Source organism: Pempheris klunzingeri, chromosome 6 (assembly GCF_042242105.1).
Source record: "Pempheris klunzingeri isolate RE-2024b chromosome 6, fPemKlu1.hap1, whole genome shotgun sequence".
Classification (NCBI taxonomy): Eukaryota; Metazoa; Chordata; class Actinopteri; order Acropomatiformes; family Pempheridae; genus Pempheris; species Pempheris klunzingeri.
The window spans coordinates 23,241,006-23,385,184 of NC_092017.1; the positions used below are offsets into that span (position 1 = coordinate 23,241,006).

The 144,179-nt window shown below is 40.8% G+C and overlaps 2 protein-coding genes across 2 annotated transcripts in view; both read right to left on the reverse strand.

The window, feature by feature from the left end:
- Positions 1–35,574: 35,574 nt before the first annotated feature.
- Positions 35,575–109,374, reverse strand: LOC139202656 (ephrin type-B receptor 1-like). The gene is made up of 20 exons (XM_070832200.1): positions 109,281–109,374; positions 83,051–83,115; positions 82,116–82,406; positions 80,656–80,874; positions 80,384–80,564; positions 72,973–73,128; positions 67,656–67,918; positions 65,336–65,411; positions 63,864–63,988; positions 55,235–55,400; positions 54,734–54,839; positions 52,669–52,730; positions 52,366–52,563; positions 46,974–47,221; positions 44,118–44,185; positions 43,332–43,479; positions 41,845–41,994; positions 37,305–37,501; positions 37,016–37,174; positions 35,575–35,686 (listed from the first exon to the last, which is right to left on the reverse strand). Exons 1-20 carry the CDS (start codon positions 109,372–109,374, stop codon positions 35,575–35,577), a joined length of 3,084 nt encoding a protein of 1,027 aa, XP_070688301.1.
- A 6,271-nt stretch (positions 109,375–115,645) lies between these two features.
- Positions 115,646–144,179, reverse strand: part of gpc1a (glypican 1a) — a 34,982-nt gene continuing 6,448 nt past the window's right edge. The window contains exons 2-10 of the mRNA XM_070832429.1: positions 126,063–126,221; positions 124,303–124,520; positions 123,541–123,714; positions 122,058–122,223; positions 119,726–119,856; positions 119,083–119,220; positions 118,858–118,988; positions 116,241–116,416; positions 115,646–115,858 (exon numbers count right to left, since the gene is read on the reverse strand). Of these exons, the coding sequence (XP_070688530.1) occupies positions 115,686–115,858; positions 116,241–116,416; positions 118,858–118,988; positions 119,083–119,220; positions 119,726–119,856; positions 122,058–122,223; positions 123,541–123,714; positions 124,303–124,520; positions 126,063–126,221 (1,466 nt within the window). The 3' untranslated portion in view covers positions 115,646–115,685. The remainder of the gene's footprint in view (positions 115,859–116,240; positions 116,417–118,857; positions 118,989–119,082; positions 119,221–119,725; positions 119,857–122,057; positions 122,224–123,540; positions 123,715–124,302; positions 124,521–126,062; positions 126,222–144,179) is intronic.

Below are 144,179 nucleotides of genomic sequence, written 5' to 3' on the forward strand. Positions count from 1 at the left end.
TCTTTGTAGCATCTGTTGCCAACGTTTTTTTTTAAATCTTCACTTCAAAACTATCTTTTCCTAACAACTATGGTATGTGTAAGGTTAGGGAAAGATGGCGGTGCAGGCAAATTAAAAATGTTGAAAGTATAATTAGGCAACTAATCACAGACACACAAACACACACAATGAATTTCAGTTTTCTGCATGAAAGTCAGACACCCACTAAACACAAACGCTGGATATGAATTGTGAGATGCAGACTCATCCAATATGGAAGTAATTCCTTTAGATTCTACTCTGTCTGTGGCAGCTAGATGTTAGGCTTTCTTCAGCAATGCTATTATCAGAGCTTCTTTGCTGAGAACATGGAAATTCATGGTTGAGAGCAGTGAGACTAAACCACTCATAAATGTACTGTGGAGCCGATATTCTCTGTGGTTTTGTCACTACGAGCGACCGTCTTTCTAATGGATGCAGCTTTGATGTTTTTACACGACGTTTGGCTCGTCATTCACAGAAATTTCTGTAATACAAATTAGAGTGATTGAGAACAAGAGACCAGGCAAAATGGATTTAAAGACATCATGGGACACAGATGAGTTGCACAGCCATTACAGTAAATGACGCTGTAAGCACAGTGTATCCGTTTGAGTCGCAGAAAGAAAATACAGAGGGACATAGTCGTGTCAGGATGCATTATAGAAATCCAGAGCTGGGATGATGACGCCCAGTATGAGAGACTGGCTCAATCACTGAATGTGATTGAAGTGCCACATGTGCTACTCCCAACTCTGGCCCTCGTGATGCACTGCCCACTCCTCAATTTACTGCCTTGGACAACTCCAAGATGTATCACGACCAGTCATCTGCTACCCATTACCCAGGTGGACATCAGTGCCTGTCATGCTAGAAAAAAATAACTATTTGACAGTAATATTACGGCTATTTGGAAAATGTCTTAACCTCTAATTGTTATTCATACTTCAGGAGTGTGTTTGCATACACTACACAGGCATGCTGAATAATGCCCAAATGTGTTTGGATGCATGTGTGCAGGTGGTTGTCTCCCTCTGTGTATCCATGTAATCCCCTCTCTCATGTGTTTTTATGTGTGTGTGTGTGTGTGTGTGTGTGTAAGAGAGAAGGGGGTGAGGGAGAAGTCACTGAGTCAATGCATGACCTTGTCTAACCGACTGGGTATCAAACTCATGACAACTAAAACTTTTTCAGCCCTAAAGCCTATTTATACACCCATACAGGCCTCTTTGATGTCGGCACTTAAAAGCACCACTAACTCACCCTGGAGGAAGAGCCTGACACACAGAAGATGCTGCGGATGTCTCAGCCTGTGTGTGTATATGCGTGTGCACGCGTTGGTACGCGCATGTGTGCGCACGTCTGGATAAGTGTGAGAATGTGTGCGTGTGTGTGTGTGTGTGCATGTAATGTGTGTATGTGCGTGTTTAGCTTCATGATGACTAACCATTTTTTAACGTTCTCATTACTAGACTTTACACCTCTTATCCTTTGTACGTCCATCTGCTATTGGAGCAGATGGACGTACAAGGGTGTGAAGTGCAGCCTTTGTTGTGGTGTGAGGTGTTTTTAATAAACTCTCACACATTTAAATTCTCCCAGGACATTCCAGCATCTATTTTTTTTCCAAATAAGTTCACTTAATTTTAAGTCTAACCCTGTTCTCTGTATCCTGTACCTGTGTCTTTTCTGTCAACAAGCCACCGATCTGTTAGCCTACGCTGTACTTGTCAGACCTGGGATGCCTTTGGCAGCACGCCATTTCAATTATCTTTCGATTTCACTTTCTCTAGAATAATCTTTTAATCAGTCTCGGCCCTGTCTTTTAAAATCATTTAGCAGTTATTTCTTTCCTCGATGTCCATCAAATATTTAATCTTGTTTTTCTGTTTTCTTTCTGTTTCTGTGTCTTGCTGCAGCCTTCTGTTGTGCAGACGCCTGCTGCGTGCTTCGTACTCATATTCTGTGACATTTTTGTCAAGAAAATGGCAATTTTGCTTTATCTCTGAATGATATGTTACAACAGTGAATCATCTTATACCAGGTTAATGGAAGCCTCGGCATTCCTCTGCTGTAAGCACTTGCATGAGAAGCCTTTTATTGAAATAAAATCTTTCCGTAAGTAGAAGTGATACATTTAAGATTTAAGAATAATCGGGGTGGAGACAGACCAGTCAGCAATGAGCAGTTTTAGTTACTATGAATGAACAGCCAACAACCTAGTGTGAATAAACAGGAATCTTGAAGATGGCAGCTTTAACAGTCGCTTAAAGGTACCCTGTCGAGTTTTTGACCACTAGTAACACTGCAGAGAAATGTTTTAATTAGTGGATTCCCATTTTGTATGTATTTTGGTTAAATTTAAGTTCTTTATTTTGTGAATGCATGTGGATGGGAGCACGCTAGATTTTAAGGTCTGATACAGTCACTGCATTTTACACTGACTGTAAGCATTCTTCTCTTTCTTCAACTGTCTTTTCTTTTCTAAAGGAAAGCTCTACAAAGTACCTTCAGGTTATAAGAGCTTTGGTTCACTGCCCTCCCTGGTTGAAATCTTGTATCTTGTATAATCAGGTCAGGTGGGTTGTATTACCGCAGGAGTCCAGTCACTTTGTCAATATGTGTAATACCAGATACCAATCACACATTGTTTCATAGTCATCACAAGAGAATACCTGTATGTATGTATAATATGTCTTTTGTGAGTGTGTGAACTATTAAGTGCGAGAAAATGACATGTTGTGACATTGCTTGTGGCAGCTTCTGTTCCTTAAGAGGCGGAGCATCAGGCTGCTGCCAGTGTTGGAAATTCTCTCTCTGAGGCGACCGCATTTTGGATCGGATCTGATTTTCTTTTGTTCTATCCCCAGTAGTGATGCCACAGGGTACTTTTACATCATTGCAGCAAGGCGAGAAATTAAACCATTTGAGGTCATACCAAAAAACTACAATGTCTGGTTCTATGGTATTAAGTCATTCTTTAAATCATACAATTTTATTCTGACTGGAGAAAACTGATGAGTTAAAGAGCATGTTCAGTGTTGAAGATAAAAAGGCATCAAACACGTCACCAACATTCAAGAACGCTGGCTCCCCTCACTTGCACTTCACCTTTCCTTCACCTCACCGACCCTGGTTTGATATTTGAATGAAGACGGCTGGTTAGGGTAAAATAAAAATTCAGGACCCGGCACCACTCCCACACAGTCTGTCTCTGTCTGACTACCACTCTTTGCATGACTGCCTCTGACCAACTATCTGCCTGATTGCACTCTCTCTCTCTCTCTCTCTCTCTCTCTCTCTCTCTCTCTCTCTCTCTCCCCGCCCATCAGATCAGTGCTGTTCACAGCCAGAGAGAAAGGAGGTGTGAAAAGCTCATGCAGAGAGAGCAACCCCAGGAAATGCCAGCCAAAAAAGGACTGCAACAAGGAAAGTGTGTCAGTGCACGTGTGCGTGTCCGATCGTGTTTGTGTACTTGCAGTTGTTTGTGTGAAGTCATGTGTGTGCGTGTGTGTGTTTTTCGTGTCACTCCCATCTCTCTCCAGTTTTCTACCTGTCTGATTCTCTTCACTTGAATGAATAAGACCCTCCTCGGCCTGACAGTGTTATAATGCATGGCATGAACTACGGAATATTAAAACCTTGTTGTTTTAGTCCAAATGGGGCTGCTATAAATATGCTGCAACTTCCATTAAAATGCACAAGCTCACACACACTCCAAATATAGATCACATTTACATTTAAGTGCAACATAGCATTCAGAGCCAAACATGAAATCCATTTTAAGACGTGTCTGCACACCTGCCATGATATCACTGAAGTGGTTGTCCCAAGTCAGGATGCACATGAGCGGCATGCAGGGGACATGATGATGTACTCATTTCAACACTTAAATCATAGATGTTTCAACACTTAAATGCTGTAGGAGTGGAAATGGAGAGCTGTGAATGATATAAAGCATTAATGGATAAGAGAAATACTCACACACACACACACCACACACACACTTCAGTAGCTCCAGAGAGGAACAGTTTTCCAGCTTTATCAACCCTGAAATGGGAAGTGGTTTGTAGTATTAAAAGGAATACGTGACTGTGGCAAGCAAGCAGAGGCGAGTAGGGTGTTGGTCAGGAGGAAGAAAGAGAAATGAATGGTCCAGCAGGCAAACAAGGTCCCTGCAATCCTAATTAACCCTCCCATGTGCACGATTCTGGTCCAGAGATGAGCCTCCCTTTGGCTGATGTCAAGCATGGAGAAAGGAGCTGGCTGACTTCTGGACATGTCACTGAAAGAGGACACATAAATATTAATCTAAATACTATGAAACCCATCAGTCTCAGTCAGCTGCCGTTGCTATGGAGAAGATGCCAGTCGGAGGCGCTAATCAGAGCTGCAGCGAATTCAGAACACAACATTGTTCCAATTGGGAACAAAACCCTGCACCATAGTTGCTGAATTTATGCAAAACTGACCAAAAATCCCAAAGTGAAGGGAAATAAACTGCTGAATCAGTTTTTTACATAATAAGAGTGTCCTCACCTTCAGCTGCACAGCACATTCTGTTGCATGCATGTCATTAGCAACATAACTTCTAAATTGGGACTTGGATGTCTTTTCTCTACCCATGTTTTTTTCTGGAAACTGTCTTGTACTTATGACTCTCTTGGATGATGTAGCAATCATATAAGTTTACGTTATGACTCCCACTTGTAATTATTTTAATTTTGTTATTGAGAAATCATGTTCTGTCTGAGACTCGGTCACCGTTGCCATGGAGAAAATGTTAATCAAAGTGGTAATGAATACAAACAGTCGTTGTTAAATCCAAATTGTTAAAAAATAGAAAAATGAATCGATTTAAGCTGCAAATTGTGTTTCAAGTTTCCTCGACGTCATGATTTTTAACCTCCACTCACTGGTATTAGTTTTGTCAGTGGATGTTGAATTGGATGATGAACGTTAGGAGTGATGCTTAACTTCTCCCTTGACATTTTCTATCAAAGACCTACATATTTTTTCTGAAGTATTTCTTCATCTTTTGTACTAATGATGCAACTATGAGGGTGTCTTGTCCATCTAAGTCATAGAAGTACTTCAACTAGGGGTCACGTACATTATGAAACTGGATACAGATTAAAATGATGTTCTCTGAGCTGTCTTCTTTCCTAACACTTAGACCTATGCATTTTTTGATTCATTTTGAGCTTTCAGTCCATCAGATCTTCATCATAGAGGGAATTTACTCTGAACTCAGGTACAAGTGGCCAGACATTGATCTCCTAAAGCATTCTAAGAAAGTGAAATGTGACTTTAATTTTGTCATACTTTCCCTTATGAGGAACCAACAATGTAAATCAAACATCATAACATATTCAGTGATATTTTACCTGCCTCTCTGAACACTTAAACCGTGCACACGTCTACGTCTAACAAGTATTCAAACCTGACACACAGATTTGTAATAACCGTACTAGGAAGATGCCACTTGAGTGCCACAGACATTTAAAAAAAAAAATGCTCATTTGAAGAGAAATGCAAAATGGTTGCTGCAGGTTGGACCATCAAAGCGTGACCACAGGTGAAGACATGGGGCTACTGCATGATTTACAGCACTGAAATGAGCTCCAGCCATTATGTTTCTGCATGCATAATCATTATTTGTGAATAATGCTACTGTGGGGGCGCCTCCCACTGTGGGTCCCTGTGTAGCCAGTCCCTGTGCTTTCACATCTGGCTGGAGCTTTGAAGTGGCAGGTGTGCCATCTACATGCTACACACATACACACACATGCACACACACTTGCATACACTGCCACCATGTTGGCGAATAAGAGAGAGAGAGAGAGAGACATAGCCCTTTGTTGACAAGTACAAAGAACGTACACATTGTCATTTTGGTGTTCAGGGACCGTTTTTGATACAGCATAATCAGATTCATACATCATAGGTTACTGAGGCTCTAATGAACAAAAGAAAACAGGTTTAAAACCCACATGGTTGTCAGGCGTAAGTCACCTGGGATGAGCGTCGACTTGACTTGAGTCTGTCTTCTCGTGTGTGAAAGACCTGATCTTACACGACTTCCCCTCCCAGTGGCATGGCAGAATTGTATTTCACATAAAAGGATGGGATGCACACACATGCATGCACGCTCACACACATGCACACGTGCCTTGAAATTATGTGCAGTTGAGCTAAAGCCACCGTAGAGTAGAATAAGTCAAAGAATTACAAAAGAGTCACTCTCAGTAGTCTGGTGTCACTATTCCACACAGGCTCACATCCTTCAGCGGGCATGTCTTGTTTAACAGGTTGCAATGAGCAAAAAAGTTTTGACAAATTTACTGGCCTAACAGAACTATTTCCTCCATCTCTTGAGACACATGAATATGATCCCCAAAAAGTTTTTTTTTATCATGCTTTGCAGGGACACAGAAAAGCAAAATAAGATGGCAAATAGACTAAAAACAGCATCGTTCAAATAATTTTGGATGCTTCTTAATTGTTATATGACCAGTGGTAGACGAAGTACAATATAGAGTTACACCACAATGTAAGAATACTCAATTACAAGTAAGAAAAAAAATATATATATATTTTCAATTTACTTTAATTATCAAAAATAAAAGTGCTCATTTTGTAGGATGAGCTCTTGTAGATTACAGGCTGATGGATCATAGCTAGTTGGGGTGTAGCAATCTATAACAGTAAAATGATTATAGTGAAAAGTAAATGACTGTTACCCTCTGAAACAGAGAGTAGAGAGTTGTTTATTGGGATTCCATCCCACTACTCTGTCTGGGGTCCATATTCAAATAAAACATGTATAAGCAACAAGGCTTTTACTTACATTCCTACATCACAACCATATACTAAAGCAGAACAAGCTAAACAATACAACAATAACAATCTCATAGAAAAATCCACATTGCAAAGAAATCAAAATTGTTTATTTATTTCACAGGCCTGTCTTCAAGCATAACCTCTTCAGCTGCTTCTTAAACCCTTTTTTATAAAATTCTTAGTATTACTGACAGTGAGAGTGAGATACGGCTTTATACAAAGCGTTGGTCTTTGGCGGGGTTAGCGTCATGTGACCTCTCCTCTCCTGCCTTGTTTGTGCACTTCCAAATAAATTATCTGTTTTGCACAAATACAGTATTATTACAAACAATATGATTGCTGCAAAACTATTCTTGAATAATGTTATCTGACACCTTTCACCCATGTGGGGTCAGCATCTATTCTTGCGAGTCGTGCTGCTCTCTTCTGCACTGTTTCCAGTTATTTTTTGGCAACATTGACCATAAATAGATAAATAAATAAAGTTGAATGTGATAAAGTCGCATTGAATGGAAACACCGAAGTTAGGTAAAAGTTGTAACAAGCACAGTGCTTGATTAAATAAACTACTTTCCATCACTACATATGATCCACCTTTAGGTCATATGAAAAGCCATGACATGGAAATAACCTTATATAATAGTGATATAAGGTCCTGAACACACACGCACACAAAACTCTCAGAGACAGTGATCCTGGTTTAAAAATAACCACAGTCTAATTAGTTTTCTGCTTTTCTTTGTGTGTGTGTGTGTGTGTGTGTATCTGTGTGTGTGTGTGTGTGTGTGTGTGTGTGAGGGCAGGATGGGGCTGCAGCGACAGAGTAATTAAGAGAAACAAGTCTTTGATCTTAATGAGGTTTTTCTCCACTCGTCAGTGAGTGAGGGGATGTGTAGATATGTTAGAGAGTGTGTACGTGTGTGTTTGTTCATTCTTTCTTATAAAAAAAAAAAAAAAGTCACTGAGAATAACCCCCTCTGAAATAAAAAGCAAACTCAAATGCTATGCAAAGCAGCGGAGGGAGTTTTATCTTTGTCTGCTCTGGTGACTTTGCTCTCCTTTTTGGTCACAGACTACAAGTCACTTCTTTGAAATAACAGATTTAGGTCATTCTGAAAAATAAAAAAATAAAATAATGATTAGAAATATATATATATATAAAAAAAGCTTGCTCCATCAGTTTTTCCTCTAAACTTTGTGACTAATTGACTGGAAGATAATTTGAATGCTGAACAGTGGCAGCAGGAGTCCACTCCATTCAGCGGTGAGATTGATGCATCTAAACAACACCAACAAACATGGCCCGCAATCACTCTAGAGGGGGTACTCCACTGAGAACATCATTACCGACTCTGTGTTGTCTGCTAAATCAAAGTAGATTCCCCAGCTTTGATAAAAGAGCCTGGTGCCGACCAGGGTGGGATTTTACCGCTGGGTTAACCCAGATGAGAATCGTCCAATGATAAACCAAGATGTGTCTGTTTTCTGCTCTGACTGAAATTACACTAAAAAAAACAGATTTAAATATAGGGAAAGGTTTTAAGTGGTCATCATGGTAATAACAGAGCTGGATGACGCTGCTGGTTGAAGCCAGATGATAAACAAAGTGATATCAAAGAGAATACAATAAGATTGGAAATATGCTATACAATACTACAATACTGAATAATATGACCGAATGTGGCCGCTCAATAGAACATAATTAGTTCAAGTTCAGTATCATTTATTCATAAAGCCTTTTATCACAACACAGTCTCTGATGACTTTATGTAGAGAGAGAAAAGAAGAGGTTTTGTTTTTCTAACTAATCAATAATCAATCACAGAACAAAATGATGCAATACTGAACGCAAAAACAGCAAGGAGGCAAAATAAAAGCACCACGACGAAGGGTGGTATGAGGAAGAGACAAGCCAACATGTCCTCCAAGCTGAACAACTAAATATGCCCTTTGTCCATCTCCTTTTATGATGTGATAACGCCACGGCTGAAGGTACTCAAGGAGTTCGGGACCTCTAGTAGTGCTATGAAGAAAAACATGCATGTAAACAAAACAGCATTTAAAATGTTGTAAACAAATGGCTTTGCAGATGTTTTATGAGGAAGGAATTAATTCAGCAGATCTGAAGGATACACACAAAGCAGCAACGCTGAATGTAAACATCATGATTGTAAAAAAAGAAAAACAGCCAGCTAGACATTAATAGATGATATGTGTTCAAAATGTGTTCCTTGTTAAGGTAAAGAAAAGAAAAAGGTTTGGGTTTAAACATCTACTTCATTAAGGTTGGGGGAACTTTGCTGTTTAGGTACAATAATAAACATGTGGTTACGGTTCAGGAAAGATCGTAGTCATACCTCATAAAATGCCACCTGGTGAGTGGTTGGAGATGGGAAACAAACTGTGATCTCCCATGTTAAAGTCCAATGTTTAGTTGACCCAAACAGTACATGCACAGAGACACATACATATGTCTAACCAGGGACTGCAAATTACCTCCACTATCTTGTGATGATAATGATGTTGAATATTGCGAAGACGAGTGTTGAAAAGAGCAGATAGACAAAGGAGAGAGGCTTGATCTGGAGTTTTCAGTGTCTCTGTTCACCTCTGCATGATTCCTTTCCAACATCCTTTCAAGTATCTGAATCACATAGCTGTAAAAAATTATTTCATGTTGAACTGCTCATCAAAAGTATGTCTACAAACCAAGACATCATTAATTTCTCTAAATTTCTGATTAGATTCAAATATTGCTGAAAGAAATGAAACAATAAGGAGCAGCCACTGTGAGCTGTTAGATACAGAGCCGCAGGTAACAGGATGAACACCTCTGATTCTTCAGCACAGTCACAAACTCCTCCTGCGCTCTGCTGGTGTGTGGAAAACTACTAGGGCTGTGTACAACATGAAATCAAGCTGTGGTTGCTCATGGATGATGGAAAAAGGCCAATTACCGACTGACTTTTTTATTCAAACAATGCGAGTTTGTTTGGCTGCACAGCAAACAAATAGACCCGTTACTCAGCTGTTGTATTTCTGACAATGTTGCAGCTCAGGGGGTGTTTCCTGTAGAAAACCAAACACAGCACTTCCACCCAGGAGAGCGGTGTTCATGTCCTTTGTAAAACTAAAAGCCAGCGTTGAGTCATTTTCACATTAAATTGGCATAACTTACGTGTTCATGTCCAGTGTGAAACTAAACGTCAACACTGAGCTATTTTTAGCCTTTAATTTATGGCACTTACATCTCATAGCTTAAGTTATGTCAGGTCTGTTTACTTCTGTAACTAAGGTATTTATTTTAATGTAACCCATCATCTTCTCTTCTACCTAACCACCATTTCACTATGTTACCATGATGATAAAATGAGTTTGTACGTCTGACACTCTCCAATGGTCATATATTTCGTTTTGGTAGTGTTTATGATAATAAGGTGCAGCGGGCCTCATGGCAGTGATCACAACTGATAACAGGTCATTTAATAAGCAGATTGGGTGAACCTGAAAGAATAACTTTAAATGTGTCCAAAGATAAGCATGAACATAACAGCATACCACACTGAATTATGAACACTATAATTACTGAGGTTATACTTTGGGGAAATGAAAAAGGGTCTGGGAATTTTAAATATTACCTTAATGTTTGTCTGAGAACAACTGTATGTGCAATCAAACTCATTCTGATTGTCCACTGCATTATGGGGCAGTTAAATCATCAGAATAGCACTCACACAGGGACTAACTTCCACAAACTTTGACTTATTAAACACATTGAAATACTTGAGATGTCACCGGGTAAATGAACAAATGTTTCTCACTTGCCGAAAACTTGACCTTTTTAGAGCACAGTCTGTTTTCTGTTTGTGGGACACAGACGATAGGTGTCTTAATCAAACTGGAGCATTTGGTCCAGGCTGTCGCTGACAGCTTCAGACAGTTTCTCATTACTGAGCTGGCATTTAGCATTTAGTCATTTTAACATTCAGTTCCACTCTTGTCTGCTGACTCAGAGCACAGTCTGTGCCCTGCTACTCCAAAACACACCCCAACGCACTCTACAGTGGGACATTAACAAGGTTTGAAAACACTTAATGGAACGGTAAACGCTGACTAATAGACTGAATAGCAATGATAAAGAGAACACACAAAGATATGAAGATGGAGCGATACAGTGATAGAGGTTTTAGGCTTAGTTTGTTCATTTTTTGCTTCATTTGTTCGGTTAATTTTCTGTGTTGGTGGCTTGTGGCACAGTTTTTAGTATTCAAACATGCACACACACTTTTCACTGCTGCTAAAAATTCCATTATATCTCTTGCCAAAGCCTAAATTCCCATTGCTAGCAGTATGATCACTGGAAAACTATTTATTTCTTTAAGAGCTGAGTAACCAAACTCGGCCGATGTCTGGATGATAAACAAACTTGTCAAAAGCTGAACAAAAAGTTCGAACTTCTCTTAGTCAAAGGGACGTCAAAACCCAATCAAATTTTCACACTTCCTTGTGCTGCCACTCACTGTAATTTTTGTTTCATGAACAATGGAGGGTTCAAAATGGACAAGAAGCTGATTGCAACCATTCAAAGCTTCCCAATTCTCTTCTAGTTTGATTTGAAAGGCTACATGGATAAGATGAAGCTTGGAGAATGGCTGCATCAATCATTGAGGTCAATGTTATGGGACAACTCAAGCATGATTGCATATTTTGCTGATTTCCTGCTTTGTCCTTTCAGCTTGGCATCATGCTCCAGTGCTAACATCTTTACGCATTTTGAGATATATGCTCCCATTTGCTGAGCTGTTTTTCTAATTAATATTTTTAGAATAAATACAGTCATAAGTTTCTTCATCTGAAGAAGGTGGTTTAATTGTTGTTGTACAGAATAAATCTCTTTATTTGGTTTATAGCGACTGACTTGCTTGGGTTTCAGTTTGATTTAAACATAATTAACATACATTGAAAATAAGCTATTGCATTGCCATAAGCTGTTGTTTCACACACCAGTGTGAAGAAGAAATACAATGTACAATGTAATGTTTTACAATTACAGGAACAGATCCTCAACTTTAAAGGCTTATCAGACACCAAAACACTGCAGAGCGGATTATAATAATACTCAAAGCATGATGATCACTGGGTAAACAGCAGAAATACGGCATTAACATCACAGAGTAATCTGCCAGGAACATGCTGTTGTTGCATCGCATTGTGGCAAAAGTTGAGCCTGGTTCAACTTTTTTGCCAGCCAACCCTGCATTTCTTTTTTTGCTTGAACCCTCTGCATTTGCAACCTTGTTGGGTCAATGGACTGACCTCATTCAAATGAATAAGCACCGATGTCACTGAGGTTATCTTAAACTGTACTTGGAGACCTCAAATCTACAAGATAAAGGCTTTATTAAAAAATGTAATCTGTGAAGATTAAAAGATGTAAACACTGACTAGGAGCTTTTGCAGAGCCAATGAAAATGTTCCATTGGTTGCATCCCAGGAAATGTTGCAGTTACAGTACAGTACACACATAAAGTAGAAGTCAAATCAGTGTGCTGACGTGACATTACTATGAACCTTCTCTCTGAAAGTTTGTTCAAAACATCTTAATTCATGGTCTGACAACACTGTGATATTAATTGGAAAAACAATCTCACCATGAGATCAGTTTAGTAGCTGTTCTCAGACAGTCATTGAATTGCAGAAGCTCATTTTTTTCAGAAAAAATCCCTCAAAATGGAAATTCAAACATTTGCAATTCCATGACAACAAGACAAACTGTATCTGATATGAACTAACTTGATATGACCAAAAGCTCCAGAACAGTTAATAAACCTTGTTGCTTTTTCATCTGCTGTTTCCAGGGTTAAAAGTGAACTTGAACCTAGTCTTAGTTTCATACAACTATGAAAAAGCAACTGCCAAAACCAAAGGATAAGCCAGTGGTCTCCAAACACATACTGCTGAGATGCATTTTACTCCCAGTCCTACACTGCAGCAACCTCTCCTCTAGCTCATCAGCTGGAATGAAGACCTGTACAAATATAACCTGTCCAACTCGCTACTCTGATCTATTTCCGCTTCCAAATCTCACAGTGACTCATTCGGGGAAGAGCTATCTACTGTTGCACTGTTGTTGGTAACCCCTGCCTCTCTCAGGTGCAATAATTTGGAAAATCCCACAGTACTAAGGCTGTCTGCTTCCCAGGTAATGGGACTTTTAAATGACTACCAAATGCTACCTGTACTGCACACCCTGCTGCTACACAACACAGTATCAGGAGATTATCCCCTGGCGTACATTGAATCCTTATCTTTACGTTGCAGTTGGGATTATTTTGCTTGGGGTTTTGGAGGCTCTAGTAGGAGAGAGGACTTGGTGATGTAATGAAAGCAAAGCCCATCAAATTAAAAAAACAGGACGGACACCCACTGGAACTCTATATTATCATATGACTCTCCAGTACACGCAAGTTAGCTGCAATAACATTTGGCAAATTTATTTCTTTTGTAGTCACAGCACATGACTCAGAAAACTGGCACAACACACTGAATTCTTGAGCCAAGAAGTGCTGCTGCCATGGCAGCACATCAGGTACCAGGTGACACAGAGACGTCCTGTTAATTTCCACAGCAGCAACAGTTGTATGCCAGCCAAATGCACACTGAATCAACTTGAACTGAAAAGCCTGGTAGACCTGTTTCAATCCAATATGCATAACGTGCGCAGATAAATTAATGTATTTGTGTGCACATGTGCACCCTTGTGTGTATATCTGTGTGTGTGTGTGTGTGTGTGTGTTGCACAGAGGGATGCTTGACTCCCAATAGATGTCATTATTTTCCACTTGCAAGCTCTCATCTCAGCATGAGTGCAGAGGTATTTTTATTATTCTGTCTGTGTTATTTTGTATGTGTGGGGCTGCGCGCGCACATGCACACGTGGATGGGTGTGTGGTACACGGAGTGAGGGAGGCAGCTTGCATGATTTCGTGTGTGTTCGTGTGTGGGTGTGTGCTTCACAAAGTGTTTGTCTCTCAAAAAGTTCCAGACACTTTCTTGTGCTTTCTGGTTAGCTGGAAAGTGTGGAAAATCTCATTTCCTACTAAAATTCCTGCAACAAAGAAGCTACGGCGCATCAAGTGTCAGTGTCGAGGGAATCGGTTCAAGTCACTGGCACAAATACAATCTTTCATCTCGTTCAGGAGCAAGCTTTTGAATTAACTCTGTGTGTGGCGTGACTGTCTATCAGGCTGGCAGGCACAGGGCTCATGTGTTGGAGAGTGGGATGGGATTCACCCGGAGAGAGAAGAGATGACACGATCAATTACATCAGCAAAAAGCTTGCAGAAGGTGTTAAAAAGTGCTTTGTGAGAGCAGCACCTGGATAAAGGCAGCCAAGCGTTGCTGTGTTGCTGTCAGCACTGCAGACCGCAGAGTCTGATCAGCACCATGGACAGCAACCTGCTCACTGCACCGTGACTTCAGCTCTGATCACTGAGATTCATCACATTTTTAGCCAATTAGTGCATGTAGATTAATCAAAAAGAAGCTTAATGAATGAATCAGAAGAATTGCTGCCCCTGAAGCTCAAATGATGGAAATCTGGCAGGTGGAGGCAACTTGAGGATGTCAGATCTAATGCTAAAAATGTGCCTGTAACAAACCTGATTCAGGTCAAATCCAGTAGTGATTTGTTGAATGGAGTTAATCCAACACTGCCTAGTCAAAAGGAATCAAGTCTTAGAAACATGTTGAAATTAAATGTATCTAAGATTTAAATCATATGTAGTGTGTAGTGTAGATCTAATCCTCCCTCCATCTTGGGTTTGCCTGGGTGGATCTTTTTTTATTCTGGGACATTTGTTATTCCAGAGAAGTTGGGTGATGATGAAATGTAATTTTCTAATATGTAGAGTAAATGGGGTAGACAGACCATTTTAATGGCATTAACTCTGCCAATGAGGGAAAGAGGCAGTGTTTACCAACATTTTAAATGCACTTTTAATGTGGGAATGAAAAGAGGGATTTTTTTTTTCGTGAATTAAGTCTTGGCTTTCCATTAACCAGTATTCTTAAATAGGTGAATTTAAGGAATAGAAAGGTATATATTATATTTGGGTCATGCAGTCACTCAGCTCACTCATATTCCAGTTAGTGTGGTATCCAGAAAGCCTACCAAAAACAGTAATTATCTCTGATTTTCATTGGGTGCTCACCTCTGGGTTTTATAAATATAATAATGTATCGTCTGCATATGGAGGAATCCCATTTTGATTAATGTAATGACATAATATGTACACTATGTGATTCAACGATGTATTAACCAATTAAATCATTGATAAATTTAGGTTTAATTTAAGTTTTGACAATTATGACCTGATGTGCTTCTTGGCTTATGTAGCTTGACTAGGACTAGATAGACTAGGAGTCAAAAATGGACCTGGACTTTCAGTTGTTTGACTCAAACCGCCCCACTCCCAGTTAGCCTCACAGGTTATTTTCATTTAAACAGCAACTGGGGTTGTTAGTTATGTTAAAATATGCATACTTTTTGTTCCATCAGCCTGAATTGTCAAGCAGCCCACATAAACACCCCCTATCCCCAGATGGCCAGTCCGTCATTGGCTGTCAGATCTGATAGTGCTGACTGAAAATCCACAAAAAGGTGTAGAAACAGTAGAAACCTTTTTAACCTTTTTCAAACAGCCCTTTGTCTCTTCACAACCTGCAAAAAACATTATTTTATGTATATGACTGGCCACAGCTGGCAATAGAATAAATTAAAGACTTTTGAAAATTAAAAGTAGAACTTTATAAATACAATATAAGACCTTTTACCAGAGAAACTGCTTTTATTGCTTTTCAAGACCCGCAGACACCCTGTATAAAGATTATAATTTCCAGTTATCTGTGCGGGTTAGAATATTCTTCTTGTTGGCAACAGCAAATCAAATCTGATTAAAAGCCATCCAAATCCTAGCGGACTAAATATACTATGCTCTCTCCTTTCTGTGCACTTTTGTTTAAGTCAGCTTTTGTATCTCGGCTCTAATAACTTCATAGTTTGTGCAAAGAATCATCCCATCTCGCTGCCACACAAATTAGATGAAATAAAACTCAATGTCTCTACTTTCATTTCAGTTAAAGTCAAATCAAATTAATTAGGCTCCCCACTATTCACAGCCCTCTAAATGTTATGAGAGGGCCGACGCTGAGCTTGTTCTATTAAAACACACCCATGAGTTGATGAGTTGAAGATTTTCATATAGTGTTCCACATCACCTTTTGCAGTATTTCCCAGGGGTCTAATGTGTTGAGTTGAAATGACTTTCACAACCCTTTTCTCACTAATGTCACAGCTTAGAAGTTGTTATTTTACTTTATCTCCACCAATCTTAGTCTTTGGAAAACAAAAAAAAAAAAAAAACCCATCCAGACATGTAATGGCCTTTCACCCTCTCCTTACTTTCTACTCTATCTGTCTCTGTCCTCTCCTCTTCCATTGTGAAAACTGTGGCTAATTTAATGCTGAATAACTCCTGAGAGAGATAGAAAGAGACAGGCGGCAAGAGACAAAGAGAGACTTGGAGGGCAGAGAGACGAAGAGAGCAGTTGGTGGAGAGGAAGGTAGAAAGTGAGACAAAAGCGAAGGAGAGAGGCAGACAGATAGAGAGAGAGAGATGGATAATGAGGACAGACAGAGCAGAATATTTCACCACTGGAATATTTCACACTTCACATAATATTTCATTCTTACCGTCAGATTCCCGGGTTTGAGATTCCACCCAGGGCAGACAGATTGACAGACTATTTTTCATCAGCCATCCGTTTCCCCAACAGCTCCTGCAACTGTAAACCTCTTCCTAAATGACTGCCATAAATCCTCCACAAATCCACATATATTTCTGCCATATTTCTGGTGACAGCTGATTATTTCTGCAGCGGTTAATGTGTGTGTTCACAACTACTGTGTATTAATCTGAGTAACATAATCAAATCGATGGAGCCATCATTGCTTCCTGGGTGCGTGTTGATTCAATATTGTCAATAACAAAAGGTCATTTAGGAATCGCATTATTTTTCCTGTCCTGGAAAAAAAAAATTAATCACTACTTATGGTAGAGTAAATAAACGCACTGTTTAAGCCATGTTTCACCTTTCCTGCAGTGTTTTTGGTTTTGGAATGACTACAATGACAAAGTAAAACCACACTCCAAACGACTTAGATGCTGCGTGTCTCTCATACCCATAAGATACATCAGGATTCTCAAAACACCATCACTTAATGAGATAGTCAGAAAAAAAGAGCAACATATGTCTGAGTCATAGAAATCATAAATGGCAAATTGAGATGATTATCATGATGAGCTGCCTGTCTCGTACGACCTTTGACCCGTTTTCTAGCCTTGAAGCCACAATATCCCTGGAGTCTTCATTACTCCGTGCTGGAAGAGCAGAGTTAGGAATAACTGTCTATATTATATGTGATCTCGTTCTCTGAGTGCATTGCTGTGCTTCATTTTTACCCCCCACTCTCTTGCTGAGGAGATGCGAGCAGACCTTCCCGACAGTATGCAGAGCCCACAATGCTTTAGCTCGCTGTAAGAAATATGAAATCTTATCATGAAAAGGTAGCTAGTCCTTCAGATTTACCTGAAAATCTTAGTGCTATTTAAGCAGTAATTGCCAAACTATTTGTGATACCCTTGTATAATTACTGTGAACAGAAGACACCATGGCAGAGATGATTGGTAATGTCAGCACTGCACCAGTGACACTGTCACTGTTAACGTCTCGCTAAATTAAGACCATATTTCCCAAAACCCAATAAACCTTCAATCTTTTTAACAGGAAGCAAAGCTTTATCTCAATAAAGAAGATGTCGCCTCTTCAGACAAATATTTTCTCTTCTACTTCACTGAAGGGGATAAACAGCTAGAAAGTGATTTTCCATCTGTCTTTAACTCCTTCTACCATCTGCCTTTGTGAGAAACTCTGAAGCATGAGTTTTGTTTGTGCTGAAAGAACATTAATCTCTCCCCGGTTTGTGTCATAAAGCAAAATTGAACATCACAAGTCAAATTTGATCCTGTGCCAAACAACGTGAAAAGTAGAGTCTGATAGATGCTGCCAATCTTCCTGAACATCTTCTCATTCGTTTACGGTAAATATCCCAGGTAGCCGGCCTGAATCAGACCAGTTGCAGCTGAGTGTTGATGCACTCATGTGTGTTCTGGCAACAGAGGACCAAATGTTAGCCAGCTTGGGCCACATGTGGCTGCCAGATTTGGCTGAGATGTTGGGGCGTAGAGTTAGTCTGAAAAACAGCTCCCGTTAGCAGCACTCAGACTGGTGTCAACACCTGGAGGAGGACCAAAGAACCTGGGACAATTCTGGCACGGGATCCGTCTTGAGTCTGGCAACCAGGCAGGCAGGATTTAGGCAGCTGTTGGGCTGGATGTTAAAGGCTACCTGGGAGTACTAATGGAGTTACAAGCTACATGTGTTACAGTAATCTTAATACTTTAAAGTCTAACTTACATTAAATTGCACATACTCACTCTTCATAAATGGAGATCTTACTTACTTTCATAACAACCACATAGTTTCATGTTAAACCATATTTCTTTAAAACAGCGACAGTGTCTACTTCATTGGCACTGACAGCAGCCTGCTACATAACACAGGAGTCACAGTTTTTCAGCTAATGTCTCCCTCTGCTCTGTGCACCTCGGCTTTTCTGATATACAAACATACTTCCACTTGGGAAAACTGCAGTAATGTCAGTGTGCTGGCTGGATAACTAATTAGCTGTTCAGCTATATACACTTCTGATGTACTTATTCTGAAATACCACAGCTAAGACAAAACTGGCTTGTAAATGCCATATTCTGTAAATGTGTTTACTTTGTGCCCTGTTCCCCTGCTGGGAAGCCAGTTTGCCCCCTTGGCTGTCAATCAAACACAGACACGCCCCACCCCCCAGTGGCTCCACAGAAAAGAAGCATCTCTGTTAAGCCCATATTTTCTTCCATTCAATAATAAAAAACTATTAAAAACAAATTTAAAAATCACTTTGAACTTGTGCTTGACTGCATAAAGTTATAATGTGATTTCAGTTTGACTTTAATACAGTGAGGTGATGTCATTAGCTGAGTTTGTCATCTACATCTTTAGTTTGTGACACATTTAACCAAAGTCTCTCATACATTCCCTGCCATGGCTGCAGCACCAGCATTCTTTCTAGACTTGTTTGTCATTAAACTATGCGGCTGCTTGCACTTTTCAAGAGTTGTTAAACTGCTGCAACTTCTTAAAAAGTTTTTGTATAGAAAAAATAGCTACTCCTGGCCTCTTCTGAGACAGAGCAAAGGACTTGAAAACTGAATAAATGTTTGTGATTTAGTCAAGAGCTTCACTTTTGGCGTTTATTGTTTTAATGTGAATTATATCTTATTTTAACCTAATTTCTCATGCTGCATGACCTCAGGGCTCACAGTCATAGCATAGTCATCTGTCATTGAAGTGACACCCGTGTCTCCGCCACAGTCTATCTCTCTGTTGCTTAGAAGAACAATGATTCTGTGGCAGTGTTTCTCATGTTGCATTGCAATGAATTGCAGCACAGAGCTGAAGAACAAAACTGAACAGGGGAGCCACACTGCAACAATCAGTGTGTCTCAAGTCAAGCCCGTGGCTGGGCTGGTTAGTATGGAGATTTGGTGCTGGAGGTTAAATGAGGAGAAGACTTTCCTTTTGGGAGAAAACCAGGCGTCTGCTCTGGCTTCTAACCATGTGAAATATTAACAAGGCCGGGGACTTTACAGCGGCTGCACAGCCCTGGCCTCCGCATACCGTTAAGACACAGAGGCGGCTTTAAAAGAGTCTTTGTTCTACAGAGAAAGAAGACAGAAAAGAAAAGAGAGGCCACAGACCAACAGGTATTTTCTGAACCTCCAAAAAGTGATGCTATTTTGAAAAAAAGCTAAATTCGATAGAAATTCCAAGAAAGAAAATGATGTCAGGACTCATGCCTGGATGGAGTCATCCGACACACCCAAAGAAGTGTTAAGCTGATAATTAATCAGTGATTTAAAAACAGATTATAATTTAAAGTAACCCTCTGAGCCCTGATGTATGTGAGTCAGTCTGAGCTCAGCACTTAACTCTAATGTGATGCAACAGACCTGCAACTGAGACACACGGAGAGAAAAATATGCTAAATTCCTGCTAAAGTATGCATCTCTTCTATTTTTAATAAGTTTTCTAAATCAGATGTTGGTTGAGTTAGTCTTATTTTTAGCTTTTAGTAAACCACGGGCAGACACTGACTCATTCCTGATGTAGCACAAAGGCTGCCCCTCGAGAACTTACAATGATGCTCATATCAGCAAATTGTGGTCTTCTTCAAAATCGCTGCAAGCAGAGACCGGAATTCAGGTTTATACTACAACAAGATTACTTGACATTTGTTTACTGGAGAACGGTGAACAGAGAGAAAAGTATGGAGATAAGGGAGAGTAAGAGAGAAGAAGATATGAAATGGAACAAAGGATACAAATTGGATTTCAATGGTCCATATTTCAAGTTCAGCTTTTTCATGCACGTCAGTGATTTTGTTTTTAATCTTGTCTTTTCACCAGCCGAGTTGCAACAAAACATCTAACCACTTAAATATCTAATTTACCCTGTGAAGGAACCCCAGACGTCTTCGGGAAGCAGGCTTTGACTTGAGAGCAGAAGTATTGTCTGGTACATGAGGAGACAGACGCCCAATGAGGCAGGCTGATTGTTATTCTGACACACGGCGTTGAGCAGAGGAAGACAAGTCCAGCGCAGAGAGAAAACCTGTAAGACTAAAGAGAAGGAAGTGAAGGGTGTGTTTGTTTGTGTGGGACGGGGAGGAAGGTGCGGTGGGAGACATAGGCCACAATTACTGGAGAGATTCATTCTCATAATCAGAGTATTTCCCTCGCTCTCCCTGTTACACACACACACACACACGCATTGTCACCGAGCCATCCAGTCTTTTCAAAGATGATACAAAAAGAGATTAAAAGCGAGAACCAGATTTCTCTATAGTCCCCCGTTGCTATGGCGATACAAAATTGAGTCTCTCCCACTTTTCTCTCCCTCTCTCCTCTTCTTATAGTCAAATCATCAAATCAACACGTAGGTGTAGCCCTGAACAGAGGCAGGCTAACAGCAGTGTGTGTGTGTGTGTGTGTGTCATAGACACTCCTGTTATCTTGGCTCACTGCACTACCTCCCCCTTGCTGTTGTTGTTGCTTTTCTGCGGTGACAATGAAGGAACCTGAATGAATCAGAGCGGTATGATCTCATGTTAGGGGGTTCCTCACACCACTGCTGCTGCAGTCTGACACCCGAGTATCTCCACAATACCCTTTCTGGAAATTCCTAAAAACTATGGATCATATCACCATATAAAATATATATTTATTTACATTTAAGCTAAGAGATCACCCATCAATTAACATCATGACGTGAAGTGGTGGATGTTATTTAACTATTCTGTTAATCAATTTGCCTTTAATGATTCACCTATAGACCAGTCCAGGGTGTACCCCGCCTCTTGCCCAATGTCAACCAACCCTGAAGGATTAGCGGTATAGACAGTGGATGGAAGGATGGATTCAGCAATAGTAACAGTACTAGTACAAATAACAATGGATTTCAGCATGACATAGATTGTTGTCATAAAAATATGAAGATTATGTTATAAAATCTCCAGAGGAGCTACTGCATGGACTTATGTGAGACTGTCAAATGGCATCAATACTTTTCCTACAGTAACAGAAGCATAAACAAGTCCTGCAGCATCAAAAATATAACTAATAATAACTAACATGAGTAGAAATGTTCTTACTTTGCAGACACAATAAGCACACAGGCGAAACCACCGTCGGAATCATGACTGGCGCGCACCAGCCAATTTTGTTCTTACCATTCAGTGTATGTTAGTGATCACAATCGTTCTAATCTGACAGGCGTGCGGCTGCGATTTGCAATCAGCATACCGCAACGCCTCCACTTCTCTACGCGCTTGCCGTGAGGTGTGTCATGGAGAAAGTGTTGAAGTTGTTCTAAGAGAGAAGGCACGGCCCCTAAAGCAAAAAAGTAAAAGAGTTTGAAATTGAAACAATAGTGTCTGAGGTGGAAGCCAGAAAAGGCACACTTTTCCAAAGTGTTTCCTCGGGAGTGATGATGGTAGGAAAAAAAGTGAGGCTTGGGCTGCAGTAACAGAGACGGTGAATGTTGTGTCCTCTGAGATAGTGGACTGTGGCTCAGGTAAAAAAGAAATGGTTTTACATTAAAGTTGATGCGAACACAAGACAGACCAGAAGAAAAAGAGGTAAACATGTGGTCTGCAGTCCAGTTGCAGCTCTGTTCCAATATGTTTCAATACGGACATTCCCATTTAATCCACAGTAAACCAGGACTGGGACACTCACAGCTTCAGCTAAATAAAGTTTTCCATAGGATGTGGACAATAATGTAAATCTATAGTGTCTCTTTAAATGAATATTTAACGTTGCTGAACTGATATCAGCTTGCTGACATTTAAACCTTCAGTGGATCATACAGTTTCTATATATCAGTGTACAGCTTTGGTTTTAAAGCAGTGTTTGGTTTCGTCGTGTTCATACTTTAAAGATATTCCAGCAGAAGATTCCGACCATAAAAAAACAACTTTAGGTCGAATCACTTCCTACAAACACTGAGGGCGTCCTCGGAAAGCAGCACCAACACTCATCTCTCCAGAAGAATCACTGGCTAAATTTAAACTTCAGAGGCTGCAGGGCAGAAAAGAACAATTGGACGTTGGAAACAGAGGGGGAGGAGGAAGGTAAAAGGGGGATAAGGTGGGAGGAAGGAGGAGATGGAGGGGGAAGAGGAAGGAGGAAGAGAGAGGTGTGGAAATGCAGACAAAAGAGAGATGTTATGGTGATATTTTGATCTTTGACACTGATTCCAACTGGGCAAATAAAACACATAAATGTCTGAGGATGTTTATTTTCACAACACTTTGCTTTGTTATATCAAATATGTGAACCTAACTACTTGCGTCTTAACTTCTTTGTTTTCTAATCACAGAGGTTTAAATGTTAAATTAAGTCGTATTTTAGATAAATTTCCCAACAAAAAGAAGCCATAACTAAAATAAAGCAGGCAGGTAATTTGCACAGCATTGACCCGAGTAGAAGACAAAGCTGTTTATCTGACCTCTGAATGTACCGTGAGGATGACTTAGAGGGGATGTTAAGTTCATATAAAGTTGAAAGAGCTGAGCATCAACGTTAAATTTGGACCAAATTTCCCAAATTAAGATACTCAGAACAATTTGCTTAAAAATTGCTCTGAGCATCTTAATCACCGTGAGTCAAAATGCGAAACAATGCTCCTGAATTTATCAAAAGTCATCTGCAAAGAATATTTCTCAAAACATTTTTGAAAATGTATTGTTCAGTCGTGCACTTTGAATGTTAATTCTTTATTCCAAGGCTGACTTTGCCTTAAAAATGAATAGACACAAAGCACCCTGTCGACCCCACAAAAAGTATTATTAAAAGTAATATTTTATTTATTATTTACTTACTTACTTTTTTCGCTTGGAACAGCAAATACCAGCCAAAGCTCCACTTCTGCCATACAGACCCTCAGTCATCTGATCCTGCTGTGAATCACTGAACTGAAGCTCCCACTATGCAGCTGTGACAAGACGAGGTCAGAAGTGATTTACGTCACATGTCACTGAGGCAGTTCACAGTTCAAAAAGGCAGGAATGCCATAAACCTCAGGGTTTTTTTTAAAAAACATGTTTATTCCCTGCTGGGGTCAAGAGACGCTCTGACCGGAAATTTACAGCATTGTTGTTGTCGTTTCTGGAATTTCCTTGACCGACTCTTGCTCCCTTGTCTTCTCCACAGAGGTTCACACTGCAACTTACTTACAAAAGTCCAAATAGGTTGCTTTAATACTTTAAAGTTAGGCAATGCAAGGATGGTCATCAGGTTTGATTTAGATGAAAATTGGCACAACGCATATTTACATTTTGTTAAAAAAAACTAATTGATCTGAGTGGAGTCTATAAAGAGCAAAATGTCAAACTTTGAGAGGCCCAAATTTGAACACCCTGAGTCTGGTTAACATTAAACATGCTGCACACATTCCATATTCATTACAAATTAAAGTGATTAGCCTAATGAGGTGCAATAATTAAAGGTCAAAAACTTTACCTCAAACGTGATAACTCGATGCGCTGCAGGTCTGACTCTGACAGAGCTCGCAGGGATGACACATCTTGGCACAGTTACTCTGCAATTAAAGGTCAAAATGTAAAACTTTGACAAGTAGCAGCAGCAAGTCGCAAGCATCAGTCTGACTGTGATAAGTGCATTTGAACTCAACTCTGCTCTGTCATGGATTTGACTGAGGTGCTTGTCACCCAATATAACTCTGAATAAAGACCCTCTTCTATCTAGGGCTGAATCAAAATGTTCACCCTCGGGACTTGCAGACTGAGCCCTCGCAGACTTTGGTCATATTTACTGTGACATGCTCACTATAATCACGTCAGCTCAACATGTGTGCTGGGCGGTAAGACACGTAATAACTCAGGACTTCAAGCCTAACTCATTTCATGGATAGGAATGCAAGTTCTTGAACCTGTAACCTCAAATTATATTTCTAAAAAGCCCCTGTAGTTCTGATATTGGTAGCGTACCCAAGATATGTGCAGGATCTGCTGCTTTACATCCATATTGCTATGAATTCTAAAAATTAAGTCTGCCAAAAGTGTGCTTGAGGCCCCTTGTGGACTCAATGAGTTGTGGAATCCAAGACCCTGAGATCTGTAAATAGTTTACTGTAAGCCTGCAACTCTCCAAGAGCAGAAAGGTCTGTAAAGTATATTTGGATTTAACCAAGGAGATTTGCCTCTGAGCCATCACTATACCGAGCTAATCTAACTACGCTACATCCATGGAGTTACCACTGCTCAACCTCTCACACCAGCTCCAGCTTCTGATGCCCAGAGAGGTGATGTTCCAGGCTTTTCTTTGCCAAGTCCTAGACGGAAACTCCACAAGGTAGTGATCCGGCCTTGCCTTTCACCTGCAACTAGACCCCCCACATTTGGCTCTTGGGCCTTAGTGTTCCTATTGGGAAAGAGGTTGTCTCATTAAGCAGTCAGCCACAAAATCATATTTTATTTAGTCCTGTAACACATGCAAACTCAACTCGAAGTAACACAGCTCAGAAGCACACAGATTGGGTACTGTGGGAATAAAACAGTCTTAATTGAGGTAAACCAGGGTTTTACAGTTGTCAACAGACATTTTACTGAATGAACAAATACATTCAAAAGGTGCAAAGGCTACAAGAAAGCGGCCAAAAAAAAAAACAACCTAAAGCAGGCAGAAGAAAGAGGAGGCTGGAAAGCTGGAAAGACAACACAGATAATCAGGCAAGGAGTAAGTGTTCACTGGAGAGTGTGTACTGTAGACTAATAAGGGGCAGGCGTGCAAGATGGAGAGTAATCAGGTGAGTGAAGGTTGTAAACTTGAGGGCAACTGCTTGACAGGTGGGCAACAGGGTCTAGAACAACAGGAAATGTTAGTGGATGGAGGATAAAACTGCAAAGGAAGAAGTTTTTAGAAACTGCAGTGGTGATAACAGACAGGTTTTCTTTCAGCTACGGTCATTCAACAAGGGAGTTTTATCCAAAAACACGAACAGTATCTTCATTTTCAATTGTGATGTTACTGCATGACAACAAAAACATTTTATTTACTAGATGCTTTGAACCTGGGTTTTTGCTTTGCTCTGCTGATAAATGTGTAACCCAGAAATGCTCAGAGCACAAGAGGTCTTAGTTCAGATCTGAGCAAATCTCTCCAGTGCTGTGTCATATTTATTTTAGCAGCCTAGTAGATAGAGATAGCTGCTGCTGACTGCTGCTCAATAATAGATAACCCGTTCATTCCTTTGGAAAAAAAAATAAAAAATCACTCACTATTCATCGTCTCCTACAGAGAGTTCTGTGAGGGAAAGATATAGGCGAATGAAAGAGAAAGAAAAAGAGCCAGAGAGAAAAAAAAGAAGGAATCACGTGGTCTCATCTCCAGGAATGAAGTCCGGAGAGCAAAATGCCTCACACCAGTGGACCAGTGTCGGAAAAGAGAGAGTCAATTATTTATCCAGGGGGGTTGTTGGAGGAGGAGAGGAAAGACAGATTTGTGGTGGTGAGGTTGTGTGAAGATGACTCACCATGACACACACACACACACACACACACACACACAAACAAAACACATAAGAGCTTTCATAAAGAATCTCTTCTTATCTTCCTTCCTCCATCTTCTGTCTCTTAACCTCCTTCTGTCACTCATTTTTTCCACCGGTGATGAAGTCATGCCACCACGCCCGGTGCCGTGCTCCCCACTAACACGCCTGGCCAGGCTTTGATCCGTTACCACTGAAAGCCATTAACCCTTGAAGCAGAAGGTTGGGGTGACACGTACAATATCATCCATAAGACATGAGCTCCATTTACCTCCTCTGGCCTGTTTCTCTAAACTCTGAAGACTCTGGAAAGCGTAACCTTTGGTAAAGATGAGGATCTGCAGTTGGTACACTCAAACCGGCTGGATTTGGGTGGGAATTGTAGAAGTTTTGAATTACATGGCCTCAGAGATTCACCCCTCTCCCATCAAGACTGTCCTCACCAAAAAAGGCCCGTACTGGATATTTGTTCAAATGGTTAAAGCAACCTGTGTTTTCATTTTCCTAGCAAGCAACCTCCCCTTGTGTTCATTCAAAACATCCAAGCACAATACTGTAAAGGGCAAGGCCAATGTTTTCAATGAAGAGTACGTTCTCCTCGGCAGCTGTGCGAGCCCTAGCGGTATTGTGTTGTTGCATGTGTCTTGTTTTCCCTCTTGTTTTGTGGGCAAAGTTCACCTATAGTGCACTTTGCACTTTGACCTCCAGGATGTGCAACAGCATTCTGGTATTAAGGCAAAAGCTTTGAGTAAAAATGTAGAAGAGGCTGACTTGGGTAAACAATCTCAAGCTTGGCAGAATATATCAGAGAAGGTGGGAATACTAGATTATTAAGTTATTTTTGTGATTGTTTACACTCCAGCGTAGTTCTTAGTGTCCCAGTTATCTGCCATAAGCTTCATCCTGCACCCTTACATGTTTTGTGTGACGGATGCAAATGTGGAAGCAGCTCAAAGATGTTGTCACTGCAAGGTCGCTGATAGCTGTTTGCATCTCAATTCCTGCTAACAGCAGACATTTGATTTCTTTTGACCGCAAGAGGAAAAAAAAAAGTTGGATAAAAGTTTTGCAGCCAAAACAAACGAGACCTTTAAGGGTAACGACTGCATTATTCATTATTTTTTGTAGTGTGAACAAATAACATCAAAAAACTAAATCTTTTCTGTCTTCTCCACCCTGACCCCGACACTCAGCTCCAAGTGCTTTCATTCCTACTTAAGATGTAAATCTTTAAAAACAGGCCATCAATATGTACTCTCATTTTTAAAGCAGCTAATCGATCTCCAGCTGGGCACTGGAGTCTTTAGCAAAAGCTAATAAAACGGGAGTTAGTAGGATGTTTGCTGGGTACTATTTTCAGTTGTGGATTAATACACATTTGTTGCTCTAATAAGTACTTACAGCAGCAGGATAGTGCATGTGTGACTGACTACAGGGCTCATGTCCGTGGTAGGAAAAGCACGTGTCCTTTTTAGTAGTTTTTGGACAAAAAATTGAGCTCTATGGCACAGAAATGCTGTAACACATGTGTATCATCATTGTTGGGTTTGGTCTTTTCTTGACATCTGTTGAAACTATGAAAAATACAGAATATTACTAGTATTATCCTTTATGTGGCAGACCAATAACAACTTATATGAGTTGTTTTTGAAACTGTCATATGGTCGTCTTAGCTGTATGGAAGATCGACTTGCATTTTGAATTCAGTGTTTCAGTGAAATATACTATTTGGAGAATGTATTTACGTTTTTTCCCTGGCAGGCCACATTTTATTGTAATCAAATTTGATTCAACGTCATTTAGCTACATTTAACGGGTTTACGTCAATTACACTCCTAACATGTATTCATGGCACTCATTAGCAATTTGCAATAGTTGCTGTGCTGCTAATCTGTTTCATATGAATTGATGGGGCTTTAACTGCTCTGAATACTACACTGCAGCAGATTCCACAGGCTGTCAGGTAATGGGTTTCTTTTATTAGTGAATCTAGCTTTAAATGTGATTCAATTTAGCCCGCCTTGTGGGTTTTTTAGGTTTTGTCATTTTTTTTTTTGTCAGCTCAGCTGTGTTAAATGCCTTTAAAGCTCCGAGACAAATTACACATTATCATTCAAAGTCTTCCTCATAGGTTGTAAACTTTGTCATTTATCAACAAGGAGTTACAGTCCGAAACATGAGTCACTCCAAGATTTTAAAAAGACTGACTCCCATGAATGATTTATTTAGTCTGCTGGCATAGAAGTGAAACTCATTATGGAGTTTTATTACCTTTTTTATTACTTTTCGGGATGCAACTGTCTTCTATGATCTACTATGGAATTTATCGTGTATCAGCTTAATGTTGCCCCCAGTAGTGAATATCAAACAAAGAATATTGAGCTTTATTATTAGCAATATGACCTATACAATTATCTGCCAAGTGCTGGGTAGACTTAAATGATTTCATTTAGAAAACTTCCATATTTCTGTCTGTTATCTTCAGCATCTGATGTCATTTTTGCACCATGTTTTGTCAATATTGCCTTATTTTCTCATTGTCTGGCATCTCACAGACCACACTGCTCTGTAAAAATAATAATAAAAGCAAAATCAATGACTATTTCCTTTTTATAATTATTAATCTTATATTGTGAAGCGTGATGTCCTATGTGACATAACATGGACTTCTTATGAGCAAACCGATAGTCCAAGAGCAGAAATCTGAACAGACTCATGTTTTACAGCTAACAGCAGAGGTAATGCATCATTATTCTAAAAGTTTGTCAGTTCAAAATCATGTTTAGTAACATTTTTTTGTTTTTGTTTCCTTGTCTAGAGTTACATGATTGAAACCACTAATGTCTGAACAGTAAATGTGAAGCTACTGCTAGCAGCCTGATAGCTTGGCTTAGCAAACAGGTTAAAAGTTAGCTTGGCTCAGTCTGAAGGTAACAAAATTGCCTCCCAACACCTCTTAAGCTTAATAATTAACACACTGTATCCTGTTTGTTAAAGTGTAATGTTGTATTTTTTACGGGGGACTTTGTGCCAGACTATTTTTTGGCTCTTAAATCCACAAATTCTGTTTTTTTACACTTTTGATTTTTGTATGGATTAAAAAAAAAAACTGTGTTAATTATTGAGCCTTTTAGCTTCATAATTTGTAGAATATAAACTCTACAATTTCCTCTTCTCTCTTATCTCGAGCTTGACTCCTTGTTAATTGATCACCAGGGCTGATCAGTTTGATTGATTTGTCTTCTTTATTGACAAACAGTGCATTGTAAATGTAAGACTCAGAAAGTTAACAGCTACAAACTCACACACGCACGATGTACAAACATTTTACTGCACACTGAACAGCAAACACACATTATATTACACACACATACCTGCGCGCACGCACGCACACACATACACACACACACACACACACACACACACACAAAGATGCACAGGCGTGCACACACACATTATATTACAGAATTATAATACATTACAGTGGGATGCTCTGACTATATGAGCAGTAACACCTATAACAGTATTGTAGGTAAACAGAGAAAGGCAGACTACAGCCACTTACTGAGCTGTTCTTCTTTTTTCAAGAGAAACCATATACATTACATACATACTGAAAAATATGGCAAGCAATAGAAAATAAAATAAATTAGAATTAAATAATTAAAACCTTTTCTGCATGTCTGGAGAGTGTATACAGTCTGTTTTAGATCCGGTTAGTTTGATGAATGACTGGACACATGGAACAAACATTACCAGCTGAAATGAGAGAACAAACCCTTTATTTTTGGGCAGATAAGACCTTTACTTCCAGTTTTAGGATATTATACTGTCTTGTAAACCCTCAACAACACACTGCAGGGATTTTTCGAGTCAAAGCGACACCGACAATACATCCTTAAGAGATGCGAGTTAAATGTTTGTGAGAACACTGCGTCCAAGAATAAAACGAGTGCTCTCCTCGCCTCTGAGCTGTTAGTGGAAATGCAGAGTGGAAGCAGAGTGAGTTGTACAGAGAGGTTGTGGGCATTAGGAGAAGAAAGAGGACAGCCGGGTAGAGCAGGGAGAGAGAGAGACAAAAAAAAAAAAAAGAAAGAGTAATCTCTCCACACCCAGCCTCATTTTTATTCAAACACGAGAGTCGAGCTTTGCCTCTCGCGCTTCAACCCCTCCTTTTTCTCTCCTCTTCTGTTATCCTTCCCTTCTCTTCTTGTCCCCTCTATTACCTATTCCCTTTCACTTGCCTCCTCTCATCTCCAGCCTCACCTACTGTATCTATTACACCAGAGCAACAGGAGAGGAGAAAAACAGCCGAATTGGTCCAGTGCTCAGAAAATAACTGCAATTAAAAGATAAATCCACCCTAAAGCATTTGGTTGAGCCTCTGGTGACACACTTTGCCGGTCTGTTTTTTTGTTTAATGTTATATTTTCCCTGTTTCAGTGGTTAATTGGCCAAACATTATGTGACATCATGCTGATGTACTTCCTGCACAGTTACAGAGGAGTCTGAATGGGTTTTTCTATCTGAAACATCTGCAGTAAATGCCAGGTTTCTGTGTCAGTCCCTCAGAATCAAAGAGCGGGGGCTTTTGTCTGCAGCTGCCATTTGTACTGCTGTTCAACAATGAACAGAGAAAGATTCATCATAGTTGGCTCCAATGGCAGTAATCCCAGTAGACCACAATGCATTGCAGCTATGAAATGTTGATATTTTACCAAGGAAAGAGACTGTGGAAACAGATATACCCAATTTAACAATGCTTAAGTATCATGCAACATATCATGACAAAATGATGTCCTAACAAACAAGTATTACAAATATAGACACGTTAAAGAATATCAAGACCTGTCCCTTAAAGGGGAAATCCATCTTTAAATAGTAGCCATGTTCCAAAGCCATACTGCATAGAGTTGCAAAGTGGGAGGAAGTATTTTGGGCTCCCCTGGTTCTGCAAATGAATGTCTCACTAATTTTTCCTGCAGACAACAGCAGCTTTTACACAACCTTTTCAAGGCAGGAATGTTGCACCTTTATTTCATCTGTGTAAAACATACTGGGGTAAAAACATACCATCTGAATGGGCAGGGGTGAGGTGTGTAAAAAGTGTGAGGCGGCAAGACAGGACGATGTCGTTGTGTTACACCTTATGCTTCTTTTGCACCCGGGAAGCTGGTTCAGTGTAAAAAAGCCAAGCCAGCCTACTTACAAGCCTTCTTCACAGCAATATTGCACAGTCTCAATGTAAAAATGGCTAATGACCCCAATGCATCTTGGGTGGATTGGATTGCTATCCAAGGATTTAAGACGGATTAAAATCCAAAATTGGTTTGGAATTGGCATAAAACTCTCCTGGCTGAATCATTAGTACCGAAGATGAGCAACTCTGTTGGGAAACATTTGCTTCTCTGACAAAAAGTTGCAGCTTGTGCAAATACTGAGAAATTAGTTAAATTCAACTTCCAAGGTGCCTTTTGTAAAATATATCCAACCATAGAGCTTAAAACGGTGTTGAAGAAGCATCTGGTGGTTAAATATTGGCTAAATATTACAGAACTCATTTGACCTTTTAGAGTTTTTGACTCTTCTGACTCTTTTTATGCAAGGATCCCTATTTTTGTGCACATGTGCAAGCAGACATGCACAAGCACTTGAATTACGTGGTTCACATTCCTGCTAATGCTTGCAAATTATTCTGCTGGTCTACAGGTGGTGATAATGTGTCAAGAGGCACTGCAATGCACCAATAAAAGACAAAGAAGGGGAAGACTGGCAGCAAATAGCACAGATGTAAACAATGCATGTTAAAGAAAATCTACTTTGGAAATGCTTTATAAGGAAGGAAATACATTCCATATCTTTGATAGACCTTGAGGATAAATAGAAGTTTTTGCTGATGCCAGCAGCTCCGCCATTTCCTTTGTGTATTGCATTGTGGGACAATAGTGTCCATCCAACAGAAATGTCAAAAATCATGGTCATTTTTAGTAAAGAACACACTCGATACTCAATCCGCAGAGAGATTCATGGCAGATGTTTCAACTGATTATTCAATAGTTTAGTTTGGTTAATAAAACACTGTTTATGTAAGTAAAATAGTAAAAGAAATAAAGAATGACAAAATTCAAGGATGGACTTCCATTGGGAGCTTGGCGATTTGTATTTTTTCAATATTCATAAAAGAGAAGAAAGAGAAAAGTTTTAAAAGCATGACGTCCCCACTTTCAATAAAAAGGATTAAAAATGTACTTTAGCCTTGAACCAGAAGATGTGCCCACACATTCAGTGCTGCTGTTATCACATTATTGTATTAACTCTGTTTTCCTCTTAAAGAGTGTTGCTCACTTCCACAAACAGAGAACTCCCAAAGATTTTAGTAATATGTTCCTCTCTTTTAGTGGCTGGATTTAGGGTGGATTTAACTTTTAATAAGCACTTCAGAAAGCTAACATCAAGAACAATTTTCTCGATGAACTCTTTAAAGCATTTCCTCTTGGGTTAATCTTTTTTATATAGTGCATGAACAAACCTCCCTTTTTACGCAGCAATGCGGACAAAAGTCACATCTGTTGTGTTCCTGAGGTATACTCTCTGTGGTGTATATTTGTGCTCAAACCAAGATATGTCATAGTATAAATACGGGATGTGCTCTAGATCAGTTATGCCTTCATTGTCTTTTCACAAACACTGACACAAGAACATGTGAAATGCCTCTGAGAGTTCACATCTAACCTTGTTAAACTGAAGGAAAAAAAAAACATGAAGCAAAGGGCAGACACATCACACTTAACCAAGAATCTTACATAATGTATTGAGATGTCTGCCTGTGTGATAGCTTTCATTTCTGCATGATTTTTTTTTTTTGTTTTGTTTTGTTTTTTTAAGTGGCATTCAATATGAGCTCTTAGGCGCACTTGTCATCTCACTCTTGGTTAAACACCCGAGCCGGCAATGAAACTGTTTTTTCCACGGGCATCTATTTACAACGAATAATGCCTCTGAACTTCTGACACCCTCCAAGTTGATCTCGATGCTTCCTGATAAAATGCTCAATAAGCTATTGTTGCCTGGCAACAAATGCAATATCGGTCATTCCCGGCAGAGCAGAGTTTCGACGAAAAGTGGACAATGTTTGGAGGTTTAAACTAGTCGCGGACCTCTCAGTGTTACAACGTTCATAAATAAAAGACTCTGGGCCGTCCCAGCAGTGGAGAGCAGTTGAGACAAACACAAACACTTCGTTCTGTAGGACACATCAGAGTCATGCAGCAGTAATACGTGTTGAAAGCAAACAACTAAATACTGTCACTTCTGTGACTGTCAGCACGGCTTGCGGAGGATGACAACTGAAATCTTGACATCCAATCAGTGCTACTGACTGGTAATCCTTGGGATGTGGGTGCACACGCATGACCAGAAGTTTGGGCTGAAGGCAGAGGGAGCCCGCTGTTGTTTCACAGCTAGTAATCTGCTCAGCGCTGAGATAAAAGAAATCTCCCCGTGCTTCTCCACCAGTGTGCCCCAGAGTGAGATCAGGCCTTCTTGTTATCACATTTTGTGGAGCCTAGTGAGTTAAACATCACATCTATGCACCAAAACATGATAAATACGTGGGCAATTCCCCCTCTGACCCCACAGCATTTTATATGTTACCATCTTTTCCTGCAAAGATCTTTTAATCCGACATGTCTGAGAAATCTGTAGCTTGGAAATAAATGTTACGCAATGCCCGCCATCGAAAAGGTTGCTGTGCACAGATGAGAACGTGGATAGGTCACTTAATGTCATTTAATCTGTAAACTGACACAAAAGTATTAATCAGTTCTGTCAATTGAAAAATGTGACTGTCAAACCAGACTGTGACAACAATGACGTGTGCGGCAGCTGGTGAATGAAATAATGAATTTATACAAAGGCTCCTGCCTGCTGCTGCACTAGAGTAATGATTACCATCTGAACGGCAGCCATGCAGTTTTGACAGAAATTAGATTTGTTTCATGTACATGAGCAGTGGATTTCTGGTATGTTTATGTGTTGTATTGGTGCCTGACTGGCTGTCAGCTCAAGGATCTGCAGCCAAATCACAAGAACATTGGATGAAAATACCTTTTTTGTCTTTTGTGATTCTCTGGCTACTGCTGTGTGTTCACGACAGGTGCGTCTTAGCAGCTGGTAATGACTCAATATCCACAGTGTCTTAAGCCGTTTCTCCTTTTCTTCTATACTTTCGAGTATGCCTTGATTCCTAGCCTGGAAAAAAGCTTGTCACACTGCTATGGTTTAATATTTCTTTATCTGATTGCGTTGTCCGTTCTGATCTGTAATTGCCTCTACACAGAGTGCATGTGTGATGACTGCAAAACATCATCTATTATGAGTTTCCTCTGAATTAAGTATCTTAAGTAGGCCAGGCGTTGCTCGCTGTGTGTGGAAGAGTTTCTTTTCGTGGTCGCTGCAAGTACAAAAAAAAAAAAAAAAAGAATAGAACTATGGAACCTATTTTTCCATTTTTTTTGTCCACACTTCAAAGTCTGTCCCAGTGATGAGTCAGGCAGAGGAAGATAATAGTATAGAGCTCACAAATACTGACAATTAATTGTTCGATGCTGTTGGCAAAAGTGAAAGCAAATGAGCAAATAGGGAATAAACATCCCATTTCATAGTATGTACACACGCTTCAATATGAAGACGAACAAAGATTCAGATTCAAGTCCCATTTAACCGTTGGCTCTTGTCTGGATTCAAAAGGTAGCAATTTTCACCATTCGCAGTCGCCACAAAACATACTGGAGATAACAAAGTCTGCTCTGATTCTTGTCTCTGGGACGCTGTTTGAGAGACCTTTTCTCAGGCTTTCGGTCCAGTTTGTGTCCGTTCTTATAAAAGTCTGCTCAGTCAGTCCTCTTCACAGTAGCATGTTTGTGTGATCTATCCTTACATAAAAACCAGGCCATGCTGTCCTTGAATCAAACAGTGGAGCTGGTTAAAACTGGTTTGTAGATTTCAGTGATGGGAGTCAAAGTTATGTCGCAGGAAGATTTGGGGTGATAAGGGATGGGGCATTGTGACTGAACCCTTTTAGTCAGACAGAAAAGTCCAGACACTATTTGTTTTAGTTTTCGGTCAATCAAATCTGCCTTGTTTTTTCTCTTGCGCCAACTCTGCATTGAATTTAGTTTAAATCAATTTGTGAAGCTAAATGTCATGAGAGAAGTCTTTCCAATGACCGACGGAGAGATCTAGTGACTTCTGAGACCATGCAGACACATATATGGCCACAGTGATTGTTAAAAACATGTAAAAAGTGGTTTAGATCTCTAAAAGCAGCAAACAAAAGTGAAAAGATGACAGCCTGCTCATTCAGACTGTACAACTGACAAATATTTCATACTGCATCACTCCACTGTGTGGTTACACAGAGTCAGTAGGAGACTGATCATCGATGTTGTGCCTCATTGACTGAACACTGGTCAGGATTTTCTTCTGGTGTCCAGCTAGAGACACTCCAATCCTCTGAAGGTCTCTGGAAAAACACAGACAGAGGCACAGATATGAGGTTGAATCATTAAAAGAAACATGCCATATTAACACGGCTACTATTAAAGGTGCGATGTGTAGGTGTTTGACACCAATAAATCATCACTGCATTAATCATAAGGGTACTTGAATTGGGATTTGAAAAAGTGCCGGTGCTCTAAATTAGCACAGCATGAACATGCATCATACACTCCATTGGTAAACACTGTTTTTGGCAGGTTTCATTAAATAATGGCAAAGTAGAAGCCTACATTTATATAATGAGGGAAAAACGCAATTACATTTTTTCCTACTTAACTGTACTGTAAAGTATATGTTTTGCAGGCGTATTAAAACAGCGGCGTGAAATACTATGTACATCATTAATCTATTTTACTGATCAGATATCTGGGGCAATTTGCTTTTAACCAAAAAGAAAAAAAAAAAAAGATAAGATCGTATACATCACTTTACTGGTGATAAAATATAACAGACACAACAACCATAAATTTGTATTGCAAAGTTAGATTTAGTTTCAGAACAAAGAAAATGATTCCAGGAATGCTTACCATCCATTTTATCCCTGAATAGCAGTTCCACATCCATCAAACGTGTTTCAAACAAAGTTTACTGGCTCATAGCCAATTCTGCGTGGCCTTATGTGCTTTCTCTGCACTGCTACTATGTTAAAGTATACTTAATAAGTCTCTGTGGTAAAAATCCCCCTCTGTGTTTGACCCACAGTACGGTAAACAGGGAGCAACAACAAAACACATACAGCACATTACACCGAGTAAATGAGGCTCAAACATTCACAACTTCGCACAATGGCAGATGGTGGAGGGGAAGACTTGGTGATTAAAAATCTCACTTTCACTGCATTCACTTTCTACAGAAGAGTCGAACAAATCAAACAAGCCCAAACTCCAGGTATGGCAGGTTGGCAAATAGCTACATGAAAGCTTCTTTGTAGGTGATTTAGGCGTAGGTACAGTACCACCCACCAATGCAGTACCACCTGGAGGAGAGGCTTCTTATTATTTTCACAGTGGCTCAAATTGTCAACAGCGATTACAGATATATTTATGTTCTGTGGTGACACTTATAGCATTTTGTACCATGATAAAAAAAAAAAAAAGAAAGGACGGAAGCAAGTGAGCCTGGGAGATTGTTCAGAGAGACAGACACGCGTACACATGGATCAGCAGTCAGCCAACCAGCCGCCCTGCCAGTTGTCCGACTAACAAGACACTCACTTGGCAGGTGAGCAGCGTGAGACGTAGGCATGGAGCGACAAAAACACAAAAAGACAGAGGCGGTTTATCGGCAGACTTACTCGGCTGTGATTTGTGTGATGAGTGGCAAAGAAGTGAAGCCGGAGCCCAGGAAGGAGTCTCGATACTGGGTCATCTTCAGCGCAGCAAGCCAGTCTTCCACAGAGCTCACCCTGCTCAGGTCTGGAGCTCCGCGGTCTAACAAGGGATGATGGGAAGGACTGCAGACAGTGGATGCAAAAGTAGAGGTGGGGAGGCATTAGATAAAGAAAAGCAATGTGTCACTGAAAAAGAGGGATAAGGCAGGAAGAGAGCGTTTGTGTGTGCAAATTAGTTTATATCCCTCCTCACCCAGGGGCGATATTATTGGTGCCGGCTTTGAGAGATGCAGGATTGCGTATCATTTTGTCCAACATGCTGACAATATCGGGGAACTTTGGCCGTGCGTTCCTGTCTTTCTGCCAGCAGTCCAGCATCAGCTGGTGCAGCACGACCGGACAGTCCATGGGAGCTGGCAGCCTGAAGTCCTGCTCGATGGCATTTATCACCTGAGCCGCAGTGAGAGAGGGGAGGAGGGAAAAGGAGCAAAATATGAGTGCGAGACAAATAGTTGCAAGGCGTTTCCAAGTGGTATTATTGCAGTGCAGTCGCAAAGACAGCCTGATCGGTGTCTTCAAACATTCAACCATCTGTCTGCTCATCCATTCCTTGATCATAAGAGAATATATTAACTTACATCACTGCACATTTTAAAGAGGGATGCCACAAGAAAACATGTTCTGTGTTTAGATTGAAACCCCCGATCTTGGTGCTGTGACAAAAGCCGTCTCAGCCATTATCATAGCAAAACATCAGGTCATATTAATAAGTAAGCAGGTTGTGTTATTTACTGATTAAGTGGAAAGTGTGCCAGCGGACTGGCAGATTGGTTGACACTGAAAAGGAGATCGTACCCAGTGGCAGACAGAACTGCACAGTGAAAGCGATGCTTTTAGGGAACCAATCTAAATGCAGATGGTGTCATTATTCTGTAGCCGTTACACTGTACATTCAACATTTGCTTCAAAATGATACACTAACACAAAAAAAAGTCCGACTTTAATAAGGTCAAGTGTGGTTTTATGTAATGGAAGTAGTTAGTGGCCCTAAGCTCACATTTGATTTAAGATTTTAATTTTTCAAAAGTTACGTAAGATATATCAACAAAGAGCACAGCAACTAATACAGGGACACGGGATGAGAAGATTAAACAAGCCCACTTTCCTAGAAGAGGAAATGGGAGATATAAATAACAGAGGGGGAGAAAATATTTCACCACAAAGATGACAACTGTAAATTGCGCACAGCATGGTGCTGTTCTACGATGCTCATGATATCAAAGGGATGAAACTGGCAAAAAGATCCGACAAAAAGTCCGGCTGTTATGGGGACACTTTATACTTCCCTCTCAAGTTTGTGACTTCCTGTTGGCAGAGAAAAGTTCTGCCGGCATAGTCTTCTCAATTACAGCTCCTTTGTGATTTTGGCTGATAAGTAAGGTGTATTTTTACTGAAGAACCTCGCCTCGTTCGGCTTTATTCTAAACCACGGAAAAAAATGAAAACCCGGATTAGTTAAGAGGATTCAATTTCCAGTTGAGAACTTCATCCTTACACAGCGTGCAGTCGCTCAGTATATCTAGATATTCATCGCTAAGCAGCTGTGACGCCTGCTGCAGTCTCTGATGTCGAGGCAGGTAGTGTTACAAGAGGGGCTTCTGATTTCATTATGCCAGTGCAGGTATTCAGAATGATAGGGATCTTTCGAGGCTTTTCTGAGAAAACTTTTCGACAGGAATTTTGCATGGCGGAGAGGTTGTGCTAAATATGCCAGCATCCCTTTGGGTGCAGAATGTAATTATCCTGAATATCACAGAATTCAAAACCCCCTTTGACTGAAAGAATAAAACTAGCAGCCTTGCCACAACAAAATAAATTATCAAGGAAATAAAATATCAAATGCAGTCATCATTATTACCAATTATTCTGCCCTCTGTGCCCAAACTCTAATTATGATGGCTGTAATGTTTAAAACTCACATTTTTGTGTGACCTGGCGACAAACCGTAAGTAGCTTAGAGGCGTGACAAATCTAACAAACCCTTCATAGGAAGAGTGTCGGTAGTGTCGTTTGAACGCGACCATAATGAGGAAGAGAGAAAAGCACCTGCCAGACTGCTATTTAAGCCATCCGTTTATGATGAAAGACAGTTGAAGTTTTGAAATTTGGGGCAAATAAGCTTATTTGTTTTTTTTTTGGCAAGAGTTAGATGGGATGATCGACGCCACCAAATAAGAAGCTCCCACTGGCAGCTGTTCAGCTTAACCAGGAACAGGAACAGGCCGGGCGTCACAGTGAAAACTCCAATAAAATCACAGCATCCAGCCAAGAAATAATCCCAAATATAGCCCACAATTGTTGTTTTTAAATTTCTAGTTGTTGTACACAATACACAAACAAGATATAACGTTCTAATTTGTGAACTTTACAAGAGCTGGTTGACATCTTTGTGCTTTATGGCGGGAAATATGGTGAAATATGTTTTAAATTAAGTCTGTTAGTGCAGTTACAGTTTATTTATGTTGAACTTCATTACCGCCACATGCCGTTGTTTTGTGATCATTGAACTATTATATACACAGAAATATACACTTATAACATGTTATTTTTTTTATCTGAAGGTTAACTGTCATTTCATATCCTGCCATTCCTCTTATTATCCCCGATGTGTTCACACCTGCTCTTCATTCCCTCACTAACTTCCCTCGTCTCCCTGCCCTGTCGCCTCAGCACTCGCTCCAGTCTTTTGTCTTATTTTCCTGCCTGCCTTATTTCATGACCTCCAATTGTTTCTGGACTTTTGCCTGCCAGGCTTTGCCAACTTGGATTTGTGTGCCTCGCCTTGCTTTGATCTAGTAAATGCTGATTTCACTCCACCTGCTCTGCCTGTGAATCGACTACAAACCTTTCCTATCTGGGCAAAGTACTGCATGGTGCTGTTGCTACGTTTCTGCTCACATTTTAATGACAGGCTGTGCCTTCACCAAAGCGGAGGTGCCATAAAATTCCTTGAAATAATACATGCACTTTTCATCACCTCCTGTAAAATTAAAGTTTCAAGCCCACATTAATGTACATGTAAGCCTATCGAACAATAAGCTGAGGGTGCTTCTGCTACTGTAGATACAGCGTCTGGGATCTGTCTGTTCGCTGAGTGAACTCTACTTGACCCCGACACACTTCTCAGGCTTTGTGCCGCATAAATTCTCTCTAAGCATGGCTGTCAATCAAAATAGCAGCGAGTGTAGTAAAACATCACAGGTCTCTTTCATGATTAATTCATGTCGAACACAGCACCTGTGGTGGCTCCGCTGACAATTTCACCGTTCCATGTTCTTTGAAATCTTGTGTGTGTGTGTGTGTGTGTGTGCCTTTAAGCATGTCGGCTTGCATGTGTGTGGTTTAGCTGTGTGTGCTGTATGTGTGCGTTTAGGGTGTGAGGTTCATACATAGTTAATGCCCCAGCAGACCCTCGTTAGCTATAGTGGAAACACACACTTTCCCGATCATTATAAACTGTCTGTGCCATTATAAAACTGTCTCTGTCATTATACTTGACTCTCTGTCATTACTGCTGCATAGGCCGCTTCTATGCAGCTTCTACTGCTCAAGAGCAACCATAGGGGAATGGGGGGGCAAGATTGCAAAGGGGGGAGGTGAGGAGAGACAGCAGGGGGGGGAAGTAAGTGGCAGGAAGGAAAGTGTGAAATAAGGGGAAAGAGTTGGTTAAGGTTATGTAGATACTAGGCAGGGAAAAGCTTACTCTCCTGACAAAAACGAGGGAATGATTTAGTTTTATTGGTGGAGAATGTTTGTCTTACACTGATTAACTCCTCAGCACAGGGCAGCTAACCACATCAACTTCACATATAGCCCGAGTTAATGAGGTCTAAAGCAAGTTAAACATCGCTGGTCTGAAAAATGTGGTGTTACTCAGAAAAATAGGACAAAATACCAATCATTTCCTAAAATAGTGTTATCAAGATGATTTTCCAGTTGATAATCAAAACCGAAGCTGATGTTTTGGACGCAACAAAAATGTTTTAAAGTTTAAACACAAGGCGAACTAGATGCTTGTCTCCTCTGTGTCAAAGCCATTAGATGTATAGTTTTAGAGAGCAAGAACTGGGATTTAGAGCCTCGCTGCTTTGAAGTGGGTTTTAGTGCCAAAACTAACTATAATCTGTGTATCACATTTCTTCTCGGAATAGAAACCTAAAAATAAAAATGTCAGCAATCCGATCTTCTGGAACCTCCTCTTGCATGTACTGCACGTTATCCCCTTTGGGTTTGAAGAGTAAAATTGAATACTCAGCCTAAAGATATAAAGTGGGTAGAGAGAGAAGTTTTTAGATTACATTTTAACACAACAGCGGCAGATACCTATGTACCTCTCTCAAAATTCCTTTCTACCATAAAAAACACAGGCATGAGTGAAACCTTAAACCATTTTATAACATCACTGTGGTGCCAGCACAAAGAAAAAACAAGGTATGGAAATGCTGTGCATATTGATCATATTGTGAGGGTAACTGGAATAAAGTTGTCAACACAATGAAATATTCCCTAACGAAAAGATCGGCTGGAAAAAAAACAACTGATGCCTTTTGGTCTGATGTTCCTGGAAACAAACATTCCTCTGACACTTAAACTGATGTCCTCATTTTCCGTATGCTTTTCCAGACATGCTGACACCCTGCTGTGAGAGACAGCAGATGAAACAAACAAGCACACCCCTAAACCACACACACACACATACACAAACACAAACATCAGTCAAGCAAGTGACTCACATCTTGGTTGCTCATGTCCCAGTAAGGCCTCTCTCCATATGACATCACCTCCCAGGTGACGATCCCATAACTCCAGACATCTGAAGCAGACGTAAACTTCCTGTAGGCAATCGCCTCCGGAGCCGTCCACCGCACCGGGATTTTACCTCCCTGAGACAAAGGAAGGTACAGGGAAAGAAGAGAGGGGAAGATAAATGACGGAAAGAAAGACGTTCAGGAAACATGTTTTGCTTTATGCTTCCACTCTTGACGTGCCCGCTCACACATTCATCACACAGTGCTAGCAAAGGACATAGGTGGCCCATGTAGCTGCCATATTCATCATAATGGTGAGGACTGACTGTAAATATTATCACATGTCATGTCATCGCAGTCCAGGCACGGTGATGGGAGCTGCATCTACTCGATCTCAAATATTGTGTAGACACGTGAATGCCTGCTGTGTGTCACCTGCTGCTCTGACGCACCACATACTGTTTTCAGTGGGAGAAACACTGTAAACAGTCCTGACAGATAATCATATGTGTGCCTGATTTTTTGGATGGATGTCTGATTTTTGACTTTGGAAAGTTACAGAAATAGTAAAACACAGCCCCTCAATCTGAAGTTGTGTACGTGAAAGAGGTGCGAGCGTGTGTAGGTGTTCCCAAAGCTCTTCAACCATCCGACATGTAGTTTTGATGGAATGTACAAGCCCCTTAGAGACTACAATGGCCCGCTGTATGAAAATACAGTGCCACTATGAGCTAAAATATCCAAATCAATGCTTAAGTTTATGACAGGGTAGCTCTTAAACGAATAACTGAATTCCCATCAGCGAAAGGTGAAGACCCACTGAACGTGGTGTGAAGCAGAGCTAATTATCGCCATGTTCATTGTGTAATGGACCAAAAACCAAAGGAGGAAGAGAGGAAGGGAACGTTGGAATCCTCTATGTTATATACTGTATGCTGATGAGAGACAACGAATGTTTGCTAACAAGACAGCTACGCGCCAGCTTGAGAGCACTGACTGGCCTGCATGTACTTGCGAGAAGTGGTGGAGATAATTTTACATGATTTGTTTGCATCCCTTGAGCCTGCATCATCATCTGTATGTTAAGTTTTAGGTTACTTAGCATGCACGTTAGCGACTGCACACAGTCTTAATGCTAGCATTGGCATTCAGCTTGAAGCGCAGCTGAGGCTCATGAAGATGATAAAACATGAGCCGAGTCTGACAAGATGAGTCTGAGACGTCCTAAAATGTCCATTGCACACAGTTTCTTTGGCACCACCTTTAGGACAAATTTTACATTCACTATCCCACTGCTTTTAAAGATCATCAAAATGAACTGTTTTTTTTTTTTTATCACTGAGAACGGAGCAGTCCAGCGCCTTAGTCTGCCATCTTTGGGCCGCGGCATGACTGCAGCATTACTGTGTGTCCTCTTGAGCGTACATTTATTTGCACTTGCATTTTCCCTGTGTGTGAGTGTGTGTCCTCACCAGGGAGCTTGTGTAGGTGGGGTCAGAGGTGTCCTCCTCCAGATATCGTGATAAGCCGAAGTCAGACACCTTACACACCAAGTTACTGTTAACTAAGATGTTCCGAGCAGCCAGGTCCCGGTGAACATAACTCATTTCCGCCAGGTACCTGTAACATCAAAAGAATTTATTACGCGACTGTGTGTGTTATCCATTGCCAGCTACGTGGGCTACTATGAAAAGGTAATGGGATTTAGTGTGTATGCGTGTCAATGTATTTGTGTGTGTGTGTGTGTCTTATCACTGCCAGCTATCCAAGATAACATAGAAATAGGATTTAATGTTTGTGTACGTGTCTGTGTGTTATCACAGCCAGATACCTGCAATAAAATACAGATAGGATCTGTGTGTGTGTGTGTGTGTGTATCTCGGTGTGTTTGTGCGCGGCGTTTCAAGCTGCCGAGCCGACACGTTGTGGTGCTCCCAACTTATAAATACAGTAGAACTAGTTTGTGTTTGTTTGTAATGTGTATGTGAGTGGGTGTGTGAGAGAGAAAGAGAGTTTGTAGGAAGTGGAGGCAGAATGTCTCAAGCTGCTGATGTCTGATGAGTGTAACACATGACCAAACAGTATTGGATATCACCACGTGAAATCTCAGTACGATAGAATTGGTATTGTTAAATAAAAATGTAATTTCACACAACAATCTTTGAAAAAGTTTATTCTTCATCTTTATGATAAAGATTGATTTTTGTAGCAGAAGTGTGCGAGTGTGTGTGTGTGTGTGTGTGTGTGTGTGTGTGTACCTCATTCCAGACGCGATGCCTCTCAGCATACCAACCAGCTGGATCACTGGGAACTGCCCATCATTTTGCTGCAAAACCATGACCCATGACAGGATTATTTTTATTTTCCGTTATCGGACTTTTTCTCTTTAGTTATTCATAGGAAGCCTAGCAGGTGAAAAGATACGTCAGTATTTCACATAAAATGTCACGACAGGAGCTACAGCCAACATTAATTGGAGGAAAAAAAAGGTTGAAATCAGATGGCATGCGTCTTTGCGTTGTGTGATATAGGCAGTTATAAATGGTTAAACAAACCTCCTACAAGCTAGTTTACTTCAACCATAGTGGACCTCTCATATATATATATAATGCACCCAGTTTATACTTGATTTGCGAGCTCGTCTGTCATTGAATTCAATTATTATTTAAGTTGAACATGTTGAACCCTGGTGGGTGAGAGTTGTGATAAAAGAATGTGGTTTTTACATATAAAAATATATAGAAAGAAGAGAGAGATAAGAGACGAATAAAGAGAGAAAAGAGAGGAACAAAATATATACATACACGCACATGCTTTCAACATTAGTCGACACATCTCAACATGCATGGCTATCTTTGTTTGGTTTTCACATTAACAGGTCATTCAGAACATAAATACAAACACCTCTTTGCCACCTCAATTTGCGTTTCTATAGTTTATCCTATACAGCAGAAGATGCCGGTTTATTTTTTTACTTTGAATAGAAGGTTGAGCGATGTTATACACAAGTGGCTTTAAAAAAGGCTTGGAGATTCCATAAAGATAGACTTAATTATGCGTTTTTCACTGTGGAGAACATGTTTTGAGTCGGAATAATTAAACAGGGACTGATTCGGCATCAGGGTCTTTGATAACATCCACAGATGGGTTTTAGCTGTCTCAAAGATATACAGTATGTGATATGATGGAGAAAATGGTTCATCTTATTATTGCAATAATTCCTTTCCATGTGTCAGACAGATTATTATGGTGAGATGTTTATAGAAGAATGAAACAGTTTTACTATACCGTTGCTTTAATCTGATTCTTTACAAATATCTCCTTAAACATTCAATTCCTGAGCTGAATATGAAACAAAGTCAACAGAAAAAGCACATATTTTGAGGAGCTGGACGCTTGTTGTTGTTATGAGACATGTTGGTAAAACTTTTTGTTTTCTGCTATTTTACTCTTTCACCTTTGGGCCAGACAGTCTGTCTCTTATACACATCACTGACATCCCAACTGACATAGTTGCAGTGGAAGGTGTGTGTGTGTGTGTGCGTCTTTTAATTCACTTTGTGCATCAAACTGCACCTTTGATGCTCCTCTAGTCTAATCCTCTGCAGGAAAAACCTTCTTCTAGGTGCACACAAACGCACACACACATTGATCCTCTGGGTCTTGTGCCTGCAAGATGGTCACGCTAGGACAGCAACACCAGTGAGATCGATCATTGTGTGTGTGTGTGTGTGTTTGTGTGTGTGTGTGTGTGTGTGTGTGTGTGTGTGCGTGCGTGTGTGTGTGTGTATGAGTCAGCGGATGATTTCTAAGTCAAAAGGGGTCACGCTGTGAGAACCAAACATCAAAGAGTTTCTCTTTCTGTCTTTAGAGGCGCCTCGAAAGGAGGGCAGGATCAAAGAGACGGACAGACAGACAGGCTGGCAGGATGAGGAGGAAAGAGCACAGGAAGGAAAAGAGAGAAGAGGAAGAGCAGGAGGTTGTTTCTATCTTTGTGTCTCTTTCTCAAAAAGCTCCCAATCCTCCCTCCTCCATCTGTTATTCTGTTTGGGTATTTATATGTTTGGACCATACGCGTTTTGGACTGAAGATACTGTGGGCACATACATACATACATACATGCAGTATTCACAGTGTGTTGAAGCATGTGTGTGCTATTGTCTGTATCTTGATATTGAAATATGATACTAGTCAGCCAAACAACATAATAGGATATTCATTTCCTCAACAGCATCAGTTTGCATGTAAAATTAAACTTGTCGAGATAAGAACAACATTTAAACCATATTTTGGGTTTGAAATAAGTGGTAGGTAAAAAAATGTTCTGGAAGCCTGCAGCCACAAATGGGCCACTGTAATGTAATCCTTTGGGGCAACCATGCCCACAAAGTTTGCCACTGACAGGCTCCCATTGCTATTCTAAATGTTTGACATTACGGAAAGGACCCTACAAGATCCCTCTTCTTTATCCAGAAACAGCTTTTATATTGCTCTGCTCAAAGCCACCAGACTCTACTGACAAAAAATAACTCTTTAAAATACCAGAATAACACAAACAAACTAACCGATCAAGGCAGGGGGAGGAGTGGGATGGCTGTTTCTGGCTAAACAAAAAGGATAATACAGATCTATCTCTGTAGGGATCTTTCGCGTAATGTTGTCGGAAACTCTGAGCAACAATCTCAGTGTGTCGGTGGCAAAAACAAACAAGTCCTCTGTCTAGTACAGTGTCCCACAGGATTACATTACAGCCATTGAAGCTCGTTCGCAACCCATACGTGGCTGCCAACTGAGGCGATCTACTGGACCAATTCCAAAACTTAACTTACTTAAGATATATTTTCTAATTCAGTGTCTTACTTTAAGGAATGGGAACCTTCATAAAAACACTATTCTCTGCCACTGTCTTCTGTGGAGCCACAGAAAAATTATGGACTAATTAAGTATCGGTTAGACCTCTGAAATCAGTAGCATTCACACACTTCCACTGCACTTGCTCAGCATTAAAACTGTAGATGATTCTTTTCTTGAAAGTTGTATCAAGCGCGGCGGTGCATTATTTAAATAGCTGCATCTGTGTGTGTCTGTAAGAACAGCATGTGTGTGGAATTTACCCTGAGAAATGAGTCCAGTGCTCCGTTCTCCATAAACTCTGTGATGATCATCGTAGGCCTGCTCTTGGTGACCACGCCCTCCAGTCTGATGATGTTTGGTTGGTCGAATTGGCCCATGATTGACGCCTCGGACAGGAAGTCCCTCCTCTGCCTCTCAGAGTAGCCCACCTTCAGGGTCTTGATGGCCACGGGGATTTCTTTTTTCCCTACAGGCTTCAGGCGACCTTTGTACACCTCCCCAAACTCACCTAAAGAAGGAGAAAACATGATTGAGCTGAAATGAAAGCATTCTGTCAAAAAGCAAAATGACAAACCACAGTATACATCTAAGGCTCCTCAGGCGACAGGATGTGACTCAGCAGGGGAAAACAAGTGCATTGTTGGGGGTTGGCTGTTTTATTAATGCTCCTTTGAATTCAGAGCCCTTAAATAATAAATAATATGTAATAAATAATTGCATTATAATCACATTTTATGAGTTAAATTGTTCACCCGTGAAATCACATGGGCTGAAGTTCATACCATTTGGCTACCATTCATTATTGAAAATCCTCCATCAATCAGCAAAAGACAGCATATTGTTCTTTGCAGCAGCTGAGCTGAGCAGTAGTGAGAGGGGCAGGGTGTGCTAAAGACATAAACACTCTCTCAGACCTGGCAGCTGCCCCAGCACCCTCAGTCTCATACTGATGGACTTTGGGCAGCTCGGCTCGAGGAGAATGAGGTCGAGGGTTTTGCTCAAGGGCATGCTGATGGTATTTTTGCAGACTGCAAGAACAACAAAAAATGAATCCCGTCAATAGCTCCTCTCTGGGGTGAGAAAAGGTTTGTAGCAGCGCTGGCAAACAGGATAAAAGGGACAGTGCCATTATTACTGCCAAGGTACTTGGCTTTGCACACCACACCTCAACTGTCATTGAAGTTGAGGCAGCCAGGTGACCTCGTGGATAAAGAGACTATGCTGGAGCACAAAGTTCACAAGTTCAATACCTGCCCGCTGTTTGATTTGTATTGCAAGCGGAAGCATTTTCAGCTTTCACATACTTACCGTAGCTTCCTAACTACAAATGTGAATGAGTAAGATTAGACTAGTCAGTATTTACTCAGTGGTTATCAAACATTTTGTAATATCGACAAAATCAGATTATAATGCCAGATTTTAAAAATACTCCCCCAGAGTCAGAGAAGACTTTCAGAGTTGTGTTATGCTTGATCAGAATAAAATCATTTGACTTATTGTCCGACCACGTTGGAAATTCAAAGTTTATAGCTGTTCCGATCAGTAAGCACTTCTGACAGAGTATACTGGCCCTTTTCCTACTACTGTCTCTGGTGAAAATTGGTGTAGTACTCCTTTAATCCAGAGCTTTTTCTGTATTTATGAATGTGATTATATCATATATTTATCTATTAACCCCTTTGGTGTATCTTAAATCAGTACTGTGACCCAATAGTTGTTATTCACTCTAGTTTTATTCATTTCAAATAGATGTTGTATTGTGTGCAGTTAAAAAGAGAGACCACTAATGCACATGTCACAGAATGCAGAATAATGAAAACAAAACCCACGTTATTGTGTTTTTTATGCATCTCTATGTTGATCTGCGAACTGGGTGATGTGAAGAATATGACCTGGTTTTCACCTCTATGCCTTGAACTTGTTCAAAGTACAGAAAATTTCCTCACAGCTGCGGCGACACAGATGACTTTTGTCAAAATAAGTGCAGCCATATGCTGCTCGGGGACATGAAAATTGAATATCACTTCAAAATAAAAGTCCCCATTCCAGAGATAAAAATCAGTGTGTGAATAATGAATGAGTGATGGGAATTGGATGACAGGCTGCGTCGTACTGTCTCACTGTGATCTCTGCTCCGCATCTCACTGCTCATTAAAAACTATCTACTGTCACTGCTGTGAACCAGCAAAAGGAGAGATGCATGGAGGGCAAAATAGGAAGGAGAATGGAAAGAGGATGGGGGAAGGAAGGTGAGATGGGGTGAAGAAATGAAAAATCTAAGGATGGGGATGATACAGTGTTGATAATAAGGTAGAAGAGGGGAGGAAGTACGGAAAGACGCAGAGGGGTGAAAACAACAAATGATCGCAAAGGGAGATCAGATGATATGTCACTTCCTATTTTTTTGAAAATAGAGGTATTCAAGGAGAAAATAGAGCATTAGAAGACATATTCATTGTCTTTGTTTTTAAGTATCGTCTTAAATCTACAGCATACCTAACATACTGCAAATAAATTAACTGGCCTGTCAGGTGTGATGTTGTTACTGCCTTGTAATAGATATAAAAGGGTTTTAGTACCTGTCCTCAGTCAAATGAAGTGATTTTTTTATGAATGACATTTCTTACAGTGTGCGCGGTAGTAATGAGAATAGAGGAAAAGAGAGAGGTGTTATCACAGAGGAAAAGAGAGGTGAGATATTTTTACAATCTCCTTAGGGTGCTTTCTTCTTTTATCTTCCCTCCTCTATCTGTTGTTTGGATTTTTTCCCCCTTCGTTCTTTGTTTTAGCATTTCTCCGCACGCAAACAAACTCTAAAAACTCCAGAGGGGCTGAATCGCAGAGAGATGAAGATAGGGAGAAGTATCAAAGAAATACAGAAAGAAAGACAAAAAAGAAAGTCAGGGAGAGGGAATAAGGGAGAACCAGCTTTTAAGACATTTTCTCTGTCTAACGCAGCAGAATGGGAGAGATACAGCCGTTTAAGACTGGCCACATCTCAATCACCCAGGCTCATATTTTACCCTCCCTCCCCATCAGTTTTTTTTTTATCCCTCCTCTGCCACCACTGGCTGAGGTGAGAAACCTTCACCCCAGAGAAATAAAGTGAGAAACGAAGGGATTACGGAAAGCCTCTCATAGTGGCTCAACAAACCAAAGCCGAAAGCACATACTCTCAGCGTGAGGGTCTGAATCTGGTTCATGACCTTTATCACCCACAGCTGCGTGGCCATTTGGGCTTGATTGGTTTTGATCCAAAGGAGAAAAAAAATAGGTTATCAGTATAACACTTGGGGTAAAAACATTATGGTTTAGGGTACAAGACAAATATCACTAATTAATCATTAAAGACTAAAATCTGCTTGCCAGAAAACAAATGAACCCACTGCAGACGCATGATGGCATTGAGGTTGAGCGATATAACAAAACACACCAAGAAACAATACAGATTTTTCCATACTGTGGTAACAATCCCTTTAACATCGTCCTGATTTTGCATCAATGTGGTGACATACTTTGTCCTATTCCACTGAGTACATAACCGACAAATCAGTCATGATCGCACACAACTACATAAATTGTGATGGAGGATTTTATCTATTTTGCCCATGGCAGGCTAAACTGTTCGGGGACCTCAAGATAAAAATATGCTGTTGGACCCGTTCGTGGTCCCCATCTACTGTCCTTTCTGCAACGTGTACCCATATGCTGGTATAATACATAATTTGTGTTAGTTCATGATAATTAGATTAAATAATAACGTAGAAGGAAAATGCATCATGTGAGTGAAATACAAAGCAAAAGAGAGGTCTCATAACTAGAAAGATTTTGAAGTATTAATGGTGAACCAGACTTTTGACCCTGTGTACACATTGTGTACACAAAGACCAGTGCTCTGACACTAGTGGCTCTGTTAATAGCCTAAAAAAAAAAAACATGATATTGCGTTAATCATATTGTCGTATTGCTGGTTACAAGTAATACGAATTAGATTTAGCACCACTGGCACAGGTTGCTGATGCAGGCTACTTTTTAATTTGTCAGAACGTCTCATAATGACAAATGTTGGCTCATAAAACTTTAAGCTTGTACACTGAACCTGACTGAAGAAACCAGAAACTGACCCAATGCTAGTATGTGCATACAGCCTCTGTGTTGTATATACATTATGCTCCAAATTAGATATGGTTGAAGATTAAGTTTCTATGTGTATTGACTAGTTTGTGGTCATTTCTATATGCATCATTCAATAAAAAAAACAACTGACAGTGAAGCTGGGACTTTTGGACGCCTGGAGCCCTGCGGCAGTTCAGTGCTGTAACCTTGCCCCTAAAATAGGTGGCATTGAGCTTTAATGAAAAAGAGTTCAAAAGTTAGTGCGTAAATGATATACGGCGCACGTCTTTGAGACCTTGAAAAGCTTATTTATTCATAAATTTGATGAAAAAAAATCCACATTATGCATCAATATTATCTTTAAAAACCCACTTGTGACAAGAATGAATAATTTCATGATGTTCTGGTACAGAGCTTGAGGTTAGGCCTTCTGTATTTTATGTGCAGTGTTTTTTTAAGGCATGAAGGCAATGAACCCGAGTTTGATCTGAGGAATACAGCAATGAAAGAAATCATACATATTTACTTTTGAGATTATTTGGGGGCTCTTTATAATAGAGTTTGGTTATCCAAATACTAATTTTATTTCTAAGCATGTAGTCACACAGTTGATGACTGAGTTGGAAGATAACAGCCAGATCTACACCTGGTTTTATATTATGCTGTTATTGGATGTACACTACATTTTGCAAACCTATTTATGAACTCATGTGGTGGGTTTTAGCACATGTTTTACATATTTGTATTTCAAATTTGATGTATTCTATGATTTTTTTTATGTATCCTATGTATCTCTTTGAGTGTGTTCTGTGTTTCACCTGACTTGGATAGACGCTAAAGTGAAATGCTGGAAGGTGCTGAAGGTGTTGCATGGTTTCATGACTTTTTTTCTCATTTCCATCTCTTTTTTTCTTTTTTTCAATCCAACAACTGAAATGCAAAAACTCTGCCCCCCCCAAAAAAATTTCACATTCAACTTGGGACTCTACTTCACGTTCAACTTTCTCTATTTGCCAAACATCACACAGCATTTTTACAGTGAGTGCTCGGGTAGCCAAAGAGAATGCATGAGGACAGTTTTAATTTATTCTGGTGAAAGTTTTCAGCATGAATAAAACATTGCTCCTGACTTCAAAGGAAAAAAATAAAGCAAAATAATAAATTGCCATTGCGCGTTTCCAGATCTTCCTCATTGACACAAAAGTCTGGCATAGCTGAAGACTTTAATTAATTTACTGTAGAGTATCTGTTGTTTTAAGTGACAGTTGGTCTCACTGAAGGAAACCGAGATTTACTTTATATGCTTTATAATTTATATCAAATGTGAACAAGGACTGTTAGTTTTTATCTTACTCTTCAACAAACGCTCTTGTACAAATAGATCGAACGCACTGGAATATTTGACGCATATTAAAACAATCATGGATTTTCCATTTTAGGTGTTTGTTCATTTTATCTATATCGTCTTACAGAAATAACACGAGAGAAGAAGGGCAAGGCCAACGGTCAAAGACACAAGTCTATGAAAGTCTCTACCTGATCCAATGACTTCCTCTATTTTGACACAGGAGGGGTCGATTTCCTTGGCAAACTCCCTGACGGCCTCGTTGGGGTCCTCGTAGGTGAAGGGGTCGATGTAGATCTTGACCCCCGGTGAATTATGACCTTCAGACAGGGTGGGGAAGGTCACAGTGGGGGTGGGACCGCTGAACATGTCAGGTCTCAGAGTCACCTCTGAGGAGGAAATTAGAAAGTGCAAATACAAACACAGTTTAAAAAGTCTGGTGTATGTAAGCAGATATAAACTGAGCTAATTAAAAGTTTCAGTATTAGCTGTACCTCCTCCTGTGTTGTACTGCTGCAGCTTGTCTCCGTACACGCTTTCCTTCAGCTGCCGTCTTCTACAGACAGCATTTGAGAGAATTTGGGGGAAGAAAAAGACAAGCAGACAGAAATGTTACACAAAAGTAAGAAATGGTAGAAATGCTAATTGGTTGTCTTCCCTTCAGCTGAGTTGCGGTAAAATAAATAGTCTTACTGTCAAAAAAAAAAACTCTGCTTAAGTGAAGAAAAAAAAAAAAAGTCTTTCAGGAATTCATTAGTATCAGGTGACTTGTGTCATGGAAACTGAAAAATCAGTTTTTGTCTGGTGTAGACGAGTTGGTGTTCAAACACTATAACACACACTACTCAAATCCTCAGTAGATGTTTAATGCTCGCACGCATGAGTCATCATCACCGTTAGATATGACTGAAGAGGATATGACTGAAGAGAGGCTGTCTCTCACCAGCTATTATAGTATTGTGGAAACACTTACATTGATCACAGTTACAACGATCAGCCTCTTATAAGGATCAAAAACGCTTGGGACAGAATCATTCCTATACAAAAGCTATACAAAGTAGTCCGCTCACACTGTTCATTTTGGGTTTTTCCATACATCACAACATATGTAACAAAACTAAAACTACAGCAATTCTTTCCTCCCATGATAATTCAGGTGACCCTCCATGAAAACCGTAGTCTCCTGGAAGCTTATGACAAACCGCTCAAAATGAACCAGCGAGGTACAGCGGCGATACGTTGTGTGGTCGACTCAGACAATAAGGAACAGTTATGGCTAATGACGATGGCGACGGAAGACGAACGTGTGCGGGGAAATCACGTGCGGTTGAAGCTGCCCACCTCCAGAGGATGGATAAATCCAGCAAGTCAATAAAAATCATTCAATCAGTCGCGAAGCTGTCCGTTTCATTAGTTTGTATTCATGCAATAAATATGCAAATGACAATTAGATGGTATCTGCATGAGAAATAAAGAAAAAGGAGAAAAATGATTGGATAATAATCATCCACTAATTGTGGTCAATTTTACCCGGAAAGACGTGATCATCATCAACGATTTCCACTGCACTTTGAGCACGTATTCACAGCAGGAAGCACATGATTGCCCTGCCATACATGCTCGAGATACTTTCTGGTCTTGATAGTCACTGTCTTTCTCTTAGCGTTGGTTTGACCAACTGCGACTGCTCCGTAGACCTTTCCCTCAACCCTCTCTTCCAGGCCAACTCTCTTAAAATAAGCTTGAGCTTCCCAACAGCCTTAATGTTTGAATCTCTGTGATATTTCTTACTACTCTGTGTTGTCAGCCGTCGTTCCCTGCTTTCATCTGAGGATGAAACTGAAGAAATGCACTCCATGATACGTTAACTGATCTTCACAATACATATCGCATATTGGAGAGGGAGCTTGTTACTTGTTACCTCTAGGAGGTCATGGACTCACAGAGACTTCAGGCATTTCAAATTTCATTTCATTTTTTTTGTCATTACTTTTCCAAAATTGCAGACACCAGACTGCTGATAAAAACAATGAATGGTTATTGCGAAAATGTTTTCTTGACAAAATTCTGAACTAAAGGTACACTTACTACCTTTCAGCCCGATGTCACAGTGGTACACTGTTTGCTCAGTCGTCATGGAAATGGCTCAGTTATCATCACATGACAAAAATGTGGAGCTTCACATGACAACAGATGGTCGTATGGGGGGGGTGGGGATCGTAAACCTGTTAGAACGTGACTGAAGCTCCAGATTGTGAGATGAAATAATCTGGTTTTCACTCCTACCTTTTACTGATTACTGATTTTTAGATCTGATTTCCACACAGTTCTGTTTAATTAAAATGTATCAGAAGGAAAGGAATTACAAAAGTAAATATTAAGTCAGTACATGTTGAGTACCTTGACTGGACAAGGCACTAAACATGACATGTTAACATTTAGATTGGATAATACCAAGGAAGTATCCCACCAACTGGGATACTCCCATGGACACACATGTATACAGAAATGTGTAGGTGTGTGTGAGACCGTGTGTGTACATGTGTGCCTGTGTATTACCTTGTACAAATGATAGCGATAGCCACCAATGAGACGATACACACTCCACCGACTAAAGAACCTGCAATCAGGGAGAGCTGCTGTCCCAGCTCTGATTTATACTCGTCTGCAGGAACACACACACACACACACACACACAAAATCCAATACAGAGAGTTAATATTTTTACATTCTCTCACACACACACTAAGTACCTGATTGATTTGTGAAACCTGACAGTTTTTCCCCTAACGCACATAAAATAGCATTTACATGGGTCATTTTACATGACTGCAAACACCCACACATCCATGCACACACACACACACACACACACACACACACACACACACACACTCACTAAGTAGGGCAGAATTTAATTACTTCACAGCCAGATTTTCACTTTTGCTCAACCTCTCAAATTCCCTCTATCAGTGCTGCACTCTCTTACCTCTCCATCATAAAACACCCACCAACACACACACACCTCCACACACTCCAGCCAGCCACCCACTCACTTACCATCGGTGAGTGTTTGGAAGAGCATCTCCTTGCTGTAGGCTCCGTAGCCAGCCACAGTGCGGGCCCTCACCTGGACCACGTAGCCACTCCCCGGCCTCAGTCCCTCCAGAACAACATTGGGTGTTTCGCTCTGGACCACTGAACTGTTCAGCCAGGACGACTGGGACTGAGGAGGAGGAGGAGGAGGAGGAGGAGGAGGAGGTTGACAGATAGATTAAAAGGTTTCTCAGCGATCAGAGACAGACTATAATACTTCAGTCACAGACTAAGTCAGACAAAGAGAGAATTTAGCACTCAGTTTTGTACTTCAGCTGAGACAAGATTAATTCTTCCAAAGTTCCAGTCCAAACTGAGACACTCACTATTCACCACAGACGCCCTGGCAGGACAGTGTAGCTACAACATCTTGAGTTTGTGCATTAAATCTGGGAATTCGTGACACCGTGCCAGTCTCTATCACACCCTCTGTCTTTTTCCACTTTTTTCCAACAGTAATAAAGAATAGTTCAGAAGCATCGACTACATTTTATTTCAGGGTCTTCTGGTATTCTGGTGAAGGGTCAGAAGGGTGAGATATCAGTACAGTAGGGGAGGGGGGGGATTGAATGTCATTTTTGGTAATCAAAGAATAAAAATTACATATAAAAATGTATTTTTGCAGACATATCATCCCAGTTACTCCGAATAATCCAGAGACTTCACTATGGATAGATTTTATCTGAACTACTTTCTACTGAAGGAAAGTCACTATGAAAACTGCTCACAGACAGGTGAGTGTGAGCTGTGAAAACAGGTGTGAAATATCCTTAATTGTGTGCGATTAGAGTGAACTGACTCAAACGGCTTAACGCCAGGATGCAAAGCAGCTTTTTACAGCTGTTTGTGACTTAAAGCTTCAACCCTGTTGCACCTCTGACCACATCCAGCATCCCAAATGGGTGAGATCAGGGGCTCGATCCGTCGCCTCCGTTATCAAACCCAACAGTGATGTTGTGGTGTGTCGCCATATCTGGGGCTACCGCTTCTATACTACAGCAGTACTGAACTACTGAAGGTCAGAAAAAACAGGATTTCCAGCTGGTGTTAAGTTGCTCTACAAGTGGCACCTACTCACATTTTGATATGTAATTTCTGTCATTACTCAAAAACAGTGAGAATAGATAATAATAACTCGGCTTGCTCAACACAAACCTTTCAAAAATCACGGTTTAAAAACTCAACAGCACGTTGTCTTTGCATAAATATGGTCATTTTTACTTGGGACTTGCTGCAAATTGCGCAAATGGGTCATTCTTTCTGGAAACACACGATGCAGTTCCACTTATTAAAGTGCCATTTTTTTCTGTGCTTTTTGCACCACAAACAGAATCACAGTTTTACTCTAATTTTATTTGAGAGAAGGCAAACAGGGCTAATGCAGTACACCCCTAAGGTTGAAAATGTGGGTGAAGTGATACTTTAACTCCTCTTGCTTTGGATACTCTTTCAAGCTTAAAGAAACCCTTTGTTTACCTTCTGCACCTATTTTTTTTTTTTTTTATCACTTTCTTCTCATTTCTGAAACCTCTTTTCCACAACATACTTCTCTCCTCCACCGTAAATCTCCCCCCACTCCTCTCTCTTCCCATCTACCCTCCACTCATCAGTCATTTTGTCCACAACTACGGTCTTCATAGCTTATAAAATAAATCTCTTCACCCCCTTCCTCTTTGACTTCTTGCTCTTTTTCCCCCCCAACTCTGTGATCCTTTCTGTGCTCCATCTCCTTAAGATATAATAAACTGACGGCAGAGTTAATTAGCTAATGCCCACTGAGACAGGTCTACCGCAGCATTTGTTCTTCTTTCCATCCAGTCGTCCCTCCTGAAGTGAATTAGGTATCAGACCTTTCAGGGGTATCTTATAAACCCAAGGCTACAACCTTTTACCTCTATCTTCCTGTGCACTCCTTCTGTGCTTCCTTTCGCCCATCTCTTTCAGATAAAAAGGTTTTACTGCGGCAAAATCGAAACAGTCCAGAGGGAACGACAGATATGGTGTGGTGATGGCATGAAAGGAGGGGGAGGGAATCATGCCGTGAGGATGAAGGAGGTGGAGGGGTCGACGGCAGAGCGCAAAGGAGAGAAAGAGAGATGATGATGTTGATGAGGAGGAGAGTTCAGGAGGGAAAAGAGCAGGAAGAATACGAGGATTGGGTAGGAAAAAAAAAAGCGGGCTCTTAAAAGAGGACATGCACATGAATAAAAAGATGACTGAATGGTATTACTGTTGTGATTATGATTCTTAATAACAAACACCCATTTCGCCATTTAGGGTCTTACACCTTTTATTGTTACTATTATGATATGGCATGTCTTGTGTCATTTATTAGAGTACCTTGATATACTGTATTTAACATCATTAAGCTCTAATTTCTTTAAGTGGACTGATGATTTACTGTACTAGTAGCCAGCCAGACTCCTAGTGTCATAATTAGGACATGGCACAAGGACAACTACTGAATTTGCACTGTTAAAAGCTGGGAGAGAATAAGTAAGTAGAGTTATATTTGGAAGGGGCCACGGTTATAGGGATATTGCGTTGGGGTGGGGTTTGGATTTGGAGGTGTGTGTGTGTGTGTGTGTGTGTGTGAGGAGGGAGTGGGGGGTGTCAGAGGGGGGCTATGCTCGCCACAGTGAAAAGGTTAGGGGGCAGCCCATCTGGGAAGGTCTGTTAGCTAGAGATAAGTAGTGGGTAAAAATCCTGGCTCCCTGTGCCATATCAAATTTACTACATTAAAACCTCATTATCTATAGTGTCTATGAGGGGAGGAGGAGGTGAGTGAGGGGTGGGGGAGAAGATGGAGGGAAAGAAGGTGGAGAAATGACAAAGTACCAGAAAAGGAGGTACAGCTGTCTGGTTAGAAAAACCTGTCCTTTCCCTCTCCAGGCTTATCAAACTGCTCCCCGAGGGCCTCTTCACTTGAAGCTATGAGCTAAAATTAGTCGCTTTACGTGGCTGGCTTGTCTACAGTGTAAGAGACAGTAGTTCTCCCTTCTTAAGATGTGTATCAAGGCAGAGAAATGCAGAGAAGGACCAATAAAAGACTGTCAGCTTTTGATTCTGGGCCTTAATTGGCTTCTGTGTTAAATAATGTTAAACCAAAGGCAGCAGCACTCAAGTTACAGTAAAGTCGCTGCCCTGATTTTGACAAAGTAAAGGTTTTATCTGCCACTGTCAGACGGCAGCTATAGTACATTTCTCAGCGAGTGCAGCCCTTCTCACTCTGTCCTAAATCCACTCTAATTGCTCTCTGAGAGCAAAAACTCAACTTTCTCTTTCTGCTATTCTCCATCTTTTCCTGGAACTTCACTTTTACCAAAACCATGGCATGTACGGGCGCTGAGGGCAACGCAACTACGTTGTTCAATCTAATGTTCAGACGTGTTTTTTTTCCTGAGCAACAGTTCCTTTTTTTTTTTGTGTCGGCAATGGCTGTGACTTTTACTGTGCGTGATCATGCCGACAAGCCTTCACACCACTATAACAAAGCTGTGTGGCCTCCAAAGTGAACAATATGTGATCTGCCACATCTATTGTTGAGGTTAGGGAAAAACAGAAGTGGTGGCTGAAAGAAACTCATGTGGACTGTGGACGGGAGACTAGGTGTAAACTGTGGGCTCTGATGACGAAGTCGGATGCTTGCAGCACAACCGTCTACCTGAACTCCTTCCAAACAATTTCTGTGGCAGTAAGGAGCAAAGGCAGAAGTCGTGTGACGTTGTGCAAGTGAGGGCTGCCAAATTTGCATGATTACAAAAGGTTAGTTGTCAGGAAAACTTCACTGCACTTCACAAATCAACAATGGTGCCGTGGTGAGGACAGTCACGGTTAATATTTGAGCCACAGCGAGCTCTGCACAGCAGCAACTGCAAAGGTTTCTCCTTCCGTTATACTAGACATTAGACACTGGACCTGCATGTTCCGACCATTTTAGTAGCATTTCAAAACGGGTAAGTAGGTCAGAAAAGAGTGTGGCTTGAATATTACTTGTAGAAATATGTATCATGACTGCACGGTGGTGCAGTGGTTAGCACTGTTTGCCTCGCAGCAGGAAGGCTCTGTCCACAACCCTTAAGGATAAGTGTTATAGACAATGGATGGATGTCTCCTAATGAGGGTAGGACTTTACAAAATCTGAATAATTTTGGTGCATACCAACGTTATACAGTACAAACTTATACTTATACTAGCATACAAATATAATGACTTCATTTGGATGAAAGCTGAATGCTATTTATCAAAAGCATCAACATAAAAAAAGCAGAGTAGTAATAGTATGATAACGTATGTAATGATGAATGGTTGTGTCAGTGCTGTACTTTGTTTAGTTATAGCGTTTATATTTTAGCACATAGCACACAGTGAAGCAGGAGAAACAATAGCAGCCATAACAATAAAAATGACACACAAATACACACACACACACACAAATACACACACACTCTCTTGTTCCCTTCCCTTATGCAGCACTGTAAAATTATAGCCATACACCATGTTGTGCTGGGAAATTGGAATCTGTGAGCAAGCCCTCTGGAGTCATGGACTTTAGGGCTGTGCTGACTGTTTTCATCAAAGAGGGCAGATAGGAAAGAGAGTTGACAAGAGTGTTGCACATTTAAAGTTTGTATTTCCGTTTCTATCTCAGAGTTTTAGTGAGTTGTGGAAGCACCAACTCTCTGACAGTATGTATTAAAAAGGAAAAATGTGCACGGAGAATAGCAGAGGTATCCAAAAAAAAAATGCCAAAAAGTTTTTTTTTTTTCTGTTTTGTAAAAAGGATTGGAAGATGGCAAGGAATCAACTGTGGGCTGTGGATGAGGAGGCATGTTGTTCTTTTTAGTGTATCTCACACAATCCCTTGTAGGTGCGTTGCTCTTTGTTTTTAATTTAATCTGTCTGTGAAAGTCTATCTGTCTTTGCAGCTGTTGGCTCAGCTTTAGAAAAGATGAGGATATTCTTATGTTTAGCTCTGGGTGATAGATATGCTTTTAATTTAACTTTCAGTCTCCAAATGCATTGCTTCCCCCTGACTGAATTACAAAGAGGACAAGATATGCAGCTACGGTTTGTGCTTTCTTTGGAGTTTTTTTTTTTTTTTTCCTAGAGCAGCAGTCTTTGATGGGAAAGCAATCATGTCCTGCGCGTTTCTCCCCCAAATCAGAGGCCCTCATTGGTGCCCTGGGTATGACACTCTTTATGCAGGCTAGTTTGATCCCTGCACTCTGGCGGTGAAGCTTTTTGTGCCTTAGCGGTTCATACAGGTCAGGATCTTGTCCGCTACAGGACAGCTGGAGGCTTGATTGTTTCAGTCAGACAGCCTCACAGCCTCACAAAGCAGAGTGGTAGGAGTTTTGATTTCAACGACATCCACTTGAAGATAAATTGGTGCTTTAGTCTTCTTGTTCTCAAATGATTCTGGCAAGGAGACAGAAAGACCTTGCGCAGTTGATGTTGACAAGATGTTGACATATACAGCAAAAAGCAGTGGAGTGACATTTTTTTAATCATCGCAATTAAACTCCACGGGTCAATTCCTGGTCACCAGATGCTCACCAGCGAGCTCCCCTACTAGGTTTGGCTCCAGGGGTAGACCCTGAACACGCTGGAGGGATTATATACATCATCTGGCTAGCGATCCCTCAAGAGGAGCTGGAAGGCATTGCTGGAGAGAGGAACGTCTGAACTACTTCAAAGCAGCCGCGGATAATGTGGAAGTACCTGTTACCCAGTGACTCTCTCCTTAAGTCCAGAAGTACTGAGACTGTTTACTTCACTTCTTACCAGTTCTAACCTCAGCTGCCTGGTACAGACACATCCTCAACATCCAAGCATGGATGAACGGATGGTTTCCTGCAGAAGTGTCCTGCTCTCTGTGGTCTGTATCTCATTGGGAGAACAGACTTTGCCCCAAATAGATAAAAGCTAACTATGTAAAACCAGTGGTCTGCGATGTCTTCTGGCACAAATCAAGGCACCAAGCTCCACAGAGAGACTTGAAGGCCACATCAATAGTGAGCTGTGGAGATGAATCTATGAAACACTCAACAAACAGTACAGCAATATTAGTGTTTGCTGTCAACACACACGGTAGGATTCCTCCCCACAGACTTTGGAATATGTGCAAGCATCTCCACGAGGAGCCTGTACTGAAAACCTATATCCAAGCCATAAAAACTGTGTCATAACATCACAGAGGAAATGACTACGACTACCGGTATGATTATATTTATATAAAGCAGCTGTAGTATGTAGTATCATCTTCAGCAAAATATCAAATGATTCATCTAGGATGGCAACAAGTATTTTTTGGTCTAATTTAATTCTTTAAATTAATTTAAAGCAATTTGTCTAAATCAATGTCCATAAGTGTCTTTTTAATTTTTCATGATGTTCCGTTCCTTCTAGTGATTAAAGTGAAAAGTGGCCCACACATGGCATGCACGATCCGCATGAGTTCTTTTGTGAGCTACTTGACCAATTAAACTGTTGATTTAATTGGATCTTCCAGAGCCCACAGATCTTAATTAGATCCTATACTGTGTGTTACAGCTTATGAAACTCCGACTGAAACTACTTCATCAGTTGCTCATGGAAGAAGCTCCATGTTGGACTCAATTAGTCAGTAAACCTTTCTTTTACAGTTTATTTGAAATGAAGTAGTCTTACTGTTTGACAAGATCCCACTGTAGCCACTTGTTAATGAATGGGTGATCATTTTCGCTGCACAACTATGATCAAGAATTGATGTGTGATGGAATAAGGAGCGGCTCTATATCACTCTAAAACCCCGTCAGTCTGACGACAGGCTCCATGAAATATGCATCATAGCTCTAAAAATCAATCCTGACTTATTAGGAAGTAATATTGTAAAAAGATGATGCATGACTCCAACTCTTTAACGGACATCATCATCACACAAGTGAGAGAGAAAATACATCAATTACAGGAATTATAAATCTAAGAAATATGTTGACACATTTCTGCCTTCAGCTGTCTGTAATTAATCATCATGTCAGGTCTGTGGGGAGCAGCACTCACCACATTCCACCCGCTGAACTAATAATAATAACGCTTTTTTTTTTTTATCAGGCATTACTTGTGCTATGTGGCAGGATATCAGTAATATTAACAACAGAAATATTATAAGAGCACTCCATTATTGAGTGATGTTGTGGTGAATGGAAACATTTTTAACACACGTCTCAAACACAACACAGATGTCACAGTTTTGCGTCTGCGCGTGTGTCGAACGGTGGACATTGCTGTATTTGGTTAATCATTTTAAGTTCAAATGGCTGAAAACAAAATCTCAATATGACAGGAGCAGCAACAAGCAGTAAGTGAGATAAAGTCCTGCACTCTGGGTGGGGAGTGCCGTCGGATATAAAAAAAAGCCGACAGTTACTCTTGCATGCTTTTGTACACCTATATTATTATGCCCATATTAACTGTTTTTGAGTTTGGGTTAATTTATGGATGAAAAAAAAAATCATGCAGTCATTAAATTCTGAATAGTGGCCCAGCTGGAGACTGGAAACAAGGGCAAACAGCAAGCTAGCCTTGGTCGGTCCAGAGGTTAAAAAAATATCCTGCAGCTTTACATTGACAACAGGACTTTTGAATGGAATAAACAAACAAGTTACCTTATTTCAGAATTTTTTAACCTTTATTTAAACAGGGAAGGTCATTGAGAGCATGCTCTCTTTTGCAATGATGCTCAGATTGTAGTACATAAACAGCAATAAAAAAAAAAAATCTTCTTCATCTAATCACCTGGATGGCAACATGGATAATCTTTTGTGGTCTTCTGATTGGCTAATTTACCCCACATCTGTGTATATATAATGAACTATTGCGACTTCTTGTCCTTATCCTCTAAAGACCTGACGTACACATGCGTGGACATCACATTTTGGGTTATATTACCATAGTAGTTCATTCTGCTTAGCTGGGGCCGTATGGACATGTATGTGGGCAAAATTGTTGATATTTCATATTGTTTTTTGCACCGTGATTTTCAAAACATGTTCAAAATATGTTTTGTATGTGTTATAAATACATGCAAAAGCAGTCAGAAAAAAAAAAACTGCTATGTTCAGGGTGGAGATAAAGAGTTTTGCCCAAAGGTGACTTTATTGTGGTTTCTGGAAATTAAGACCGATTGTCCACATATGTGGACATCATTTTTCTCTAAAACTACACCATGTAAAAAGATGATGCTTAGGTTTTATACTCATCAGGGTCCAATAAGCCCAAATAGCAAGGAGAAATAAAAAAATACATATCAAACAAGAGCTCGGGTCTTAAGAGGTTAAACCTGAGGAGGATGATGTAGACTGACACATTGTAAATGTGTACACCGGAAGTTTTTCCAGTTTTATTCAAGTTATCATGAGCTAAAGTATTTGAGAAGCAGTGAGACTGTTGCTGCCTCTCAGTAACAGCCCTGATAATAGATGACTTAGATGGAGTTGATATTGATTTGCTTCTTTTATTAACTCTAATGGATTACTGGCTGTGACCATAACACCAAAAAGCACACAGACACGCACACAAACACTCACAGACATTTATCATCCCACTCTACCTTGTCATAGTATCGTATCTCGTAGTCGAGGATAATTCCGTTGGGCTGTTCGGGCGGTGGCCATGACAACGAGAAACTGCGGCTTGTTGAGCTGACTTGGTGCATTATGGGAACTACTGAGGGAGCTGTTAAACACACACACACACACACACAAAAGTACACACAATCAATTAGGCAGTTAAAAGATTCGCTAGCATGCTTAAACACTATAAATATGGAAATATAGTGCGTAATGTAATGACATATTGCCAAGGATTATTTACACCCAAAGGAGAAAAATGTTTCCTCATCCAGGCTCATGAAAACAAATTACCGCACTTGTCACTGATGGGGAAACAAGAGTTATGTCTGCAATGCATTTTCACTCATAATTTTAGGAACCAGAAGCTGTTGGCTATAATGTATTTCATGGTTTTGCCTCTGGGATATTTTTACGAGATGGTTTTCATCACATTTGTACTTTACCTGATAGCGTGCTGGGGCGAGTGCAGGAAATGAAGACGTGGAGATTGATACTACACCAGTAACAAGTATCAAATTGATGCAAGTTTTATCGAGAATGAGAACGTATACGTCTCACACAGAGCAGTCAGAAGGACATCCCAGGACCGCCATAATCCATAATGCCGGGATACCTTCTGGAGCCAAATACGTCTTCTGGAGTCATAATTTGACAGTATGAGCGAGGTGTCACATGAAAACCTCACAGACTTTTTAAATATTGCCACAATTGACATTTAACAGGGTTCTCTATATGTCGAGTGAGTTTCATATCCTAAGGGCCCAAGAAATATGCTAAACCCCATTGTATAATTCACAATCCCCAAGTGCAGTCAACCTGAAAATAAATCAGTTTTGTTGAGTCCTAAAAGATTTTCGTGGATAAGAGAGTTTTTCTTCCTGCAGCAGGAACAAATGCGCTCAGAAAGCGGCAGGGTGACAATGGATCATGTTTCGATTGGGAATGAGCCTGGGTTGCCGTAGATGAGGTAAATGATGTGTTTTCCATCAGAGCAAAGCTGCTTTTAAATCTAAATTTGGGTAGCGGTGGAAATATCACTTGTGTCTGTCTCCATAAAGTATTGATGGAGCAGTAACTCAGCTCGCTTTATAGTCTCTAAGAATTACAGTGTCAGAGACTGAGAGAGGGGGACAGAGAGAGGAGGGCAGGGAGAGGGGATAAAGGCAAGAAAAGGGGAACTGAGGGAGAGGCAGAGGGAAAGAGGAAAACAGGATGAAAGCTGTGGATGTGCAGGAAAGACAGAGAACGGGGGAGAGAGAGGGAGACAGAGGGAGAGATGACAAGCTTATAACATGTTTTATGAATTAAAAGGCTGTAGCTCAGTTTCCTTTATCCCCCTAGCCAGCATAATCCACTGTGCCCCAGGGTATGCTTACACACACAGATGCTTACACACACACACACACACACACACACACACACACACACAGCTTTTGCACTCCCCACTCACCAGCTTGATTGGTTGTAATGTTGATTGACAGTTGCTGGGCGGGATAAGGGCTCTCATTGGAGACTCCGTTGACTGCCTGTAGAGCACAAAGTGTAATGGTCAGCTGTTCTACCTTAAAAGCATTAGTTACTGTTTTCAGGCCTGCTAATCTTTCTGTTCTCACAAAACAAAAAACACAGTTTACCATGTTAACATTCGCAGATTTCCAAATTCTTGGTAGATAGACCTTTGATTTCAAGGCTACTATGCTGACAACTTGTGATTTTACCAGCTGAAATGACAATGTTAGTTCTATGAATACTTATGGACTGACTTTTCAATGTTTCCAGCTGACAGCTGCTCCCTAAATGGATCTTAAATATGCACTCGAAGACTACACACATGATATTGTGCTAAAACAAATTAGCCAAAGGTTAAAAAAAAAAATACTCCACCTTCCCAACTCTTCACATATCTCTCTTATATCATTTATATAACTCTCACTACAGCTACATGCACTTCCGTTTTGGCAGGTTGAGGAATCGAGATCTTAACAGACCTGCCGTGCAGAGTTATGGCTGCTGAGGGGGAGGGATTTAGCACATAGTCAATTATCAGCAGCAACGATAGTGGTTTCATTTAAGTGTAGAAGTACTGCCAATGTCTGCTTGAAACTGCAAGGTCTCACAGTCATTCTCATCTCACCAACACAAAGAGACAATTAACAGGTTCCAAGTGCATTTTAAAGACCACCTAATTAGCTGCCACATATTGTTTGTCATGAGCTCAATTAATCATTTTGACAGTCGAAACAATGTTTTCAATCACAGCAAATCATTAAAGGAAGGCGTGGTAATTAGTGACGGTAGCTTAATGGCTTACTCCAAGCTCTAATTACACACAGTATATAATAAATTGTTTGGTTATCATTTCTCATTTTGTGTTTCTGATGATTCAAAAATATCAGTATTGGCATGATGGATAACATTTCAGTGGTGGATATTAATAAATACACAGATAATTCTAGTATCAAAAACAAATGTTGAAAGTTAAGGTCTTCGATTTGTTTGATGTTTGTTCGATGTGTTTTCACTTGGTGAATAATTTAAACATGTAACAAAACTGACAAATGGTGATTATCTCAATGGATATTCAGCTCAGTCTTTCAAGGTGGCTGCCTTCAGTAAACACACACACAGTTAAAATCAGTACTTTCACAATCAGGTCAGTGTTTTGGACATTTATTCATGCATCATTATTGATCCATCTGTCCCACAGTTTACAGAATGGATAAACTAATACATCCAAAAGACACTTTTGAGCAGATCTAGACAAGAATCATCCACTATGTTCTATGTTGCACTCCTACAAAAAACCCTGTTGCTTATTCACAGCCCAACTGGACTTTGACATGAAGATACAGCAGAGTTCTGGCCTAAAGATTTAGATTTGACCACATTTAGATGAGAAGATAAAATGAGTTTACAATCCAGGACTGAAGGTGGAGAGTAAAGTAACAGCTTCCTTCCTTTAGCAATTACAATACAACTGACCTTGATTTAGACACCCAGCCTTGATGATGGCAAAGGCAACGAATGGCAGAAGATTAAAAAGGTTCACCATCGTACTGGCTTTATAGGCATCATAGTGGCCTTGTGGTTTGAGAGAACATGATAATACTGCAGATTGTGCATGTCGGCAAGCATCTATGTAGCCTCAGTATCCTTGAGCATCACAGTGAATATCCAGCAGCTATTTGCATTTTAAAACAAGAGCTGGTGATGCACCAAGGTTTTGAGTACGTTTTTAGTATAGTATTTAAAGTTTTTAGTAATTTGAAATTCAAATCTTGAGCATCAAATCTATCTGTAGGTTTAAAATGCTTGTAAGGTTTGCTACCTGCCTCTTCGCAGAGGGTGGCAGCTGTAAATATCCTGGATTCAGCTACAGTTACAATGGATTCCACTGACAGCACTGAGTCATAGCAGAGCCACTTTGCCAATGCTGCTCCTGCTGCATAGCTGTAAAGCTACGAAGTGTGATGATGATTCGTGTATGTAGCTATTTATGTTGTGATGGAACTATGAACATACAAATCAACAGAAGAAGAGTGGATTATCCCACAGGAAGGGTTTGGAGTTCCAAACTGTTCCAAACTGCAGCTGCGATTGTCCGCCAAGAAGCAAGTTAACTTTTCAGAGACATCTTTCAAGCCTGAAGGCAGGAAGAGTGATTTTCTTCAACATCACTGAACAGCATGCATGCTGAGCAAACGTCTTCCCCCCCCAAAAAAAAACAATAAATTCTGAAAAAGGCACTTCTCTCAGCCCAGTGGACAGACCTGTATGTCGAAGGTGTACGACGTGTGAGCCCGCAGCTTGCTGATCTCCACCCTCGTCTCCTTCAACCCCCGCTTGCCTGGAACGAACGCCACGCTGTCGTCACATGGCTGACATGCCCGGCGCTCGCTGCTGTGGCACCGCCGGCATAAGACATTGTACGAGAGGTCGTCACGGTGCCCGGTGTCGCGTGGTGAGTGCCACTCCAGCAGCACCGACGTCTGGTTGACAACTGAGACCACGTTGCGAGGAGCCGAAGGGACACCTACAGAAAGATGATGGGAGGTTAAGGACAAGATTGGAGGACTGATGTGAAAATACATGTGAAGTATGTCTTCTCAGGGTGCCTTCCTGTAACCAGCCACACTAAAGCACTGCAGACATCAAACAGGTAAATTCAGAGCCTGTCAATGTAAAGCAAAACACTGCCTCACACCTAATGCAATCAAACTTCATTATGCTAAACACTTGAGAAAATCACTTTATATCAAGCGGTGGCTTACATATGGATACATGTTTTATTATCTTTCATCATCACAGAATGTCTGGTATTTTATAGCTACGCAAGCTGTTCAGAAGCAGAGCATCACTGCGTGGATGGAATCGGCTATGTTTGGAAATGACATCGGTTGGTATAATGTTACAGTAACTAGCAGGACAAGAAGTCTCACAGAGTCATTAATGTGAATGTGTGATGGGAGTGGACCGTATCAGATTCATTTTGTTTGTACACAAGCAGGAGAATCATGGTTCTCTTCCCCTCAATCGTTTCCATGAGTGCATCTGACCCATTATCAAGATTAAATAAAAAAAAATTCAACACATCCAGCCAACGCTTGTGTCCCGTGGCTCAAACTTAGGTACACAAACAACCCTTTATATTAGGGATGCCACAGGAGGAAAATATAATTAGGTTCAGCGTTTACTTAACATAAATTAGAGGTATTTCAGTAAATCAGTTTGCTACAACATTGTACTTCTAGTGTATTCAATTTCATGAGGAAATATTTAAACGGTAGTCGTTACTTACTGCTTTTTGACAAAGAGCAAACACAATTAATGAATTAATTAGTCAGTTAACAGAATTCAGTTATTACATTTTAATTTTGTGTGCCAAAAATGCACTGGTTCTAGCTTATAAAATGTGAGTATTTGCTGGTTTTCCTAGTCTTCTGGGATATTTGGGACATGAATGAGCATTTGAATGAGTAAACTTGGGGTTTGGGAAATTGCAAAGTACATTTTCCACAATATTCTGACATTTTTTACATAACAAGCAATTAAACATTTAGTTGAGATTATAATTTTAAAAAAAACAATCAATGTTGGATGGACACTGCTGGGTTTGCTGGGATCAACTTGTATGATTTCAGGGGTTTTAAGTTTTCGAAGTGGTTGGTTGCCTTTTATTAAGTTGCCAAGTGCAGTTTCCAAACAGAATTGCTGGTGTAGATGTAGTGAATTTAGGCTTCATCCAACCCTGCCGGTAACAGTCAGAAGGTGACCTAACAGCTCACCGCCAACTAGAGAATCAGTCTTTTTGTCTGTCACTCTTCAGTCAGTCAGTCAGTCAGTCAGTCAGTTTCTCTCTTGCTGGTTCTCTCACTTTTCTGTCAGCTCATCTCTTTGATCTGTGAAGAAACTCTGGTTTTCTAGGGTGTTAAAGTGAGTCTTAAACACACACCCATAGTTTTCACAAGGTTAAACCTAGCGGGTTCACTTCTCCTTGACTGTTCACACGCATTACAGATCCATGACAAATGCAGACACACTCGCATGGCGTGTTGGAACAGGAGCAGTTGAAATGAAATGGATATTCAACCTTGGCGTATGTTAAATCACAGAGTCGTAAGAAACATTTGAGATTGCCCCGTGGAATATGTGTATGAGTGTATTTGTCAGACACTCAGAGACGCCCGCGCTGCAGAATCAAAGTGCTAACGATCAGTAGGGGGTGGAAAATCTAAGTAGCCCCATCTTATAAACATTCCTACTGAGAGAGAGGATCCATCAGAAACTGTGCATTCTTAATTACACACACACACACACACACACACACACACACACACACACAGTCACATGCAGTGTGTTGATATTCACTCAAATCTTACGTTTGATCTCAATAGCGCAAATACATTTTTTTTTCAGTTAGACGTTTGCCGAGTTCACGGAAAATACACATTCAAATGCAAATGTGAAGCAAGAAAAGAGGTAATAATCGCATTTTAAATTGACCATTTTGTTGTGACAATAGACGTCACTTCAGGCATTTCAAAGAGTTTTCTGTGCCGCAGTCCTCAAACACACTTTGCACTTCTTCACTGTTTTGTAAGTGGCTTTTTCTGTAGCAATCTGACCCATACACAAAAATACACTTAAGAAAAACCCACACACACACACACATACATACAGTATACACACACACGCCTCCTCTGTACCTATGCAGCATGCTGAGGGAATGATTTTCTGTCAGCCAACTATCCACACACTGCGCGCTCACTCTTCCATTTCACTGATCTGATTTTATATGTGATTGAGTTTATTTCAAATAAAAATAAACTGAAGCTCCTTCTTATATTGAGGTTCTATCCCACAGTTTTCGCTCTTCTTTTTCATTGCTGTTGTGTTCGAAAAAAAAATACTTCATTTGTTTTTGCCCTTGGATCAAAAGTGCCAAGGTAATTCACAAAGCTGTGTAGGCTGAGTAGATTGACACCTGACACCTTTTCACTGGGAAAAATGATTTTCCTTCTGTCAGCATCAATTTGAGAGTGTTCTGCATTGTTTGAGGTGATGCTTTTCATGTGCTTACTCTGTTGTTAACCCCATAAATTGTAACCAAATGTGGCCAAATGGTTTCTCCCCCTGCAATGTACTGCGGTTATGATGAGTAGTGACACAGTTTGATTGCAATACAGGTAAAGGAATAAAAGCAATACCAAATATCGCAGCATGTAGCCCTAATGATGTGAGCTATTCATTAAATGAGCTTTAATCCATCTGAACATGATAACGTGCTCAGGTGACAGGTGACAAATCACTTTCTTTGTTGCCTTTATGCTTTTATGGATCACTATGTTTCTATTTTACAACAGCATTGATTATGTGTCCGAGGCTATATTCACACCCAACTTGTCTGTCTTGGTTCAGACTAACCATAGATGTGGTGAGGAAGTTAGCAATCGAACTTGACCTCAAGCGCATGAAAAGTTGGTTCTGTCTGTTTCCAAGAGACGTCTGCTGTGGTGCGTTTTTGATGTGAAAGCAAAGCAAACCAACTATAGGATCGTGTGACAGTAGATAAGTGATTTTAGCATGAAATTACAAAGATAAACCATTATTTAATCCATCTGCTGTAGGCTGTGCTCACTATAGCTAATCTGTCAACCAATCAGGAATTCACCCCAATACATCAGACAGTGAAAAATGGCTATAACAGAGGCATGTTGAGCTGTCTCTTTTCACCCTGTGTCTTGCTATTTCTGGCATATGAGATCAAGTGGGGGGTCTTTAATTAATTAATTACTTCCTGTTGAGTTCTTTGTGACCAGCGTAGAAGATAAATAAAAACACATAAGAAGCAGTAAAGTGCTGCTCGACTTGACGTCGGTCACCAGAATTTTATCATCCTACGTCTGTCAACAGACACCAAAATCTGTCCAATCAATGAGTTCCCTGTCAGTTCATAGGACTTCATGGTTGTATTCGTAATAAGCCATTGTTAAGGAGCCCTATTTTTACATATTTCGGACTTGAAATGAGTAAGTAGTAGGTACAAAATTAATTTGGAACTGATCCAGAAGATCAGCATCATGAACTGGTAATGTAATTCTTGGGGTAACTGTGCCTCAACTGTGTCTTATTCAGTGTGTCTGACAATTACTGACATTACATTGCTAGCTTTACAGCCACCACACTCATTTGACATAAACAGATATTTTAGAGCACTGAAGTTGCTGGTCTACACAAACACTGCCTCAAACAGTTAGTCTGCGTTATTATTGACATGTTAATTTTGATTCAAACTAACCCTTTAAAACACCAAAGCCACAGTAACTCCTGTGCTCTGCCAGGTAAAATGACTGTTTTTGTCAATGAAGTCTGGTGGCTTTGTACCGAGCAACACAACGGCTGTTTCTGGTTAAACAAAAAGGATTTTAAAGGGCCATGTCTATAGGGATCCTTTCTGTAATGTTGTAAGACACTTTGAATAATAACTTGAGCCTGTCAGTGGCAAAAACAAGCACTTTTAATGGATGTACTTTGATGGGCGAGGCTGCCCCAAAGGATTACATTACAGCCATTGTAGATTGTTCACGTCTGCCGGCTGAGGTGATTTACTGGACCAATTACAAAACCTTTTATACATACCAGTCATTTCAAACCAAAAATATGAAAAATAGGGCCTGTGTTTAAAAATAACTGAGATTTACTGATAATTTAAAAGAAAACAGAGCAAAAAGGCAACAATCATTATTTCCCCTTTAAACCAACTGAACCAAAATGTATGAGTGACTGTGATCCAAACTGTCTGCAGTTGGATTAATTAGTATAGTAGTGGGCTGAAAGTAGGTCTCAGAAAGTGCTTGCCAATATTCACTGTCATGATTTGTAGAATAACATGGAGAGAAAATACATTTTTGGGTCACCCTCTATATATTTTTGAAAATCCATTCATTCATGTGAAACAGTAAAACAGAGACCCGCCCATGAATGAACCAGAGCTTTTTTAGCCCCCCAAAAAAACAAGAAGTTGTATCCAGGTCACCAGGACGTGCACAGACAACACATGCACCTACACACATGCAGAACACACATACACACAGACACATACACACAGTCTCACAGTTTGAGACTAGCTGCAGAGACAGCCCAAATGATTCATGTCTCAACCTACTTACACCATCTCTCTGTGGAACTGAGAGGCAGGGTTTTTCAAACTCTGTGCCTCGTCTTGCATAGCAATATAGCCTCTTCAACACACTAAACACATATTCACTTCAACAGAAAGCCTGAGGAATGTGGCAGTGTTATTACTTACTGCTCCCCAAATCCCCAAACAAGGACAGGAACATTGCAGCGTGCTTGCTTTGAATGCGGTGCATAAAATTAGGGTTGGAATGATAAATCAAAGTAGATATTGGCCTTTAATTCAGTGATGAGATATTGAACAGGGTCAGCCAATGATATGCTGTAAAGTTTGGTCCAAAATCTACCTTCACAAACCTGTCTTAGTCACCCCGAGGCATAATTACACTCAGCTGCACCACTGAAAGGTTTGCACTTTGGTGTTTGTTTGACAGAGAGAGCCTGACTCACTGGTGCACATGTCCTCCGGTCTGTCCATGTCTCCGCGGTAATAGCCGTTCCGACAACCGCAGAGGGTGGCAGCCTCGATAGTGGAGCGACTGTTGAGTGGACACTGCTGACATAATCCTGCCCCCTGAAATGACTTAAAGGTGCCCTGAGGGCAAGCTGAAGAGATGAAGAGAGAAAGAGGGGGAAAAACACATTAAAAAAAAAAAAACGACAGACAGCTCTGCTTCCTGAACATGAAGCAAACACAACAAAAATGTGCTATGTTTGTGCACCATTTGTTTATCTTGATCGCAAGACATTTGGTAAAGTTTGTTTTAGAAAGACGCTGTACCAGTAGAGTTATTACTCATTATATGGTATAAGACATACAAGCATTGAGGTTTTTTTTTTTGGAGGGGATAGCTGTGCATCATCTTGTTTGGACAAGAAACACAAAAACATGCTGCATACGTCCACAAACTCAGAGTCATAGCTGATTATCTGTGGTGTAGATTCTCTGGTTCATTTATCTGGTTCTTTCTGACCATAAACATTAACTGAGTTATCCTTTATGATATGACACACATGCATAATTTTTTTTAATATACCAGCATAGAGTTTCATCATTTGCATTGCAGTCTGCTTGGAATAAGACAAGCCTAGTAATGAGGCTGAGCGTCAGTGTGTATGTGGATGTTATTCTGTAGTACTTAGCGACATTTTGAGTTGGTTCTGCTGTGAAATTAAGGTAATGCCCGTCTGTCATCCACAGTGTATAGTAGGCTGTATGAAGGCTCTTCCTTTAAATGCCAACGCCACAGCAGGTCTTGTGTGTGTCCCTCTGTAGCCTTAGATTTCAGAAAGAACAGCACCCATTTTTAAAGCAATTACACATGCTTGAGGCTTTGCAGTTACCTCCCCTGGATCATGTGCATTTAATACCCATTTGTTACAAAATAACCTCACAAACTTCCACTCATATAAACACATCAAACATGTCAGTTATAACTTCCCAGTTTATCCAGGGCTAATCTTCAGGAAGCGTTCCACAGAATAACAGTAAAATAATTACAAGTCCTGACTCTGACTTAGAAGTTCCTAAGAACTGCCCAATCACACCAACACACTCTCTATATTTGCGTCCAAAAATAACATTTCTGGGGTGTCATAGATAGAAGCACCATCCCCTTTTTCCTGCTGGCGTGGCAAAAGTAGTGCTGCATTTTTAATTTCCGACATGCATTTTTAATGGCAATAAAGCTAGACCTTTGCCTGAACATAATATGGGCAACCAGAATCCCGGCTGCTACTGTATTGGTCAGTATATAATTTACTGGCCCTTTGAACAAAAGAAGCCCAATGCATTGGTAATAGTAGTATGCCTGATTAATTCCATATACTTGCTGGAAATATGTTTCCCATCAATTTAACCTTTGTTTTAGTAGGAGGGTCTCTTGACATCAGAATCTCTCTACTGCACGCTGCAAGTCCAAAAGCAGTAGCACGGTTTGCAAATAATAAACAGCACAATAGAAAACACAGTGAAGCAAAGCATCACTTGAATTCTGATAAAGCTTTCAGAGCAGCTGCAATCATTTTCAAGTTTGAACATCTCAAGTAAAAGCCAAGCACAGCTCAGCCACCGGTGATCTGACCAGACGCAGGAAGAGTTCATGTCTCAGACTTGAGTAGGCACTTAGCAATTAGTGGTCGGTTGTATAAATATTGCTGGATTTGTTCAAGATATTTTGATAGTAGCTCAGCCATTAGACTTTTCCAAGCTGGTTAGCAATTGAACCCCTCGAAGCTCCAATTTGAGCAGAAAGACTTCCACCACAGCAGCACTATTACGACCGACTGTGTGACTGACAGTGAGTACTGAGCGTATGTGACAGCCGAACTTGAAAAAGGTCTTAAATCTAGTTTGAAGCTGAAGTACAAAAAGGTTAGATTCACTAAACAAATCAAAGGTAATATTATGGCATATGACTCAAGTAAAACAAGTCAGAGTATTCTGAGTCCCAAAAGGACACCTGTTTTTAATTCACACATGGGATTTCATAAGTGCTTTGTTGGTGAGGGCAAACGCGTTCTAAATTATGACTAAGTCTAAAAAAAAGAAGAACAGGGAAACAGAGAGGTGTGAAATGAGAAACTGGACTGCAACGGAAGCTCTGCCAAAAGGCTGAGAAAAACCAAATGAGGTTGTTTTAATGCTACTTTTTCTCAGTTTTGATTTATCTTTAGCACTTTGTTTTTCCTCCACCACCGTAATGAATGTTCACTTTATCTGAGATGCTTTAGATGCTGTAGGACCAAAATGCAAATGTTACAAAGATTTATGGTGGAAGACAGAGGGGGACTGCACAAACACGCTATTAAAGGAAGCCATAGAAACTGGAGTCCAAATGATAACATGAATTGAGTAAAAGAAGTAAATGAGACAAAGTGCCAGCAAGTTAAGAGCCTCAGAGTGTCACTTAATCAAATGCTAAAGGGTTTAAGGGTCAGGCAGGTTTTGGTTAAGAGACAAAAAGAATCACTGAAAAGAAAGAAAAAGAAAAAAAAAAAACAAGGATGGAAACAAACGCAGACATCTTTAAACACGCAAGAGAAAAGTGAAAGAAATGGAGAAAGAGAGAACAGGGGTAAGCGAAACTCAATGAAACTGCTGTTTTTATTCTTCCCTCTCAATATCACCATTTCTGCAGTGCTCATCTGTTGCGTTCACTCTGCTGAAAACTTAAATCATTTCCTGGTTTTGCTGATGTTTTTGTTCTAACATGATTTACAATGGATGCTGTTCTTTGCCCCGTGTTTTACAGCTTATTACATTGTACATGAACCACAGAGCTTAGAGAAACTACTCCGATGTCAGATTTGAAGTTGGCCTACACTTCATATACAGTGGGGTAGTGATCACGCCTGTCCAGGTGAAATCGATCACTATAAGCATATGATTATTGGTCGGGCCCAAGCACAGAAGAGCCCTGGGGCTGAAACAGTGTGAGGAATCTATTTGTTTTGTTTTTATAGAGATTATTTTTTTTTCCTGCTGTAAAATCACATTTTTGAGGGCTCTCCTTCCACGTCTGCCGCACACAGACCCTCTGGTTTTGGACAGGTTCACAGTGCGCCGAGATAATTAACAAATCGCCTGAATCCAGAGCTCCCCCACATAACAAATCCCAATTTAACCCCTGTCCATGTATATTCGTTTTCCGTCCCCATCACCGGCAGCTGTGACTGCTCCTCGTTGTCTGAGTAGAATACTAGAGGTAGCCCGAGGAACATCAAGTTTGGCTGCTGCATCTCGTTGGCTCGTTTTTGGCGGTTTGTCATAAGCCTTGAGGAAACCACATTTTTCATTAAGAGAAAACGTGATGTCATGATTTCAATGTGCATGTTGCCACAGCCTCAGGTTACTGCAGGTCAAGTATCAAAAGCAAAAGTATTTTTTCATATGTTATCATGTATAAAAAATCCAAAATGATAACACTATAAGCGGACAACTTGATTACAATAAACAAATTATTTAAGCAGCATTTGCATTGGGATGATTCTGTCCCAACGATCACTATAATCGTGATCACTATAAAGGGTTTTCCACGGTATTATCGAAGAACCTGATCAAGCTTTTATAAGTTGGTGGCCCCAAACAACAGCATGGAGTGACTGTTTCACCTCTTAGTAATGATGCACTGTAACATCTATTAACTGCAAACTCCTTAGGCCAAATTGTCCTTTCCTTACTGTGCGGCGTGGAAAAGCCTGTGAGTCCTGGTTTTTCCGAGTAGACCAGTTTTATTTCAATCTTGAGTGCGGATGATTTTTGATACTGGTGCTAAAGGAGTTCTTGTACACAATAATGTCTTTCTTTGATTGCAAAGGGCAGAAAGTTGAGCAGTATGTTTGACATCTATATACTGTAGCCTTAGTTTAAGAGTAAAAAGCTGTGGGAGGCCTTTGCAGTTTAGGGGTCAAGATGCCGACCATGAACTGCAACCGACTCCTGTCAGCTCTGCTGTCTGCTGTAAAGGCAGAACAATATTTGCTCCACAATACTTTTGAAAAACGGAGTAAAACGGCCGTGAAAAGATGTGAGATGCTGATGGAGGCTTTGGTGGTCTTTACGTCCTGGTGGATCTAAGCGGTTGAAACAGAATGACCAACCAAGGAAGCAAACTGTATGTGCTGATTGAATTTAAAAGCCATTATGCTTTCTCACACATTCAAATGATCTTTTGCTGCGGTTTTTCCAAACGTATCCCACAATCTCCATTTGTCCTACAGCCTTACTCTCCTTTTTCCATGTCACTCTACCGTTCTGTTAAGTTTCTTTATATTCTGACGTCTACCTTTCTTTGAAGTCGTCTCATCAGGAGTGTCAACGACATGGGCCTCTTTGTGTGTGTGTGTGTGTGCGTGTATGGCTTGAATAGGCAGATAGACATCTGGCTTGTCAAGGTCATTTATTCAACAACCTTGCTCATGCACATGGGGCGTGTCACCATGGCAACAAGTCTTGCTCCCTCTCTCTATTAGTTATCTCTTGATACCTCTCTGTATAGTTATCCCTCTCCCTCTTTGTGTTGTCTAAGGATTTTAAACTACTACCACCACCAGCGTGTGTGCTTTTTGTGTGTGTGAACACTAATATCATTTTATATCTTTATAGGATGAATAGACTAAAATGTTGTCATGACAAAAGTGGGATTTTTTTTTTCAAATCTGAAGCGTTGTCATCTGCCGCCATAGTAAATCAATAATATAAGACAATGAGGCACTGTTGACTGAACATGCACACACATGGATTAACATTTGTTTCTATTGGTAGTCTAAATAGCGTACTGTTAAACTTGTTTGTTTTGTTATTGAAATGTAAAAATGTAGATACTGAATATCAGATAATGGAAAGTAGGTAGTATATATGTATTCACTGCAATTATTATAGTGGCGTGTACCAATTTTCACAAGGATAGACTAGACAAAAAGGAAAATGAATGAAAATCAACTGACAAGCTCGTATGGCAGAAAATCAATCATGCAAATGGCACAAATCGAAGGACGGACGGAGAGAAAGACAGGACAAAGGATAGCAGAGAACGAGAGGTGAGCACAGACCGATACAGAGAAGGACAGGAAGAGTTAAAAAAGAACAAAGAGAGAGAAAAGATTATTCCTCTGTTTCCCCCTGTGCCTTTAGCCAGCTGTGTGGAGTCACACAGCGACTGTGTGGATGACAATTGTCTGAAGCTGGCATACAGGCTCACTGATCAATTATTAAGTGTGTGTGTGTCTGTTTTAAAACCCTGCAGGATTTTTAAACTCTTAGAGCATTGTTGGGGTCCACAGCAGGGGTAGTTTGTGTGCATTCAGTGGTAGTGCTTACATTTGTAGTGTGGTGCATTTGAAGTAAGGGTCTATTTAAACACACTCACACACACACACATTACTTTCATGTTCAGCCAGTTTTGCCTGATGGTTTGGACAATATGCTAGTTTGGTGCAAAATAAACACCATCTCTGTGGCCTGACATCGACACACACACACACACACACACACATACACACTCAAAGACAACCATCTGTTCCAATAGTGAGTCTACTTTCCTGCCAAGTTGTTATCAGCTGATTGGCAGAAGAGCACACCAAAAAGATGCCAGCTTGGTGGAGACAGACGGGACATGCTCTGTCCCACGACATCTTAAATCACTGCTTAAGCAGAGAAGCTTTGAATAAAACAAGAGGCAGGTGTACGTGCAACAATGCCATCACATAAACTGTCAAGTCACGTTGACTAGATCCGTCTCTGGCCTGCACCCAGTCACACCTTCTGGTAAGGCTGGCCAATATAAACAATATTAACTGAAAAACTTCTATACGATGGAAGCATAAATAATAAGTTACATTGCTCGACAACATGCTAATAACCAAATCCCAAAACTGAAAGAAAATCACCAAGATCTACTGTCTACTTTGGTTTTTTATCAACAACAATGGCACACAGCACATGACTGGGAAGACCAATTTCACCTTAAAACCTTCTGCAACAGCAATCGGCATTAAAGTGACTGTGTTAGACTTAATCATGGAGAATCGTGTCAGGCTTACCTTCTACCCACTCAAATATTATATGAAGAAAAAGTATTTCTGTGCAGAAAAGACACCAAAGGTAAAACTAACATTTCAGTCAGTACATTTCATGTAGTTCACTGGAGACAGGCAGAATAGCATTCATCAGCGTCTTCTTTGCTCTTGATCTTTTCTATCAGTTTTTTTTTACTTTTCTGTCCTTGGTTTGTCCTTTTATTTAACTTTCACTTTCTTTACTTCTTGCCAGTCCATCTCTCCAGAGGGCTTTCCTCCCTTCCACTCCTTTCTTTCTTTCCTTCCTTCCTTTCAGGTACCCCTCTATCTCTCCGACACTCTCTGGCAGTTCAGGTCTAATTTGCAGTAGACTAATCTGGCTGGAGCACGCTAAACTAATTAACATGGGATGAAGCAGCCTCACTTATCATTTCACCATATGTACATACATCAGACTCAAGCTACAAACGCCAGCCACCCCCTCCCACACACACACACACACACACACACTATGACACACAAAATGGATGAGACTCTCCAGGGAGAATAAGAAATGATGGGTACTAATTCTGAGAGGAAATGGGGAAGGAGGCCAGATATAAAAAGGAGGTAAAAGAGGTAGAGATATATGGAGCATTGAGGGAAAAGGAGCTATTTCAGTGCAACATTCACCCAAATCTTTTTCTACTATTATTAACATGTGGAACATTGTGGGCTGCACCCTTTGGCAAAAATACACTAGATAATGTATATATGCATGCAATTATTCAGCAAGGACTGCCAGAAATGACATACTTTGTTGTCCTAGAGACAATAAACCATTAGCATTTTCTACAGAATTGACTCAGCACACAGAAGTCCAGCCATGGTATTGTTTTTGTGGATCTTGCACGGGCTAAGAATATGGACATTTCTCCTATGGGGAATGGAAAACAAAGAGTACTGATATGTATACATTTTGTTCAAAACATATATTCTGTCATATGTTGGAACACACAAACACATTAAACATAAAAATAAGGTTTTAACCATTTGTTTGCTTTCAGCTTGCTTGGTGAATGGCTTTTTGTTGTACGCTTTCTGAGATATTGCCTGCTGCTGTAGCATGTTTGCTGGATAATGATTAGCTGTCATACTGGCTTGTTAGCTTTTGCAAAACAATAGGACATTTGTGTGGAGTATGCAGCAGTGGTTGCCGTAGCAAGGTCATCAGAACAGGTTCAAAAAAAGATCATTAATTCTACATGGCATCACCTCTGATATGCAGCGATGCCGTTTTTAATTTTTGCCTCACTTCTTACGAACACAGTTTGAAGTAGCACAGCCTCATTAATGCACAGACCTCGACACACGTTGCCATTATCTGGTTCATATCCCGACTTGCAGCTGCAGCTGCCGATGGGTACCATCCACTCTCCGTCTCCATTACAGTAGAGCTTTATGGGCACGTCTACTTCCTCAGCATTGGGGATACAACTTCCTCTAGCGATGACTAATGAGGTGGACTCTGCCCCAGTCAGTGTCTGCACAGAATCAGAATCATAAAAATTTACATGTTTGACAACAGCTGCACGCAAGAAGAGAGCACCACCGTTTTCACAATCTGGGCCATACCTCTGGGAAAAAAGCAAAGTTCTGCACTATGCTGGGACATTTCTTGTAGAATACTCTGACAGCCAGAAGGGACATGCAAGCACCCAGATCCTGGAAGGCCAAGTGGAACCCTCTGCCTTTGGAGAGTGGCCCGAAACTCCGAACTTCAGTGTTCACCTTCATTAGCCTTCCCCCAAAATCAACCTGGGAGAAACTCTCATCTGCCGCAATGGTGTCCACCTTACAGTGAGGTACAGACAGACAGACGGATAGGAAAGGAAAAAAAAAAAGCAAATAATAAATGATCTAATTCTTTTCGGTTCTTCAGACCCTAGTCTTTCACAAATTTCACTAAGCAATGTTTGAATCTGCTGCATTATACTGGATAAAAGCAATTGTTTTAATTTGTTATTTCCCCAGTGAACCTCCGTGATGGCACCAGAGGCGGCTGCTAGGGAATTTCCAACACCTGGATGGTTTCCAACACTCTGATTCATCAACACAAGCAGCGTGAAACTACCCTGAAAAAATGTGGTTAAGTGAAAAACTGCATTTGTATAAGACTGTGTAAGACATGTACATGACATTCTTAGGAGAGAATTCAACTATGAATCCAAAAGAGCACTAGGAAAAACATAAAAGCATTAGGTGTTAAATGTTAAAAGCTGAAGGAAGTTTGAGCTTGAACTTTTTAGACCTTTTTCAATAAACTCAGCATTTGGGGTGATCAGCTTCTTCATCAATTTTGCATCAATGCAGTGTTTCCTTCTGGATTGCCTATGTACTGTGAAATCAATGATTTAAGAGAAACAAAGCCTGTTATCAGCTCTATTTTTCACTGTTATCAGACAATGCATTTTTCAGATAGTCCAATGGAATGGGAAAGTAGGAGAACTTTCTCAACCAATAAAGGAACACCCCCTACTTCTATAAAACGAATCACCTAATTTGGACACACATGGTTTTCAATGGACAATGACAACGTGCTGCATGTCTGCAGCCGGCCTCATCAACAAGGCCGGCGCCATATCTGTTCAGTTTGTGTCTTCAACCAAGGAAACATGATGGTTGGGCTCTCAGATGATCAGTCTGTGTACTGCCTGCTAACCAGTACAGTATTTGAGGCATCTGTGTAATATCTGACTGTTAAATGTATAGACACCTCTTATTGCTGATCCAGCATCAATATACTGAGGCTCATTCCAGCTAATGTTAAAACTTCACTGGTAATGAACCTGATTATAATTCTGATTCTGAATATGCACTGATGTCAGATTTTCTATTAATATGCCAATTGGCAAAATCTGAGTTGAACCTGAGCTGCTGGCTATAACATGGCACAACAGTATTATTGTATTTTTGTTGAGTAACATCTAGATTATCATCATATTTTCTTTGAAATGCTAATTTACAGTGTGACAATCCTCTCAGAACCAGCAGTTGTTTACACTTTGTGCCTCTCCATTGTCTGGATCTATTACCTTAAGAAAGGGTGCGTTGGCCCAGTACTCCACCCCTTTGATGCCCTCCGACACGGTCCTGTCTGTCTCCAGGTAGTACAGGTTGAACGTCTCTTTGCAGGAGCCGAGGACGCTGGGAATGGAGGCGCAGTCTCGTACCGTGAAGCGGATCTCCACGTAAATGCGCTGTGCCGCCCGCCGGTCAATGTAGGTGGTGAGGAGCCAGTTATTCTGGCTGGGCTCAAACACGTTGCACACCTGGTACGTTCTGATGGTGTTGAGGTTCTCATCATAGCCGCTCACCTCCTCCCACTGGAGAATGTGTGTGTGAGTGAGGAAGGGGCAAGGGGGTATAGATGAGAGGGGAGGAAGTAGAGGAGGAAGGGGAGAACAGAGGCTTAAATGATTAATGGGTTTACCAAGACCTGACACAAATTAAACTTTCTCTTTCCCTCCCTCCCATTTTGTCTCTTTCTCTCTCTTCCTACTTCCCCCACTCCCCTCCCTCATTCGCTTTTTTCCTCTCCTGTACCTTGTTCTCTGTGTAACAGGGACAACCATTCATCACAATTAGAGCGACTCACCTCACCAACACACACATACACACACACAGCAGACCACTGTAACCAGCTTGTAGCCAAGCCAGTATTTAAAATATCCAAGGAGTCCAAGAAAAGTGGCTGGAAGGCCTGTTTCTATTCTATTCTATTCAGTTGTATATTGCTCTTGTGTGCAACAATCCTCTGTTCTAAAGGAATCCATTCTCTTCTGCATCAATAGCGGTTAATTGGCGTCACCTTGCAACTGTAATTAAGATTTTGACAGACTCGTTAATGGAGCACTGTAAAGTGCACTCAAACTGCTTTCCCCAAGGGTACACACACATAGACATACACATACACATACACACATACATCTACACACACGTACAGTACACCTTTGAACATTGTTCTTACTCCATTGGCAGGGAACGATATCCAGCCAAGCTCAGCTGTCGCTGTCCTTGTATCCATCACTGTCTCTGTCAGACAAAAACAGAGACAGACAGAAAGAGAGAAAGAGAGAGAGAGAGAGAGAGAGAGAGAGAGAGAGAGCGGTGAAGAGAGGCAGCTGCAGGACGAGGACAGGTATGAGCTTAATTAATAGTCAGCTCAGACGCCAACTTTAGTACTGCATAGTGATGCGTGTCATTTATATTCATAAAATCTCACTTTACACCATTTCTGTGAAGCTTGTCCTTCTCTTCTTTCCACCCAGCCCATGATTAAAGAGATAAACAAAGGTAACAATGACAGGACACAATAACTACAACAGTAGTAGTTGTATAAATAATGTCATTATTGTCTAATTGGACAGTATAGTCCGGGTGAATCCTGGAGACATTGATAATGTTGCTATGATGGTAACTGGCCTGTATATAGCAATATAACAGCAACAGAGAGCAATTTCCAACAGCACTGTCTTAGAATAAGTAAAGGGTGAGGGTGAAGGCAGTGGTAGTATCGGTTCAGCCACTAGTTAGTGACTAGTGGTCACTAGCCGCCCCCCCACACCTACAGTCCCTGCACCGAGCTAAAGTCACTGAACACGCAGAGACGAAATGTATACAAGTTTAATCCCCCAAACCAACTGTTGTGACAGTAAATAATAAATAGCTGTAGTGTAATTAGGGGTAGCTAATTTGGCAATATGTACCCGGCATGGCCAGCGCAGCCATTTTTCTTTTCTGTTCAAAAGATTGGAGTTAACCCTTTCACACTTCTAGATGTGTAGGACATTGTGGACATTGGTGCGAATGAGTGAGGATGTCTTGGATTTAACTTATCCATAAAAAAATCCTTTGTTGATATACCACAAACTGTGGTATGTGGAATAACATGAAAGATACTGTGATACACAAATGTAACTAAATGTGAAATCCTTTGAACTTATTGATACTGAAATAAGAGATCACATTAATATTGTAATACTTAATTACTGCCCAGATTGGCAGTTAGCATAAATGAAATAATAATTAGGTACAGGTGAAATCAGTCAGCGGCAGCAATAGCAATTAAATAGACAACTCTGTCATGTGAGTGTGTGTGTAGGCAGCGCTCATGCTGAGCTGGGTGCCACTAATGACTTCCTGTCCCCACCTGAACCTAAACCATCAGCTCTATCTGCTATAGTAACTTCACACGTTGATTTAATCACAGTTGGGTGACACACTGACACAGTAAAGTACATCACAAAGCTAATGCGGCTCTCTCACATGGCAACAAAGACGTAGGAAAGCTGAGAAGAATTTGACAACTCAACTCAAAACAACTCAACAACAAAGCTGCCTGACAACAAAAGCCCAGACGGCAACATTCATCTCGAAACGTGTCACTTCATATTATAAACCTTACTGTGTTAATGGTTGGATAGTGGCTATGTGCACGGCCTGAAGAACTATTTTTAGCATGTTTATATCTAGTATGTGCAAAGCCTGTCAGGCTGGGAAATTGAAAGAAATTACATGAGGGGAAAAAAAAATATTTACTCTGACATGTCCATGCATGTTAATGTTGGTATAGTAGAGTAAGTGGAGGGAAAACAACATGATATCAAACATTTATGATGATGATGAGTTATGGACGACACTTACTTTTAATTAAAGACTTACTTTTAATTACGTATTGCTAGCAGTAGTAGTGTACACACTTAAATCGGATGAAAATCTGAAAATGTGCATATCAGGCAACTTCCACTGTAACTAAAGACTGAAAGAAAATACTTGGCCTCCACCAAACTAAGCAAATATAAGATCTTACTGAAACAATAGGAACTGCTCATTATTTCTCTCTGCAGTCAGAAGTAAGAAAAACAAAACCGAAATAGTGTTTGAACCACACAAATGTCTTAAAATACCATCTCCCTTTGTTGTTTCAGTTTGGTGGGTCTATCATGAACTCCTGTGCGATTCCTCAGCATTACTTTTATTCCATTAATGATTTTTTTTTAAATATCATTTTGCTGTTTGGGCAGTTTCTCAGCTCTCTCATGTTACTTGTGGGTGAAGTGAACGGATGCATGCATAATAAACAGCGACATAATGCAGCGAGTGGACACGCTGAGATGCTCGGGCTGACATAAGTTAGTTGGCATGCTGACAGCACAGACCCTAACATAGCGCCCATTGTAATAAAACATGGTGAGAAGATTCAGCGACATCACACCATGAGGCAGCCGCAGGCAAACAACCCCCTTGATTCTTGACATGCTCTCCTCCTCTTGCACTCTTTCATTCTGTCACCCTGCCTCTCATTATCCCTTCTCCTCCTCCTCCTCCTCACACCCTCCCCACCTTCATCCTCTCCTTCACTCTACCTCCCTGTCTTTTATCTCCCCCTCTACCTTGGGTGCTTCTTTTTTGTCAGCGAGCTAGCCTAATTACAGCAGAACCTAGTTTTTCAGCTCTCCCTCGGGAATGAAGGTCGTTTGGGGAAAATGAAATACTTGTCTCGTGAAAACGTAGTCGACTATCAAATTCTTGGACTAAAGCTTATTCAAACGGTGACAATTGTCACTATCTAATTTGTAGCTTCAGTGCGTTTAGTGGCATGTTGTCAACAAAGATTTGCAAAAAAAACGATCCACAGCAGAATATAAACCCAGTTTATTTCTGCCTTGCATATTTTGCCCGTTCAGATGTCTTTGAAGTTTGGATAAAAAAAAGAACAAGAAATGTAAGGCTAAAAAGAAAAATGGTAATACTGAGAGAAATCCACAATGTTGACAGAAGAGATGTTGGAATAGCTCATGTAGTCTTATAAGCTATACCTTCCAGCAAAGTCTTGCAAGAAGGGATTTGATTCAGAGCTTCGGTTAAAGAATAGAACAATGGCTGTCACACTCTTCCATACCACCATATTTCTTCTTCTTCAAACCAGCTTGTTCAAGGCATATTCGTAGGCAGTTTTAGCATACAATACACAAACTTTGCTGGTGATACATTTATTGAAAATTGATTGCACCATCATGCCCAGGAACTCTTGGGAGACCTCTGCCATTCATCATTTCATGTTATTACGTTCTCGCTTGAGAAACGTGGCCAGCTTCTGCTTTTCTATTTTTGATTGATAAAAATAAATAAAATTAGGGCTGCAACTAACAATTATTTTGACATTATTGATTAATCTGCCGAGTAGATTAATTAAGTGATGTTATCTAACCAGGAAAGGCCTTCATTAGAGCAGCACTACATTTTCAAGCATATAACGCACTTACAAATCAAATGTTTAATCTAGAAAATGGTAGAAAATAGTGAAAGTGCTTATTATAGAGCCAGTTAACATCCTCACATTGCTTGTCTTGTTGACCAACAGTCCAAAACCCAAATACATTTAATACATGGTCTTATACGAACAAACAAAAGCATGATTTAAATGACCAACTGTTACTCTTCATGTCTTTGTACAATTACAAATTACACATCCGGAATAAGAACATAATCAAACCATATCAGCAAACATGCCTTGTGAATTCTCACTTTCAAAAGGGAAGAAGTCTATGCTGCGTTTATTAGAGTGCATCTGTTCATCAGTCTAATTAACAGCACAAGGCACACACCTCTCTGCGCATAATAGGGTATACTCTTCGATCAGCCTAATTACTTTTGACATATTGGAGGCTGTGATCGCAATGTTCCCACCTCCCCCGCAGTCGTGCACCTCCTCAACCAACGTTACACCACTGAACGAAACCATAACCATTTTATGGCAGAGGAAACTGCAGGTAAATCTGTGTGGTATTGTAGCAGCCAAAGAGGCTGTTAAATCCTTGTTGTGGCCAACGAGGGAAAAATAAAAGTGTTTCCATCACTGAAGCTAAATTAGAATCGGGCAGGTCATTTTACTGTTTTGCTGCCTCCTCCTCCCCCTCCGTCTTTCTTTATGTGTATGTGTGTATGTGTGTGTGTGTGTGTGATCTTTAAGTACAGGTGGTCTAATGGCAAGTGAGGTCAGTTCATCTTATTCTAATTAGCATAGTGTATTCTAACCAAATTAGTCTTCTATTTAGGCTGCAAACTGTCTGATTTATATGCCTCTGAATGCATTGTGTGACTGTGTGTGTGTTTGCCCGTGTCAGTTTGTTTGTGTTTGTGTGTGTGTGTGTGTGTGTGTGTGTGCATGTGTTTGTGTGTGTGTGTGTGCGCATGTGTCTGTGTGTGTGTGTACTGTATACAATGCATGTGCATATGCCTGTGAAGAAAGAATGCCTTGGAGCATCACACTCATTTTTAAGAGCACACCAAAATAACACACACACACACACACACACACACACACACACGCACATACACACACACACATCCCGGAGTGAAAGGCGTCATGCTGTCCCACAGAGACAATTGTTGACCAATCAGGCGTTGAAGTGGAATGACACAGCAGCACGAAGGACAACCCAGTCAAGAGCACAAACACTCAGACGCAGATGTGCACTTCAAAAAATCAAATATACACCGACTATACGGATACACACACACACACACACATTCTTATACAAACACACCATCATAAACTACAGAGCAGCTTTTCTTTTAATCAAACCTCACATGTGCCCAAAATCAATTATGAAGACAATTATGAGGCAGGGCACACCGCTCTGAGAAATCTAGAAAAAAAAAAAAACTCCTCCACACATGTAACCTGTTTGAACATTTATCTCTCCTCAGGAAATTATGTAATTAGAATGAAACACTTGAATGAGCAGTTAAACAAAAGCTGGCTTGGATTATAAGAAAAAAAGGACTGTATCATTATTCTTATCAAGTTTTAGCTCCTGTCAAAAAGGTTTTCATGTTTTAGACCCTCAGGAGCTCCAGTCGGCTCTGTATTATACTCTGGTGTCTCAAAACTGTGCTCTTATCTGCACGCGATCCCCTTCTGCTACACTTTGGCCTGCGCACCGCCTGCAAAGTCTCACCTGGTAATTTCCACATTCAACATCACTCTGAAGCACTGGCTAATGGGCTGACCCTGTTGTCTTAAAAGAGTCCGCTCAGCAGTTTGAAAACACATTGTATCAGCGAAAAATAGACATAACTATGTAACAACAGTACATTTACACAAGGAGCCGTGGATGCTGTGGACAAAAATACAATTCCACTACAATAGCATGACACCATCATGTCATAAATTATAGACAGACTTTGATTTTCAGGCATTTTCTTTGTTACCCAGAGTGGAGTAAACACATGGATGCAGTTTTAGGTGCAATTTAAAGATAGTAAGTAAAGTTTATTTAGTATTGAACTTTTCACAGAACAAAGTCACAAAGGGAGTAAAATAAAATAAAAACAATAAGTATGATAAAATCATAAATAATATCGTAAAAGCAATAAAAGAAACAACAATCAGCCATAAGAATGAACAGTTGCACTAAATGGTATATTATCCTCGAATTACTCAAATACTGGAAGTCTATGGGATAAGTAGCTAGTAAGTATCTTATATATAAGTATAGGTAGTCTGGTTAAAATACATATTGTAATTTACATACTTACTGTTGTTAAAACATCTGATAAAAGTTCCTGCTTTCATAAAACCGCATCAGTGGTACTCTATCACCCGAAATGATACTCTAAATGCTAGGATGTATTCATGAAAATGAGAAGTTATTGATCTCAAAATGTCAAAATGGGAACCTAGTATGGGTGAAGCTTAAAAAATGGCTGCTACGTATAACTCATTAATGAGACCCTCCCTTCCAGGTAAATTCCCCTCAAAACCCATTAACCCTACACCTCCAGCTGTCCTAAAGCCCAAATATCAAATAGCAGCTTCAAATACCTGGGGGTCCACATCAACGAGGACCTCACCTGGACACTGAACACCACACAGCTGGTGAAGAAGGCCCAGCAGCGGCTGTATTCCCTGAGGAGGCTGAGGAGGTTTGGCATGTCGTCAAAAATCAAGATCACCAGGACTCCCCTGCCCTCTCTGCAGAGCATCTACAGACACCGAGTCCACCGGAGGGCTGCCTCCATCATCAAGGACCCCACCCACCCCCAACACAAACTGTTCACTCTCCTCCCCTCAGGCCGGAGGTACAGGAGTCTGAAATGCAGGACGTCCAGACTCAGAAACTCCTTCTTTCCCTCCTCCATCAGGCTCCTTAACAGCCGATGGGAGTCACAACTACCTCCAATGACTGTACTTTATTTTAAGTTGCACATTTTGTAAATATATTTATATCTAGCAATAGTAGTTTATATTTATATGTTTTTATATTTTATTCTATCCTCTTCTTTTTCACTCTTTGGCATTCAGTGCGGATGGCAAAGTAAGATTTTCATTGTACAGGGAAACCCGTTTCTGCACTGTACACTTGACAATAAACGCTTTGAATCTTGAATCTTTGAATTGAGTCTTGAATCTATCAAAAAGACATCATACTGACGTCAACTGTTTCCAAGCTGAAAAGTACTCTCCGTTATGTGTAATCTGACTACTATGTGTCCAAACATCCCTTTAAAACTTATTTCATTTGATGATTTTCCAGTATCAAGGCATGCGAGCGCACCTTTATACCTGATGTCCTGATGTAAGCTTAACTATTGTTAATCAGAATTAGGAGCTAAATTCAACCAAAACTAAAGTCTAAGATCAAAAGCAAATAATGTACAACTAATCAGTGTGTTTCCAGCTTTATTAAACCTTTTTTGTGTGATACACAAACTTTTCTAATGACCCCATGGGCTCTGAGATGTATCACATTTATCAGTCCTGTACCCTCCCCTAATTTTTCCTGCTAATACTGGTATTAATTTCCTTCTTGATTTCTCCTCCTCTGTGTGCTGTGCAAAACAAATTAGACACATGGGGCTCCATGGTCCTCGTGTATTAATAGCTAATCTCTGTTTATTTGCTTTCTCTCACTACAGGGACTTCAGCACTTGGGCACACCACCATATGTAACAATTTGGGGCCTACCTGCTGCCTGGCACTGTATTAATATTGATCATGAAGACAAAGGACTCCAAGCCTTTAGTTGAACTTTCGGGACAATACGGGGTTGTTGAGAAGATTAGTCTTATTCAAATGACTCTATGATCTTTCCTGAGTAGATACCTTCCTCTAGACTTTTATTTGATTATCATAAGTTCCTGTCTTGACAAATTGTAGTGCTTCCTTATGGCAGATATTTAGCTCTGTTCCCTTTATCATTTGTACCAAAGATGATTTTTTTTTTTCTTCCAACAAACGTGTTTTTGTGTTCACAGTTTTGACGATAAAATATGCCATTGTCAAAATTCCACTTGAGGTTGCTGAATTGCTCTTTGTGGTGTTCAGCTTCTGCTCTCTGGTTCCTGGCGCCTAAATTAAGTGCTATGCCTCTTAAAGTATTTTTGGTTTCAGCTACTGTCAGCTCCACTCTTATTTATGCATGTTTAAAACCCTTTTACCAAGAGAGGTAATTCAAGGACCTCTGGCACTGTTCAAACAGTATGGCACAGATCAATCTGAGCAGAGCAGTTCAGGGGAACAATTTGCAATCATTTGTGAGGTTATAACAGGCAAAAATGGTTTTGAAGAAAGTCTTTAAATAACCAAATATCAGCATCAGAAAGCTAACAGAATGTTAGATTCTTTTTATTTTTACACTATTTTTTTTGGATTTATCAACTATTTAAGTAATGATACCTTGAGCCAGAAGGGTCTTAGTAGGTTACTATAAAAATGTTGGACACAGTCATCTATTGGCTTATTGGATTATTACATGGAATCCTCTTTGTAGATAACACCTGTTGATTTTATGGTTAAGCCTGTGTGAGTGTTTCACATTGACTTTAATATGACTTTCACTACCAATTAATAGGAGTGAATAGCAATAGCGATACTCAAGGGTTTTATTAACAGCTTTGTCCTCTATGCAGTACATATGCTGCCTCAACCTCGTCAAAATTAAAAGTCCCCGGCTGATCTCTGCCCTGACATGACAGCAACATGCACCAGCGTACATGTTGTGTATGTGTGACATGTGGTATGGTATATGAGTGTGATATGATTTGGGACACTGTGCTTTTCTAAACTTTAATGTAACAAATGCCACCAGCTGTGTTTAATCTAACTGAACTAAACTGAATTAAACTGAATTAAAGTCGCGCCAATCAATATCTTATATTGCTGTATATATCACCATTGTATGAGAGAGGAGTCGCTCAAAGTGACAAAACCAAACCACAGACATCTATTGCCCTTACTCAGCTGTTCCCCTCAGCTCTATGGAGTTAATGTTAATGTTGCTCAGGGTCTGCTAGATGTGTAAGGAGGCAGCTGTATTGCTAACACAGTCACTATATCAACTTTATAAGATGAGAAGATGTCAGTATGCCATAGTACCAACCCAGAGCCCCAGCTGCTACCATTAGCAGAAGACTATCTGACAACAGGTAAAGACATAATAAATGAGCTTTGAGATTTAAAGACATCCATCAATCCATTAGAGGGAAACAGGTTGTAGACGTTTTCAGGCCAAGCGTTCCCACAAAGCGGTACGGTCTCACAGCAGCAGATCTTTAGGATCAGATGCATGCGCAAGTGTAGCAAGTGTAACCAACGCCTTAAGGTATCAGGTTGTTTTTCTCCTTACCGACGCGTCGTTGTTGTGAGCGGAAGCTGGGAGAGGCGCAGGGCCGCTGTGTTAAAAAGAACAACCAAGCTGTCACACATGAGCACCTATCTGTGTCACGGTGTCTTACTGAACAAGCATCTTGCACAAAACACACGCACACTTTCAGACTCACACTTTGGGGGCTCCGTGTTTGGCTCTTTCTCTGTCTTTTGCTTTTTGTGTCTCCCTCATCCCCTGATTTCACCTCTCCTCTCACTCCCCTCTCGCATCTGCTGTTAACAGCCTTGACCTAGAAAATGTGTGGAGTCATGATTTCACTTGATGAAAGAGGACATGCTCATCACTGTTGAAGAAAAAAATATATATATATAGCATATCATCACTGTCCTGCAGAACCGTTCAATCTGAACTTTTCAGACACTGAAAAAGGCCTGTTAAATCCCCCCTGGTACATGTGCATTTTAACAATTTACAACTTTCTTCATTGATTGTCAAGGCTGAGAAATGCTAGTGCCTTCCTCCTATAATGTTGGATTTCTTTACAATAGTGTAGTTTGATGACTTGTCGCTAAGACATATTATGTGTTCGATAATTCAACAGAACACAGTAAAACAGGGCAGACCTGTCTACAAAAAAACATAGTCTTTAAAGAAGCAGGGCAGGTTTGCGGCTTTAAAACACAGAAGATGTATCGTGGTTCTCCAGAATATGATTGCTTGTCACAGCAGAGGCTTGTCACTATAAATACAACTGCAACATATTGAGTTTTTAGACAACAGGGTGTGCTAGTCACTGTAAAATAAATAAATAACTTATTGTCTTTTAGAAAATAGGAACAGCACAACAATAAAACGAGAACACATTGGGTTCTTATTTTTAGAACTGAGCAGTGATGAAGCCTGTCTCTCTCTCTCTCTCTCTCTCTCTCTCTCTCTGGGAGAAAACTTAACATGAATCTGCCACCACCACAAAAAGAAATGTGCACTCACACGCGTGCACACGCTCGCTTAGAGACACAAGCGCTGTGTGAAGCATCCAGTCTGTCACTGTGGCAGAATCCTTTGTGCCTTTGTGTGTAACACAAGGGGAACAGGCCTCTAACTGACATGCTCTGTTTTTAAGGAGACTGACGCCTGTAGACGCCACATTAGACATCGTCACATGCTGGATCGTTTGTTTAAGTGAATGTTCAGCGCTTTGATAGATATTCAGAGCTGGGCTACACGAGTGGGCACGGGTGAGGATGATATAGCTTCTGTGGGCATAAATAAAATGATGTGTGCTCACTGTGGACCATATGGGGAATGGGATGGACAGCCATTTGTCCTTTTTTGTTAAATGGGAAGATACAGATATGAAATCAAAGCCGACAGAGTTATGTATGAAGGTTTGAGGACAAAGGATTTATACTTTGTTAGTGCTTGATATCTGGTATCTTCCATGTGCATGAAGGCCGCTGTATTCAGATGTAAACTGGATGTGACTAGTACTGATGTCAGTACATATCTGCAGGCTAAGTGAGTGAAGACCAACTGACAGAGGAAACAGCTGCTGAACTGATCAGAGAGGACCATTTAATTATTGCTGAAGCAAGAGACGCACCAATCCCAATACTGGCCTTATTTAGCAGATTGGATATCGGCCAGAATTTATGTGCAAGTGCTGCACAATAAATGCATTTCAGTGTGAAGGCACTAGTGGGCCTTTACTGTTGAGCCTTAGGGGTAGGAAAGTACTACCCTGAGGTCAGGGTAAGATAAAAATAACAATAATAACTTGCAAATTACAATATAAGCTCATGAACTGCATATAATAAACCAATATAATGAGCAAGTTATGTGTAACAGTTACAGATACAGGGTCATGTTTGTTGTTCCATAGAGGAAGGAAGCATAGACATCTGTCCTGGTATCAGAAGACAAAAGATTCCACCTGAACCTTGCTGTTTGACGTCTATCTGCAGAATAACGTCTGGCCCTTGCATTGCACTGTAATGGTGATAAATGATGCACCCCTCTGTGATATAATGAGGTTGTGATAGGAGCTGAATGGTTTGAGGGTCATATAGTGTATAAAGCTAAATGGGTACCTCAGTGACTTAATACTGCACTTCCATAAAGTTTGGTAACTCACAAGAGACAGATTAAAAAAAAAAAGATCGGTATTGAAGCAGCTGAAGCCGAGACCTTTAGTCCGTATTATGGGTATTATGGGTCAAGCTGCAAACACAGATACTGGATCCTGCATTTGCCATATTACAGCCAATATCATCTTTTTATTCTTGGTATTTTCACAGATTAGACTCCTCCAGAGCCTTAGAATACTATTTCTGCAGCTGAATAGAACAAACCATCCAACCCTTAAGTGTCAAACCAGCAGAGTTCCCCTTGAAAGAGGTATCACTGTATTCTAAGTAATTGTCTCCTGACTGATATTATTAGAGGAAAATCTTATCTTCTGCACTTAATGGGACTTGTAATATGATAATAATAATAATGAAACACCTCAAGAGAACTTGCCCTTGAGTTTCAAGGTCGGACGCTGTTGCTTTTAAAATGACATGCAGAATACACTGTAGATGAGACTACAGCTTCAACTCTCATAACACTCACAAACTCACAAAACTATGTCACAGAATCCAACGGGGCTTTAAGAATATAAAGAGATTTCCAATGTTTTCACTGTGTGTGTCTGAGCTGCCAGTCAGAAGTGAAAGATGAGTGGGACGCGAAATCAGACGAGGCAGAACTGAGAGCTACACATTGAAGCATTACAGCTGCAAATGCCAACGTTTAATCTCCAAGCTCCAACATCAAAGCCCAAATCTCCCACATTTCTCATCAAGTCAATCTTAAGTAAATATATTTTTATTTATTGGCTTTTATATTTCTTTTGCATTTTGACATGTAAACTGACAATTATTCAGAATCTCACAGGAGTCCATCAAAGCGGGGCGTCAAAATAACTCTCGATGTGACTTCCGCCAGAAAAAGCCTAATGGAAAAAGGACTCGGTAGCTGAATGGAACTTGGCTGAAAGGAAATGGGCCACAGTGTGGATTGTGTGTCAAAGTACATCAACGCTGCATCTCAAACGGTGACAGGCTCATCCTGTTCGCAAAGAACACACGCACAGCAGCATTACAGCGTCACAAGTTTGTATAAGTGCATTGAGAAGGTAATGTGGAGACAAGAAAAAAAAGAAAAGGAAGCCCTAAAAAAAATACTTATCTCCAGTGTATTGAAGAAAAGCCATAATTTTCAGCCAAGCCTACAATTATTTATCTTTGTATGAACAAACAGAAACATTTAAATTGTTCTAAATGTTGTCCAGTTCTTAAAATGAGCTCATTAGACTCATTGCATTGCAAAAAACACCAGGGCTGAATGATTATGATGATTATTCCATTACTGATAGTTTTATTATTATTATTAACAGAATCTGATTGTAATAGTTTTAATAGAATTTGTGGCACTTTTCACCAAAAAAACCTTCGTGTTCATTTAATTGTTTCCAATTAATCCTGATCTGTCAATTGACTAATCGATCAACTCATAACTAACACCTTCAGCTGTAAATACGTCTCAACAGAGCTTTGCTGCACATACAGTATGCTGAATCTATGTTAATGAGCACAATAATGCCATTAAGTTAAAAATCATAGCTTTTTATGTTGTCAGCGTCAATGTAGGTTGTCACAGAACATAAATGCTGCGCTTGTCACGCTGTTTTTTTTCAATCAATTGACATATTTGATCTATGCGAGCAAAAGCAAGACTGCAAAGAATGTATTTCTAAATGTTAATCATTGACAGAGCCTGTGTTAAAACTTCCTTTAAGGGTCGGGGGAATTTACACAGGTTTTTCAGAAGAAACAATGACCCCACACGCTGGAACTCCAAGAAAAACAGAGGAGCTGGCAGGTGTATTGTTGATATCCAACAGTATCAAGCAGGTTGAAATGTCACTGACTGACATTGTAATTTGAGCGCGAGTATATAATTTACTCCACTGGCATTGTATACCACAACAGGCATGGCCGGCCAAGCCAGTCAATATTCCCCAAAATCAAAGCACCTACCAAGCCAAAGTACTAGTTTTAATTTTATACCATCCCCACCATACAGATGGGATATACGGAGATAATTAAAAACCAACAGCTTTAAGCATTATTTTGTGAGCTTTGCTATTCCTTGCTTGGCATAAAAGAGGTTGTCTAATCATCTAATTTGTATTCTATTAAGGCAGTCCATTAGTCACAGATCTGTTTATCATATGTCAGCATGTGTCCCCGCTCGTCTCCCCGGAGACAGCTGGAGAAAGACAGAAAAGAACAAAGAGAGAAAGAGAGAGATATCAGCTGACCACATGCCACCATGCCCCTACCCTACCTCCCCCGACAGTCTCAATCTATCAGCAGGTCAATCTGCTGACAGATGTTCTGCTGAAACCAGCCTGGAAGACATCCGCTACCTCAGTGAGACGCCTTATGCTAACTCTGAATGTGCAACACGGCTAAGAGACACATGCTCACACAGTATGAAGCTTGGTCATGTCAGTGTGGAGCCGCACGCTACCAGACTCACTACTGGCTGCTGCCACCACGAAACCTTTACAGAGAACGAGGCAGCATTGGGTCGGTGTTGTGTATATTACTACACTTTCCTGATGCATACGGACAGTTTATTAGATCGATCAGAATTTCATACATAAGCAATGAAGAGATGGTTCACTAAACTCTGAGAAAAAAAAAAATCCTCCCTTACACCTCGTAGTCACTGGTCATGCATGTGATTATATGTTGAGGCTTTCAGATCTCTCTTTCTAAGGCTTCTGCCGCAACACCTCTACAATTGAGGTAAAAGTACATTTGTTCGTAGTGCTCTCACTGAAAAATTACTACAACTAAACCAAAAAAAAAAGTCTCTTTTGTACCCAAAATTGTCAGACAGTCTCTGGGTTCAGCTTCTCAAATTGAGAATTTGCTACTTTTCTGTATTTTACATCAATGGTAACTGAGTATCTTTGGGTTTTGTTGACCAAGACTTGTGAAGACATAATCTTGAGCATTAGTAATTTATGAAAGGGATTTTTCATTATTTTCTGACATTTTATAGACCAAACAATTATCAATTAACTTTGATTTCAATTTGGCCAAAAATAACAGCATGTTTCCAAACACAGCAGCACTGTAGAAAACAACATTAAAGATTAGCTAGGCTGACACCAACACACAGTTTATTAAACCCGACCTTCTTACTTTAGAGCCGACGTCCTGACGTCACATCACGGTTAGCCTCTGTAACTCATTCTCATTCAGCATTTCTTTCATCAGCCACAGACACACTGGCATCCACGACAGCACTTGCTATTAGAAATTGAAATCGTTATTACAGACAGGTCTCAAATAACCACAGACTTAGTTTAATCCACAATGATCTAAGGCTCATGGGAAATAACAGAAGTATTAAATAAACAAAGCTATTTAACAGTTTAAACCGTCCATTTCTAGACATATGGAGTAACCCACATGACATACCGCTGAGTAAGGCTTTGTTTCAAAGCTGAGTTTTGAGTTCTTTCCATTATTACGAATACAAATGGGATTTTCTTACAGTCTGGACGTTCCAGTTTTACCTCTGGCATCAAAAGTAATATCAGACTTACAATAAAATATCACATCAATGTAAACATATTATGTCAATTATTTAATCGTGCCCAGTCAGGGAATTCAAGAATATTTCTGCTAGACAGTTATACTTATAAATTCATTTGTAACTTGAATTAAACAGGCTCTGTGAAATTGTAGTTCCAAATAACCATGTCTAACTTTTCAAAACTGTGGAACAGACATTTTGATTGCTGTATGAAGTGCCATAACGTGCACCATTTCAGATCCACCGTTTAATTAAATGCTAAGAGGCCACTTTTACACATTTTGGAGAGTTGCTGTGAAATCAAGTGCAAGCACCCAACAGACATGGAAAACTTACAAAAAAATCTGTTTCTCTGTTCAGAAACCCATCAGATGCTAAAAAAGGTGAAGAAAGGTGAAGAAATTAGACTGAGATGTGAAGTGTAACTCCAGTTTGCCAAAATGTGACCTGCCACAGCTCATTTCTGAGCCAGTGTGGATGATTATGTGAATTCTGCATGCAAGCTAAGATAAACCAAGCATGCCTAAACAATTTCAGCAATGTGAGAGATATGTTTGGCCCTGGGAGGGGGAGTTTTAAGTTTGTTGACCTCTTTGCTCCTAGAGGTAGAAACCTGAGGAGGATCAGTTGCTGAAGTGGGCAGGGGGGAGGTTTGAGGAAGGTCGAGGGATGGAAGGAGAGATGTGGGTTAAATCTGAGTTTGATTTTAAAAGACATAAAAAGACATCTGCTAGTATACATCTTCAGAAATGACTTGGAGTTTACATTGTTGTCTTTTTTTTCCTGCTTTTCATTCAACCATCAGCAGTGTTATCATGCCAGTGTGTGATGGGTACAACACCCATCAACTGTGCCTTGAAGATGCCGTGTTTGTGTCTTTGAGAGGGTCATCAAAGTCAAAGTGTTGGTGTCTAGTCAACCGCATTGCTTCGCTTGAGTGCGTTTCTACACAAAGACACATACAGTTTGACCTTCTGTCACAGAGATGTGCAGCGTCTCCTCCTGGATCGACCCTGAGGACTGCAGAGCAACAGCTGCATCCAACTTTTCCTCTGTGAGTATCCGCTTCCCTCCTCCTTATCTCCACCTCTGCTCTTTCAAAACTGTCTTTTACTTTCTGTCGGGCCTGAAGTGCAGTTTGTCAGTGTTTAAGTATAAACTGGATCCCCAGCTGACTGTTACTCTGCCAGGTCACTTCAGTAGAAACTGTATAGAGAAGCAAGTGTACTGATGTACAAGTTGGACCATTGACTCTCATTAAAAATAAGTATTAAGTTAAGTATTGCGTCAATATCACCAGACAGCGCAGATTTATGTTTGTCAGTCAGACTGTTTAGTTTTTAACAAAATGCTTATGCTTCACGGCAGGTAACTCCTACAGCTTCAGGTCCCTGAACTGTAAAACCATATTTTTCTGCATATTTGGCTGCAGTTTCTTTCTGGCAGAGAACCACTAAACACTAAATCAGGATTAAAACAAACTACTCATACATTTTAATAAAGAAGTATGAGCTGAGTGACTGACAAATGGAAATACCTGTGTGTGTGTGTGTGTGTGTGTGTGTGATGTATTGCAGGGTGAAAAAACAGCCCTGCAATACAATTTGTGTCAAAATGTGCTGAACTGTATTTGACCTCTGTATGTCTTTAAAAATATCATATATTTGTCATGTTATATGTATCAGATAAGTTGATTGCTGACATATTATCTTGCGATCAGCTCATGAGCTCTTATGCCAACTATAAGGCGATGTTTCTAATGAGGGGTCGTCTGTTCGTTGGAGACAGGCTATAAAAAATGCATGCCGTCAGTGAGACAGATGCTTTTTATCTGACTTCAGGTTCCTTGTGAACGAGGTTTGTCTTGTATTCTATTATTGTAGAATTATATTTTCAATCCCCAAATGATCTGTGTTTTGTGAACACATTATTTTATACATGTTAAGGCTTTTGTAGGCAATCTTCCACCACAAGATACATCCTGACAAGTCCAAAACTTAAAAGAACCGACAAGATCTTCTGTGCATAGACGGTATACTGGCGAAGTTTCACTAAAAAAAAACTTGCCAAAAAGCTGGTTCCAGCTGCTTAAATTTGAGGATGTGCTGCTGTAATCAGTTTTTAAATCATTGTAAATTGAAAATCTTTTTTTTTTTTGTTTTCCACTGCTGATCAGACACCTGGAGATGTCACCTTAAACTCCAGGAGCTCCAAGTGAGCCAGACATTTAACTGAGCAAACAAACAGGGTACTACTTTCTTCTACTTTCCATTTTGCAGATTACTCACAGTTCAGCTTTAAAAAAATAAATCTTGCATAAACTCTTCTATATGATTTTGTAGTCAGGCACACTACACTTTGGAAGTCACCATTATGCCCCTGTAAATATACATACTTGTCGCTATAGCAATTGTAGATGCTCCCTTGGGTGCATCTGTCTGCATCACAGACTCCTGAATCTCTGGAACAAAATAAAGTGAAAACTTCCTGAACAAGGAATTTGCAGTGTTGTAATCGCTTGGGTATAGTCTGCTCAAAACTACACGGGCTTGTAGAGTATACCAAAAAGGTTGGTGCTCCAGTGAAGGACATTTCATACAAACAATCAGAAAGACTGTACGTCGGGGTGTGTGTACTCTAGATAATGCAGCACGGCTTCAGGCCAGGACCCAAATAAAAAATTCATGTTCTCACTCTGGGATGAAGAAATGTGTTCAAGCTCAGAAGTGTCCAGGCACACCAGTCGCTTTAAGCACACACAGCATCTCAAAGTAGGTGCGATGATCTGTCAATATCTTAAAGAATAATGGAATAGAATAGAATAGAATAAGTATTTTGGTGGATGGATCAATCACATGGCTCACATAGCTGCAGATGGTCATAAAGAGAGGTTGCTATATTTTGCTTACTTGTGTATACTTATGCGTGTGTTCACAGCTTTATGATTTATATTCGGGAGCAATCACAAATTGTCAGGCTGGATTACAAGCCTGCTAACAGCCACTCAAATACTAAAAGCTTGTTAAAATGGCTCCCTAGTGGGAGGGACCTGACACTTATTGGCTCTCTGCTCCATATATCAAACTGCAGAGGGCTAACCACTGGGTTCATCGTCTCTCTCTCTCTTTATGTCTTTTTCCTGCTTTAAGTAATTTTCTATCCTCCTCCATCCTCTTTTGCTCTCTCCATCTCTCAGGAGATTTGCTATCAAAACTGCTGTCACGCAGAGTAAAACTGTCAAACTAAAATAGCCCCCGTCGCTCTCCTGCCTGTCTACTCTGCCCTGGTTTTTGCTTTGCCCCCGTTGTGATGAAAATGTCGTAAGGAGAACAAGAGGTAGAAAAAAAAAAAAAAATTACCACAAAAAAAGCCCGAAATGCCGGGTCATGCAACGTTCAAGTGTGTGACATTTTGTCGGACAAAAGTAGACACTCAGCGAACATGTATCGCACCTGAACAATAAGCTTTCGTCTTCCTGCGGTCAGTTTCCTTCTGTTCCTGAGCACAACCCCTGAAATGCCCCACTGCTCCGGCAGAGCAGCTTAGCAGCCAACAGAACAGAAGCCCGTGGCTGTAAAAGGCAGGTGTGGATGAAACCGAGCAAGTGTGAAGCCGTGTACTGCTATAAAAGAGCACGGACGCTTGGTCAACCGACCGTGAGTTGATAAAGTTTAGACTGAAATAGGAACACAGGACTGTGCGGGGTGAGAATGATAAAAAGAGTGATAAAAAAAAAAAAGGAAAATGGTTTTTAAACATTCAGAAACAATTCTGGGTTTCTGACAACAAATGTACGATTTTAATCAACAGCAGATAAATTGACAGTGGTTTTGATAATTAATCCTTCAGGTCATTTATCAAGAAAAAAACGTTAATTGGTTCCATTAATGTGAGGATTTTTATTCTTTTCTGTAATCGTTGTAATGTTATTTCTTTTAGGCTTTTTCCTGTTGGTTAACATCACTTAGGGCACTGAGAAATCATCTTTTTTTAGACTACTGTTTTTGGCGTTTTCGCTGTAAATGGACAGTTTGACAGTGAAGAGGACGACAGAAAATAGGCAGCAGGGGGGCTATGACAAAGGTCAGCTATGGGAGTCATACGGGCAATGAGGGGGGGGGGGGTTAGCTTGTTGCAGTTCTTCCTCCTGCTCATACCAAACACTGTAATATCCCTTCATAATGCGCTTCCATGGTAAGTGACGAGGGACAAAAACCACACTACTATGCAAAAATGGTTTTAAAAGTTAATGTGAAGCTAATATCAGGCTTAGGCTGCCCAAACAAGACTAATTAAGTGGATATCTTCCAAAGTTAGAGCATAAAATAATAGAACCTATACTTTAATCAATCATCGAAAAGGTATATTAGACATTCATCAAATATGAAAAAAAAATATTAGTTGCATAGTTTCCCTACATGGCTTTTGGGAACATTTATACTGTTTAACATTACTTTCAGATCAAAACTGATTAAAATTCCTAATGAGGCACTTTGCCCCCCCACAACCTTTTCAAGGTGAGACAAAATCATTGATGTGCATTGCCTCTCTCATTATTCCCCTTCTCCCCCTTTTCTCTTGGTCCAGCAGTGACACAGTCCTTAATATCCAGCATGGCTATCTGTGAGACCATATGCCCACGGCAGCAACCCTGAAGAGGCTGGCAGAGGGCCCACTCTCAACCAGCAAATAAATAATGGGCCATTATGTTCAATCATATGCTGAGCTATAAAGGTCTAAAGCTCAGAGCTGCAGTATGCAGTGTGGAAGAATAGAATAGAAAAGAATAGAATAGAATAGAAGAGAGGAGTGTTCTTGCTTCATTACTCAGTCCAGCTCCCTCAAAGTTGCTTCTAAACAATTTCAAAGCCTCCTCACCCACGTCACATCTTCTGACATCGCGGTTTAACAATTTGTCAGTCTGTAGTTTGGAAAGAGAGAAACAAAATTGATATTAACTTAATTTTTGGAGCGTTACAGGCATTAGTAACTGTAATGAAACCCTAACCAGTATAACAAAAGGAACTACAAAACCTTAAGGTGTTCGGTAATATTCATGAAACAAGAATATTCATGGGACGCCATGTTCCTGAAGTGGAATCATGGTGCTGTGCCATCACTACAGGAAAACTATCAAGCAATCGGGAGCAATCTCAGCTTGCCTTTATGTCTCATTTGCATTTAAAAGAGGCATATTTCAGATTTTCTCATTCCTCCCGTTTTTTCCTCACCAAGGCCAGTAGATAAAGAAGTCGGTGAGAGGCCTGAGGTCAAGATAAATTATGGTGTTTTTATTGCCGACGTCTACCGCAAGAGTGTAAAGAAATTATTTTGCCTTTCCCTGAAACAAAGGGTAATTGATGTTATTGCTTACCTTGCATGTTGAAAAGGAGAAGACGGAAAAACTCAAAGAGCATGCCATTGACGTCTGTCTAACATAGCGGCGTATTGATGTGACTCTTTGAGCTGCAAATTAGTTGAAGTGACAGTATAATGGACCCCAGAGAAAGGCAGGGGAGAAAATTAGGTGAAAACAAAGGATTCTTTCATTCCTTTTATGCCTACCAGTGCTCTGTTCACTAACGGTATCAATTATAGTTTCATATCAGGGAAATATAATCTATTTAGACTGGTTTGTTATGCAAATAACCTGAGGAGTTTGGGTGGTGAAGTGTTTTATAATGTGCAGGCCTTCTGCTTCTCTCTGAAGCCAAAATCAATTTATGCTTTTAAACATGTCAACATGGCAGCTGTGGAGGAGAAAAAGTGATTGTACTTAAATGTTTGTAATGAAGGTGGTTTGGATGCTGATTGACTGCTGTTGATATGAACGTTATATTAACTGAGGAGGTTTTATACAGCAGGGACTATTCATCTTATTCACTGCGCTTTCTGCATGCCTACATATTGTAAGCCTATAGTATTCCAGTATATTACTGTCAAGCTTAAAGCTGCTGTAATAAACACAGAATTATCACCCGTCTCTGCAGCTCCCCTTAGCTCAACTGATGACTTCAATATCTGTCAGCTAAATGTTTTGGTTTTGGCCTTTTTGTTCACTCTCGCCGCTCATTTCCAACAGGCAGCTGTTTCTAGGGAAAACCCTGATGGAGCGGCTGCACACTTCCCACAGAGCACCAAATGGCAGGTAGACAAAGTCAGCAACTATCTGGAGAACACAGTGGAGCATTTAGCAGCTAAGGAGCCAAATGTTGCACACTGGGGTTGGTGGCGACCCAAAACAGAGCAAAAAGAAGAGTCTATACTAGAATTCTATTCAACTGAAAATCTATTCAATGATCTATTCTTCTGATGCTATATGTCATTTTATTATATATAGCCATGTTTGCTTCTCTCTCTGTCCTCTGTACACAGGTCTCCCTTGCAAAATGCACCTTGATGTCAGTGAGATTACCTGATTAAATAGAGGCTGTATTTATTCTCCATTCTAGGCTGTTTTTTTTCCCTTTAATTTGTCACCCATCTGTGCGTATGTAATTCAGTTGCTCTGTGCTCTGTGGTGGTTTTGCTACAGCCAGAGCTGTAGACTTTTCAACTCTCACATTTTGAACCGTAAAAATCTGTAACAATAAAAAATGAATAAGAAAGTGTCAGGCAGGCCTTGCATAACCAAACAGCCTGAATGATTAATCATTTGGCCCGTGCACTGAAGGGACTGGTTCTGTTAATACAGCTTTAAAAAGAAGATGTTCAAATGCTGTGCCATTTTCAACACAAGACTTGTGGTTGACTTGGTCTTTCCCTAAAAGACTTCACTTGGAACTTGGAACATTTTAAAACTGTCTACAGTCAGACTATAAACAATTTTAGGTCACGTTATTCAGATCTCATCTGCAGTCCACATCAGATAGAGATGTCCATTGTGACCCAAACATTAAGTATAGAAATGCTGCCAGAAGCCATGCATTAATAAAAATGATGTTTTTCCACAGTAGCTGACATGACTCATTACTGATCGAGTGGACCAACCGCTTCTTCCTTACATGTAAGACAAGGATTGTTAAGTTGCGTGAAATTTCACAGCCAAGGTGTGAAGATTCATAGTTAAGGATATATCTTCACACCAACAGAACTTATTAATCACAACTCAGGACACAGTGAGCATGTTTTGTTAGAAATGACTTCCTCAACCGCTGAAAACAGCAACATTGAAGTCTGACAGCCCGTGGGTACAGAGAAGCACAGTGTCTAATACCAGACTGACTGATCTGAAATTGCCTCTTGATGCCCAATTCACCGTGGGAAAAACAGCACCAAAAAGCCCAGGACTCTGAGTCGCTCAGCAAAAAAGGTAAATATTCCTACAGGTTACAAGTACCTTGCAGAAGAAGAAAAACACATTTATTCTGAAACAATTTGAATGCTATATGGAAATAAATATTTAAAACTGAAGTTAGACCCTGAGGAAAAATAGACTGGGAAACAATGGAGTTAAAGCCTCAGGACTGGTGCAGAGAATGTTTTTCCAAGCTCCTACTTTTCCCCAGTTCAACTATCTGTCTGTCACATTGATAACCTGTCACCCGATGAATATAGAAACCACATCTTTAAAACATGAGCTAGCAGAGCATGGTGCAGGGTACAGTATGTGTGTGCATTTGTGATGGCTGTGCTGTGTACGTGCAGTGTGTCATTTGCATATCTCTTCACAATAAGTGTGCGGTAGGTTTCCCTGAGAAGATCATTTGTTCATCATTTGCTGCACACACACACACACACGCAGAGACACACTCGTACTAAACTAAGTCACAAATTACAGCTTGTCATGTTAATACCAGCATCTAAAACAGGATCTACGATGTTTAACCTTTAGCATTCCTTCAAGATGACAGATGGTGCACGGCATGTATGTGTTCAGGCTCCAGGGAAAGGGACAGAAATAGTTTATGTGTAGGAGCAGAAATAATATTTGCAGTGTAATCATACGTACTGTGCACATTTTACATGTAGCCTTGCCTCCTAAGAACGGCAAAATCAGCGACATACAATTTCAGGATTTCCAAACTCCAACACACAGTAGCAGGTCTTGCATGAAAAAGTCGAAAGAAATTAACTCCTCGACCCCCCGACACTCAACACTGACACAAATCAGCAATTTCAGTGACAAAGCCTGCTGCTGACGGGGCGTTTGGTTCAGACACAGATGACTTTGCCACCCCTTCCAAGGCTTGTTTGTGGGATATTTTGCACTTACACCCGACAATATCTGCTGGGTCAGGTTTCACATTGACTTTCAAAATAACAGGGTCAAATGCTGGATTACTGTGCTGCGTTTTAGGCTCTCTGGAAAGGTGTAACTCCTGAGGGAACGTAAAGGTCACTGTATTAGAGCAGCACTTTCAGGCTACATAGATGACTGCAAACTGCTAGAACCAGAATAATATATTCCTCATACTTTTGTTCATGATAGCAAACTCTTCAAGTACTTTGGCAAACATTTTTGCACCCCCACTCTTTCCCACCTCTGCACAGAGTGCCTCACTTCACACTTTGAAACAAGCTGCTGATAGGTGCTTCTGTAAACGTCAGATATGGTCAAGACAGAAACATTTAAACTCCAGCAATGAACTCACTTCACACCCAGCGATCAGCAGCACTAGGGCAAAAAGCAGATGCCATTTTTCTTGAGAGAGTGGGAATTTAAACTGAACAACACAAATACAGTATATTTAAAAGGTAAAGAGGTAACATAAGAGAAAATGGCTGAACTAATAAACTTTACTTAAGTGGAGTTGAAACTGTTAATAGACAGAAAGCCTGAGGTTATGAGGTCATACATCACAGTAAATTAAATATCTTTTGGCTTCTGAGGGATGGCGTTCTTATCAGTTGCGATTCAATACTTAATATCATCACGTGGCTTTGTTGAATACCCAATTCTGATTGGTCAATTACAGCATTCTGTGATCTATTATTTCTGTATAACGGGCCGTGATGTGGCCGCAGTTCTGTTCATAAAACCATTTTTCATTTTTGTGTCAAATTGTTTATTTCTTTAGTACAAAGCTGTGTAATAATTCAGGATGATTCAAGACCTGCATCAGCCTGTCAGGGTTCATTTTGCAATGATGACCGGCTCGCGGTGCATTATCCCTAAAATAATAATCATTAAATGAGGTTGTGTGTTGGGAACGAATCCGTTTTATGATCGTATAATGAATTTTTGATTCAAGTTAAAAACAGTCAACTGGCCATGACTGTTACATCATTCCGCATTCATTTGAATTTGATTTCAGTGCTTTTTGTTTCTGTCTGTGCAATGAAAGCTACAACCCTTTTCCGACTATGACACACCGTTTGTCATCATAATAGAGCTGACAGTAATTGAGCTTAATCATTTCATTTTCCAAGCAAACTTGACAAAAATGTAGTGGTTCTAGCTTCTCACATGCAAATTTGTACCCTTTTCTACACTATATATCTGAATAGAGTGAATTCAATCATCGAAATAAACTCCTATAAAACAATTTTCATTTTTAAAACTTTTTATATCTTTGGCATTCCTGTACTGTTATTTCTCCTTCCTTAAAAGCTGATACTGATATAGCTGCGAGTGAGACGCTGAAATGAGCCAATAATATCGGCCAAGTGCATGGATTGACTGGCCTCTAGAAAAATAAAAAAATAAAAAAGTCTGAAAGTTTATAGAGGAGAAGTGCAAAAGTGTACACAGAGCAGAGATAATAGCAGTGACTGTGTCAGCAGCAGGTCCATTTTACACCAACAGACTCAGATCAGCTTATACATCAGTTCATTAGGCACCTACTTACCATGAAAAGGCCACTGTGACCACAAAACAACCCACCACCCACACTGTACCTATTTATTTGTCTCTCCTCTCCATCTTAACATCCTACCTCTTGCTCTGCCCTCCCAAGCGCACCCACACACCCGCCCCACCCCCCCGCACAGACAAACACAGCGTTCTGTGTAATCAAAAAAGACCTGTCCTTCAGCACATTTACATGTCTCATAATGGGGGAGACTCACTACGGAGCCGTCATTACGCGCACCATTAAAACACAGCAGTAGTCTAATCTAGCTCCTCCATAAGGGATGGCAGCAGCAGGACGAGCAGGAGGAGGAGCGGTAGAGGACACGGGAGTGAGGGCTGATAGGGGATGCTGGAGGAGAGGAAGCACAAGGAAGGTGAATGGGGAGTGAGCCAGAGAGGAAGAGGACTGGTGTGAAGGCTGATTGAATATGTAGGAGGGTAAAACAAGGAGGAGAAGGGGATATTTAGGAAGAGGAGCAGTGACAAGGGCAGGAGGATATGCTTGGAGAGGAGAAGCAGCAACAATGGAAATGAGAGTAGCATGGCAGTTAGAGGATGTTGGAGGAATGTCAAGGATGTTGGAGTTAGGGATGTTGGAGGGGTAGTAAGAGTAAGTGGCCAAAGTGGAGGAAAAGAGCAGCCGGTAGAGGAAGAAGTGATGCTTGAGGATGAGAAGAAAAAGGAGCAGAAGGTCATGAGGAAGAGGAGGAGCAGGAGTAGATGCTTGGAGAGGAGCAAGAAGATGAGCATGAAGTGATGCTCACGGGGAGGAGAAACAGCAGCTGCAGCAACACAGTGATGCTTAGAGGGAGAGACAGCAGAAAGAGGTAATGTTTTGGGAGGAGTAGCAGCAGCAAAAACCCAACAGGTAGAGAGAAGCGAGGGGTGATTCTGTGGGAAAGGGCAGCAGGAGCATCACTTGGTAATGCCTTGGGAGAAGAAACAGGAGGTCACACTTGGTGTGATGCAGAGAGCGAAGCAGGAGATGATGCACGGAGAGAAGCAAAGGGAGGAGAAGGAGCAGGTGGAGCGTGAGAAAGAGCAGCAGGACTAAAATGCGATGGTGGCGGTGGGAGATGCCTGAAGAGATGTAACAGGAGGAGCAATAGGCACTGCACGGGGAGAGGCAGCAGCAGCAACAACAGCAATGAGATACGGTCAGAGGGGAGCAGCAGCAGGTGATGCTTCGGGAGGAGTAGCAGGGGGTCATACTCGGAAGGGTACTACAAAAAAAAAAGGCAGAGGGTATAGCGTCTGTGCAGGAGCAGGGTGAGATGACGCTTCAGGGGGAAACAACAGGAGGAGCAGGGGGTGATGTTGGGGAGGAGGAAGCAGCCACAGAGAAACCCAGCACCTGTGAGCTATAATTATGCTTCACTTTGCCGCTCTAGGTGAGCAGCAGCGTGCGTTAATAGTGCCACAACAGTGCACTCAGGAGGGAGAAACACAGAAATGTTTTTATATGAGAGTGTATTCTCTGTCAGAGAATATCACCCATTAAGGTGCAATAACATCATGGATGAACACCTGATATAATTTAAGCCTCACACATATATCATACGACCACGATGCTCTATGATTAAAAATGAGACTGGAATAAACATTGTTATGTCATTTCATGCTTGGCAGGGTCATGATTAGAAGCCATTTTTAACTGTGTGAATGTAGAATAAAGAGCACTTTTAGAGGAGCTGTAGCACAGAAAGCCTGCAGGCTACTTTTTCTTCAATTTCTCATTTGTCACATGTGGCACATGAGCAAAGGCACAGTGTCTTTAACGTCCGATTACGCACAGTTGCATTTCTGCACAGTCCCACCGTTGAGAGGCATTTAACCCTCACATGAGGCACCAAACACATCCAGCTCACAGCGGTGCACAAGAAAACTTATCGTGCCAAATCCTGAAGCAAAACCCACTCATAAATAGGTGCATGTTGGGAAGCTTCGCAGACAAAGTTAAACTCCTAAGTCTGGGAGAATGTCACAGGCGCAATTGTTTCTCAAGAAAGAAAATCAGGTTAATTTCACATGACAGCTTTGCTTTGAGGACAGTTTGAGCGTAAATTATTTCAAGCCCTCGCCCTGCATCATCATGAACAGTGGAACATGTCCCCTCTTTGCGCACCTACCTTCCACTGCGCACACCGAAGTAATCACACTGAGAAGCATCGCAAACAAAGTGGCCGGCTTGGCCAACATGACTGTCCGCCTGTCCGCTCCCATTATCCGGCTGACAGAAAGAAAATCCCACAGAAACACGCTGTATTCTTCTGGTAAACAGTCACATCTCAGAGTGTTTGTGTGAGCATGTGCGTGAGTGAGTGTGTGTGTGCGTGTGTGTGTGTGTGTGTGTGTTGCACCGGCAGAGTCAGCTGGGACTGAGGCTGGTAGACTGCTGGTGGATCTCCGCTCTCTCTCTCTCTCTCTCTCTCTCTCTCCCCTCAGCCGCTTCCCTCCACACCTTTCTGTCCAATCAGGAGACAGTGTGGCGGATCGTAAACCAATCACCCGTTCTTTTTTTCACCTGACCCAAGCTGAATGCCCAATGGTTGGACCCCCCCAACACCACCACCACCACCACCACCACCACCACCCCGACATGCGGGCTGTGTGGCGGGACAGCGACACCCAGTGGTCCATCTGCAGCGACTAAGCTGTTACTCAAAAAGAGGCTCATGCTGTAGTGATGGGAGTTTCGGCTCTTTTTAGAGAACCGGCTGTTTCGGCTCCCAAGTGGCTCCTCAGATTTTTTTGTTGCTTCAATAAATTTATTACCAAATGATGTGTAAAATGAATTACTAATGTAAAAAACACATTATCTAGAATATTTATTGTTTATATCGCTTTATTAATTTTAGATTATTTAGTTTTACTGGGGTCATGGAGCTCTGGGCTGTAGGTCTTGGTGGCTGTGGTGTTGTCCTGGATGATGCTGTAGACATTGTAGGAGCAGTAGACACACTGGCACCTTCATTAACAGCAGCTTCCCTTGCTTGTCTTTCCTCCTATAACTGAATTGATGGGTGAACAGTACACACATGCCTGTGCAGGTTGTTTGTGGAGCCTGATATGAAATTTTAATTTTGCAAAGTCTGCACTCTGCTCTCGAACTATCAATTATATTAAAATGTGTCCAAATTTTACTACGTTTTCTGTGGCTCATGTTTCTCACCTGTCCTGCCCGTAGTCTCTGACTATGTAGCAGTGCTCTCTTGCGCTCTCTTGTCTCTCCCTCACTCCAGTTCAATGTGGACACATAGACGCCACCACACATCTTGACCAATCCCGTGCGGTTTTAACAGAAAAAAGACGAGAAAAACGAACAAATCGGCTCCCGATGAGGAGCCGGCTCTAAGAACCGGATCGTTTGCGACCGACACATCACTATCATGCTGATGCCCTCTGGGACAGGTGTAGTTGTGAATGGCCCCAGTCCCCCTGGATGGGGGAGGGCATTGTGGTCTTTCAGCATGCTGCAAGAATGACATTTGTACCTGACAAAAAAAAAAAAAAAAAAGATGAGAAAGATTTGACCAAGTGCCGCCTGATGTTCAGCCCAGTCCTGAGTATAAAACAAAAACTGACAAGTTAAGAAGATTGATTCAGGACTTTCAGGAAAAATAAGAGGACACAGATGTGTGTGCAGGGCTGTTAAAGGCTTATTGAAGCAGAGCAGCCTACGTCCTACTGACCAACCAGTAATCACTGTCAGAGCCAAACTCTGCAACACTGACATCTGAATTTATTCTCTGGACTCTTTCAGCATCAAAAGTTCAACAATATCTAAGGTGGCTGGTTTCAAGCTACACCTGTGGATCTGCCACACAGACGTTTCTCGTTTTGACTAAGTGTGCGCACTGTGTTTGACTTTAGTTTTCTAGTACCTGTTCAGGTTAGTTCAGTCTTACAGGCCTTTTTCACATTAGACATTTTGATACGTCATTGCACCAAACTCACAGGTGTAATTAAAACCATTAATGACTGCAACCTGTTTAGCTTCACAGGGCCCTGCCATGGTGCACAGTGGCTTGCTGACACAGCTAACCGATGTACCCAAAATGGAATCGAGCCATCCTTAATGGTATTAATTACAGCTGGGCTTCTCCTGCTGTGACAAAAACAAGTCAAAATGACTGCAGTGAAATGACGACCTCAGCAAACTTCAACCTGAAGTGGAAGTGACAACATCTGTGTGGGTGTGCAGGGCCTTTAATTGAGCAGCCAGTGAGGCTGTAACCCTTTAACTTCCATTCCCCTTTGTAGCTGGTCCACTTGAATAAGAAAGTAGTGTTTCTGGTCCTGGGTGCCCACTGCTCGGGGGCTCGATGACGAACGGATCATTTGAATCGAGTGTGTTGGAGGAAAGAAGCGGGGCAGTGGGCCACTCGGGCCAGGATTGAGAAACACGATGGGGTGTTCATATTTTTGTAACTTTCCGTACTCCTGGCAGTCTGTGAAAGCTCTTCACATTCCCAGAATCCCACAGCTTGAACAGTGGGTAGTGGAAAAGGTTATTATAAAATTAAATGTTTCCAGTGTTAGTTGCACTCATTCAGACGCAGCTTTTAGTTCATGTTATCTTACAGTAAAAAGATTTCAATCAGTGAGATACACATTTATTTTAAACTGAGGAGGAAAAACAGTTCTGAATCGGTATTTGACACTGACATATAGAATTGGTGCCCTTCCAGTAGCAACATTATAGAGCAGTGAATAACCAGGAGCAGTAATCTAAAAGTTTCAATGACAACTGCAGTATGAAAACTGAGGGCTTCACTCAGTGCTCCTGAAAAATAAACCTCAGATACATTCCAGCCCCAGATGGCCTCGGATCAATTCACTCCTGAAGTTTTGGTCCTGTTTCTTGTCTCCTTCGTCTCCTGCAGCTTCTCGTCTCTTGCCCTGACTGTGTAAAGGAAAAACCTGCCCAATAACATTACAGTATCCTGCCCAGAGAGTCCATTTACAGTCTCCCAACAGGATATTTCGCTTGTCAACAGCTTTTTATGACACCGCACCACCTACCACCACAACAATCACCTTTATTCAGTGGCTACTGTATCCTGTACACATTTACCTCTATCTTAAAGAGTTGAGTGGGTCTGTGTGTAGTTGCAAGGCGGACAAAGACAGACGCTTCTTATCTTAAGCCCAGCAGTCGGAGGCATTTTAAATCATTTAGAAAACACATCAGCACCGAGCCTGTTTCTTGGAGAATCGTAAATCGATTTTAGATCCGCTGGCTGCCAACATGAGCAGAACAATTAAATTTCAACTGTATCCAGAGTTAAGTTACATCTCTTGTGTTGTGGAACCTTTGTTGAGAGGTAACTCTCACCTGGGGGAGTGAAAATGGTGAGTCTGATAATGGACAGGCCGCTCAGGCAGAGCGCTGAGCGTTGATAAATCTTCTTCATGTCTAGACACAGCCAAGTAAGTCCGACAGTGTCGCTGACTGTCGCTCCCCACATCTCAGGAACGTGCAGTTCAGATCCTACCTTTACTTCCACATCATTCACAATCACAGGACAAGACACATTTCAGGAAACATACGTGATGTAGAAAAAGGGCAAATTCAGACAGATGTTCAGATCAGGTACTGATGTGGAGAAATAAAATGTGAGCCCTGTACGCTAAAATATTTAAGACTTTTCCGTCATTTTAAAATAGAAACTTGTGGTGAACCGTTCTCGTCTCTGTCTGTGTGCCTGCCGCTCTGTTCTCATTCTTTTGTATGCATCACCAAAATAAATCATTCATTAACTCCAAACTCCCTGTCTGATGCAGGATTGTCATACCCACACACATGTAGCACCATTTCTCTCCAGTGGCGACACATGAGGCTCGTCAGTGTCTGTTACAAAGAGCTATATGTTTATTTATAGCTGTGCGGCAGCTGGCGGGTTCAGTTTTTCAGGAAAAACAGCTAAATCATCCTGAATTTGATGTTCCTGCTTGGAGTGGGATGATATCTGTGAGTGGGTGTGGCCCGGCTTGTCGCTGCAGAGAGTGAGTCATGACTAAATCTGGTGGCCACAGAGCATCAGGCACAGACAGTGTGAAGATTAGAGCAATTGGAGTAGGCTCGTATCTCTGTGGCTAACCGATGGATTCCTGGATACATTAATGAAAAGCTTCAAATGACACACTGAGAGGAACAGAGAGGCCTTAAAGGTGTACTCCACTAATTTAGTATTGCACTTCCATAAAGCTATGGGGGGGTCGTATAACACTGTTTAAACAGTAAGAATCTACAGCCATGCTAGAGGCTGTAATCAGTGCTTTAAGTTAATGTCAGCATAGTAACACGCTTGCAAAGACAACGCTATTATATTAAATGATGCCAACCAGGTATAGTGTTGTACTGTGTTCACCACTTTAATTTGCTGTGTTAGCATGCTAATATTTGCTAATTAACACAAAACACGGAGTACAGCTGAGGCTGATGAATGTCATAACCAAAGAATTTAAATTCTGATGGCAATCCGTCCAATAGTTGCTGAAATATTTCACTTAAAACCACAATCGTCTACCTCACTGTGGTGCTAGAGGAAAAGTCAGAGCATCAAAAAAAAGTCAGTAGGATAACTCATGAATGTTTGCATCAAATTTCATGGCAATCCATCCAAAAGGTGCTCAGATGTTTCAGTTTGGACCAAAGTGGTGGACAAACCAACAGACCAGCCTCAGAGTGGTCAAGCTGAAACCACGCAGGCAGAGATATCCTCACTTTTAGTCCTTTGTTAGCCTCCATCAAAACTTCAGTCACATGATTTTGTTGGATCCCACCTGTCTAGTAAACTGAAAGCCCAAGCTGATGGCATCCCTACGATAACATCAGGCTTATTTTCACAAACTGTAGAAAGTTATTAACAACATTATTTACAGGCTTAGTAGTACTCCATGTGACAAGTAAACCGACCTTCATGTGTAAAATCGGTGGAGTGCTCCGTTAAATAAATATGAGCTTCTTATTAATGGACGCTGATCAATAATAATCAAATCAAAATGTAAATGGCAAAATCCACTGCTACAATCAAACAGAGTTTAATGGATGAAATGTGTGATTAAATACACTGATGAATAAAAAATCAGCTTATTACACAACCCCAGTGTGTGTCAATGTGTGTATGTGCAAGAGACTTGTGTGAATCAGGAGTCCCCACATGTACCAGTATAGTAGTGTAGACTGAAAGAAAGGCATGCCGAGTAAATGATATATCACCAGGCAAATGTATACGTGTCATCACTATTTTGAGAATATCCTGTACTGTATGTACAAAAACTCTGAACGTCAGGAAGTGAACTGGAAACGTTTGTTTTCTTTTTAACATTAATCATTACAAAACCTGGTGAAAGGGTTGTCACAAATGTTCAACACACTTGGGGCAATGTCTGCTGTCAGAAAAAACATGAAAAAGTGTACAGTGTAATAAGTGCTTTGGTTTGACCTGCTGTTATCAGCCACTGTGTTGCTTCTTAGACTTTGTTTCAGTCAGTTAATGAACGCAGGTGTGCATTGAACAAGGAGTCCTCTCAAGCATTACTGCGCCTTTAAAATGTTCTCTGTGGAGATTTTTGTGGTTATTGCAACCAGAAGTGTCAAAGTAATGTGCAGTTTTCTGTCTTCACTGCAGGAAAAATTACAGAACTGAAGGAAACTGCTTGTCTGTGCTTGCTTATAAGTACTTTGATGAGACTGCTTATTTCTTTACAAAGGTGATGAGTTGTTATAAAAGTAGTTGCTTCCTTTTTTCTTTTGAAATGGTTGGGTATACAGTAAAAGTGAGGTACAATCTTGCAATCACAACATCTCATACATTTCAGGAGTGTGATAATCTATCTGCAATATTTCAAACAAATCCTACTGAATGTATCTGTTTATGCCAACACACACCAAAACATCTGGACGTCTACATCACAGATTATGGGAGATTCATCGCCAATATAGTATTATACTGTATATCCATGGCTCAATATGGTGCCAGTCTTTTAGCTAATGTACACAAACATTTACAACTTTCACAATGTTTGTTAAGGTAGACAACCTTGACTTGAGTAAAAAAAAAAAAAAATAGAAAGAAAATACAAAAAGCCTCGTTGAACGCACCAAACATCAGGGTACTAAACATTTTTCCACTAAGCTCTGCCGCCGAAAACTGACCGAAAACTGGAGCTAAATGGACCTAATAGAGAGTCAATAAAACTTTATCAATATCTCCATCATCATCTTCATCAACATTCTCTTCTTTGTCTTCCTCGTCTCCGTCTTCTTCCAACCATCCTCATCGCAAGAATCCATTGAAACCAGCTCAACAAACCGAATCCCACCCAAACTAAGACAAATTAAAACTGAGCAAAACAAAACAAAAAAGAATATTGTCATTGTTGCTCCTCTTGATCAAGGAAAATGTCTATTCATTCCCCCCGAAATGTCTTTTTCATTTTTTGGCAAAGTTACGTTCCAATCCCACCCACCCCCCCCATCCTCTTTTTTTCGTCCCGTGAGTCTAATTGGAGGCAGCGGCGGTCCATCATCGCTGAAGCAGCAGGATGGCCATTGGGAGTAGGAGCAAGAGGCTACAGAGGCAGGTCTGAGACGGAGCTGAGCCTTTGGCTCGGGTGTTTTCTGGCGAGATTGCCAGTCTGCTCCGCGGACACTGACCACCTACGCACATCCCACTTCCTGAGCCGCTAATGTCATCGCCTAGGGAGGTCATTAGAGAGAGACAGAAAACACTTTTTAATGGAAATTGTTTAGTACTAAAAAAAAATATGAAAAGGAGATGCATTTTTCTGTTTTGTCACACAAGATGTCACCTTTAACTTGACCTTCATGAATAGAAACAATGTTTTAATAAAGGTTATTAGTCATTAGAGTTTTTGGGGCCTCAGTTCACAGTTGTCCTCAACTCTTATTTAACACAGAATCAAACCATTCAATAATTTCATGCAGTGTTATACGTATATTTAAGTGTGAGACTGCTGAGTTTGTGAAAGGGAGAAAAATAGTGGACAAGATGTGTCATGTATAACATATTAACACTTGAAAGTATTTATTGCAGTACAAATTTTAGAAAGGGACTCACTTGCGTCCTGGAAGTCCACGTCGTTGCCATCCAGTGCATTTTTCAGCCTGTTGCTCATGATTTTGAGTTGCATGATCTGCTGCCGGATGTTCATGTCCGGTTTTGTGATGTCAAGCTCCACCTCTGGGTTATTGATCTGATTGGCCAAGCCGTCACCCATCATCTCTGGAAGGTACCTGATTAGAGGAGAGAAGGGATGTGGGAAGGATGTGCGACAACATGATTAGGTCAGCTCTGGTTTAGAAAACAAAAAACATACAAAACTTCAGTATGGACATACGGGAGAAAAGCTGGCCGATGATTTTCACTGCTCTATTATAGTGTTTACTTGAAAACAGATACATGCACTCACTCAGTCAATCTACTGTTCTCAGTCTTGTGTAAATAAGATGTGGCACCACGGTCAACAGGAGGACACTTCACACCAGCAACCAAACACACACATTCTTGCACTTCTTCACTTGTGCGGATCACTGACAAGCGTACACGTGTAGTTGTTGGGCTCACCATGGACAATTTTTCAGAAACGGATCAACATTGATGCAGCAGAACCAGATAGTATATTGTCCATTCCATTCATTCTTCTTCTTTGTGAAAACCTGGTGCCTACCCACAGTCACAGCCTCACACTTTGAGATTCAGGTGTGCTGTGCTGTGCTAGTAGCGGCTAATGTAGCATCAAGCATCTCATCTCATCCACTGAGATACATGAGATAACCAGAACAGCCTGCAGAGGTCTGGTAACTGCACGTCTTTCTAACTCCACAGTCCCACTTCTTATTCTATTTTCAAACTTTCTCAACTTTTCTTCAAGTGGCATCACTAGAGGCAGATTTCCCACTGCTCTCTCTGGAGCCACAAAAGACTATGAAACCTTTCCCCTTTAACCTTGCACACTAAAACTACGCATGTATCATCATACCTCGGGTCTGGGCAATATGGCCAAAATCAATATCATGGTATCAGTAAGTACATAACTATCACAATACTGTAAATGAAAGTAAAAGTTACAATGTTTTTAGATTGCTGCTCAGCCCAAGCCTAACCTTAACCTTAACCTCAATCACAGCAAGTCCAGAATGATAAGTTCTCATTGTTTTAAGCACCTACATCAACACTGACAATGCTCTGGTCTGCTTGAATCATTCCCAATGTTCTTCCTAAGGATGGGGGACAAAATCCGCAGTCCTTTTAGTGCAAAAATATACTTTAAACTTTAGCTGAGTTGAGTATTAACCCTCAACAGTCTTCCAAAGTTACTGTCTCTGGTCTCCTCATTTTAGTGGTCATATGATGAGCATGCAGCACTGAGATGTGAGGGCATCTCGATTTAGACCTAAAACTCATTGATAGATAGGGATTCAAACACACACACACACACACCATGTGCTCGGTGGTGGGATTAATTTATGCTCTTGAAGCTGCTTAGAATTTTAAATAACTCTATTTGAACTCCCTATACTCCAACCCTATGCTCCACCTTCCACTCTGAAGATTTATGAGAGTTGTAATTTTGCGTGTGGCATTTATTGAGCTCTCCAGGGATCCACAAGATGTCGCTGTGGAGTTTCAAACAGTTTGATTTCATTCTCTGCCACACAAATGTCACATTTCCTTAATCTGTCACACACAGTCAGCGTTTCATCTATGTAATGGCATTTCTCACATTTCTTTCTCTACACACACACACACACACGCACACATCTATCTATATTTCATGACTTGACTTTCATATATTTCTGAGTGTTCTGCTTAGCATAAATCTCATCAGTTGGCTGTAATCCATGCACTATAAAACAGTGTGTTTTTAAAGAAGTGTGTTTGTCTGTGCGGAGGAGAGTGAGATAACCTGTAGACATATCAACACGACATCAAATTGTTCTATAATGGATTAGGGGAGGCTGAAAGGTGTGCCGGGGTGTGTAAGTGTGCAGCCGTGAATGCTTGTGCTGCAGGATTTGAATCCCCACAAGGCTTTTGAATCGTTGGATGTGGAAGAAATGTCAGCTCACGAACCGCAGAATAAATTTCCATACATCGCTGTTTTCAGTTTGTCTGAGATGAAATAGCTTGTTGGCTCTTTTGTTATGACACAAAGGCTACAAATGGCCTTCAAGAAGAAGAGAGCTCGTATCGTAGCAACTTCATCAGAAACTAGACATCTCCTCTCCTCGCTTTGTTCTCTTCTTTACAGAAGTCTCTTTTAGCTTTTAAGTGCTAAAGAGCACGAGTTTCCTTTCTGTACAGCATCATGTTTTCATGCTGCATGAATAACAACTTGTGTTAACATATTTCAGACCTTGAAAACATTTTATTCAATACCCTACAATCCAGTTTTCTGTTGGAGGTGGAGGAGTAATTGGTCTAAAAGCACGGCTGCAGAAGCATCATCGACATCGAAACGGCTTCAAGGAATTAAATCAAAAATGTACAAAATCCAGGAATGAAGCGCACGCGATACATTAAGGATCCAGTCTCACAACATCCTTCTGAAGTGGACGGACATGGTAAATAGGAATGTTTGATGAAAACCACAGATATATTTGAATGTTGAGGTTGAATTTAAAATTTAACAAGCTGCTGATAGGTCAGTGACAGGTAATGATTTCTTCCTCACTTGGCTTTGGTAATGCCATTCCAGCATTTATCATGACTGGCACCTCCTGCTGCCAATTTGCTGCACAGTGCCACAGGGAGCTGGATCCAATACTGCCGCATCTCTCTCAGCTTACTCGACAGATCTGACACCTGGGGACAAAGACAATTTTTTTTTGTTGCTTTGCAAGTCACAGGTATCAAAAACAAGTCATAATGGGCTTTTGCATATGTACATGCAACACACCTGCATCTCCAGTCTGAGTCCTGCCGTTGGAGATGGTTTATACTCTGAGGCGGTCAGGGAGCCGCTCTTCTTCCTCTGCTCATGAAGGGTGGGGCTTCCTGTTCCTGGTTCACCTGGAGTTCCACATGTCTGGTACACCTACAGACATACAAGCACGCAGGATGTACAGATACACAAACATGTAGCAGAAACTGCGAAATGTGATGTTTAATTGTGTCAAGTCACCCAGCGGTAGAAATGAGCAGTTAGTCGATATTACAACGATTGTGACAACTAGAAATATCCACTAGATGTCACCAAAGTCAAGTGTTTCAGACTGTGAAGATGTTTGGGCTCCTGAGTGGGTTGCCTAGCCTAGCAGCTTAATAATACTGCCTAGCCTTATTTGAAGGACACATTTATTAAACCAGTAACAGGTTGAGCCCATTAACATTGGAGCACACTCAAGGTAATCGCTCCTTAAGGATAGAAACTCTCTCTTTCTACACAACTTTGCAAATTCAACCAACAATCCGATAAAAAGGGGAAGTTTTTGACAAACTATGAGGGTGCAGGGCTGCAGACGTGAGCTGGCATCTGAGCTGAAGACAAAAATGATCCCACGGGAATTTACTAAGTGATCTGACAAAGACAAACGTCTTACTTTTGCTGTGAATGTGTCCATGTTTTCCTGCAGGAAGTGAACAGCCTCGTAGATTCGAGCAGGGATGGAGGAGAGGACCACATCGAGACTGGGCTCCGTGCTGAAACTAGATACCACCTGGATCATGGTGTCTGAATGAAGGAAGGAGCAAAAGAGACGACAGAGGAAACTTTTGATTTTCCCGCAAGCCACTGAATCCCCTAATGCATAACCTGTGCATTCTACAGTCACACAACAAAGTAAGGTTACTTAGTTATTAATGTATGTGTGTTCTTTAATATCATCATGAGAAAATCTACTCTAGTGATATAAATAATTGTACTTAATTCAGTGTATTTCTATTCATTGTTACACAGGAGAAACTTTGAAACAGACTCTAATATCAGGATCAAAACTTTGTATAGATCATGCTTGGTTATTTATACGTGTGTTTACATTAGTCTTTTCATCTGCAGTTGAATTCATGTGAACTTCATAAGATTAGAACTTGGAATCTGTGGACCTCGTGCAAGAACATTTTCATATTCACTGGCTAAATCTCTCCTAATCTTTTCTGTGAGGCTCGCTCGTACACGTTGGATTCACCAAACTCTACTAACTGAATGACCATGTCGTCGTAAATCGCTTGATTTCAGCCCGATGAACACCACCTTTGATCATTAACGTCATTAACGACATAAATCAACTATTCCTCCTCAGACAAACAGAGAAGAAAAGTTTATTGCGTCTTCTGTTATAACACAAAGGACACATGGCCTTTAACGAGGAGAGAGCTGGCCTGTATCATAGCAACTTCATCAGAGGCAAGCAATCTCCTCTCCTTACTTTGTTCTCTTCTTTACAGACGTCTCTTTTAGCTTTCAACTCCTAAAAAACACACATTTCCTTTCTGTAAAGCATCATGTTTTCATGCTGCATATATAAAACTTGCATGGAAGACATTTCAGACCTTGAAAGCATTTTATTCAACACTTTACGATCCAGTTTTCTATTGGAGGTGGGGGAGTGGTTGGTCTAAAACATCAAAATGGGTTCAAGGATTAAAATCAGAAATGTATAAAATCCAGGAATGAGGCGCACATGGTGCATTAACCCTTTCATGCTTGAATTATGATCCTTACCTCACTCAGGATTTTTTTAATAAGTGTTTTTATTCATCTTTAGGCTGAAAAACAAGGTTTGAACTTGAACCCTTATTTTCTAAAGATATATTTACATGTCCAGTAGTTGCTCCTGATGCATGATGTACACTTCAGTGGACATGTGATTAATCATAATTTCCTCCCAATATAAAATCAATACTTGGAAAATTTAGCAATTGCATGACTCCTTAGATGTTACTTGATGCCCCTATATTTTTCTAACCTGCAAGGGTCTCTTTTTCTAGAAGGTTTGAACAGAGAGAAATGAGCAACTTGGTGTTTCTGGCTGTCTGTCGGCCATCTTGGCTTCACTGGATGAGATGATGCAGTAGCTTCACTGTAGCGGCTGATGTGCAGCTACGCCATCAAAGCTCATGCATGTACAAGAAAACAGCTTTTGAATAGCTGCACACTGTAGTGACCTCTGTGCATGAAAGGGTTAAGGATCCCGTCTCACAAAGCTCTTGTGAAGTGGACAGACATGCCAAGTGGGAATAAACATCAGAGGAAATGGATTGTGAAAATACTCCTGAATAGGCAACATAGGTAGGAGTTCATTTGTTTGACGATTCCAGCTTTTAAAAGGAGGCACAAATAATGTTTTGATGCAAAACACAGAAATATGTGAGGTTAAATGATAAGAAGTTCACACCACGGAAATGTTCAGTACAGCGTGGTGTTAGAGGGCTGCTGTACTCTGACATGAAGAGGGAACGTTTGAGGCTACATGAAGTTAGACGCTAAATAACATCTTTCTAAAGCAAAGCAGTTCGTGGCTAACATCAGAGGCGCTCGTGTGACAGTCGCAGAGATAAAAAAGTGACTGATGTTACACAGAGGATGGTAGCTGCTGCACCAAAACATGCCGGTATCATAAAATCTAAAACCCACAAATATTATGATGATCTTAATATGTTGAATGGAATATTATTTTGCAGCTTAAGCCATTTCAAGTCAAATTAGTGTTTTCGGCTTGTGGAGTAAGGCAGCCTGCGCATGACTCATACAACAGATCTAAGAAAATGTTGAATGCTACTAGTTCTCTTAAATCATCCGTGAGATCAAATCTGTTCGTACCAGTGGCTCCTGCACGAGGCTCAATGTCTGTTCCTGAGTTTCATCCTAAGAGGAACATCTGAATGATCTCTCGCTTTAATCTACAATGTGTTACATCACTGTCTGAATCTTACCTATGAGGTTCTGCCACTCGGGGTCCAGGTCGGCTTGGTTGGCCAGGCAGCCCTTCATGACGTTGGAGCAGTAGTTGGAGCAGGGTTTGACGGAGGCCATGCCGCGACAGTGTGGGCAGTAAACCAACTTCATCAGTGCCTTCGTACACTCTGGACTTAGAGAAACCTGAGGAGGTTCAACAAGACAGTTAGCATCATAAACCTCAGGAGCCGTAGTAAAAAAGGATTTATATCTCACGAGTCTTTTACCAAATGATGATTTAAGAGTATATTTATATTCAGTCCTGTTTCTTCCTTTCAATATAATGGAATTCCAGTAAAAAAAAAAATTGCTCTGTTAACAGCTGTTTAGCTCTTTCATTCTTCTCTCCAGTAGAGAATTAACTACGAGGGGCCATTCATTAACAATACAAGCTCAGGGGAAAAAAAACTAACAGTAGATGGCAGTATTGCAACATTATAAGGGACGCAACCTGACTATGAAAGCCCTGCTGGCCCTCCTCATCTATCTTCATACTGTACATGGTGTCTGTTACACTGTCAGCTTCAGATTATGTACGCATGTCATGAAAGGTGTCCAATTACTGAGTTATTTTACCACTACCCTGCACAGATGTGATGGAGGGACACTCAAAACCAAAAGCCACTCCAAAATGAGGACAGGTACTTAAGCCAGTATGTTTGCAAGATTTAAACTAAATCTGCTGACTTTTTTCAACTGTGTTTTATTCAGTTTTAGATATTTGGATGCACTTTCCTACGGGCCTTCACTCATTTCTGTGCAGTCCTCAGACTCCTGAAAGTTGCTTGAGTCACATAATCCATCACTGCCAACATCAAGTCTGCATTAATTTGTGTGAATGCTACGTTATCGTTGGTATCCCTGGTATGATTAGAAGTGACGTGAAGCTTATATATCAAAACTTAACCATCGTAAATTAAGAAACGGGTGTAAAAAAGTCTTGTTGTTCAATTCAAGCATTCAAGCTTGGCCAGACATTAACGATAGCATTTTTCCAGCAATAGACATAAAAGAAAACAATCATACAGTCATGTCAGACAGAGTGTTGGGGGGGGGGGGGGGGGGGGACACTGCACCAAGCCCCATCGCACCCATAATTTGATAACGTCGTCCCTCCAGATGAGAGCTTTGTTCTGATGGCAGAGACACTTCATTTTTGATAATCTTTGTGTTTTTCATTTTCAGGGTGGAGATGTTTTTACTGACAGTTAGGGTGTGACGACCATGCATCCATCATATCTGCTTTCCTGGGACTCAGTCCAGCACACACACACACACACACACACACACACACACACACACACACACACACACACTTTTGAACGTTTCTCTCACACAAACCCATCCTGTGTCTCTCTGTCTGCCTCACTGTGTCTCTACCTTTGTCACGTCCACAGACACCCAAACACACACACACACACACAGACACACACACACACACACACAGACACACACACTCACCTGTGAGACCTTCCTGACCACCTCTCCGCTGACTATCAGCCCCTGGATAAATGACCTGGCTGTGACAAAAGCCCGGATCACCTTCGTCTTCATGTCCCGGGGGATGTCTCCAAATGGACGCAGCGTCTCCTGTTGCTTAGCAACACACTCAAGGTAGTCTTCCGACAGGTTGACCTGCCAGACAGGAGGTGACAGGAAACATTATGTTACTGCTTTGTTTTTTTTTTTTTGGTCATGGATGACTTGCAACAATGGTTCCAGGACTCTGTGATAACCTCTTAACCCTGGAGAAGTATGTCATTTAAACATATTTCTCCTCCATACCAGAACCAGTAGACCACAAATCAGCTCTGAATGTATTTATTTCGCTCGTGAGATCGTGCAATTTTCTCTTTGTGAGCCAGAACAGAAGCAGGGGCTGTCGAGATGCATTCCAATTAGCAGCTGAATAGATCTGAGGAGCAACTTCGCAATATACTTCAATTTTATTGGTTCAAATTTCAAGTTTTTCCATTCCAATAACTCCCAGTATAATTCATATGATTGTTGCAAGGATCAAGCATCAAAAACTGACTGCCATACTGAGACCCACCCTCTTTGTCTTCCCTCTCATCTCAGTTTACAGTCAGCGCTCTGGTTTCTGCTTTACTATCGCACCTTTCTTCATGAATGACTTTGCTCTTTTCATCGTTCTGAGCACCGGTCTCTCATTCGAAATGTGGCAAAGTCTGCTACAGCAGTGGAACTCGTGTCTTAACTCACATCTGTGGGAGCGGAGGTTTTAAAGGTGCGCTCCAGGAGGCGGGACCAGAACTCAGACAGGGTCTCATCCAGGTTGAGAGCGGAGCCCCGGTAGTACTGCCGCAGGTCGGTGTAGAGCTCCCCATAGAGACGGGTGTTCTGGGAGTACAGAGGGCCGAGGGAAGACAGCGCCTCCTGGAGGGAGCGCTCAGAACGACCGTGCAGCTCAGTGAAATAGGCTGGAGGTGAAGAGAACAGAGGAGAGCAAGGACGGTACACAAAGGAAACACAGACGGAGAGGAGTTGACAAGGAGAGAAAAAAGAGGAGAAGGAGGGTGGAGGAGGGAAACAATGACAGAGATGATTTAAGCTCGGAAAGCTGAAGCTACTGTGTGCTCAATATTCCCTCTTGTCTTTGCTCTGTTTTGCTCCTCATCTGCCTTTTTCTTTGTAGAGATGAGAGGAGTTTGGTGATAATTCCCTGTGGGTTCGTCAATACGAGTGAACCTTTTTACATTACACATAGTCATTTGATTATTTAGAAATATTGATTACTGCAGCTCTAAGTGTCATTTCATTTACAGGAATTGGAATAGTATAGTAATAAACTGAATAAAGAATGAATGAGGAATGTGATTGCTCCATTCACATAAGTAGAAAAGGGCATTGGCATAATGAACATTTCTTCCCATTCGGATCTCTGTTTTATATGCTATCAATATGATAAAAAAATGTGTTTAAGATAAAATTCTTGTAAGACTCATGTAGAGTGTTTTTTTTTTTTTTTACTGTCAAGACAATGATTTACTCAATTTATATTCTAGCTGATTAGCACGCTTTATTTACATTTATTTAACATTTCTAAAGGTTTCTTTGACACTATCTTTGCAGCCAGATGGATACAAAGCGACACAGAGGTCAAACAGAAAGAACAAGGTAGTGAGCTAGCTGTCACTGCAGTATACTGGTCTGGGCTTTTCCCTTGTGCTTCAAAGGGTGTGGACCAGTGCCAGCCTGTTCTAACCACAACCAGATGGGCGGCCACATTACTGCTACTGAGGTGGCCTGCTGCCTTGAGACTAATAATAATACTGTCCTCCTCCTCCTTTGACTATTCTTCCTCTGGCTCTCCGTTTCCATTAACTCTTTTCTTCAGTTTTTATTTTAACTCACTGTTTCTACTCCGTTCCAATGACACATCTCTCATTTGCTTCATTTGTCTGTCTCGTTACTGTTACTGGTGGCACCTCTTTCTTTCTTTTCTTCCTCCCTCCATCCCTCTCTTTCTCTGATGTGCAATGATCTGCAGACTCGGCTCCTCAGTGGGTCAACTGCTCATTAGCTGAACCAGCCACTGCCCCAGGGGACACCCCTCTGTGTGTGTGTGTGTGTGTGTGTGTGTGTGTGTGTGTGCGTGTGTGCGTGTGTGCGTGTGCGTGTGCGTGTGAACGTGTGCAAGGGTGTGTATGTGTGCCCCTTTGAGATCAGGGGATCGGCTTATCACATTTCATTGTGTCTGGCTGACTCCGCTCTCATTATAACACCCAGTCAGGGGTCCCCTTGATGCGCAGGACACAAACACATCCTGCCTCACACACAAACACACACACCATCACTAGTGCGCTGAGCGCAGTCAGAGCTTGTACCAAACACAAATTCACAAATACACAACATACAAATGTCAGACTCCTCTGGCCCCGCTGTTGAAGCTTTGGTATTGAACTTAGCCAGTAATGAGCATCTATCCTGCAAACACACACGCGTGCACACACCCTACTTACTGTCGAAGCTCCTGTGGAGTGCGTTGAAGGCAGCCTGCAGCGACCTGCCGGCTTCTCTGATCAGTCCCTCCGTCTCTCGGGCGCTCAAACCGGCCAAGTTGTCCTCCATGGTGCTGGTACAACAGGTTGGACTCTGAGGACACATCCTCAGGTGTTCGCCTGGCAAGGTGGGGAAGACACACAGTCAGAGTTAATTAATTGAAATGTTTCATTCAGCTAATTAACATAATAACATAATTTACATAGCTAAACTGGGGCGATGAGCATGGTAAACATCATACCTGCTAAACATCAGCAAGTGCGTTAAGATCAAAGCACCACTGTGCCTATAAGATATGATATGACAACTGAAAACATCTTTATACTCATTACAGAAGCAAAGCTGTGGTAACAGACACCAGTGCTTACTTGTCATCATATACTCCATGTAACTTATTTCTATAGCAGACTTTCTACTTTGACTTTTACAACATTTTTAGGAAACTAACAATCTCTGTTAGGAACTCTATAAAACAGCTTTGCTTTAGCCTGATGACAGTTTTAAAATAATGTATTTAGTTTTAGAAACGGTGAACAGTCACAAAAAAGCCACCCTATAGCGGATTACTTCCCAATCTTTTTCAGCTTGCCACCCTTTAAAAAAACAATGTCTACCTACCTGTCTGTCTACCTCATGACAACTTTCAAGTCATGAAAATTATATTAAAATATATACAAAGGGCTACACTTAAAAAGGCGTAAATCTGAAAAAGGAAACATGTTTTTAGTGCTTGCTTATCCTGTTAAATACCCTCAGATGTAACTTGTGACCCCTTTTAGGGGTCCTGACTAAAAGCACAGAATTTCCTAAAATAGAAGTTATGAGGCTTTTGCATGACATTAAGAGCATGACACAGTACAAGGATTTAACAGTGAGGGAATCAAACACTTCTACAATGAAAGGAAGAAGTATTCATTATGAGTAATTCAACAGTGGATACTAGTGTATATTACTTTGATAACACTTTCACCAAATCATGATTTGACTGCAGGACTGGAGTGTGTTTCCAATGTGGTTCTGCTAACTTTTGCTTCAGTAAAGGATTTGAGCGCCTCTCACACCGCTGCATAAAACATTTATTAGGCTCTTAGAAACCTTTATATAAAGTTACCAAGCAGAAAAGCATTCTGTACACTACATACAGTATTATTGATTTAAATATAGCTGCCATGTTGTTTCTGGGCTGTTTTCTCTCATTATGTACCCACTTACACTGTATGTTCTGTGTGTCTGCACATTCGTTTTGGGATAGTGTGTGGATACACTGAGAGCCACTGATAACCAGGTTGAAATTCACTGTATTATTATTCCTATTCATTCTAGTAATAAACTTCATTCTGACTCCACATTTAATGTGGATGCCTCAAAGCCTGGGGCTTATTTTACTAACTTTTCATACTTTTGGGTAGTTTTTCTATAACAATGCCTCATAATTCATAAACCGATCGTCACTGCCCCCCTCTCTCTTTATCAAAGTCAAACATACACCAAGAATAGTTTTAAAAAATGCTTTTTACTGACTCTTCCTTCCCTCTAGCCAATTACTAAACCCCGATCGTGACACACCCAAACTAAACCTGTTTTTTCTTCTATTCTTATGGGGATACTCCCACAGGGTAGAGTAAAAATAAAGATCTTTTTCACACACACACACACACGCACATATAGACATACTCGAACACACACACACACACACACGAGTCTGCCAGACAGCCTAGAAAGCAGTCTGCAGCATTGGTCTCTTGACAGCCTGGATGTGTGTGTGTGTGTGTGTGTGTGTGTGTGTGCGCGCATGTCTGGGAAGGTTAAGGGTGAGTAAGTACCCCACAGCTGTGTGCATCACTGCTCTCGTTCTTCTTAACAGGTCCTGGATTTGTGTGTGTGTTTATGTGTGTGTAGGTGTGTAAGTGTATGTGTGTATTTGTGTGTGGGTGAGCCTGGGTGTGGGTCGAGGGGCAGAATTTGTCCATGAGGGTAAGTGGAGCAGAAGAGGAGACGCCTTCATCATCCCTGTTCCATGAATCTTTCATTGGCACTGATTGGTGTGTGTGTGCATGCGTGCGTGTGAGTGTGTGTGGTGAGTGTGTGTGAGAGAGAGAGAGAGAGAGAGAGAGAGAGAGAGAGAGAGAGAGAGAGAGAGAGAGAGAGAGAGAGAGACTGGCAGCCATACTTCAGGAAACAGCACCTTATGTACCACCATACCTCTTTTATTATATTCCTTTTTGGAATATGACCTTTTTAGTTTTTTTTACAAGTATAATAGGACATGGGTACGTGGAAATTATGGAGCTGGAGATGAACCATCACGAGTTTTCACTCCTTTGATATTCTAATTTTTCAGTAGTCCTCAAATGTCAAGTACAGGTCAGTCAGGCTGAGATGTGATGCTTCATTCTTCCGAAAACCATTAAACAAAAGCAATTTTTGCTAATCACACCTAATTTTCACTGAGCTGATCATTTAAAGTTGGAAGAAGCTTTCCTCACACTTCAACTGTGAATTTTCACACAACTCCCACTTTCCTATAAATCTGGGTTCCAGAGAGAACTACTGCATCACCTTTTGGTGTCTATCCGTTCTGCTCATGTCAGCCTCTGAGGGAAATCTTCGGTTTTTGATTTAAGCTACCGAAGATGAATAGCAGCACCTTCACAATCTCATGCAATCAATTACAATAACCCTACAATGATAGTGTCACTTATTCCTGAAGTTTTGTCCCCAGTTTTAAGTCAAATCTAATTTTTTTTAGACAGAACTAAGAAATCTGAGTCTATATATTCTTGGTATTTGTTTTCACTTGTGCATTTATTTGGTCAAAATTGCAATTACCAAAAAGGACCCCCCTACATTCGTGCTTTCCAGGGCATGAAATTTAGTTAGTTAGTGCTGTTATTATGATTTGTAGGGGTGGAGGAAAATATTGATTCATGTAAGAATAGCAATTTTTTTAACTTCTATTCTGTGTACCTATTCTGAATTCACTCACAGACCCCAAAATTGATTTTTGTGTGCTGTTAATTTGTTACTACCCACTGTCATGGCACACAGACAGTATACAGCCTGCACACTCTAGAGTCATCTTGTACTTGAAGTTTGGGAGATAATACTTAACAATTAGCTTTGCAAGACGTAATTGAAGTATTTTGTGAATATAGGTAGAACACTTAATTCATCTTAAAGTGGCATCGCAGCATTACAGCAGCAAAATCACACCTGATAATCACTAAAAGACAACATAAGGATACTTGAAGAGGTAGATAAGAAATAAGTAATAAAAAACAAAACTAAGATCATGACTAGAAACTAAAAAGTAGGAATACACTCAACACAAAAGGTGTATTTAACCATGTAAGTACCGTGTAAATTTTGACACAGGGTACCTCAGGACCGGACTCAAGGCCTGATACATTATTATTTATTCGAAAAACCTAAATTCGACTGTAGCTCTACATGTCTCCTGCCCTTCAGCAGTTGCCAGCTTGGTAATCCAGCCTTAGTGCTTCTCCTTTCAACGCCAGCTCTAAAATGTCAACCGCTGCCATGGAAAACTCCTACCCAGAGTTGAAGCTCAGAGGCTGTTTCCACAAGTATGTCGAAAAATGGCTTGAGCAATAACACAGAATCATTATCGATTATACTTCAAAGTTCAGCTTGACTTAAGCTCAGCACCTCTGACATGTCCTCAGCTAAAATGGACCATTATAAGATAAGGAAGAGAGGAGAGGTGTGAGGTGTTGAGATCTGAGGTATCAGTCAATGTCAGTGACAAAATTGTCTGTGATCAGGTGACCTTTCCAAAAACATCTGAGAGGGCTCGACAGTCAGGCAGAATAAGGACAGATTCCTCTGCTGGGGTTTAAAACCACACCATCAGTGTTACATATGTGGCCCAGAGACATCACTCACCATCTTAGGGTGCTCATGTTCTGCAGCTAATGTGGGCATTTTGTTGTTGGTTTGCTTACCAACCTAGACGACGCAGGGCGTTTACCACAGACACATATGCTTTACTGCATTCCTGGGTTGCTGGGTAATGGAAGCGGCCGGCATCCTGCTATAAAAACTTAATTTACTTGGAAAGACAGAACTGAGCACAGCGGTGACACACTAACACATGTACAAAAAGCAAGCTTGCAAACCCGCAAATGCATGCGGACAGCTGCATTACAGTAGTTGAAAAGACCAGAACACCATACAGGTTATCTCACAAAATCTGGGGATAAGTGCGTTGCTCAGGGGCTTCGTGATGGAAAATGGAAAGCAACCATCCACACATAGTGAGAGATGGAGATTGCCAAAATGGTGGAAACTCCTTTTAAGCAAAGCCTTGAAGCAAAACAGAGCTTTTAAGTGCTGCTGGGAAAAGGGGTGTAAACGAGGAGAGGAGAGGAGAGGAGAGGAGAGGAGAGGAGAGGACAGGAGAGATTAGCTTTGAGGGGATTTGGGTCAAATAAAATCAGTTTCTATAGGTGATTTGGTTGCTCACACTGTTTTTGCCCTCAAGCCTCAGAATAAATTTAGTTAAGTCCACAACCTGAGGGGCACACACAGACACACAATACTCACACAGGTTTGCATTACATTTGTAGGGACCCTCGCTGACATAACACACTCCCTATGGCCCATTTCAGATGATAATTCACTCGATTCACTCAACGTCACGAGCAACCTAACAAAAAAAATCTATCCAACCCTTCCCCTAAAGGCCAGAGTGCTTAAAATAAACGTGTTCATACAAAACCACACTTAAAGGCGTACATGTTAACAGCTGCTCAGAGTGGACACACTGGAAGGAAGTGCGAAAAGATTGTCATCAGAGAGAGGGAGGAGATATGATGAGTCATTCAAATGTGAATAATGACGCACACTTTGAGAAAGTTTTTCCTGGAAGGCATTAGCGGAGTTGCACTTAGTGGTACACATTAAAGGTGGCAGACAGTTTCATGACGAACAACAGAAAAAAAAAAAAACACTTGCAGACTTCCGTCAACTTTGTAAAGCTGGAGGGGAAGTGCCCGTTTTATTATCGGTTTTGGAAAGTTAGAAAAGAAAAAATGTCCTTTAAAGAAGTGACGACCAGAAAAACAACTGTTCTTCCGTCTCTCAAGGTCTAAAATGGAGATTGGTCATCATAAAAGGTGCAGTTGAAATACAAGAGCCCAGAAAACACACGCACACTCACACACGCAGTTATAAATACCCAGAGCTGTAGCTTCTGCCCACCGGTGATAAGATAAACTCCCTCTGGGCTATGAACAAAATGTGTGTGTCTAGTTTTTGCAAGTGGGATTTTCATTTTATTCGTACAGTTTCAAATGACCAGCTGTGAGGGGAGAAAAGGCAAATTGACAGCTGAATTCAACACATCTGTGTGAAAACATGCCCCCAGTACTCTTTATGGCTCTTTACCCCGGCGCTGTCCCCGCTTACGTTTGTCAGCTTCTCATAGTGATGAACAGATGAGCCTGCTCTTTGGTGCATGTAGGCAAAAAAAAAAGTAAAAGACAGAGTGAACAGAATATCTCAGTTCAGTGGTGGCTAAAAATCTTTACGACCTTTTATCGCTTCCTAGAGGGGATCTGATCAGCAGAAAGTGATTTCCTGCAGCTCTGCAAGCAATGATGAAACTTGAGAGTGTGCACAACGACAGAGCAGACCGAGTCTCACCTGATATAAAATTGAGGCTCCTGGCAGTAAAAATGTGTTGAAGCTAAAACAGATAGCATAAGGAACTATTCTAACCTTTTATATGGTCATTGCCCACTCAGATTTTAAACGTTTATGTGCCGAGGAAAGGCCGTCTGGGCATGCTTGTTCCTGTCCAGTAAAATACAGCTTCACATTATCATAACCATCATGACAATCAACCCTGAGTGCCCCTTAGTTCAATCACGGACTTCTATTTTTGGCCACTGCTCACTTTCTCCTCTTGCATTTTACCAGCAGCTCAGGGGTCAAACCGACAACCTTATGAGCTCAGTCAGGTTTCTGTAAACTCTGAGTCAAGGCTAAATCTATTTCAACTTAGATTACTCCGCTTATTATTTGAGAAACTGTTTGTTCACCTCTTTAGGACTATGACTATGAATTTAAATGAAGTATTAGCACTGATTATATAGAAAAATCTGATGCAATATTTATGGGTATAAATTCATTTGCAGTTTTTTTTCAATTGCTAACAAGCATCAGTAAGTACTAAAACCACTTCTTCAAAACTCTTAACACAGTCTGCATTATCAACATTCATCTCAGCCAAACACTTAATCTGACCTCCAGCACGCACTCAGACCATCAAAGCACTTCAAGCCTGTCTCAAAATAAGCGTGTCCAACCATAATAATGGCAACAACTCTCTGCAAACACTGTCACTCATAACACACTGACCAAAAAACACTAAGAACAAGGAGAATTACATAAATGAACTTATATCTTCGAAGTTTCAAATGATCTTTCACGTATATCAGTAATTCATTACAGAAGAGTATTGTCGGCTGCACTTAAATAGTCCATATGTGACAAGAATTAATCAAAAATGCAGCAATTTGCTTCAGCATCCTTTGTTTGTTTCTATATCTTTGCATAAAGTAATGCACTTGTGGGAAATAAGTTGAAACACAAAACTAATTCCTGAAGTTCTAGGGCTGAAATGATAATTACACTAAACATGAATGACATGTATAGTTTACAGTAATGGTGGATATTACAGTAACCCGAGCAGAGATCACAGTCTCCCACCGCCCTCCTGGATCTAAGTGCTGCATTAGAAAAACTGCAGAACCTTCTGCTGCGGGGTGTTTTGCACTTAATCATTAGCGAATCCATTTAATTCGAAGCTTGTTTTCAGTTTGCCCTGCAGCCATATAACAGCTTACACTTGTCGCCATGGAGACCACATCAAGACAATATTGCTTAGCCGTTCATTTCCTTTTCCCATCATAAGCATCTGGCTCTCACTTTCTTCTCTCCGTCACAACCCCCTGCTCTGTCTCATTTTCTTCCCCGCATTCCTTGTGGCAGCCCCGAAATACCTGAGCCGGTCTCAACAAGTGAGCCGATCTCGGCACGAGTGCCATGCAGGTGAACAGGTAGCCTGCGACGCACCGCGGGGCTGACAGGAAGTCATGCAGCCAGGCAGCAAAGAGCTGACTCAAAACCACTCAGAGACAGGAAGTGAGGAGACGGACGCTTCAGTGGTGACCTGCTTTCTGCCTGTTGCTGCAAAGGAACATCTACAACCTACAACCACTGTAATGCTCACACACTCTTATCCACAGCAGAGCTGAACTCAAACTCATATTAAACTCCATCAAGCCAAACTTTCACTGAGGCAAGCCAAATACTCTGGTAGCACCCTGATTTAATCAAAGATGGGACACTGCCGACACAGATACAGCAATGTTTTTATACACTTGGCAGCAGCTGTCTCTGTTTGAATTAATTAATTTTCAACCGACTGTAAGTGAGTTTTTGTTTTGTGGTGGCATGCTGCTGGATGGTATTTCAAACAGGAAGAGTTATTGGTTTGGCTTTTGGCTACAGGCACATGATCGGTATTTCACCTCCAGTGAATGTATTTTTAATCTTCCTGGGAATTTTTTTTTTTTTTTTTTGCTCTACAAGTTGTTTATCTCTGCTTCATGACATGACAAGTTGTTTATACTGACTTTCATTCAGCGTTTATGAGTGAGTGGATTTTGTTGTGCAAATATATCACTCATTTACTGAAGTGAATGTGTGATAGGCTGTTAGTTGTAGCACACAGAATAATTTGAGCTGGACCTCCTGTAGCTCAGGTGGTCAAGTGCAATAAACTGCTCAGCACTGATCTTAGATTAACTGAGATGAATTGCCCTTCTTAAATTACAGTCCTCAATCAAACCAGATCTTGTAACTGTATCTAATTATGATCAGGGCTGTTTGTATTTTTTAATCCACTTTGAATCTTTCAATAGGAATGTTTTAAATATGCTTTTCTTCGCCAAAGTTAGATAAAAATACCAAAATCACTCTCATGTTTTTGCATTAACTAAAGTTGAAGCCTGGAGGTGATCAGCTTGTTCAGCATAAAGACTGGAAGCAGTGGAAAATAGCTAGCTTCACTCTTTTGAGTGTTTTACAATCATTTCAAAATTTTAAAATCATACCTCAGGACACCTCAAACATGAGTAGGTATATTACAATATACTGTAGGTAACTACAGCAATTATACACGTCATGCTTTACCACACTTTTTTATAATTACTTATAAGTTCTCGGTTTTTGGTTTGTATCATCAACATCTCAGAGTGGCTGAGTGCAGACAGTTTATCTATTAATTAAACCATAAAGTACTAGGTCTACATGTACAACACATATATACAGAGTTAGACGACTAAATTCAAAAGGGCCCATTTCCATCACTGTATGGGAGCTTATGAAAAACACACACTCTCTCACACACACACACACACACACAGATACACACAGCTCCCCTGGTGGCCATGATTAGGTGGATCAGGGTCACCAGACATACAATTAAGAAGATCAGGTCACTGTATTTCATAACACACACACACACACACACACACACACACACACACACACACACACACACACACACACACACACACACACACCAGTTATTAAAATTATATATATAATCTTTTATCCATACACACACATATATATATATACAGATTGGGAGACATGAAATGTCACACAGACATAATACCCTGAGGCTTTAGGTTACGTTAATGGAATGTACACTCCAGATAATCACTAATCTTTCTAACACACACACACACACACACATGCACGCACACACGCACACACTCACACACACTCTTGACACTCATCAGACTACCTCACACACGCAACAGCTTATAATATGTGCTACAAAGATATCAATATGTGCAGTATCAGCTAAATTTTTGGTGTTTCAGTTGTTGTGCTGCTAAAACAAACAAACATTTTAACTTCTCAAGACAAAACCCCCCCAAAACAGCCCAACTTTGCAATTATAACTTTAATTATAATTAAGAATCTAAATGGCTGCACTTTGCTGAACTGCAGTGGACTTATCTGAACTGAACTGAACTGAACTGGTTGCACTTTGTTTAATTGTAAGTAATTAAAGGCAATTTCTGTACCATGAAAAATGCAAGATCAATTTTGTTTTACTTGAGAGACACAAGTGATGTTTCCAATATCTGAAATTGTTGAGGCATCTAGCAGGTTCAATGAGTCGTGTAAATCCAATTACACACCCAGCCACAGTAGAAGTGCTCCATCACGCATCTAACCTACACCAACACTGCAGACTAATCTTTCTCAGGTCGGGCAATATACACTGGAGCTGAATCAGCACACTGTAAAGCATAACTGTAGTCTCTCAAATGACTAGTTTCCAGATGTTAGAGCGTTGCTCAACCTGCTGACAAAGGAGTAAAATTGGAGTTTGACAAACAGCTCCCCTATAGGGTGGAGTATCCATGTTGTCCATTTAAAAGAATGAAACCAGCCAGGTTGTACTTTCAAAGACTTGGCCGTCGTTTTTATCTCAAATACTAACATTGCGTTTAACAAATTAATTGCAGTGATGTGGAAATGAGGCGAAATCACTTTAAGGGAAAATATTCTGCACTTTTTAACGTCTGTTCAACATGTGAGTGTGTAGATTCGTCTCTCTTTTTGTCTTGCTCCACCTTGCAAGCTTTAGATTCAGATTTGGCTCTGCTTGTTTAATCGCCCACAGGGATCTGTGTTGAACATGTGACCTCGCTCAGCCCTTAAAGATGGTCAAACTGAAGCAGCAGAGGCAGAGATGTTCCTGATTTTTAGTTCCTCGTTGGGCCAAACACCATAAACGCTTGATCCCACATCAGCCGTAACGCAACAACAATAATCATATTTCAGTCTTGATAAAGCTACAGACCAAATATAATATTGACTCTTATAATGAATGTTTGAGTCTTCATTCAACATCACATACGATGGACTCCAAAACAAGGCACTGTTGCACTTTCCATTCTTTTCCATTTTTCTCACTTCAAGTTTTTTTTCTTCTTTTTCGATCCAGTCTGATTCTGTCCTCCCTGAAATATCTACTCACCCTGTCGTCCATTCTGCCTTATTTTTAATTCTTCTTCTAAAATCAATTCCATCATCCGTCGTCCTCTAATGTCACTACCTCGTTCCTTTCATCCACACATCCCTCCTTTTTTTTCCCCCCTTCCCCCTCCTGCGGAGATGAAAGTTTGTCATAGGAAGTGACCTCGCACTGTGGAAACAGTTTGTCTTATAGTAACTGATCTGACCTCTGACCCTTGAAGCTGTGAGGACAGATGCATACACACAGCACAGCGCGCACATACGTGACACGTGCGGAGAAACATCACACATAATTCAGTGACCACATTACAAATAAAATGTAAAATCAGTGTTAGAGGTCATAACTGCCACTCTGACACACACACTCACATGCCCTGAGCCTGCCCTAGCTCTGCCATCAAACACCACATCAAAGCGGCTTATTGCTGAGCAGTAAAAATGGCGCAGTGGTTTGAATTTATTCCCTTCAGTCAGACGTTTATTCGCTGCTTCCCTTTCTTAATGAGAGTCTTACAATAACCCTGTCACTTACTGCGGCAAATTACTGCTACCTAAATGAGGAGCTGATGGTACGTCTGCGTGCGTGCATGTGTGTGTGAGTGTGTGTGTGTTTCCATCTCTCTCCACCATTTAAGGGCACCTGCATGTGATTTAACGTTGCACATGGCCTTCCTCCCAAAGTACACTTTTACCTTTTTTACTATCCACCCAAAAGGCGACGGGAGGAGGGGGCAGGGGGGAAGCGTGGAGCTGTAATGATGAAAGAGGAGAGAGATGGAGGGATGAGAAGGCAATAAAAATGGGAATAAAAGAAGTGGAAGTGGTGGAAGCGGGGAGAGAGGGGAGTGAGGGGAGTGAAAGATCATCGCTGGAGACCGAAGCAGAGAGAGAAAAAGTGGGAAATAGAGTAGATTATAAAGATGTAATCTAATAAATCTCTGTCTATATTTATACTCTCTGTGATTTTGTGATATAGTCACAGTCTTTTTTTCTCACAGTTTCTGCATAAGTGATTGACACTTCATTGAACATGATCACAAAGGAATGACTTACACCACACTTTTATGACAGTTCAGATGACAGATCACAATTTCCCGCAAGCAAAACTATTCAAAGCTCTAGTCAACATGCAAATCAATGAGGCTGCTTGTCTTACAGCTTGTATCAATATTTGCATTTTACTGCAACTACGAGGAATGGTGTGAAATCCTCTTGTTACAGCAGATTGCACCCAAAGTGATTAATCAATTAATCGATTAGTTCATATTTTGTTAATTGTTTGATCTTAATGCCAATGGTGCGCAACAAACATCTACTGCTTCCAGGTTCTCCAGTGTGAGTATCTGCTGCTTTTCTTTGTCATATGTGATCATGAACTGAATATTATGGGGGTTTTGAGCTGTTGGTGTGACATAACATGTTTATCATGTTGTTTTATGGTTGCTGAGACATTTTAATCTGAACCAAAGCGGTGGAGCAACATACCAACATTTTCATTTCATGGGTAAGACTGAAGTGATTTCCGATCCTCCAGCACGTTATATTTACATAAAATTCCACCACCTACATTTTGCTGTTTCATTCATTCTTTATACAAAGAATTAACCATGCTCATTGCTTATGAAATACTGTATTTATTGTTTCCAATATGAGCATGTTTAGTGAGCAAAAACAAGCATTAAACACTGAGGAATGACGAATGTAATTTCTGATGCTGTGAAGTTTTTGAGACCAGACTAGTATGAAGGATAAAAGGGAGGTGGAATGGTGAAAAAACTGTGAGATAAATAAAAACTAGTAAAGAGGCAGAGAGAGAAGGAGAGGGAGGCATAGGCAAACAGTGTTTTGGGTGAACCTTTCCTTATTTTGTACCATTACCGAACCAAAAATAACCCACCACCCCACAGTCCAGCCCTGCCTGCTGCCCAGCGAGTGTGTGTGTGTGTGTGTGTGTGTGTGAGTGTGCGTTCACATGGCACCAACTTCACCATATAATACCATAATTCTATGTCATTTCTGGGAGCAGTTAAAGGCTCTTAAACTAACTACTACTTTTACTCCCCTTCACTCAGTCTGTAAAAAATCCCAACACGTGCCAATTGCTGTGTGCCACGCTGGGGAGGGTGAGTGCCTGACTGCGCACATTTGTATCAGTATGTAGATAATTCTGGTGAAGGTAAAGGTCAGGCCAGCTATCTTGGACTGTTGGGATTAACCCTTATTTACAGCTGACTGCAAACAGGAGATTGTGTTGCCCTGTGACAACTAAAAAGAAGATATAAGTATCCTAAAAAATAAGGAGTGTTTTAACATGCTGAATGAGAGCAAGTGTGCAACAGACAAAAATATATAATATATATATATAGAATAACTCAGTGACAGCGTGCTATTCCCTTAGTAGCGACATCAGTGCTTTAACTGTCATGCTGTGAGTTAAGAACTGCTAGCACATAGATTAACAGGCCAGGATTATCATGAGATTAGACATCAACCCCTAATCCAAAAGCACAGTGTTAGTGTTGGTAGTGGTAGTGACGGGAAGGTGGCAAACGAGATGTGAGAATAGTTGAACGTGAGTGAATGCGTGTGTGTTGTGGGGGATAAAAGGGGCACATTAGAGGCAGGTTCTCCACCAATGCTCTTTCTCAGCAGGAAGCATCAAATCCCAGTGGATGGGGGAACATTAGGTCACAGCCTGAGGTCAGCCGTTTCCAGGTCAAGTCTTCATGTCAGGACAGAGGAGAAACTGAATGAATGTGGCAACGCCTGCTTGATCAGAGCTGCTGGGAGAACAGCCAAGTGGTTTTGGACTGAAGTATCAAGGCAGCTGGAAGTTTGACTAAGGCAATAACAGCCTTCTGCGCTCCTTTTTGATTCAACTCCTGTTATATGATCCTCTGCCAAAGGATTAGCACACACAGATACATATACCGCATTTTAAAATTCAGGATGTGAAACAAGCTCCTGTTCATGAACCCAGTCTCTGGTTAGAGATATTATCACTATCCTGTAGCTCTCGTGTATTTTTGAGTCTTGGGGTAGATTTTTCAGTTAAAGATGTTATTAATGATTTGTTCCAGCATGAAGCCGGTACGCCTTATCTTGGTTTCAGAACTATGAATGAATCGCTGCTTCCCCAGATAGAATAAATGGCAATACCACCACAAAACTATTTGGGAGAGGGTTATAATAGGCCTTTATGTAGGCAGTAATATGCTGTGTATTACAATGGTGCTTTCAGTTACCGCTGAGGGGAGCTTCACTGCCAGAAGCTACTGATTCAGTCACTGACAACGGTGACTCAGAACAGTCAGTTCACTTTGAAGTTGAAGAGTCTTTGAGACAAATACTTAAAACCTGTAAAAGGCATCAAAGTGAAAAGCGCTAACTGCTCCGTGCAACCGATACTGTATATTCTCAGTGAAGCTGAACAACTTCTGGTGGAAAAAAAGCAACGTCACCAATGTGCTTCATGGATGTACAAGAGTAAAAGCAATTAGTCATAAACACAAGCTGGTTTGTCAAAGCCGGGAAGAATCAAAATAAATGTTTGCTAAACAGCTGTATCCTTTGCAGTGACAATGTCCGACAAGAAAAGTGAGGAAAATGCAAAGCAGCTATTTAAATTTCATAGGGAGCACTTCTGCTTTAGCCTGGAAGTCTTTTCACAGAAATTCATTATTTTGTCTCCCATGGTAACTTTGGGTGAGAACCTGTGAGTGGTGTGCAGGAGCTTCTGTGGAACACTTTGGATACCCTGGCGGATCGTTAGGATATGACGCACATTGTGTCTTAAAAATGTTATGAGCCAAGGAGCTGTTTTTATGCAGTTCGCCACCTCTATCAAATAAACTCCTCCGTCTCTCCCGACGGCAAACTATTTAATAAAGCAGAAATGCCATAAAAATAACAATATAAAATAACATGAAATAGTCTCCAAGTCCTCCAAGGAGGATAAAATGATAAAATGTACTGTATGTGAAGGACTGTTTGGAGCACTGTAAGGCTCACAGAGACACAAACACAGCAGGAGTGCACAGTTTGGATTTTCACAGCAACATGTCTAATTATAGGCCTCTGTCTGAGCCTCACACACATGAAAACACACACTGTGATGGATTCTTTCTTCAGATGCAGCATTTAATCTCAGGTTCTCCATTAACTAACCACACCTCTCATGATATCACGTTGGGGGGGGGGGAGAGAGAAGACAAGCAGCTGCGAGTGTGTGTGCATGTGTGTGTTAAATGTCAACAAATCAGCAACTTGCTCTTTCTGTGAAACAAAGCACTTGGATTCAGGTGAAAGCGACAGCATGACACCTTATTGACCTGGCCTTTTAAACCCACTCCCCAACATTCAAATCAATCATCTTTCCATCCCACAAACATAATAATGTGTCAAAGATGATTGTTGCCCACTGTTGCTTTGGAAACCGGTGCCAAGTCCGTTTGTTTTACCTTGTGAAACCATGACAGATACACCTGCCACAAACACCGAGTCACACTCAATGAGATTTGCCTCTGATAATACTCTCCAGTGATCCTATCAGTCTTCTGGGTGTGTATGTGTGTGTGGTTGTGGCCTCTCAGGACACTGAGTGGCTTTAACGCCAACAAAAACATCCTCTATTGTATAAAAGCACTGAGTTGCTTTTCTTCTAAATAGGCCATTCAAGCTATAAAATGGATAAAAACCCTGTTGGGGTTTGAGGAAAATACTTAGAAACTATGTGATTAGCTGTAATTATGTAATGTCTCCCTTGGTGACTGTACAGTACATTGAACAAATATACAGCCACTCAATGAACATGCTGAGTTTCATCTGACAGTTAAATACTTTTGGCTGCAAACTAGATTTCCATCTGCAGAATGCAAATGGACCTTTTCGCAAAGCCCCTTCCTCGAACGGCCACTGTCTATGCCGACGTTAGCAACCGCAGTCTCGCTGACTCAGCCGTGCCACATTTGAAAGCTCAAAGCTTTCAGAGCCATTTTGGCTAAAATGCCAAAACGGCATGCATATGGAACTGACAAGTCTGACAGTAAATATCCTCAAAGTTTTGGGGGGGGTGGGGAGGGTCAGATTTTACGTTTTTCCATGGGAGAATGCAAGAGCAGACATATTGGATATGGATTAAACTGTGTGGGAGACTTCAGTTACACCTGAATCTATAGAAAATCAACAAAAACACCATTGCTTGCCCCAAGGTAAGACGCTAAATGACGTTGGCTATGTTACAACTATCTAACAGCCTTAGGCAGTTAAACATTAATTATAAGTAACTTATTTTTTTTGCTTTAAGGTAAGTAGTTGTTTACCATTTAAAGCTGAGCTAATTGAAGACGTGTGGTGCCTGATGCACCTTGCACTGGTCAGCTTTTCCCTCGATTTCAATGTTCTCTTCATTCACAGCAATTTATAATGTGAAATGTAGCTCTCAAATGCATATTGTAGTCCTTTCTGTCTACTTCTCTTTGATATTTCAGAGCAATTACCCCAGAAATGTGTTATTGTTTACTTCAGAATATCTCTCGGGGATGTCGTTTAAACATTGATGTATTTACCATGATGAGTGCAGAAAGCTTGATTGGCACAGTAACCATGGGGAGCCAGACTTATCAGAGGGTCCATTTTCATGGGAGTACATTGTGTATTTTGGTCATTACACAAGTTTTTATATCTAAATAGGAAACATTTTCAAATCCAACTAGATGAGCTGGTAGTTTAGTAGTAAATGGAAACAGTTTTAGTTTTGTTCCTCAACACTTATGTTGATTTTTCTGTATCATATTTTGCAGTATTGAGCTGAATTACAACAATCCAATTAATCCTTGTAATTACCAATTAACAGAGCAGGCATTCAGAGGCTTTGTAATGCCCCGCTGTACATTCTCTAATACCTCTGTCTGCAGATAACCCACTCAGGCGACTGCACTGCCTGAAATTACAAACCGCAGTGCATGGCAGTTAATATGCAGAGCTGTGAACTGTGAGCTGGAATGTGGGCGAACGCACTAAGACGACACATCTCATCCACTCCTGTCGTCTCCATTCACTGTCGAAAGAAGTTATTAAAAATATGTCAACTTCAGTTGAAGTGCGAGTGACGGCACGTGACTGCGCTGAGCTACCACACATCTATATGTCACTCCTCTTCTTTGTCAGATAAAGAAAATGCACAATTAAAATGCCTTAGGGAAATGTAAATGCCGCCTTGTTTGAATTCACCAGTATTACAAGATGTAGAGGTGCAAATGATGTTTATTTTCATTCTAAATTATTCTTCCGATTTTTTTGCTCAATTATTTAATGAATCTTCTTCTTCTTTAATGAATTTCCCAAAATCACCATCACAGAAGATTAAGAAAACCAGTGAATATTCACATTTTAAAAGCTGAAACCAGTATATTGTTTGCAATTTTGCCTTAAAAGTGATTTTCAGCTGAATGAGCATGCTATTTGATTACATTGTCCAGTCGTCTCTTAATGTATCTGAAGAATCAGCTTTGAACCCACCAGTATAACCAGTTCTGCACCAGTTCATTTCACTATGTAAATGCGTTTTAAATCAATAAATCTCCATCCCTTCAGTCCTGACACACACACCAATCACACACACCACACACAGTGTATAGGGCCCCATGGAGCATATGTACGAAGAGCTTTGACTCATAAAGCAACTGAGCAACCACCGAGTCCACCACATCAGACAAACAGCTCATCTTTTCATTTGGAAAACAGATGGACGCCCAACTCCCAGAGAGGGGGGGGGGAGATGACAGGAGGACTGGGAGGAGGAGGAGAAAGTAAAAATAGCGGCTGATAAGAAAGAGGAAGTAAACATTAAGGCAAAGAGAGAGAACAAGGAGAAGAGGTGTGAACCAAAGGGGGGAGGGAGAGAGCAGGAATGCAGGAAAAGAAAGACAGAGGTTATAGAGAAACGATACTGGTTGGTACCACATTGATTTTAGGTGCAAAGATTGATGTTAAGCCATCGAACGGTTTGTTCTTTTGCTCCTCACTTCTTTTTTTCCCTCCCACCTACCACTCCTATATATGCTCATCATAGTGTTGCAGGGGTGCTATACGCTTCTGACCCTTACATTCGTCAGGTTTACTTGATTAGATGTTGGCAATGGGGGAATTCAATCTATTGGGCTTTTACCCACTGTCAGTCTGAATAATAGCTGTGGGTGTTCATATGTTGAATGTAAATGTGCATTATTCATGTGGCTGCATCTATCAACAAGCTTCAACACTTCTTATTTCCAGGTTTACGGGCATTTTATGGCAGACATCTAAGCTAATTGCCCAACCAACCTTAGGGTTAAACGACTAGCTCGCTTTTCATGCACGGCACATGCAATTTACCATGATCACAGTCGCAGATGCCACCCCTGGTTGTCACTCTGGGTGGCAACTGTCAATTCTGCAATTCTAGAATGAAATCTAAGCAATCCTAGCTAATTATAACAAATAAGCTAATGTCAACTGCATGAGTTGGTTGAAAACAGCTGCAGTTGGCTCATTTTAAAACACAAAATCTTGTAAAATTCACACGTTATTACTACTTACATTATTAAAAAATTACACATTTTATAGGAAAGCATCTTGTATTGCACTGTGGGTGTAATTATTCTGATAGAAACAAATGCAAGGCGACTGTTATTACATTGTAAAATGACCCTGTTTGGCTGCTTAAAGTTAACCTTTATACTCATCTGTTTTTTTTCAGTAGGGTTTCACTTTTAACATTACAAGAAAAAGCTTTTAGGATGAAGACTAACCATGTGTTTGCTGGAGCGTGAACTTCACAAAAATCAAACGGCAGCACAGAGGCACTAACATTACACTAAACTCTGAAAACATCCAGCACCAGTTTCCACACAGAAGGGAAATATGACACAGTGGTAACCTGTAACCCCGTAAGCTAATGTTGTCAGTTAATTACGTGCTCTTGGGCCTCGCAAGCAACACTTGGTTGC

Coding starts and splice junctions, on each gene's coding strand:
- LOC139202656 (XM_070832200.1), bottom strand. CDS start 109,374: ATGGGAGCGGACAGGCGGACAGTCATGTTGGCCAAGCCGGCCACTTTG. Junction 55,401..63,863: donor AGATACGATACTATGACAAG/GTAGAGTGGGAT, acceptor CCTCCTCCTCAG/TCCCAGTCGTCCTGGCTGAA. Junction 54,840..55,234: donor CTTCCAAACACTCACCGATG/GTAAGTGAGTGG, acceptor GTGTTCCTGCAG/ACGAGTATAAATCAGAGCTG.